General features: G+C 37.9%; 1 protein-coding gene across 2 annotated transcripts; it reads right to left on the bottom strand.

Moving 5' to 3' along the window:
* Positions 1–25,720: 25,720 nt before the first annotated feature.
* Positions 25,721–90,470, bottom strand: LOC106870502 (kinetochore protein Spc25). Of its 2 annotated transcripts, none has more exons than XM_014916617.3 (6): positions 90,313–90,470; positions 87,961–88,115; positions 48,147–48,359; positions 44,929–45,033; positions 30,329–30,427; positions 25,721–27,774 (listed from the first exon to the last, which is right to left on the bottom strand). In XM_014916617.3, exons 1-6 carry the CDS (start codon positions 90,327–90,329, stop codon positions 27,653–27,655), a joined length of 711 nt encoding a protein of 236 aa, XP_014772103.2. In that variant the 5' UTR covers positions 90,330–90,470; the 3' UTR covers positions 25,721–27,652. The 2 variants fall into 2 exon arrangements, with proteins under 2 accessions (XP_014772103.2, XP_014772112.2); XM_014916626.3 differs by lacking the exon at positions 90,313–90,470 and adding an exon at positions 89,987–90,138.
* Positions 90,471–132,500: the final 42,030 nt, after the last annotated feature.

Here is a 132,500-nt window from a genome sequence, read left to right as displayed (position 1 = left end):
AGATATGAAATTCGGATTAGAAAAATGTACCAAAGCAACCCTGAAAAGAGGAAAATTAGTTAAAAGTAGCAATATAACACTAGATAAAGCCAATGAAATAAGAGAACTAGACGAAAGCCAACCATACAAGTATTTAGGAGTCAATGAACTAGATAGGATACAACATACACAAATGAAAGAAAAAATAAAGAAAGAGTACTATAGACGAGTTAGATCAATACTAAAAACAAGCTCAATGTTAAAAACAAGATAATGGGTATCAACACTTTAGCTGTCCCAGTTATAAGCTACAACTACAACATCCTTAACTGGACACTAAACGAACTATGTAAAATAGACAGGAAAACAAGAAAAATAATGACAGGATATAGGATGCACCACCCAAAATCTGACATAGAAAGGCTATATATACAACGCACAGAAGGTGGCAGGGGTCTTATACAGCTAGAAAACTATTATAAAATAACCACCATAGGACTGCAAAAATACCTACTCCAAAATCAAGGGAAACTAATACAAATAGCCACAAAACACGAGCAAAACAAAAAGCTGTTTTCAGTATTTAAGGAAGCTGACAAATACAAACAAGAAATCAATCTACCTAACAGATACGAAGAAGAAGAAGAAGAAGAAGAAGAAGAAGAAGAAGAAGAAGAAGAAGAAGAAGAAGAAGAAGAAGAAGAAGAAGAAGAAGAAGAAGAAGAAGAAAAGCTATAAAACAAATGAAATCCAAACTAAAACTAGAACAGTAACGAACCATGATAAAACGATGGCAAGAAAAGCCCCTACATGGTAAATACTGGGCTAAACTAAATGCGAAAGAAATAGACAGAGAAAAGTCCCAGCAATGGCTGAGAAGCTCAGGACTCAAAGCAGAGACTGAAGGATTTTTAATTGCTGCACAAGACCAAAGCCTCCCCACCAGAAATTACCAAAAACACATAATGAAAAGAAATATAACAAGTAACTGTAGAATATGTGGAGATCGACAAGAAACAATAAATCATATTATCTCTGGCTGCCCAGTCCTGGCTAAGAAGGAATATATTCACAGACACGACAGAGCTGGGACCTATATACACTGGAAGCTATGCCAACACTATGGAATAACAACAGAAAAAAGATGGTATAAACACACGCCAGAAAAGGTCACAGAAAACGAGAAAGCAACCATATTCTGGGATATGCCAATACACACAGATAGAGAAATTAAGGCAAATAGACCAGATATAGTTGTCAAAGATCATGAAGAAAAAAATGCTTTCTAATTGATGTAGCAATACCAGCAGATGACAACATTTCTCTAAAAGAAATGGAAAAACTTTCAAAATACAAAGACTTGGAAATAGAGATAACTCGAATGTGGAATCTAAAAACAGAAACAATTCCTATCATAGTAGGTGCCTTAGGTATAATAAAAAAATATTCAGACAAATACATAACAAAAACACCAGGACTTACAAATATATATAACATACAGAAAATTGCACTACTGGGTACTGCACACATTCTACGCAAAACACTTTCAATACAGTAAACATAAGAGCACCACAGCAAACCACAGCACATACCCAAGGCGCACAGAGCTGCGCTCGGTAGTGAAGTGAAAGCACGTTATAAAAATAAAACTACTGAATAATAATAATAATAATAATAATAATAGAATCTTATAGGCGGTAGTTCTCAATCATATTTTACCTGTGGACCTCTTTGATTCCTATTTTACTCAAATGAACCCCCCCACCCACCCACCCATTCAATGTTTTAAAAAAAATCCCATCATATTTAAATAAGTAAATGTTATAAGGAACCGTATTTTTTAAAAATTATTAAAATATTTTAAATATTGTAAAAGTAAAACCAATTTATTGCACAAAAACTTTAACAACAAAGTCTTATATGGACCCCCGCCCCCAAGGGTCACGAAGACCCCCAGTTGGAAACCTCTGATATAATCTGATATAAACCTTTCGACTTAATCCGCCACCTTCATCAGCCAAAAAGCAGAAGGGCGTCTTTTATTAATAATGAAAGTAAAGAGAACAGAAAGCGCAATTTCGTTCATCCGAAGACCGCATTCATCTCTTCAAATGTCTTCTTTTCCATCACCTCGCTTCTCTCCCTCTTTCCTTTTCCACATCCTACTACTCCGCATTTCTTCTTCTTCTTCTTCTTCTTCTTCTTCTTCTTCTTCTTCTCTTCCTCCTCCTCCTCCTTTTTCTTCTTCTCTTCTTCCACTTTCTCATTTTCATTCTTTCTCTTTCCCTATACCCCTTTCTCTCTTACTCTCTCTTTCTCATCATTTATTTCCCCCCTCTGTCTCTCTTTCTCTCTCTCATTCTCATTCTTTCTCTTTCTCTCTCTTTTACACCTCATTTCTCTCTTCTTATACGTCTTGCTCGCTCCCTCTCTTTCTCTCTCTCATTCTTTTTCTTTCCCTATATCTTTTTTCTCTGCCTGTTCCTCTTCATTACTCTCTCTCTTTCTCTATCTATCTATCTCTCTTTCTGTTCATTTTCATTTCTCTTTCTCTTTCTCTCTCTCTCATTTTCATTATTTCTCTTTCCCTATAACACTCTTTCTCTCTCTTTCTCTTTCTCATCTTTTCTTTTTCCTTTTTCTCTCTTTCTCATCTTTTCTTTTTCCTATCTATCTCTTTCTCTTCCTCTCTCTCTCTCTCTCTCTCTCTCTTCTTTCTCCTTTTCTTCCATCATATCGTATTCCTTTCACTTCAATCTTCCTAATCCTATTTTGTGTCTTTTTTTTAATTTACACGCACACAGACACGCACACAAATATCTATGCACACACACACACACACACACACACACACACACACACACACACACACATGCACATACAGATATATTCTTAGCCTACTGCGGGATCATTTACAAGCAGCTGAAAATTCAACGAAGGGTGAAAAAAATCAATGTCCGAAATTTGGCTTACGATTTGACATCGAAGATGGAATGGCTGTGGTGAATAGAAGTAGGAATCGATCAATGGAGTGGAAGCGGCCAATGAAGCGGAACTAGGTAGTTCTGCTCCATGACATTATTTTAATAATTTTGGAAAGGCTTCAAGACACACCTTTATAGCAGAAGAATATTGGTTTTACTGCCTGTAATTTTTTCAATATTAATAATAAATTATCATTTTAATAACAACAACAACAATAATAGGATGTTAATAATGTGGCATGCGCTGCTCTGTCACTCAACAACAACAACAACAACAACAACAACAACAATAATAATAATAATAATAATAATAATAATAATAATAATAATAATAATAATAACAATAATAATGATAATAATAATGAATTCTAATTTAGGCACGGGTCTAATAGTTTGAGGAGAGGAGGTAGTCGATACCATCGAACCCAGTACTTGATTGGCATTTTCATCGATTTCCCAAAAGGATAGAAGAGATTTTTTTTTTTTTTCGTTTTGCTACCAAGCAACGAGTTAGAAATTAATGTGGAACGTACATATATAAAAAATGACGGACGAGGTAACTATGGGCATTTTTCTTTTAATTTACACATGTGAATAAATAGATTAAATGTACGAATACATGCACACACACACACACACATATACATATTCATACACGAACGCACTTATATATACATGTACATAAATATACACACACGTGTACATATATATATATACACACCACGTCGAACCGCAGCCCTAGTGGGACGATTCAGACAAATGTCGAAAACAGAGACCAACACCAAATAGATGATGTTAGGTGAAGTCAACAGAGGGGTTCCTCTAACAGAAATTCGTGAGTTCATGTGAGTGAGTGAATATGTGTGTGTGCGCATGCGCACGTGCGTACACATAGATAGATGGCACTGAAAACAAAGTGAATTCTTTTACTATCCTCCGACATGAAGTTGGTGCGTGTGATTGACAGTGCTCTAGAAACGAGCTTCTGGGATCTGCTGTTGCTGCTCTTGCCCCATCTTTTAATCACTTTCTCTCGTTCTCTGTTTCCACCTCTTTCGAGCAAAAAGCCTTCAAGAGCCTCTTGCTGCTTCACATGTAACACTGCACTTTCAGTCTTATGGCCTTTTTCTCTTCACCCACAATGAGGTATATCTCCAGGGTTGTTCTACGGTATTCGCTGGGAAGAAGACCATCAATCATGAACTGCATATCCATGCAGACTCCTCGAGACCGTGTGCCATTCGGTGTCATCTCGGTCCTTATCACCAATCCGATAGTCAAACTCGTCTTACACGCGATAACTACTGTTTGACTTAACTCCACAACTCAGCCATGCTCGTACACTATACGAGTCCGTGCAGAACGGTTTACTCGCTCTGTGTACATCTTAGACTGTCCTACCTGGCTATTATTCCACACCTGTAGAGCTTATTCTGAACTGGTAATACTCCTGGGTTCTCAGCTGAAGTTTTGGTAACCGTTCTGTTAGTACTGTTTTACAGGTCAGTTGGTTAATTTGATAAAACTGGCTTGGGTTGGGTGGAAGAAGTTACACTCATAGCTTTCGCATGCCTTCCAAAACCTTTTGAGAATGAAGTGGTTGGCTCATTTTGAACTAAATCGTCCTCAGATTATACCCAACCGTCTTAAAAATAATGTAAAATTATTTTGTGGTCCTAGATAGACAATGTCACATGAAGGAGGAAAGGGGGGTATTATTGACATGCCTTTGATCATCGGTTAGTTCGATAAGGGCTGGCTGAGGTTTTATAATCAGAACAATAAGGCAACTAACTACTTTCACCAGTTCCGCCACCACCACTACAAGATTTACCACCCTTGTTCACCACTAACACCAACAACAACCAGAGCTTCTTTTCTGTCTTGGTTTTTTTCCCCTTAAGTACTCGGTCAGAACCTCTTCGTAGACGCTTGACCTGCAAGAAATAGCAACCAAATCTCTCTCAAATTATACCTTGTCATGCTTTGTCATGCATTGTCATGCAGAGATTGTTTTTCTTTTAATCTACGGTCAGATTGTGAAAAATCTTTTAGAAATGGAGTAAAAAATGGATTCTATCTTCAAAATGTTCAAACAACAACAATAATAATAGTTTTACATTTTGGCACAAGGTTAGCAAGTCTAGAGGAGGAGCTAAGTCGATTTCATCGATCCCAGTGCTGGACTGGCACTTTATTTTATTGACCTTGGAAAGAGGAATGGCTATGTTGATCTCGGTGGGATCTGATCTAAGAACGTAGAGTTGGAAGCCTTTTCTTTTTCCGATGCGCTAACGATTCTGCAATCTCGACGCCTTGGATCACAGCTAATAATTATAATAATTTGGGGTAATTATTGAAAGAGTACGATCGCAAATACGATCGTCAAAATGTCTTCCTCTGAAGGATCTCTGGAGAAACATTACTCGACAGGCTGCTCAGGTCGGAGATGAAAGATTTTCTCCGAGTCAAACCACTATTTTTCCGTTTTGAGAGTTCACAGCTCCGGTACTATGGATGTGTCATTAGAATGTTGCGAGAAAGAAGCACAAGATTGATAATCAAAGCCAAGTCAACTGGCAGGAGGTCAAGTTTGGTCGCGTTTGGAAATCCAACTGGAAAGAATAATGATGGTTGTTTTTAATAGGATCCTGCGGAGGAGGTGCCTGAGGACTCTACTTGCAGCACCCTCTCAAGAATAGGGAATGAATGAAGATGGATGGATGAGTGGATGAATAATAATAATAATAATAATAATAATAATAATAATAATAATAATAATAATAATAATAATAATAATAATAATAATAATAATAATAATCCTGAAAATTTAGAGGAAGGTTAAGTCGATTATATCAACCACAGTCCTCAACTGATATTTAATTTATCGACCCCGAAAGGATGAAAGGCAAAGTTGAACTCGACGGAATTTGAACTCAGAACATTAAGACGGACGAAATGCGGTTAAGCATTTTACCCTGCGTGCTGAGAAAAAAAGATAGAAGACCGTACTGGACCACATAGTGTGGGATTAAAATTTTAACAATGTATAAAACAAAGTAAAATAAATTTGCTTTCAATATTTTATTAACTCGATGCTCAAGCTTCAAACGTTTTAAAGTATGAAGAAATTTCAAGTCACTAATTTAGCGCTTCCTTAGATATTTAGATTCATTTCATTCAAATGGCCAGTTATGTCAACCATAAAAGCTAAATCTTGGATCCATTCAGTAGCGTCAAATTCAGGCACATTTATTTTTCAGCAAACATTTCAAACAAGCGTTTGAATACCATACCGAAACTCAAGAAGGTGAACAATGACGAAATAGGAAAGTGATGATACAGGGATGTCTACTGGCACTCCGTTTTTAGAGGTGCAAGTAATACGAATCCTTCTGTGGCTGACATACGACGATGAGTGATCCAGTTGATCCAATCAACAGAATAGCCAGCTCGTGAAATTAACGTGCAAGTGGCTGAGCACTCCACAGACACATGTACCCTTAACGTAGTTCTTGGGGAGATTCAGCGTGACACAGAGTGTGACAAGGCTGGCCCTTTTGAATTACAGGTACTACTCATTTTTGCTAACTGAGTGGACTGAAGCTACATGAAATAAAGTATCTTGTTCCTGAACATAATGCTATTACTGGGTCCTGTGAGAGAGGTGGGGCTTATTAAAGAACGGACAGGTATTTTAACGGGACGACGGGGCCATGAATAAAGGAAGGATCCGAGAAGAAAACGATTCGAAGGAACTACGGGTCAGTAAGTCGCATTTATTACGGGCACCTTGAATGTGAGTTAGGTGGATTAAGGAAGAAGGGAGGTTTGCAAAATCGAACTGGAAGAGGCTTTGTATATGGATAATAACAACAATGATAATAGTAATAGCAATCCTTTCTACTATAAGCATACCACCACAGCCCTACCCTTGTCAGCAAGTTTTTATGACAATGTAGTCTCAATATCGGAGACTGCGAGGAGCTGAGACTTGTGCCCAGTGTGCGCTGAGGCTTTGAGAAAATTTGCTGAGGCTAAACCTGTTTACTGCGGTGTTGTACGCTTTGACAAACAAATCCGGGTTGCTGGATATGGTGGTGGGGTCTACTTGAATGGACGGCGACCCACCCAGGTCTGGGGAGCAATTCTGATTATTGTGTACTTGCGGAGAGCCATGGAAGAAAGCAGATTGTTTTGTGCGACACAAGTACCGCACGGTCTCGATGGGATTCGAAATTCATCACAGCAATGTGTGAAGGAGAGGAAGCGGGACATCTATTGAGACTAAGCGTTCTGCTTCAAAGAGCGAGAGGTCAGGGGATATAGTGACGACATGAGGCTGTGTGAGTGTGAAGTGTATTAAAAGGGTGGTCTAGGGTATGAGGTGATGGTATGAGAGATAGACACAAAATAAAGGAAGCAGGGTAGAGTAGGAAATAGGAATAGAGCATGAGGAAGAGATGTTGCCAAGAGGAAAGGTGTAGTGCTGGCGGAGTACAGAAGGGTGTAGAGCTAGCAGATTTTTTATGTTCGTGAAAGAGTCAAAGAGCTGATGGTTGAGGTGTAGAAGAAAGGAGGAAATAGATTGGGCGAAGGATGGAATGCAAAAAGAAGAGATGACGAGAAAGACCTAAGGGAACTGATAACTTAGGGTGCGGATAAGGAAGACAATAGGACGTAGAGTAGCTCGGATGAGAAGACGAAAAGTATGAGTGAGAATAAGTTCAAAAGGGCAAAGCGTACGGGGTGCTTACGTAGACACACACGCACACGCACATACACACACATTGTTGACTTGCATGCGATTATTTATAGTTTTATCTGCTTACAGCTTCACAGTTCCAGAAAGAATTGTGTGTTATTTCTTTACTGCCCACAAGGGGTTACACACAGAGGGGTCAAACAAGGACAGACAAACGGATTAAGTCGATTATATCGACCCCAGTGCGTAACTGGTACTTATTTAATCGACCCCGAAAGGATGAAAGGCAAAGTCGACCTCGGCGGAATTTGAACTCAGAACGTAGCGGCAGACGAAATACCGCTAAGCATTTCGCCCGGCGTGCTAACGATTCTGCCAGCTCGCCGCCAGAAAGAATTGTGTGTATGTGTGTATACATGTATATGTGTATATGTGTATGCGTGTATATGTGTATGTGTGTGCGTATGTGTGGGCGTTTATATGTGGGGCGGGGGGCGGGTTATTTGCATGCGGGTAGTGAAAATGCCTGTGTAGGATCTAGTAATGAATCTTTCAATTCCCTTCTCGTATTACGCTATATAACAAACTTTTGTTAAGATGTGTAAAAATCATTGAAAAATGTTAAAACGTGAGTTTATAATTATGGTGTGTATGTGTATGTGATATGTACATGTGTGTGTGTGTGAGTGTTTGTTCTGTGTGTATGGAAGAGAAAAAATATGTACATGTGAAGGGGAGAGTGTAAAGACAGATAAAGTGAGAGAGAAGAAGAGAGAAGATAATGAGAGAGGAGAAAAAGAGAGAGGGCGAAAACGAGAGAGAGAGGTTGAAAGAGAGAGAGAAATGAAGAAAGAGAAAGAGAGTTTGGGTATGTGACTAACGTGGGGCGAAAGTGAGAGATACAAGAGAGGATGAGGAGAGAGGAGAGGGGGAGAGTGCGAGTGAGAGAAGATACAAAGAGCTATGTGTGTGTATATATGTGTGTGTGTGTATGTATGTATGTATGTATGTATGCTGCATATATATATATATATATATATACATACATATATATATATATATATATATATATATATATATATATATATATATATATATATATATATATATTTATGCGTAAATACACGTATGTATATATATATATATATGCATAAATACATACATACGCACGTGTATGCATGTATGTATATACGTATATACATGCATGTATGTATACATACAAACATATATGCATACATATATACATATATAGGTGTATATGCATGCATATAAACAGACAGACAAGCAGGCAGGCAGACAGACACACAAACAAAGACACAAAGAGAGGTTGTGAGTGTATATGTGCGTATAAACGTCTGGGTATCAAATTTGTTGCCACGTTAACAATATCAATAAATTAGTGTCGATATATGCCCATGTATGGAGCAATCTTCGATTTGTCTGCTTAATTTTCTGTACTATTCACTCAGAGACCTGCTGACCAGGCGATCAGTTGACCTTCAACCATCCGGGAGAAGCGGTAGGGTCAAAATAAATGATTTGTCGTTTCATCACTGATCAACATCCACGTGATATGCGTAGAACACGTGACTTCATTTGGTCACATGGGATATAAGTTGTTGTTGTTGTTGTTGGTGGTGGTGGTGGTGGTGATGGGTGGTGGTCTGACGCTTGGCTTTCCGATGTTTCCCATTAAGAGCTGTTACCAGACTATCTTCAATACCAAGCTGCAATGTCTGGTTCTGAGATCATGTTAAAGAGATTCACTGACGGTGTCCATTTGCACACATACCCTGATACTCAACTGGTCGTTTATTTTACCGACCCCGAAATGATGAAAGACAGTCGACCTAGGCGGAATTTGAACCGAGAACGTAAAGACGCACGAAATGCTGGTCACTGCTTCACACACACAAACGCGCGCGCGCGCGAGGAAGTTCCTGGCTTTGGGTAAAAGAAAATACAGGCGGATTAATTAATTATGATTTTATTGAACATATTCCCCTCTCAGATTTGTTCCCTTATTGCAGCGGTCCTTCAGTTTTTCTAAGCCCTGTAAAAGAACCCGGAAGGTTTGGCCTCTAGCCAGGCCTTTAGTGACACTCTTAAAACCAGGAACTTTTCGGTATCCACTCGTGTGGGGGGGGGGGGTGTATACACACCAGGTTCTGGTCGGCCCGGCGCTATAATAGAAGACACCCACCCAAAGTGCCACACATTGGGACTGAACCCGAAACATATGGTTGAGAAGCAAATTCCTCACGACACAGCCACGCCTTATAGATAGATAGATAGATACATACATACATACATACATACATACATACATACATACATACATATATACATACATACATACATACATACATACATACATAGAGGAGGGGAGAGAGAATGAGTGAAAGAAAGAGAGGGAGAAATAGAGTAAGTACCCTTTGCTGTGACAAGAAAGCAATGTGCGCGCGCGTGTGCATTCTTAAGCAATTACGAGTATATAAGTGTGTGTGTGTGCAAGTCTTGAGTATTTTTGTATAAGATTCCATCCGATCTGCAATCGTAATAATCTACGATCATAAAGAACCCGACGAGAGAGAAAAAGAGAGAAGGACAGAGATAGATAGGCAGATATATATATATATGTATAGAGAGAGAGAGAGAGAGAGGGGGGAGAAAGAGACAGACAGACAGAGGGGGCACACAGAGAGACAGAAAACCAAAGGGAGAGAGGCCGAGAATTAGTAAAAGAGAAAGAAAACAATGAGAGTGAAGGAAAAAGTTACTTATATATTCGTGAATGTGTGTGTGTATGTGTGTGTGTATGTGTGTATGTGTGCGCGTGTGTGTGTGTGTGTGTGTGTGTGTGTGTTTGTGTTTGGTATTTAAAAGGACGTGAATAAGAATATATTTACTGTAAAAGGGGGCTGCGCTGTGCAACGATGTTAAGATCCAGATAACCAACGCAGATCTGTACATTTGTGAGTGAGTGCGCGCGCGCATTTGTATGTGTGTGTGTGCGTGTGTGTGCGTGTGTATGTGTTTGTGTGTGTCTGTATGTGTGTGTGTGCGTGTGTGTGCGTGTGTGTGTCATGCAGTCTTAGTTCCATGTTGTACCAGTTTAATTAAAGAGCACCTTGTACTCTTCTCTCTGATGAATACGGATAACACCTCTCACTCGCAGCGTCTTCACCTTCGCTCGGGATGTGACACATTTACATTAGCGTTGTAAGTGCAGAAAAGAGAAAAGAAAAACACTTTCGCTATTAAACGAGCACAAGTACTTTAAATACCATAAAAGGATATGTTAAAAATACATTGCACAAGACAAGCCTGTTAGATAAACATTAAATAAGATAACGGAATATAGATTACAACAGGGGAGAATTGCGATGGCATTTTTGAAATACATGTACATGATACAATTCTATATTTAAGAGATGTGGAAGTATGTACATTATTTACATTATTTACATTTGACGGATATTTGTCCTCATCTTGCTTGTTTTTAACACAGCATTTCGGCTGATATACCCTCCAGCCTTCATCAGGTATCTTGGGGAAATTTCGAACCCGGATTCTCATTCCTAAGGTATTTTTTCGATGTTATTATTATTATTATTATCATTATTATTATTATTATTATCATTATTATTATTATTATTATCATTATTATTATTATTAATGAGATCACTGCTTGGAATCGAACTCGGAATCTTGGGGTTAGTAGCCCGCACTCTGACCCACTATGCCATATGCCAGTGGGTATGTACAAAAAGCAGATCGTAGTAGATTCAGAGCCATTTTAGCTGCATTATAGGCCCACGAGCAAATCAGTGCACTGGGCCCCATAGTTTATATTTATATACAGCAAAGGCCACCACATACATAGGATAGAAACAGGTCCCTAGACATATGGGAGCCTTGGGCAACAAACCAGCGTATCCATCCTTTAAGAAGGCACTAAGTTAATTTACAACTTAACATTTGACATTGTAGGGCAGTGGGCCCTAATTAACAGGCCGATGACCCATTCATTGAGTTCAGGGTCGCACAAAAAGAATAAATTTTTAAAATTTATTCCTATTTTATTGATTATCGCAGTCTGGAGGGTGATCTTGCATTATATTTTTACATATTTCAGTTGTTAGACTGCGGCCATGCTAGAGCACCACCTTAAAGGGTTTTAGTCGAAGAAATTGACCTCAGAACTTATTCTATGTAAGACCAGTACTTATTCTATTGGTCTCTTTTTTTGCCGAGCCGCTAAGTTACGGGGACATAAATACACCAATATCGGTTGTCAAGCGATAGTGGGGATAGGGGAAACAGACATATACACATAAATATATATACATATATATATTACATTGAAAAATGCGACCAAGAGAAATAATATTCTTTAGATTATAAAACTGGAAAATTACAGGACAAGTTATTACACTTGGAAAAGTTCAGGCCAACTTATTTCATCTGATAAAGTACAGAACAAGAAAATTTTTACTTAAAATTTTGCAGTTAAGGATTAAATTTCAAATAAGATATTTAGATTTAGAAAAATATTAGCTTTTATTAAAGCAAAAAATTTTATTATAAGCTATTACTTTATTTGTGTGTGTATGTATGCAGGTTTTTAAGTGAGTATGGGAGTGCATGTGTTCTTTATATATATATATATATATATATATATATATATATATATATATATATATATATATATATATATATATATATATATATATATATATATATATATATATATATATATATATATATATATATATATATATATATATATATATATATATATATATATATATATATATATATATATATATATATATATATGGTTAGGCGCAGGCGTGGCTGTACGGTAAGAAGTTTGCTACCCAATCACATGATTCCGGGTTCATTACCCTTGGGTGGAACCATGAGCAAGTGTCTTCTACTATAGCCTCGGGCCAACTAAAGACTTGTGAGTGGATTTGGTAGACGGAAACTGAAAGAAGCCCGTCGTATATATATATATATATATATATATCCATTATTCCCTCGTCCCCTTTACATTATATCAATTATTCTCTTGTTATTACACTCACTACATTTTTCCACTTTTTATCTCACCCCTTCCTACACGCACACATACCCACACACAAAAAATACACCCACCCATACACACACATGTAAGCACACCTACCCCCCAACACACACACACACACAACACATATGCATGCACTCACACGCTCAGACTCGCCCACACACTTATACAAACGCACATACACACGCACACTTGCGCATACACACACACGCTAACAATCACGCAAACATACACACACACACACACACAAGCATACACAGCCGCATACACATGCACACAGGAGTGCACACACAAAATAACACACATACCTGGCACACATCCTTACGCTCTCATACACATACGCACGCACACAAATAAACACACACATACACACCCCTCACATACACAAAACCACACACACACACACACACATACACATATACACACATGCACACATACACATATACACACATGCACACACACCTCTCACATACACAATACTCACTCACATACATAACACACACGCACGCACGAAAACATACACAATATACACATACACACACACACAAAACATATACACACACGCGCACACGGAAACACATACAGACACACATAAACACACACACACCCGTACCTAATACTCACAATCCCACACACACACGCACATCCACACACATACACACACACCCACATACACACACACACGCACACACACTTCTCACCAACACTACACACTCACACAGACACATATACGCACATATACACAACATACACATACACACAAACACACACGCACGCACAAATACACACACGCACATACAAAATACACACACACACGTACACGTACCCAACACCTACAACCCCACACAAACACGAACACACACATACTCAAAAAACTGCCTGTTGACCTTCCACCTAACACTGTCTATAAGCATCCACTAACCATTCCTGCTATTAATTCCTTCCACTACGTCATACACACACACACACACACTAACAGATAAACCACCAAACCATGCACACACACACACACACACACACACACACATACATACGCACACACACGTTCTGTTATCACACACACACTCGCAGACTCTCGCACACGCACAGATATTCATCTCCCTTTTTTACTCTCCTGTCTTAGAAAGAACTTTTCCCCCACCACCTCCTCTTCCGGTCTTTTCACAATGTAACCTCGTGGGCATCGGTACCATTTTCCTCTTTCTCCGTTTTTCCATTCTCCGAACTTTCCATCTTTCCGACGAAGGGCTACGCCCGAAACGTCATAGACTCTCTCTTTCCTTTCCCGAGCGTCCAATAACACTATCCGTATCACGTCCTCACTTTGTTGTTTTTTTGTTATTGTTTTTTTTAACCTATACATATATATGTATGTATGTATATACACATATATGTATGTATGTATATATACATATAGGCGTGTGTGTCTTTGTTTCGGTGTTCGTCCTGACATAACCTATTGACAACCAGTGTTGGTGTTTATGTCCCCGTAACTTAACAATTCAGCAAAAAGAGACCGATAGAATAAGTACTAGGCTTTAAAAAAGTAAGCCCTGGGGTTGATTTGTTCGACTGAAACCCTTTGAGGCGGTGCTCCAGCATGGCCGCGTTTAAATGACTAAAGCAAGTAAAAGAACAATAGAATAAAATTATATATATATATATGTATGTATGTATGTACATACACAGAGAGAGAGAGAGATGGACAGATATTAGGGACGTGCTGTATGCGTAGGTAAGGTGGACAGTGCTATCCTAGACTAAAACGATAAATATTAATTATCAAATATAAAAGTAAATGATTTGCAATTCATTATAAACATGCTAAATTAATGCATGGAATAATTCAATGTGTATAATTCTATAGTTAATATTTTGATGCTGATATTCAAGTTTAATGTTTATATTAAATGCAAAGCTATTAAACGTACGTGACGAAGAACAAAACCGACATTAAAATAATATTTCCGTGAAAGTGTGTGCGCGTGTGTTACATAATATGTATACTATCCTCTAATGATTGGAGCATATTAAGAGACACATTGTTCCATGACTATGAATGAAAAAGCCATAATGATTACACCACCCCCGTCGCACGCATCCACTTACACACATTTGCACACACACACTCACACATACACACACTCACCCACATACACATTTATACATGTGTGTATATATATGTGTGTGTGTATATGTATGTATGTATGTATGTATGTATGTATGTGTGTATCTCTCTTTCGTTCTCAACATATATATATGTATATATATATATATATATATATATATATATATATATATATATATATATATATATATATATATAGATAGATGGATAGATAGATAGATAGATAGATAGATAGATAGACATAGATATATATATATATATATACATATATATATACACATATACAAAGATAGCGAGCAGTGAGTTGGAAGAATTGTTAGCACGCCGGGCGAAATGCTTAGTGGTATTTTATTTGTCATTCTGAGTTCAAATTCGCCGAAATCGACTTTGCCTTTCATACTTTCGGGGTCGATAAATCAAGTACCAGTTGCGTACTGGCGTCGATATAATCGACTGCCCCCCTCCATCAAAAAATTTCGAGCGTTGACCTTAGAGTAGAAAAGGGTGCCGAGTGACATTGCTGTTTTTACTTCGCAAGTTATGATTTTTTGTCTTTTTTGACCACATGTATACTGTAGTCTGCGATTTTGTCATGAACAGGAACAAAGAACCAGCGTGAAATTTTGTGTTAAACTTGGCAAATCTGCTACAGAGACATTGAGCATGCTTTGGCAAGCTGACGGCGACAAGGCAATGGGTTGTACGCAATGTTTCCAGTGGCACAGTTGCTTCAAAAGCGGAAAAAACGTCCCTGGATGACGATGAGCGATCTGGAAGATCTGCCACGATCATCACCCCTGGAAATGTGAATTCATCCCCCAGAGCCAGACCATCAATCGAGAGTTCTACTGCAACGTTTTGAAGCTCTTGAGGGAGGAGATTCGGTAAAAGCGACCGGATCCGTGGAGCGCAAAGTATTGGACAATGCACTCTGTCACCGAGCTCTCCTCACTTGTGAGTTTCTCGCCAAAAACAACATGGTGCCGCTTCCGTACCCACCCTATTTACCGGATTTAGTACCTGCGGACTTCCATCTTTTTTCCCAAGATGAAAATGCAGCTGTTTAATACCGTTGTCGAAATCCAGCGTGAATAGTAGGAGGTCCTCGTCTCGCTTACAGAAAACGACTTCCAGGCCGGATTCCAAAAGCGTCAAGAATGCTGGGATCAATGTAATGCTGCGCAAGGTGACTATTTCGAAGAAGATGATTTTAAAACTTAGGTAAATAAGTTATATTTTATTAAATATAACTAGTCCGGGAACTTTTTGATACCACCTCGTATGTACATACATACAAATTATATGTAGTATATATAACACCAGGAAGAAGAAGAAGAAGAAGAAGAAGAAGAAGAAGAAGAAGAAGAAGAAGAAGAAGAAGAAGAAGAAGAAGAAGAAGAAGAAGAAGGAGTAGGAAAAGAAGGGAAAGAATAATAAAAATACAGGAGTTCTATGACAGTAATAGGATGTTGGTGGAATCTTCTTAAATGGTCAAGTGACCTAAAAGTGACCTGTTGTGGTTGTAATAGTAGTGATTGGAATTGTTATGAATAAATCCATGGGTAGTGACTGTTCTGAATATATCATATTTTTATATTTGCGTGGGCATTATTCTATGGCCCTTGTAGTAGTGTCATTTGTGGTGGACGCATTCAAAAGGGCTTTATATTTTGTGATAAACTATGACTGGTTGCTAATGCGCTGACTACAATTTGCATCGTCCATGAATTTATAGAGGGGAAAAATTCTGAAGCTGGGTTGTTCGTTAGTGGCGCAAATTTCGATGTGTTCACTGAATGCTATTTTTCTGTATTCCCGAATTTTGATTTGGGATCTATGTAGAGTCATCCTTTGACGTAGACTGTTTTTGGTTTGACCAATGTATTGCTCTCGACACCCAGAAGTTAGTACATATATCAGGTTCTCCGAAACACATGTGAAGTTGTTTTTCACTGTAAAGCGTTAACTCTGTATGAAAGAGAACTCCGATCCCTCAATTAGGTTGACGCATATACCACAGTTAGGTCTTGCGCATTTTTTTACTGACGGCTTCAGTGTTGTTGTCGAGTGTACTTGGACTTGTGTTAAGAGACTTTTCATAGATTTGGGTTGTCTTTTGCTCTTTATGACGGTGTGCGTTTGGAGGATTAGATTCTTTCTGTGGTCCCTTTTTAGTAGGCGAATGTTCTGGAGGATGGTGTCGAAGGCTTCATTGTTAAGAGGGTTGTGTGTGGAGATGTATGGTAGGGCTTTTGGTTGTAAATCCTTCTTTAGTTTGGGATATCTGAGTTCGTGGATGTTGAGTTGTAGGGTACGTTGAAATCCTATATCAATTAGTGATGGTGGGTTAATGAGTGTATCCTTTATTTCATGTAGTCGTGTGTCCTTGGTGCTTGTATTAGAAACTATAGTACAAATCCTTTTTGCTAGGCTGAAGGGAATATTCATTCTAGTCTGGGGTGGCATGAGTTGAACGGTAGATATTGCTTGGAATCCGTGGGCTTATAGTATATATCTGTTTCTATTTTGTTCTTGGGTTTCTTAACGAGGATGTCGAGGAATGGAAGTTGTTGATGGCTCTATTCCATCGTAAATTGAATGTTTATGTCAAGTCCATTTATAAGTGCTTGAAATTCTTTAAGTCTCTCTATACTCTCATGCCAAAGAATGAAATAGTCATCCAGATACCTCTTCCAGTTGTTTTCTATGTAGAGGAGAATGGGTTACCGTATTTTTCTAGTACCTTACGATAAAGACTGATTTCTAGATATCCTATGACTAGGTTAGCAAAGGAGGGGCCATTCTCGTACCCATAGCAGTCCCCGATTTTTTGTCTGTACAAGTTGTCTTTGAAGACAAAGTAGTTATTGTCCAAGATGAATTTTAGCCCTTCTATTACGAATTCTTTTTTCATGCAATGTACCCTTTAGTTCATGTTCATATATATATATTGATATTTTTTTACTACGCAACAGCGCAGGCGTGGCGGTGTGGTGAGAGGTTTGCTTCCCAACCACATGGTTCCGGGTTCAGTCCCACTGCGTATCACCTTGGGACAAGTATCTTCTATTATAACCTCGGGCCGACCAAATCCTGGTGAGTGGATTTGGTAGAGGCTAACTGAAAGAAGCCTGTCGTATATGCGTGTGTATGTATGTCTGTCCCCCCCACCACCACCACTTGACAACCGGTGTCGGTTTGTTTATGCCCCATAACATAGCGGTTCGGCACAAGAGACTGACTGAACAAGTACTAGGCTTTAAAAAAATTAGTATTGGGGTCGATTCGTTCGACTAAAAATTCTGAAAGGCGGTGCCCCAGCATGGCCGCAGCCTAATGACTGAAACAAGTACAAAAAAAAACGACTTTCCATAAATCGACTTTTGTCGACTTCGATTATGAGAATTTCCCCTGCTCGATCAACTGGACAGTCCACACAAAGAATTACAGTTGAGTATTCGCGTATTTTTTTAATATAATTGTCAGTCAGAATCGGTGATACAGTGGGTGGGAAAACTGTACATTTAAATTAACGGGATAATCCGTTTAACTTTCCCTTTCTCCAAGGAGCTTCCATCATCCTAATTTCAAGCACAAGGCTTGGATCGAACCGAAGTTATGGTGAAAGACACTTGCTGAAGGTACCACGCAGTGGACTCGACACTTGCGACTTCGGGGTTGCAAACCAAACTTGTCAACTATTCGGCGGTCCTTGTTCCCAGCAGCATTTTGTTTTTTAATAATCTATTACTCTTTTTTGTGGGGAAGAGGTTAGTCGATTACATCGACCTCAATGTCTATCCTTCTTGACCACGAAAGGATAAAAGATAAAGTCGACCTCTGTGGAATATAAACTCAAAACATAAAGAGCCGGAAGAAAAGCCGCTAAGCAATATGTCTGGCATCATAATGATTCTGCCCAGCTCTCGCCGCCTTGTTGCCAGCGGCTATATAATATTCACACAAATTCAAACGCACATACTACACACGCGCGCGCGCGTACTCTTACATGCAATTGATGAATCGTTAAGATAACTAAAGATAAGACCAAGTCAGTATCTGAACGCAACCGACCCAACCTTCACATTAACCGTTCGACTGCGATCAATTCTACAACAATCAGCTGATAACCATAACTTCAGTGGAACAATCCCATATTTCTGCTGTTAATTCAAGCTTAATTCCGATAATATTTCAAGCGAATGCTACTAATAAGCCTGTTTAGTTCACATATATTGTCGCTTCACTGAGCATTTTACTCACATTTGACTTAGTGTGGTTAATGAACAATTTACGTTTCCAGCCATTAATGTCTTTCCATTTTCTTTTTTCTGTCATCGTTTCAGTATAAGACTATTCTGCTGACAGGGAGTGGAATAGTCAGGTAAAGTGACCCAAGTGTATTACAATTATATTTATTCGAGCCAAAGCGGTAATTTTTACGTGGTCGCTCGTGCTGTTACAAATACTAGCCAAATCGCTTTCAAATTCACACTGCTATCTTGCATAAGAACAGGATGATACGCTAATCAGTGTTTCACACACACACACACGTGCACGCGCATACACACTTACACACACACACACACTCGCCCATACATGCCGATTTATCTTTATACATCCATTAATCGATCCATCCATCCATACATACATGCATACATTCAGACAGGCAGACACTCACACATACATACATACATACATACATGCATGCATACACTCATACATACATGCATGCAGACATACGTACATATAATTTTGCATATTGAAATTAATAATACTATATGAAGAATACTATGAAACGGCTGTAATCGTATGGAAATCATATGGCAAAATAAATCTATTTTCACCTCTACCTCTCACCCATCCTGACTTTATGCTTTGCTCGCGTGTGTGTGTAGTGTGATATGAGGGATAGTTGGGTGATATTTTTGCAGTTGAAGTGGTATATATATATATATATATATATATATATATATATATATATATATTTGGGAGAATATACGAAAAAACAACAACAGACGAGGACAGGTGGTGTAAATAACAAAAGGATGTATTAGTATGACGCTCGGGAATACGGAAAGTCTTTGACGTTTCGAGCTACGCTCTTCAACAGAAAGAATACGGAGACAAGGAGAAAAACACGGAGAAAAAAAAATGAAATATATGTATTAGCAGTTGAAGTGACCACGTAGAGGTTTCTGCATTGCCCAATGGCCTGTGGAGTTGGCTAAGCCGATATTAACAAACTATGGATCATCTATGGCCGAGTCAATTTGGTCAGACGATGCAGACTATGCTAGAATCAAGACACGAGGCTCTCACTGGCCGTCTCTTGCAAACACTAATTGTTGAATATCAACTGCTTCAATCTAACCAGTATGAACGAAGCCGCGCAAAGGTTTTGGGCACACCTTCTCTCTCTTCTAACTAGCTTATATAAATATTTACCCAAAAGACTGCGAGAAAGATGACTTACCCAGCTTGACTTCCCGTTGATAAAATACACAAAACAGAAAGCGTTAGCCAACGACCTACTAAATGCGACGAGTTGTTGTATTTTATTCATGTTCAGTTACCTTCTCTTACTCTTTATTCTTCTTTGGTTGATATCAACGTCGATCAAATTATATCTTTAGGCATTAAAAATAAACACTTCTTCCTGCGTTCGATCTACATCAATTCACACGTAACATCATAAATTAAATATATATGTGTTTGTAAACACCACCACTGAAAAAAAAAAACCCTCAAAATAAAGCAAAAACAAAACAAAAACATAAACATATCGGAGAGATATCGTACGAAGAAAAAATGTATATCTTTGACAATTATCATTTATTTTCCTTCGAATTGTAGTTCTTATGTATTTACATAAACAGTATTAGATATTCATCTGCTTCTGTTTTCTATCTCAAATTTGTGCATATAATGTCTGATATCACATCTTAAATATATATATATACAGTTGAAATTTACAGAAAAACAAAAGACGAAGACAGGTATACGTATGTGTGTGTGTGCATGTGTGTTTGTATGTATATTTATATATTTATATATATATATATACATATATATGCATGTATACACACACACATATATATTTAAATGTATGTTTGTATACACATATATATACATGTGTATATATATATATATGTGTGTGTGTGTGTGTATTGAGAGAGAGAGCAGGGAAAGAGATACATATACAGGTGTGTATATGTATCAATGCCATAGATATATGCACTCATTGGAGATATAAAATTGAAACACACTCAACAGTGCGTGCGCGTGTATATATATATATATATATATATATATATAAACTACTATAGTCGTCACTCGTACGTGAATATGGCTTGGTAGTATGTACTATGCTTTCGCTAATTGTTTAGGGTCTGTACAATCATCTACGCAGTCGCCAATGTAGTACGTGATAAAATCACTCAAAAATTATTTGAAACAAAACATTAAATTCACCTTTGGGGGACAGCACCAAATTTATATTCAACTCATTCAACAGTACTGATAATAGATACCAATAAAATATTTACACAGTTTGAAATAGTCAAGTTAGTTCTACCGCTCACTAATCAACATCCTTTTAAAAGCACTAAAATCAGAAGAAAAATATTACCACACCCCAATCACAGACGAAGAAATAAATATTACATTGCACACTACACAATCATTGCTTTCCTTTGACAAAACAGTATAATCTTTAAAGTGCTAATGGGTGTCAAAAACCGAACTGAGATTTGCGAGATTATAAGCTCCAACATATACATATTACATAAGCAATCTGAAATGCTAATAGAAAATTTTAGGTAAAACTTCGCCTTGAAATAACTCCACCAACAAAAAGTATGCTTCCTTGACATTACACTAAACCTAGTTACTAACAGCTAAAACTTCTTAAGAAAATATATTCTATCATTCACCTTTTGCTTGTTTCAGTTATTAGACTGCAGCCATGCTGGGGCACCGCCTTGAAAAATTTTTAATCAAACGAATAAATTTCAGTATTTATTTTTCGTTAAGCCTGGTACGTATACTATCTGTCTCTTTTACCGAACCGCTATGTTACGGGGACGTAAACACAGCAACACCGTCAGGTGGTACTAAGGAACAAACAAACACACACACACACGTACATATATACATACATATATATATACATATATACATACATACATATATATATCTTTCAGTTTCAGTCTACCAAATCCACTCACCAGGCTTTAGTCAGTCCAAGGTGCCACGTAGTGGGATTGAGCTCGGAACAATGTGATTGGGAAGCAAGCTTCTTACCACACATCCCATCTATCTTCAATTTAAAGATAGTAGTAGATACTAATCTAAAAATATTTCACTATTTTGACACTGTAGTAAACTTACATATTTGCGACTATAACTTCTTTACAAAACTCAGTGACCGACTTTTGTACATTAACAAAAACTCTTAGTACTAATCCTACCATAATGAAGAATTTAAGTAAAACATGTCAATGCTTATCCAGTATATCCTCAGATGAAGACCTTTTAAATAAATGGACCAGAACTATGATGATACACTGATGCCGAGAGGCTTCAATGAAAAATCCAGCACACAACAAACGTCACAAGCAACCCAAACCCTTGTAAATAACCCAAGCCTAAAACTCCATGATTCTAACTTACCTTTGGCCTCAACGTCCGAAACAAAATCTTGCCAAATGTCGTTTTTGTTCTAATAATAATAATAATAATAATAATAAAACACTTCCCCACTGACCATAAATATCACACACTCTACCGCAAAAATAACATTAAGCTGAGTTACAGTTGCAAGTCTAACTTCATCACACATATTACAAGCATGACGCCATCTAACATGCAAATGCATACTTAACGGGTAATATCTAAGAAAATGAATTGTTATAGTAAGCAGATTTCTTCACTAAAAATAAGAACAACACAACCAAATCCTACGTTTACCTAACAAAGAAAATATTTTAAAATCCAGTCCCTACTAGTATACCTACAAATTCAGAAACATAAAAAGAGCGACACCAGCTTGCCCGAATGCGTATGGTCATTAAAAGATCAACCTAATACTAGATATAACAGTAAATAGATTATTAAAATCGCACAAATGCTTACGTCTAAAATAATCTGAGCATCACCAAGAAATTGGCCATATTCTTCTACGCATGACCAGCAAACGTATGACAGAAACTTACTTCCAAAAGATTTGCATCATTTTATTCTTAAAGATATTTTTATATAATCAATAACTTTTAATTTAAGAAAATCTCTGTTCATACACACACACATTAAAGATTTTCCTATTTTCATGAGTTTTTGTGATTTGTTGAAAAATTAAAGTTCCTTATCAATCATCAACGTTTCTAGACCTTCGTAGTCCCATCTTCCGGATAAAGTGATATGGAGTCGTGTTGCTGGGTCTTAACAGTGGGCAGGGCCGAAAGAAATTAATGATGGTAGCAATACTCATACTACTGTACAACGCTAAATAAACAGACGTACATCAATCACGAACAAAAATAAGTCCATGATTTACGATGTGTAATCTTAAAGTTAACACTAGTCACTTTGGCTCGGCCTACGTGAAATAGGGAGTATAACATACCAACATCATTTCATCCTGACGATGATGATACGTTTAAGCTCCTGAAATATTGTTGATGGATTTGGGAATTTTACCGCATTTTCAAACAAACCATAAGGAAATCCATAGAATAAAGTTTGTTAAAAAAAATTAATAAAACTACAAAATAATAATAGATTCATTACAACACACGCACCCCACTTATACATACATACATGTATCGTCAGTAGTTCATATATCCACAAATGAAGCTCACTCTAATTAGACGGTATGTATATTGAGTAGAATCAAATTCTCTGTTAATCAATATTAAAATTTCTCAGTCGTATTAATTAATTCTAGAAAATGTAAATTTAAAGAAAAATGTCTTCCTTTCAATATCAGGTATTATCGTAAATATGCCCGCGCGCACAAATATACAGGCATGCATACATACATATATTTACTTACATATTCTTAGATTCTTGTTCTTCAGTCATTAAACTGCGACCATGCTGGGGCACGGCTTTGAAGGCTTTAATCGAACGAATCGACACAGTATTTATTTTTATAATTAGGTTTGTTACGTATTCGATCTTTGGTGAACCGTTAAGTTACGAGGATGTAAACAAATCAACACCAGTTTTCTGGCAGTATGGAGACAAACACAAACACACACATGGCAGAACAATAAGAATGTCGGACTGTATGTCTTGCGATATTTACTCTGGCTCTGTGCATCCTGAATTCAAATCCCGCCATAGCTTACATGGGTAATGAACTTAATCAATCACCTATTTTATCAACCACATGGCACTTTCAGGGCGATTAGCGGAGTCCATTCTGTTGTAAGCATTCAAGGTCAAGTGTCCAGTTTGAGAATGATTCCGTCCCATTTATCACATAAGCCCTGTAAAGATACCTAAGCCCCTCGGCTATGGGAGATAAGGTTGGACAATAGTCGTACTGATGATAACAGCTTTTGAGTTACAAACACGCGTCCACGACTGTCTTCTTAAGCGTGTTCTTTTTCTTAATGGTATGTCACCTTTGGATAAACTTGATTCTTGAGATTATCTCCCCTTTCATGTTTGGTAATTATGATACATGCTTCAGAGATGGAAAGATATTTAATACATCAAGAATTTATGTTATATGGCATTTGATACACCTGTATTTGTCTAAGCTGTTCAAATACATGCCACTGGCCACTCAGAATTATTTCTATTAGCTCATTGATCAATGGACCGACTGAGTTAACCAATCAATAACGAACCTATAATGATTGCTAGAAACAACAGTAAGCCAAATTTACTATAATAAAGAAATATATAATCCTTTCTACAGAAGGCACAAGACCTGAAATTTGGGAGAGGGGGCTAGTCGATTACATCGACCCCAGTATTCAACTTAGTTCATCGACCCCGAATAGATGAAATGCAAAGTTGACTTCGGCGGAATTTGAACCTAGCGACGGGCGAAATACTGCTAAGCATTTCGTCCAGCGTGCTAACGATTCTGGTAGATCGCCGCCTTAATTAAAAAATATATAATGACTATTGTTTATGCCTTGTCGTGTAAAAAAAAAGCCATTATAACTAGGAATACAATCATGGATTTACAATATAAAATGGTGATGAACTATAGCCTCAGACCCTACCACCAGAATACACAGAGTTCTTTACTAATCTAAGCAATATTTTTAGCCTGTTGTCCCAAGAGAGAGCTTATAAAGTATTTTGACCAATTTAATAATCCCTCACTAACGTTTCTGCAAACAGTAACAACAACAACAATAACAATTCTTTCTATTGGAAGCACAAGGCCTGAAATTTGGAGGAGGGGATTAAGTTGATTACATCAACCCCAGTGCCTAACTGGTACACCCCGAAAGGATGAAAGACAAAGTCGACCTCGGCAGAATTTGAACTCAGAACGTAGCGACGGGCAAAATACTGCTAAGCATTTCGTCCAGCGAGATAACGATTCCGCCAGATCGCCGCGTTCAATAGTAAAAATAATAATTTCAAATTTTGCCACAAGGGCAGCAATTTTGGGAGAGGGGATGAGTCGATTTCATCGATCCCAGTGTTCAACTGGTACCTAATTCACTGACCCGGAAAGGGAAAGTCGACCTCAGCGGAATAATAATAATAATAGTAATAATAATCATTATAATAATAATAATAGCAATATTATTGTCTAACATAGCATTGCCCTTCAACAAGTAAACATATAACAAAAAAAATCAACAGAAGAGAATATTTTATTGCAAAAATTATTTCTATGCATAGCTACTATAATATTGGTGAGAGATTATGACATGCATACCTTTTCCAAAGGCAGACCAACAAAAGAAATAAATATAGACTGAGATATTTAGTTTTTGTATTTCATGATGTGAACTCATATAGTGAAAATATATTTTGTTGCATCTCGAGAGGGTCGTTATACTAATAATACATACACACACTGGTTCAATTTCACTTCTTTATTATTTATTTGTCAATTGATTAAATAGATAACCAATGAACAAATAAATAAGAAGAGTAGTAGAACCAGTGCATTGACAAGCCAAATTGACTGAGTAATTAGCCAGACAATTAACCAAACAATTTAGTTATTTGGTTAAGTATTTTTTATCTTTCAATTGTTTCAGTCATTAGGTTGTGATCATGCTGGGGCACCAACTTGAAGAATTTTTAGTTGAATGAATCGCCCCCAGTAGTTACGTTTTTTTTTTTTCATTTTAAATAGTTGACCAATTGGTAAATAAATAATAATGAAGTGAAGTAGAACCAGTGCAAGTGTTTGCTATTGACATAGATGAGCCTCCCAAGATAAAACAAAATAGAAAAGGACGTTTAAATGTTTTGGTTACTTTCTTCCTTTATTCTTCAAATTCACATTTAAAAAGAAATGGAATTAAAGGTAATCTAATCAGATGGGAGGAGGAGATTATGGCTGAGAAAAGAGGTATGGTTTGGTGTGGAAGTTCAAGAGACATATCAAAGAAGAGAGTCATGCAACTGATAAAATGAGGTGGGATGTGAGATTCTGCTTTTATTTTGCTATATTGTGTGTGTGCATGTGTGTGTGTGTGTGTATGTGTGTGTGTGTGTGTGTGTGTGTGTGTGTGTGTGTGTGTGTGTGTGTGTGTGTGTGTTGGCCACTGCCAAGCTAACACAAATTTTCTTCTCTCTCCAGTTCGTCACATCACAGTGTTCAGTATACAGATATTTTTTCACGTCTGGCCTACAGCCCTTCTTGTTTATTTTCAGTTTCGTCTTCCTGTTGTGTTTTCTGTTTGCTACTATTCCTCTGCATTACAAATTTAATTTAATTTAATTTAAATTGTTTCCGTGGGAAGAACTATTCTAACCATGCGTCCTGCCCTAATTCTTCGAAACGCTTAGTTTACTATAGGGGTAGCTGATGAAGGAAATATTTTCTATGTGGCCCGTTTGTTTTCTGTGCTCTTTTTATGTTCTGCTTTTCATTTTGTCCACATATTTTTTGTGACATCCTGTACCCAGATATGCATCTATATATACATGTAAATGCAGGTATGTACATACATGTACGTATATATGCATATATTCACATATTATTTGTATTATTATATATATATATATATATATATATATATATATATATATTATATAGTGAGTGAGTAGACATTTGAAAGAAAAAGGAGTTACATATACTTTTATTTAAAACAGTTTGATTCAGCCCCATGCAACTTAGTTTCGTAGGCTCATCACAGGACCCTAGCATATACAGAAAGAGACAAAGAGAAATGCGTGTGTGTACCCAATGAAAGTATGTGCATGAGTATACATATTTACAGATCATCAATGTGTGTGTGTGTGTGTGTGTAAGAGAGACAAAAACAATGATCACCAAGGCTATCACTCACAACTTAAAAAAAAAATAATCATGGTCACATGTACACCGAGTTTACAAAAGCTCCCCATATAGTAACAGAATCAAGCAAAATAAAATATATATATATATATATATATATATATATATATATATAAAGGAAAAACACATTGTAAGCACACTCTGATGTCATTGCTGTAAAAACAGACCTCATCTTCTGGTCTGAGGTAAACTGCAGTGTAAACCCACCACATCTTCAGATCAGGAGTAAACTGCTGTGGAAAGATAATGCATTTCAGTGGCAGAGGCTTTTGAAAGCTTTTCTCATTGACAGAATGAAGTTGCTCAAGTTATTGGTTGCATTCAACTTTTGAACAAGTTCCTCTATGTTTGGAACCAACGGGTGGCACTCAGAAACTAAAAGAAAAAGAAAACAAATAACTAACATGTCATATATGCAAACTTCGTTTTTGTATTTGAGTATATTATAGTGTTAATATTATCTAAAAAGTATTATTTCCATATTATATCATTATATATCATATATGGTCTTATGTACATTATTTACAATAGCCCTTGCTCTTAACCACTATGCCATATGCCTGTGGGCAAATGGCATAGTGGTTAAGAGCACGGGCTACTAACCCCAAGATTCTGAGTTCGATTCCAGGCAATGACCTGAATAATAACAATAATAATAATATCGAAAAAATACCTTAGGAATGAGAACCCAGGTTCGAAATTTCCCCAAGACACCTGATGAAGGCTGGAGGGTATATCAGCCGAAACGTTGTGTTAACAACAAACAAGGTGAGGACAAATATCCGTCAATTGTAAATAATGTACATAATTCCTCATCTCTTAAATATAGAACTGTATGATCTTATGTATCATATTAAGGCGGTGAGCTGGCAGAATAATTAGCAAGCTGGACAAAATACTTAGTGGCATTTCTTCTATCTTTATGTCCCGAGTTCAAATGCCACCAGGGTCAACTTTGCCTTTCACATTTTTGTGGGGTTGATGAAGTAAGTACCAGTTGAATACTGAGGTCGATGTAATCGACTTACACCCATCCTTAAAATTGCTGGCCTTGTGCCAAAATTTGAAACCATTACATATTATAATTAATATCATTATTATATAATATCATATAAAAGTAAAACTTCACCAACCCTGTAGCATTACATTCAGTACTACATGTACAATGAATTTTGTAGCTAGAACCTCCCACCCGACACTACACACAAGCAGCCCAATACTCACTACAGTATGCAAAAATAATGGTACATCACTATCCACACTCCAAGGACAATATATATTATTAGGCCTTCCTGTGTTGCTAAACATGTGCAACAAGTTCCCCCACTGGGTCCAATCAGCTGCTATTCTTCCATGTAATGTTGATTGTCTCCAGGACATCTTGAAAATGTCCACTGCCAAGTGATCTTCAGTCTGTCCCTTTTACACCTCCTGTCAGGTGGTATCCAAATCATGGCTGTTTACAGCCATGAGGTTCCCAAGGTTCCTACACCAGAGGTTCCCAACCATTTTCGCCCATGGACCCCTTTGATTCCTATTTTATTCTACTGGGCCCCCATAGCCATTCAATGTTTAAAAAGAAATCCAATTACATTTTTATAATTAAATGTTATTAGGAAATGCATTAAAAAAATTGTTAAATTATTTTGTGTACTGTAAAAATATAACCAATTTATTGCAAATAAACCTCAACAACAAAATCTTATATGGACTGACAAATGTCACATGGACACCAGTGGAGAACAACTGAGCTAGACAGAATGCAGCCAGCCATGCAGAATCAGCGATCTGCAACAGTCTCTTGCAGTGGTTGTGACCTCAGACTTCTCATTTGTGACACAATCCTGCAAGTTCAACTTAAGGATTTTTCTGAGGCACCTTTGGTGGAATATATTTAGTTTGCTACCCCTCTTAATACGCTCTTCCGAGCTACCATACTCTATACAATGTTCCGTTCACCCAATAACACAGGCAATCAATCCTACACTACAACACTGCCCAATACACATCATAAAAAAAACAGTGCATTCTATCCCATACAACACATTATAAAACTACTATCTTTCACTCAAAACCATAAACTAACACCATAACACTAGAGTTACAACACACTTTACAAGACAAAACCAAGTCCATTGCAGGGTCCAAGGCCAACAATTTTGAGGTGGTGGGGAGAGACAAATCTATTACAGCAACCCCAGTACTTGACTGGCACTTTATTTTAGCAACCCCAAAGGGATAAAAGGCAAAGTTGGTCTCAGTGGGGTTTGAACTCAGAATGTAAAGAGCTGGGAAAAAAATGCCACTAAGCATTTTGTCTGGTACGTTAATGATTCTGCCAGCTCAACAAAAAAAATTTCTAAAAAAATTCTGGAAACTCATGTAATTTACACATTCACTAAAGATTATTTTTATTTTTGCAAAAAAAGTATGTAAATTACATGGGTTTTTACGGTATTTCATCAACCCCAAAAGGATGAAAGGCAAAGTCAACCTCAGCAACATTTTAACTCTTAATATAAAAATGGATGAAATCCTGCTAAGCATTTTGCCTAGCATGCTAACAATTCTGCCAGCTCACCGCCTTCAACAATGCACAATATTGAAACTGATTCAACAGTACAACAGCCACACAACATAACAACAGAATCAAAACCACTATGAGCACAATCAATACTGCAATACAACAGCCAACAACATCACTACCCTCACATAGTCAGTGCCCCAAAACTACAACTAAAACCAATAAAACTACACACACACAGTACCACAACACTACATCCAACACAATGAGTACCACAACACTATCACCAATACTTCTGCTGTCAACACACAGCCAGTACCCCACAACACCACCACTATCGCAATCAATACCACAATACTTACTGCCTTACATCATGAAACCACATCATTACAGTTTAATACTTACCAAGGTATTTGCTGTTTTCATCAATCTTTATAGAGAAAATGTACAGTTTGTTGGGTTTGCGATGATTAATTGATTTAAACACCATCTGTATTTGATCACCTGTCAGGGAAGATAGAAAAGGTAGGACGTTATAAATATTACGGTAGATAATCATTCACACTGAACTAATTCTATACACAACACTAGAATTACTTCAAAATCATTAATAATCTCAATATTCTCAGAATTATTCATCATCATCATTATTCAAGCCTTGTGAGTGGATTTTGTAGAAGGAAACTGAAAGAGCTCATCACACACACACACACACACACACATCTTGTACTTGTTTCAGTCATTAGACTGTGGTCATGCTTTGGTACCACCTTGTAAAATCTTCAGTTGAATGAATCAACCCAAAGACTTTTTTTTTGTAATCCTGACACATATTCTATTGATTTCCTTTGCAAAACTGCTAAGTTACAGGGATGTAAACACACAAACACCAGTTGTTAAAAGTGGTGGTAGGGGACAAATACAAACACAAAGATACACACACATACATACGTACATACATACAATGGGCTTCTTTCAGTTTCCATCTACCAATTCCACTCACAAGGCTTTGGTCAGCCCGAGGCTATAGAAGACACTTGACCAAGGTACCACACAGTGGGACTGAACCCAGAACCATGGGTTGGGAAGCAAGATTCTTACCACACAGCCACACCTGTGCCTACCTTATATATAATTTTCTGTAATGTTTATTGCAGGCTCAGGCATGGCTATGTAGTTGCTTTCCCTCAACGTAGTCTTGCATTCAGTCTTACAACACGACACCTGGGGTAAGTGGCTTCCTCTATAGTTCTGAGCCAACCAAAGCCTTGTCAGTGGTTCTGGCAAATGGAAATTGAAAGAAACCCATTGTATAGACATGTGAGCATGCATGCACATGTGTGTGTATGGGTGTGTGTATGTACACACACTTTTGTCTTGACATCATGTGATAGTTGTAAATGAGCATCATCATACAAGCAATGTTCTTTATTTTCACTCTTCCATGAAAAACGTGGGGCCATGGGGAAATATAACCTTCCGTGATTCACAAGAGACTGTAAATGGAACCCATCTACAGGTGTAAGCTAATTCAGTCCTCACTGGCCAATTCAGGCAATGCTCACATGCCAAAGGATGAAACACTTGTGATCCTGAGATGCCTGCTAATAATACAGAAGGGATTCTGACATTGCAATGGATTCAGAAGAGCTTGCAATACCTCTGAGTAGTACCTGTGGTTTTTGTATGGTGCAAAGCATCTCCAATGTTTATTTTGTTGGCATTAATTAGTGTTCATTTAATTAGATCATGTAACCACCAACATTTGGCAAAAGTAAAATTATTATTAATAAACCTGCGTAATACCAACTGATATAACTCACAGTGGCAAAAATATATTCCAAACATTACTCATAATATGAAGAGAAACATCTGGTATGTACATAATCCTAATACTATCAAAATTCCAATTAAAGAGTCTTGCTTCTTGATTGGAGACCAGCTCGTTCTCTCGTGGAAAAGAATTTTAAAAACATACATAATATTGTGCAAACATCTCTCTTAAAATGTGTAACACCACTTGTGAAACTCTCCTGTCTGTTGCTGCAAAGCTATTAAATATAAAATCATCTGGAGAAAAGTGAATGCTAGTATCGAAAGTTCATGTTCTATGAGAAAACTTGTGTTAACCTGTTCAAATCAAAATAAAAGAAAGAAACAAGGATGCTGAACTTGATGGGTTTAGGCCAGACTGGCTGGCAATTACACAGACAACACTAGAAGCTGTATGTGGTAAAAAACTACAAAAGCAAACTAAATGCTATGTATAAACTGTACACAGGTTGCTTGAATGTATTTTACCAAAATTATTATGAAAAAAACCATGTTATGACTGATGAGTAGGCAAGAGGAAAGGAAGAAGTCTGGCACTGTATCAGACAGCTCTTATTCAATGCTCTCCTTCAAGAAATTAAGCAGCATTACAAGTCTAGTGACAATATAGGGGATTTTGAAGAAGGAAACTGAAAGAGCCCATCACACACACACATCTTGTACTTGTTTCAGTCATTAGACTGCGGCCATGCTTTGGTACCACCTTAAAGAATCTTCAGTTGAACGAATCAACCCAAGGACTTTTTTTTTGGTAATCCTGACACCCATAGACTATATGAAAGAATTTGAATGAACCTTGCACATAGATACTACAGTCATTGCACATTACCAATGTTCCATCTGTAACAAAATTTTTATCTTTTAATCTTTAGTCAGGGATATTTCTACTGAGTTGCTGAAGCAGAAATATTGTTAGAGTAAATATTCTGCTCAATACCACATATCAGCTAGTCAGTTGCTTGACCTTAACCACTTGAGCATGTCCATTAGTGGCTGACAATATGGGTGTCTCTGATCACGAGCAGAAAAAGCGGGATAAAAGGGGAGCATCATAGCCATGTGTTGAGAGGGATTATTTGGGGCTTGAACAAATCAAAGTTTGAAGAAAATATTAGCCATTTTTCATACTTACTAGGGAGGAAATCACAGTTGTTACCCAAGGACAAAAATCACGTTACACAGTGTAATGAAAAATAGAGTTACCACTAAGAACTGAAGCAACCACTACATAAACAGTATGAGGTTATCAATGAGAATATTCCATGGTGAGAGCTTGTCTGCACTACTGTTTGTTCTGACAGTGACCTCTTTGCCAGCCTTGCTGAGGAAATGCTAAGGTCACAAGGTTACAAGGAAGAGGAACATTAATATCTCACACTTTTTCCCATCAATGATCTGCTGTATTTAGGTAATATTCAAGAAGGATAAGGAATGGAGTTTGGTCAGGGTAAGTGTCCATATTTAATAATTGTTTACCACAAAAAAATCATATGGCTATCAATGAGGTGGTTATCTCTCCTACCGCTCTGAGAATTGATAAGAATGTTACAGTGCTGTAATAAGTAAAGCAACAGAGACAATATTTCAGCTAACTTCAGGAGGTATGAATTGTCATTGCTGTCCGCATTCAGCAACATTATACTTTTGTACAATTTTGACATTAAGATTAGGAAGATATTAACTACCATTGGTAACTTCCACATCAACACTGACACTGACAGAATCTATGTTAAATGGAGTGATGGAGGTAGAGGTGTAAGAGAAGTCCAAACAGCTTATGAGTAGTGCATCACTTAAATAACACCTAATGAACAATTAAGTGACAAATGAGTACATCATATATGTATTCAACAGTGAAAATACCAGAAGATTAGGTGAAGAACTCCTGAATAGGTACACTAAGTATACTTCTGCTCCATGTAAACCAAAGATGGCTGGACTAACTTGTTTACACAGACACTTGCAGGAGAAACACTCATCACATCAGCAAAGGATTCATATCCACAAGATGGAGGACACTAATATCGGTTTCGAAATTTTGGCACAAGGCCAGCAATTTCAGGAGATGGGGTAAGTCAAATACATGAAACCCAGTGCTCAACTGGTACTCATTTTATTAACCACAAAATGAATAAAGGCAAAGTTGACCTCAGTGTGAGAACACTAATAATGTTGACGTTTAAGTGTAGTCTTCTGGACCTGTGACAGACATTACATTCCAGTTAGGAGGTTACACTTTTACTATTCAGGAACAATAACTGGTTACTAAACACCAAGCAAGTAAAAGATATATGAAGCCTCCAACATTCATGTTGTGATAGGAAGAAACAATTGCACCAAACCAGGGTGGAAGACATTATCTGCATAATCAGCTGCCCAAAAGTACCCACAATGCACTACCATTCCTATGAGAAATGACACTACAACCAAAACTATTTACAGCCGTCACTATATGAAGGATTGCCCAACAACTCATACTAAAAGCATGCCAGAAAACTGATGGAATATTCCAATAAAAACAGCTTTCAGGTGCAAACATAACAGATCTGATTCTTTGGGATAGAAAACTAATATCATGCACCACTCTAGAAGTCAGTTGTTCAGGAAATGCAAAAGTTTCCTCAAAAGTTGTGGACAAAAGACATCTATGGCAAAATAATGCAGAACATACAAGTCCTGTATCCTGACTATAAAATCCTATCTTTACATATCATTGTTGCAGTTGCTATGTAACAACAGATTTGTATTATAGGCTGGAAGTATTGGAACTTTCCAAGAAAGAGCAAAGAAAACTGACTTGCACTCTCAATTCCAAAGATTCTTTATTTGGGTTTACAAGAATGAACACAGAAATAGAAAAATGTGCATATGCCATACACACATATTTTCATAAAAAGTAACCAGACAGATGTGGCAGTGTGATTATGAAACTTGTTTTCCCAACCACATGGTTTTAGGTTCAGCCCCACTGCATGGGACTTCGAGCAATGTCCTCACTATAAACCTGGGACAGCTAAAACCTTGAAAGAAGCTGGTCGTATGTGTATGTATATATGAATAAATGTGCATGCGTGTGTGTATATATATATATGTGTGTGTGTGTGTGTGTGTGTGTGTGTGTGTGTGTGATCAAACTGGCTCCAAAGCTGATGTTGGTCTGCATCAGCAACTTATATGATGTAGTGAAATTGATTAAAAGATTACAGTGAACATGCCACAAGGAGTGGAAAATCCAATGTTTCAGATAGCCCTTCAAGGGGAAAGTCGAGAGGAGAGAAATTAATGACAAACAGTAGAGGTGTGTGTGTGTGTTTGTGTGTGTGTGTGCGTGTCTCTGAATTTGACAGTGCGTGATAGTTGTAAACAAGTGTCACTTTCATACAGGTAGTGTCTTTTGTTTCCATCGTCTGTGTAAACATATCCAGCAAAAGGGAATTATACCTTACTTGGAAACAGGAGAGTGTTGACAACAGAAAGAGTGTCTGACCACAGAAAATTTGCTGTAACATATCCCATCTAGCCAACGAGAGCATAAAAAGTGAACATTACCCTTTAGCATTTCAACAGGCCATAATTCACCAAAGCATACTATCTGTTACATGTCCAAACCAATCAGATCTGGCCTCTCACATACTCATCCTACAATGCCATTTGTGACAATAAATGACCACCTCATCAAAATCTCCAAGCTAGAAGACAACATACAATTAATTCAAAACAATGTCAATAAATAATCATTACATTCAACAAAATAATCTGAATGCTAAAGGGTTAAACTGAAAGTGAAGATGATGATCCATGTACTAAAGAGATCTGTATACTGATTACATAAATAAAAACCCATCCACCCATATGCCCATACATGTCAACACACAAATTCTCAAATCCTCAGGACAAGCCTCGTAACTTTGTTGGTGACAGTTTGGCTTGAGCTTTCATTCTTTTATCTTTAACTTATTTCAGACACTGGACTGCAGCCATGCTGGGGCATCACCTTGAAACATTTAGTCAAACAGGACTTATTTTTTTTTTCAAATCTGGTATTTATTATCATCATCATCATCATCATCATCGTTTAACGTCCGCTTTCCATGCTAGCATGGGTTGGACGATTTGACTGAGGACTGGTGAAACCGGATGGCAACACCAGGCTCCAGTCTGATTTGGCAGAGTTTCTACAGCTGGATGCCCTTCCTAACGCCAACCACTCAGAGAGTGTAGTGGGTGCTTTTACGTGTCACCCGCACGAAAACGGCCACGCTCGAAATGGTGTCTTTTATGTGCCACCCGCACAAGCCAGTCCAGGGGCACTGGCAACGATCTCGCTCGAAAATCCTACAGGAGCCAGTCAGGCGGTACTGGCAACGGCCACGCTCAAAATGGTGCATCTCATGTGCCACCCGCACAAGAACCAGTCCAGGGGCACTGGCAACGATCTTACTTGGCTTGCCGGGTCTTCTCACGCACAGCCCATTTCCAAAGGTCTCGGTCCGTAGTCATCGCCTCGGTGAGGCCCAATGTACGAAGGTCTTGCCTCACCACCTCAGCCCAGGTCTTCCTGGGCCTACCTCTTCCACGGGTTCCCTCAACTGTTAGGGTGTGGCACTTTTAACCATTAAGTTACTGGGATATAAACAAACCAATACCAGTTGTCAAGCAATTTGTGACGACAAACACAATGACACACACATATACATACGCACATACAAACATATACATACACACACACATATATATATATTATATATATGCACATTGAACAATAAACTCGGCTTGTGAAGACCTGTTGAGGACAAGCGAAAGCGAAATCTTGATGGCACCTGTACCAGTGGAGCACTAAGAGCACCGTCCGAGCGTGATCGTTACCAGTTTCGCCTTCCTGGCACTTGTGTTAGTGGTTCGTGAAAAGACATCCGAGCGAGATCGTTGCCAGTGCCGCTGGACTGGCTCCTGTGCAGGTGGCACGTAAAATACACCATTTCAAGTGTGGCTGTTGCCAGTACCACCTGACTGGCCTTCGTGCCGGTGGCACATAAAAGCACCCACTACACTCTCGGAGTGGTTGGCATTAGGAAGGGCATCCAGCTGTAGAAACTCTGCCAAATTAGATTGGAGCCTGGTGTAGCCATCTGGTTCACCAGTCCTCAGTCAAATTGTCCAACCCACGCTAGCATGGAAAGCAGACGTTAAACGATGATGATGATGATGATGATGATGATGATGATGCACACACACACACACACCTGACATGCTTCAACAGTTTCCACATCCCAAATTCATTCACATGGTATTGGTCAGCATGGGGCTATAATAGAAGACACTTGCCAAAAGTGCTATGCAAATAGGACTGAACTGGAAAGAACGTGATTGCAAAGTGAGATTCCTAACCACAGGGCCACACCTGCACCAATATTCTAGAAAGTATTTAAAGAAATCTCAAAGAAAAAAAAGATACATAATGACCTGGCACAGAGAAAAGGAAGGGTACAAGAGTAGAAATGAGCAGGGCAGAAGATGCTAACATCATGGTAAGGATAAAAAGACAAGAAAATGTCCATGCGAGACTAACGATGAATCTACAGATATTAAATATGAAGTATAACATTAGATATATACATGCAATTATTGCATGGTATTAGGACATAGGAACTGAATGGAGAGGATATGTGGGCACAGGTGTCTGGGTGCTGTCAGTTGTGCATGGCTGACTGGGGAGATACACACAAGCACATGCACACATATGCAAGAGTATGCAAAACTATATATAGCATGAGAGAGACATGCAAATATTAGTTTATTAATTGAACACAACAGACAAACACTTCCTCACTCCTCATACACTACACAGAGGGAAATAAGCTCACACACATAAACACACAAAGAGGTATACACAAATACATACACACAAATATATACATACATAAATATACACAGACAGGTACACCACACACACACATGTATACACACGGTGTATACAAAGGCGGTGAGCTGGCAGAAACGTTAGCACGCCGGGCGAAATGCTTAGCGGTATTTCATCTGCCGCTACGTTCTGAGTTCAAATTCCGCCGAGGTCGACTTTGCCTTTCATCCTTTCAGGGTCGATTAAATAAGTACCAGTCACGCACTGGGGTCAATACAATCGACTTAATCCGTTTGTCTATTCTTGTTTGTCCCCTCTGTATGTAGCCCCTTGTGGGTAGTAAAGAAATAACACACACATGTATACACACAGACCAACATATATTATGTGTGTGTGTGCATGTGTGTGTGTGTGTATATATATATATATATATAGATTGATATATATATATATATTACATATATATATTACACACACAAACACACCCATACAAACATATAGGCACATATACACCCTCATATGTACATGCACATACACACACATTCACATGCGCACACATGTGAGGGTGGAAAAGAGAGGGGAAAACAAGAGAACCATTAAAATGACTGATGTTGAATCAGCAATGCCAAAATAGCTGTTCCAAAACCTGTAAGATCAGCATGCTTGAATGATGATGTACAACAGAGCTGAGACAACCACTGCATATCGGTGGTATCCTTCATAGCATACAAGAGAGAAGACTGCAATGGTACAGATGTGAAGCTCACGAAGTATGGTAGGTGGTTGGGTGAGAAGGTGTTAACTATATGATTGCAGACAGAATGAGCCTGCAGGAAAGGAAAAGCAAAAGATGTGGACAGCAGTGGTTAGGGCTGATTTCAAGAGGTGAGCCATACAAAGGTCATCTCAAAATAGCACAAGTACAAAGATGCTGTAGTGAAGCTGACTCTTCTAACACATGTCAGCAGAGAAATGCAGACATAAAAATGATCTTGTACATACAAATATACATATATACACAAATACACACACACACATATATATATACACACATACACAAACATATACACACACACACATATGTAAACATAGACATATATAAATATAAAGACACGTGTATGTATGTATACACATGCATAATCAGCATGAATGTTATAAAAGGAAAACAAAAACAAAAACACAACTGCTCAAACTTGAAGAATTATTACTTTATGAATTAAATATATATATAAAAAAAAGTAAAATAAAACCATATTTTGCCAGTGAAATTATTTTAAGATTTCAATCTAAAATCTCTGAAGCAAATATTGAGTTCTAGAAGATGATCAGAAAACATCTTTGAGACATCAGCTTTAATACCACCACTACTTATAAAATATCAGCGCTACTTAGCTGAAACTAGATTACATAGGCTTGAAACCCATGTTTTAAACCATTCACAAATCATTCAACCAAGTCTAATGGACCTTCAGCTTTTTTGCCTAAAGACAAATTTGCAATTTATGGCAGAAATATTTGCTATCTTATTTACAGAGATTTTTTTTTTGTTTTTTTTTTTTGTTTTTTGCTTTCTTTCCTTCATCTTTTTGATATTACATTTAATAGAATACAAAACAATACGATACAATACAATCCCCCAAAAATGAAAAAAAAAAAAAAATGAAATCACCTTGCTGCTTCTTATCATTAGTTTCTTTTAAAATACGAAAAAGACTTTGTGGCAAAGTAATAAAAGATTCACATTACAACAAAGTGCTTTTCTAATTGTGACAAGAACAATGTCTGTTCATCTTGGCAAATGTGAGTTAATTCATTGGTTATTTATAAATGTATTTTTCCCATTTCATTAATTTTTATTATACTTTATAATCATCATCATCATCATCATTTAAATTATTCTCATTATTATTATTATTATCATTATTCCTTAAACTATTGTTATTATTATTTAAATTAATTCCCCCATCCTAATTTCAAACCCGGGATATTTACTGAATGAAATCTCAACAGCCACTTCACTCTCCACTAACAATCGATAGAGGTGGTCTTTCTATTTTGCCATAAGAATTTGCCCACTGCCCCCACTACCATCTTCCCATCACAACACCATAGCAACAGCAGGCATATTCAGAAATATACACATGGAATGCAAAACACTTTTCAAACCAAAAATGGAATAAAAATCAAGCCTTACTTTATTAATATTTTTTCATTATTTTCGTTAATATCTCATTATCTGTTTCACACTTCTTTTTCTTTTTTTTTTTTGTGTTGTTGTTGTTGTCAGCCAAATATTAGTTGATTTTAAACGTTTTAAAATCCTATTTCTATATTTATATACTTTATTCTTATTTCATTTTTTTATTAATACTTTCTATAATTGAAAGGAAGCCATGAGGAGATTGAACTCCTGGTGATGTGGCTGATAATTTCTAGATGGATAACTTGGAGAGGAATCAGGGGGGAATCACTAAAATGATTTCTGGTTGCTTGGTCCAAACCCACAAGAGCAAGCACAGGGGGTTACCACTAATAGTAAACAAGATAATGGATTAACCCCAAATTATAATACAACTTGACATTCTAACTGTTTAGTATTTAAACTCATATCCAGCCCAAATATGTTACCTGTTTTGCATTATATTTGACAGAATTATCTGAATACTAAAGGGTTAAAACTATGGACTCTACCTCCTTATGAAACAAGTTCATTGAAAGTTAAATATTATTGTTGTTGATATTTAGCTCCAACTGAGCAGTTCAGTAATCAAATGACCAAAAGGCAATTCAACTGTGACCATCCCACCATGCTATTCATATTTTAATAGCTGTTCCTATACCCTTTTCCTCATATCTATTTCTCACTCTTTTATTCATTCCAGCAAGTATCATCATCATCATCATCATTTTAATGCCCACACAAGTCAGACAGATTTTGTCAACACAGATTTCCTTCAACTGAATGCTCTTCATATCACCAACCCTCATTGTTTCCAAGGGGATTCTTCCTAAAAGGATTAGAAAGAAATGACTTCACAGTCATGGTCACACTCATAGCTACACAACGTCAAGACAACACACACACACACACACACACCAAACCTTCTCATAAGACTGGTCAACTTAGACCTACAAAAAAACATTTGCCAAGGCACCATACAGTGGGACTGAACCTGAAACCAGATGGTTCGGTAATGGACTTTTTAATTGCAGTCATACCTTACACCTCAAGAGGAGTCCATAAAGTTAGAAAATTCTACAGATTGTGACAAAAACACCTCTCATCCATGAGTCATGTTATTGTTCAGGCAATGTTGCCACTCCTGTTACATTAAAGATTAAATCCACCCAGGAACAAATGGAAATTTACCATATGGTGCAGGCATGGCTGTGTGGTGAGAAGCTTGCTTCCCAAACACATGGCTCTGGGTTCAGTCTCACTGCATGGCACCTTGGGCAAGTGTCTTCTGCTATAGCCTCAGGCTGACCAAAGCCTTGAGTGGATTTGTTACATGGAAACTGAGAGAAGCCTGTTATATATATGTGCATGTATGTATGTTTGTCTTTGTGCCTGTGTTTGTACCCCATCACTGCTTGACAACCAGTGTTGGTGTATTTAAGTCCCCCATAACTTAGTGGTTCGGCAAAAGAGAATGATAGAATAGGTACTAGGCTGAAAAAAATAAGTCTTGGGGGTTGATTTGTTTGACAAAAAACCCTTCAAGTAAAAGAATGCAAAGAGGCAAAACTGTTAGTTTAGAAAGCTTGCCCTGCAAACAATGTGGTTTCATATTCATGCATCTTGGGCAAATTTTTTCTACTATGACCCCCAGATCATAGAGACCAATAGAATAAGTACCAGACTTTAAGTACTGAAGTCAATTTGTTCAACTAAACCCTTCAAGGCAATGCCCCAGTATGGCCAGAAAACAGTGACTAAAACAAATAAAAGGAAACCTAAAGAGGCAGTGATATGCCATATCAGATATCATAGTCCACTCTGCTGGATGGTTGCTGTTAGGAAGGGTATTCAGCCATAAAAACAGTACCAAAACAGACTCTGAAACCTAGCGTAGTCTCCTGCTTCGCCAGCTCCTGTCAAACTGTCCAACCCATGCCAGCATGGAAGGTAGACATTAAACAATGATGATGATGATATCATAGGCGCAGGAGTGGCTGTGTGGTAAGTAGCTTGCTTACCAACCACATGGTTCTGGGTTCAGTCCCACTGCGTGGTACCTTGGGCAAGTGTCTTCTACTATAGCCTCAGGCCGACCAAAGCCTTGTGAGTGGATTTGGTAGAAGGAAACTGAAAGAAGCCTGTCGTATATATGTGTGTGTGTGTGTGTGTGTTTGTCCCCCCAGCATCGCTTGACAACCGATGGTGGTGTGTCTACGTCCCCATAACTTAGCAGTTCAGCAAAAGAGACTGATAGAATAAGTACTAAGCTTCCAAAGAATAAGTCCTGGAATCGATTTGCTCGACTAAAGGCGGTGCTACAGCATGGCCGCAGTCAAATGACTGAAACAAGTTAAAGAGTTATAACAGAGAATCATAGAAGACGTCAGCAATTGGGGAATGAAGAATCTGACTTTCTGGGGGTCTTTGCGTTTTGTCTGAGAGAATGCAATATTGTAATTTGGTTGCAGGCAGGTAAATGATGAAGGAGTCAAAACTGAAGAAGTGACACACATGCATGATGTGTGTGTGTGTGTGTGTGTGTGTGTGTGTGTGTGTGTGTGTGTGTGTGTGTGTGTGTGTGTGTGTGTGTGTGTGTGTGTGTGTGTGAGGTGGGAAGGCGCAGGTAATGCGCGAGGCATAAATAAGCAATACACAAGCATTCGCAAGCTCAGATGCACACACATTTATATGGAATGCCTTTGATTACAGGTCAACTTGATCAAATTTGACCTACTGCTAAACAACAGCAGCAGCAATAGCAACAACAACAACAACAACAACAACTACTACTACTACTACTACTACAGTAATAGAACATGGTAGATGAAAAGAAAACAATAACTCCCATTGGTTAAAAACAGAGAAATATTACTGAAACCTGCCAATACAAGTCTTCTTGCTGCCAAAACCATTACAACAAAACAAATAAAAATGCCTTGAATTAAAAATATATCTTTCTGATTGAAAAGTTATTTTAAACAAAAATACTAAACCTATAAAAAAAAAAACAATCATATCCATAAAAAGCTTTTGAGTTTTGGGCAAGTAATGGAATAGAACACCGAAGTAGCTGTCGCCATAGACATTACTGAATGTTCCCTTTCCAATGCTGATATGGGTCAGAAGGAATTTGCTGAGACAGATTTTCTATAGCTCAATGGCTTTTCTGTCACTGCTCCTCACCTGTTTCTAAGCAGCATAACTTCTTCATGGTAGACTGGAAATGGGTGAAGGCACGTGGCTTAGTGGTTAGGGTATTTGGTTCATGATCACAAGGTCAGGAGTTCAATTCTCAGCAACGCATTGTGTCCTTGAGCAAGACACTTTATTTCATGTTGCTCTTGTCCACTCAGCTGGATCTCCCTGATTCTTACATTAAGAGTACACGTTAGTGGACTGCTCAGTCACTTACCTGTTAATTTCACAAGCAGGCTGCTCTGTTCATTGGACCAACTGGAACCCATGTTGTTGTAACCAATGGAGTGTTAGAGGAAAGAAGACTGGAAATGGACAATGTTGTGCATGCGCACACATGCATATATATGACGAAATAGGTTCCAAAGAGGCTGGTGTTGGTCCATATTGACAAGACTTTTGTAGTGAAATTAATAAAAAAGTGCTACCATGAGCAGTGGAAGTTACCATGAAGTTACCATGAGCAGTGGAAAATCTAACATTTCAGGAAGAGTCCTTCTTCAGGGAAAAGTTAAAAGGTAAGAAATAAATGAGACAGAGTCAACTTCTCCAAGAAGGAGGACACTGTCTGAAGCATTGTACTCTTTCAGTATATAGAAATATAGAAATTTTATTCACTGACACCATTTTTGAATTTGGCGCTAGCTTTTCAACAGTTACCAAGCACAATGAATCAAGCAAAGTTTTTAACCCTAGGTATATAGTGAGACCTGGTGATGAGAATTAAGGGAAGTAAACTCTCAAAATTTGATATCATTTGATCCTGAGATATCTATTTCCTCATTCTACAGCTTTCTGCCAAGATGCTAAGTTAATTTCTTTGCTCGTAGCCCAATTTCTGTTGTGCTTGTTATTTTTCCAGTGATTGGTGGTTTTCTTAGAGGATTTTCTGATTTTGATTTTCCCTACAATGCCGGCACCGCATGTGCCGTATTATAATTATAAATTAATTAGAAAATTTTGGCTTTGCCAGTTATCGGTTTCTGCTTGTTGGCCACCTGTATTATTATAGTTATTATTCATTTTACTAATGAAAATAATCAATAATATATACATAAACATATTTGAATATTTATTCATTTAGTATATATATATAGACACACTCACATACAAGTGAGGACATGAATACAAAACAAGGTGGAAAAAATATTACTCAACTACTGAAGGTAGAGTAATATGTTTTCTATTAAATCCAAAAGAATCTCCACAAACTGTTACTCAGAGTTTCACATTATTGTTTGTTGGAGAGTTGTAATGATACTCTGAAAGAAAAGCATGTGTGTGTGTGTGTGTGTGTGTGTGTGTGTGTGTGTGCGCGCGCGCGCGCGCGTGTGTATATATATATATATATATATATATATATATATATATATATATATATATATATATATATATATATACACACACACACACACACATACATACATACATATACAATATATACATATATACAATAAGTTTCTTTCAGTTTCCAGCCACTAAATTCACTTACAAGGCTTTGGTTGGCTACTATCTAGAAGACACTTGCCCAAAGTTGCATGCAGTGAAACTGAACCTGAGACCACATAGTTGGGAAGCAAACTCCTTAACCACACAGCTAAGCTCACATTTATGGCATAAACAAACACACACATACAAGATTTCCAATTGTTTATTTTATTTTTATATTGCAAGGAGGGAGGGCATAAGAACAACTATATATGGAAAGGCTTAGTAAAAACAAAGGTAAAAGTGAAAAAAATAAAATGCAGGTGAGAGAGGGATAAGTGGGAGTGTGAAAAAAAATCACTATCATATGAGAATTCCAATTAATTTGTCTGTAAGAAAATAAGAGAAAGTCTGCCAAAATGACTGGAACCAAAAGACAGAGACAAAACACATTGCAGGTAGAGCAAAATAAAATTCACACAAAAATAAAAACAATAATTAGCTTACTTGGCGTCTTCTTGAAACGCAAACCCAATCTCTCAATGAAATAATTCTTGGCTTTTTCATATTCTTTCATTTTTTTACTGACGCTATTATCTTGTTTGGATATCACTAAAACAGAAGAGAACAGTCAAATAAATGAACAATAATATTTTATATTTTACATTTATTTATATCTTTGCTCACAAATTTACTTCATATATGTTATTAGATTAGTATAACAGTGCTGTCAAAGTGACAACCATTTCAATCAGATTCTTTTAGCGATTATTCCTTGTAGTTGGTTACACAATTTCTATTGTTCCTTAGTCTTCCAGGAGATTTCAAACTACTTAATCTGAACTTTCTTTTCCATTTCCATCATAGTAACGGATAATGTCAATGTGATGGTATAAGAAGGAAAACAAGATACAAATAATTTTTATTCGTTATTTGTATCTCATTTGCAAAAAAGAAAAAAAAAAGTTTAGATTGAGTTTCTTGAAACAATCTCTTGTTTAACCTTGATGAAAGAATTATCGCCTGGAGAAAAGCGAAGGCCTGCTTTAGGCAAAGGGGTTGATGGGCTTTGACCTTTTCACTACATTTCTGAGAAAATAGTTTGTTATTTTTTTAATTAATTTGGAAAATAATGAAGAAGATAGGAAATTAAATTGTCATTAGTAAGCTGGTGTTTGGAACATAAATTAGCATGAAATCTTAAATGGGAAGTTCTAATTTTTATCTTCCATCTGTTTTCAGTCATTGGACTGTGGCCATGCTGGAGCACTGCTTTGAAGTGTCTAATTGAACAAATCACTCACAGGACTTACTTTTTAAGTCTGATGCTTATTCTATCGGTCCCTTTTACTGCACTGCTAAGTTATGGTGACATAAATAAACAAACACTGGTAAGATTAAATACATAAAAAAAAAAATGCAGGGAATATGCAGCATAAAAATAGGAAATGGAACAGTTTATGGTATAACCCAGTATTTCATCTAATAGTAAAAACTAATGTAGCTAGAGAATTTCTTAATTTAATAGATCACAATTTTCTGGCAGGGAACAGGTATAGAAAAATATTGAAGAATAGAAACTGTGAGTTAAGGTTAGTTATTCAGCTTGCATAGATTCTGGGTGTTCAGGTTAGAATATCATGAAACTGAACAGAAGAAAGATGCAAACAGCTAGCCAACAAAGACCATGCAACTGTAGAATTCAAAGAGAACAGTCCAGTAGACAGTAACTGTCTGGCGAAGCTGATAGTAAACAGTAGTGATGAACCTAAAAACATATTGGGACAATGGAACTTGCATTCAAAAATTGCTATTACGAGAATTAACATTCACTTGTCAGCCCTGACAGAAAATGTGCTACTGCTTTGATGAAGTTTATATGGTGCCTGGATGAGACAAGTTCTCATGAATTCAAAATTATCTGGTCTAGATAATGTACAACCATACAGGATTGGGTGCTTCAAATCAAAGATGTGGTGTGATCTTTGAGTGAAAAACTGAGAATTTTGAGTCAAGACACCAACAGTTCAAACAAAAGAACTGAACAGTTAATGCCTTGTACACATGTAGCCAAGTATCTTTTATACAAATACAAGCCACCCTGAATTTTTTTCTGGTTCAGAAAAAAAAAACATATTTAGTCTATGGTAAAAGATATATGCCATAACTGCCTGACTGGCTTTCATGCCGGTGGCACGTAAAAACACCCACTACACTCTCGGAGTGGTTGGCGTTAGGAAGGGCATCCAGCAGTAGAAACTCTGCCAAATCAGATTGGAGCCTGGTGTAGCCATCTGGTTCACCAGTCCTCAGTCAAAACGTCCAACCCATGCTAGCATGGAAAGTGGACATTAAATGATGATGATGATGATATATATATATACAAAGCGGATGTACATGAAGTATGATCATTGCTAGAAATAGCAGCTGGTAAGCTATCAGCACTACGTAGAGCTTCACTGAATGTTTACAGGTAGAGATCTTTGCAGACGGTGAACAGGGGAAAATTCTGTCTTACCTCTACAGAGACTGTTAGTGGAATGAAGGATAATTCAATACCGTAGTTTCAAACTATTCGGATCACGTGCATGAGCTCGAATCCGATTGGTTATTTCCTGTTGAATCTACCATTGATGACCAATTTTTAAAATATCCACTACATCTCTGCCTGTTTACTTGGCTGAAAGCCCCAACCAAAATCAGAACCAAGATCAGTGAAAAGATATGAAAGAAATATATTATTAAAAATGATATTACTATCCAGCAAGAATAAAGCACCACAAAAGGTAGAATTATAAATATAAATATACAAAGAGGATGTACACGAAGTATGATCATTGCTGGAAATAGCAGCTGGTAAGACAGAATTCTCCTATATTTACTGCCCGCAAACATCTCTGCCTGTAAACATTCAGTGAAACTCTACATAATGCCAATAGTTTATCAGCTGCTATTTCTAGCAATAAAGAGTGGATCGATGTCAATGCTGCTTGATTGGGTTTCCCATGCCAGTGGCAAGTAAAAAGCACCATCCAAATAGGGTTGATGCCAGTGTCCCCCAACTGGCTCCTGTGTCAGTGGCAGATAAAAAGCACCATCTGAATGTGGTCAATGCCAGTGCCACCTGACTGGCTCCTGTGCTGGTGGCACGTAGAAAGCACCCACTACACTCTCGGAGTGGTTGGGAAGAGCAACCAGCTGTAGAAACCTTGCCAGATCAGATTGGAGCCTGGTGCAGCCTACTGGCTTGCCAGTTCTCAGTTAAACCATCCAACCCATGCCAGCATGGAAAATGGACGCTAAATGATGATCATCATACTTCATGTACATCCTCTTTGTATATTCATATTCATAATTCTACCTTCTATGGTGCTTTATTCTTGCTGGATAGTAATATCATTTTTAATAATATTTATATTTCTTGTGGTATATACTCGGTCTATGGTCTAGCCATGGAGGAGTGCAAGTTATGGAGAGAAAAACCTCATAGTAAGGAACACACGGTCTGTTAGAAAGTATAGCCAAATCTTCCCTCAGATCACCCTTTATTCGTCTTAAAAAAAGGGAAAATATATTGAGTATCATAGTCCTCGTTATACACTGCATTACAGGACAAAAGAAAACAAGAAAATAGACAGGATGGTCATAGCAGGAATGCCTTCAAACAGAGGTCTGTTCTACCAGAACCAACTTGGAACAAAGCAGGAAATAGCCAATCTACTTACAATCCTTCTCTTGATGTATTTTCTCCATCATTAACATCAAGTCTTTTTCCATTTGTTCCTTCTTGTAGACAAGGTCATTGGCTTCGGAGTTTACTTCACGGTAAACAGCCTTCAGTTCTTGCAATTTAGAATTACGTTCCTCAAGGACACGGCACTTTTTCTGAGATTCTTCCTGCTTCTTCTCCAAATGTAGACTCAACTCTTGGCATTTTTCTGAAAAACACAAATATATAAATAAACAAACAAATGGTTAACACCCAACAAAAAAAATAAGCAAAGTAAAAGTATAAGCTATCTGCACAACACCTTGTGCAAGTGTAATTGATTGACAGAAAGTGTGTAGAGGCCTGCAGTATATAAATATATATGTAGGGTACTGCCGAAGGATTTATGACTGACAAACTGTAGACAGGAACTTCGCTGTGGGCTAGTTAGGGAGTTGGTCTGCAGCAAAGTGAACTTCCGGTTAAGCAGGCTTTCCACTAAGTAGGAGTTGACTGGTAACTGTCGCCTTCATATTTTTTAACTAAATAAATCTTTTGTTAACACAATCTGGGCCCCTGTTATTTTTTTTGTGTATAGCTTAACTAAAGCTATAACTGATGACCCCACAGAAGAACAACAGCTTTTGCTATTGAAGCAAACAGAAAATCAAAGAAACATGGCAAGTGATCACCCAACAGCACTGAAGCTATCACATTTCTGGCTGAAGAAGGCTGAGCTATGGTTCAAGCAGGTGGAAGCACAATCTAACATACACAAAATAACTTCAAACATGAAGAAATATTCGTACATTGTAGCAGCACTAGATGAGGACACAGAAACAAGGGTGGTGAACATTTTAACCCAACCCCCAGCAACGCACAAATACATCACGTTATAAGACAGGCTGGTGGATACATTCCGACGGAGCAACCAGGAAATTGGCATTATTTCCCCCCAGTGAGTCACCTTCCTTTTTGTTTAGGGAAATATTCCTCTGCAAGTTACCACCCCAAATCCAGGCACTCATAACTCAGACTGAGATCAAGGATGTGCAGCAGTTAGCAAAAGCAGCTGACAAACATTTTTTATCCAGTGATGCTATGGTCAACGCCATAGGGTCGGCCCCGATATAGTAGAGTTAAGCAAGACGACCTGTGCTTCACCCAAACAAAGTTTGGGAAAAAGGCTACAATGTAGCTTTAGGACTGCTTGGCCATCAGCCCTAGGAAACTCATGAGAGAACTATAGACAGGAATTTTGCTGCAGTCTAGCTAGGGAGCAACTTGCAAAGATTCCACAATGCTATAGAAAGTATCAATCTTGACCCAAACAATCCATGGGAAGATTTCAAAACAAAAGTATTTCAGGCTGCAAGTTTGTCAGTGGAATTTAAATCATGTAAGTCCAGTGACTGGTTCTCAGATAGATCAGCAGAAATTCATGATCTACTTTTAGAAAAACAAAACTTAGGCAATACACTACTTTCTCAGTCCTTGAACCCCAACTCAAATGAAGTTTACAGAAAGCTGAAAAGGAAAGTGCAGACTGCTCTAACGAAAATTAAACAGGAATGGTGGAACGATAGAGCAAAAGGGGCACAAGAAGCAGCTGACAGAAATGATGCCAAGGGTTTGTACTCTTACATTAAGGAGATATAAGGCCCAAAATCTTCTTCAATAGCTCCAGTGAGAACAGCAAATGGACATTTTCTTCTGACTGACACCACTCCTATTCATAAGCGTTGGGTAAAACATTTTTCCGCACTTCTGAATAGACCATCATCCGTTGACATGACGACAGAAAAAATTCAACACCTTCCAGTTATAGAAGAGATGGCATTGGAACCAACTCTAAATGACATTTATTTGGCTGTGATTAAGCCGGTTGACTGGTCCAGTGCTCGTGGCACGTAAAATGCACGATTTGAGCATGGTCGATGCCAGTACCAGATGACTTGTCTCGTTCTGGTGGCACGTAAAAGGCATCATTTGAACATGGCTCCCATGTCTGTAGAACGTAAAGAGCAACATTCAAGTGTGGCCAATGCCAATACCGCCTGACTGGACCTTGTGCCGGTGGCACACAAAAAAACCCCACTATGCTCTCAAAGTGATGGCGTTAGGAAGGGTATCCAGCTGTAGAAACGCTGCCAGAACGGATTGGAGCCTGGTGAAACCTTCTGGCTTGCCAACCCTCAGTTAAACCGTCCAACCCATGCCAGCATGGAAAGCGGACATTAAACAATAATGATAATGATGATATACATATATACACACACACACACATATATATATAAATATATATATATGGACATATACACATATATATCTGTATACACACACATATATATATATATATACACACACACACATATACATATATTATATATACAAACATATATATATATACATATATATGTATGAATATATACACAAACATATACAAATATGTATATGCAAACATATATAAGATTACTGAATCTTTTGATACCCCATAGGTGAAAATCGGCAACTTAGTTTTCGAATGCACAAGATACACACGCATGCACACACACACAAACACACACAAACTCTCTTTTATATATATGGAAGATGTCCCTGTGCCGTTCTCTCTGTCTGTCACTCACATTCCCTGTGTTTCTCTCTCTTCCTGTCTCTACCCCTTTCCTGATATCAGCCACCCTCGTTATGCCACATTTCCCTGAACTTTTGCACCCCATTCATTTTATCATGTAATAACCCAACCCACCACAGTTGGTCCATTATCAAATTTTATTGAAATCCAATTAGCCAATAATTGAACTGGATGTTAGTTCAACATGTATACAAAATTTGGTGAAGATTGGTTCCTTGGTTTGAGCAGCAAGATGGCAACAGACAGACAGATAGAAATTGCCAATTGTACATAAGATATACGCACAACAGAAACATGTATTATATAGAGAAATTTAGAATAATTTGCACTGCCAAAATACACAACTACTCATCACAATTACACCTCAAGGCTGGTGGAATTGAGCTTACAGAACAATCACACAATAATGAGAAAATGCAATATATATATTTATATACATATATATGGATAATTAAACTAAAAATACATAAATTTGATACATTGTCCAAATATTCAATGACTCCACTCGCAGTGCATTTGAACTTACCACCCATGATGATCCAATGCAATATCTCCAATGCAATATCATGCGGATACAAGCCTTTGCTATATTCACAGCATCCTTTTACTTATATGTGAAGCAGTATTGTGGAAAGGAAGACACAATAGATGCCTCACAAGTATTTCATTTGCTTGTGGTTCTTAATTGATTCTGTGTGTGTGTGTGTGTGTGTGTGTGTAACAAGCAAAGTAGATAGTTAGAAAATCTCTGTAAGAGATGAAAGTAGTAACTATACTGAGAAGTAATGTTTATCACAACTTCAATACGGCTGTTCTGTAGGAACCGATGTTATTTCCGCTTTTAACTCCAGGAGGAGCCCCCACCAACTGGTTGTTGATGCAATCAACAACCAGCAGAAGGAGACTCCTCCTGGGGTGAAAAAAAAAACGGTAGTAATGTCAGTTCCTATGGAATAGTCATATCGAAGTTGCCATAAACATTACTTATAGACGTTTATATATATATATATATATATATATATATATATATATATATATACACACACACAAACATACATAAATCACATACATTTTATTTATATATATATATATATATATATGTGCATAGATACACACATATATACATACATATATCTATATATGCATACATACACACATATATACATACACACATATATACATGCATACATATATACATACATATATCTATATATGCATACATACACACATATACATGTATACATATATCTATATATGCACACACACATATACATACAAACACATATGCATACATACACACACATATATATACATACATATGTGCACACATACATACACACACATATACACATACATAAAGCCAGTATGCTTCGCTGAATGTGCAATGTCTGTGTGCATGTTAGACAGTGTAAGCATCTTGAGAGAAAAGTTAGGCAGAAGAGGCATCAAATGTGGTTTGCAAGAGAGACAATTGCGCAGATATGGTCATGTGATGTGCATGGATGAGGACAGCTGTGTAAAGAAGTGCTATCTCTAATTGTTGAGGGAACCTGTGGTAGAGGTAGACCCAGGAAGACGTGGGACGAAGTGATGAAGCATAATCTTCAAACTTTGAGCCTCACAGAGGCAATAGCTGGTGACTGAAACCTTTTGCGATGTGCTGTGCTTGAGAGGACCTGTCAAGCCAAGTGCACCGATGCTGGTGGCACGTAAAGAACATCTTTTGAATGTTGAGCCTCACAAAGGCAAAGTGGATGAGTTCCTTTTGAGCGTTGGGCCTCACGGAGGAAATGACCAAACCTTTCGGCAATATGTTGTGCTTGAGAAAAAGACCCATCAAACAGAGCAAAATCACAGTCATGGCAGATACCGTTGTCATGCAAATTGGCACCCATGCAGGTGGCATGTAAACACAAGCCAGTGTAACGCAAATGGCACCCATGCTGGTGGCATGTAAAAGCACCCATTACACTCTTGGAGTGGTTGTCATTAGGAAGGGCATCCAGCCATTGAAAACCATGCCAAATCAGACTGGAGTCTGGTGCAGACTTCCAGTGTGCCAGCCCAGTCAAACTGTCAACCCATGCCAGCATGGGCAACAGACGTTAAATGATGATGAAGAAATATATATAAATATATGTATATGTGGGCACCGTTAATCGAAAAGTTAACTCCGTTAATTGTTAATCTTTTAACCAAAAATTTAACTTCATTGATCGTTAATTCTTTGAAAATGTAACGGAAGTTAACGTTAACTCTGATTGAAGAAAGGCATAACTGCAGTTTAATTCACCACCGGCTTTGTTGCCTCATAACTTCCAGAAAAATGGATACTTTTTAATGGAACTTTCACCAAATAATAATAATTATATCCTGTAAATTGAGTGTATGTACAGGTTTGTTGGAAAAAAAATTTTCTGAGGATTGTGGAGAGGAGTTTTGGAAAATTCACAGGACCCGACATGTCCTCCTCATAACTTTCCCGAAAACAGGTATTTTTTAATGCAATTTTATACAAATACCTTTCAAATGGTGTAAATTATGATTACAAAGAAATCTATAGACAAAATCTTTGGAACGGGGTGGGGAGAGGAGTTTCTGGAAAACAGAGTTTTAGATCAGATGGCCCACATAAGTTGGAATTTCTTCGTTTTGACGTGGATTCTTCCAATGTTTTCACCAAAGTCTTCAGAATGATGGGAGGCATCTTTTTATGAAAAGATAGAAAAGAATTTTGAAAATTTTTTTCACTCCCGCCACCCTCTCACCAATACAGTCTGAAACGATTTTGGCCATTTTTTAAATTTACTATGCACTTAAAACCTGTAAGAGAAACATTTTCAGTTTAAGGAGAAAAAAATTGTTAATAATCTCAAAAGAAAATGTGTGATTTAAGGGAGATCTGGCTGTTGTTTCTACCACATCTGAAAACCTACCTCCTTGTTTCTTTCTCACTCACACATCTATTGATATTTTTCAATATTTTTCTCACCATAAACAACTTTTATGGAATGATGATGTTAAAGTAACACACTTTTAGTCCAACCCGAGCAAGGTCATGTTATGCGTGTGTATATGTAAGGAAAAAGAACATCTTTAGTGTTCATATTAATCTGTCAAATGTAATGCTTATTTGTTCACATTATTTTGAATTATTCAGGTTCAATAGGAGTATCCACAATATTTGTTTGAAATTTTGTCAGTGGGTGCTTTATATACCACTGGTTTACAGTTATGTGATTTTAACTGATCTTGCTGAGTAAATTTGACTTTTATGGGCAGGTAAATTTAATTAACAGGTGTAAAGGCAATAACATTATGGATAAACACTAAAATTGAAATTCTTAATGCGTCTCACCTGTTTGATTTGTTACTAAAATTATCTCAGATGGCAACCAACAAAAATCTAGCCATTTTTCAAGATGTGGTACATTAATTTGAATTAATTAAAATACAGGTATAATGGGAACAAGATTTTACTCTTTCGGTAAATATTTCATACCTTGGTGTGGAATAATTTTTTTCAGTTTTTTCAAGTGCATTCAACATATCTGACCTTCAAACCCACCACAAGCCACTTTTTTCCGGAAAAGAAGGGTGGGAGGGGTGGTGGGGACCTCGAAGTTTCCGAACAAGGGAGTTTTGTTTTACAGGTCTTCTTTTTTTTTTCCAGTTTATTTTGTATGCTTTCAAAGAAATTGACATCGAAATCCCGTGTAAACAGCTACTTTTTCCAGAAAAAGGAAAGATTTGGCTGCTATTTCTAGCATGCTCTGCTACCACATAACAGCTATTTGCATTCACACTGAAATATTTACCAACTTTTACCCTTCCATTTATTTTTTGAACTTTGTGGCAGTTAATATTTTCTCTGTTGACATCCATCTCAGCGAGGTCACGGATCAATTGGAAACACATCAATCACTGTTCCCTCTTGACAGGACAAAGAAATTTCCTGCTGTCTTGGCAAGAAACAAGCAGGTGAATTTGGTTTCAAATGCAGGCAGGGCCAAACATGGCCCTACAAGTTATTTATAATAATGTGGTATTATATCAGGGTTGAAAGAAAAACACATACAATATTAAATATGCTAAGACAATCTGAAAACAATGGAAATTTTTAAATGTTTACCGAAAATTTTGGATTAACAGACTTGAGTTAACGGGAGCTAAATGAAATGGAAGTTAATTAGTTTGATAATGACTTTCAAAGTTAACTTAAAAGTTAAATCATTAATGGAAATGTTAACTTCATTAATTAATAATTAACGGATTAACAGACTTACGGCCAGCTCTGTATATATGCATACACACACATATATATATACATAAATATATATATGCATGCATATATATATATTAAAAATCGAAGCCACATAACTGAAATGCACAGCACATGAAGCATGTACATACCCACTTTCCAGATGTTTCTTATAAAAATGAAAAATTTATATCGAAACCTGATTTATTATTTGCATGTTTGTTGCGCAATATCTTTGAATATATGTTGAGTTGTAATATAATTATGATGTATGGGCAACACATTTATGCATATAGTGCATGTCTTGTATTTATGCCGTCAATATCATCATTTCATGTCTGCTCTTTTCATGCTGGCATGCGTTGGACAGGTCATTCCAGTCTGAGATTGCTTCTTATTGGAAGTCATTGCCCTTATAGGCTGATGTTTGTACTCTTTACTCTTTTTTACTTGTTTCAGTCATTTGACAGTGGCCATGCTGGAGCACCGCCTTTAGTCGAGAAAATCGACCCCAGGACTTATTCTTTGGAAGCCTAGTACTTATTCTATCAGTCTCTGTTTGCTGAACCGCTAAGTTACGGGGACGTAAACACACCAGCATAGGTTGTCAAGCAATGGTGGGAGGACAAACATACACACAAACACATATATATGATGGGCTTCTTTGAGTTTCCGTCTACCAAATCCACTCACAAGGCTTTGGTCAGCCCGAGGCTATAATAGAAGACACTTGCCCAAGGTACCACGCAGTGGGACTGAACCCAGAACCATGTGGTTGGTAAGCAAGCTACTTACCACACAGCCACTCCATTTTCAGCATGGTTTTTGTGGTGGGACACCCTTCATATCACCGACCACTTTACAGAATGTGATGGATATGTTTATAGTGCACCAGCACTATTAAATAATCTAATGAAGTTAATGTTAACTTACTTAATGAGTAATTTTGACTAAAACTTTATCTGTAGTGAAAGAGAAAAAGAAATGATCTTATGATGATATAGGAAAAAAAAAAAAAAACAGCAAGAAACACAACACTTGAATTAAGATTAATTTAAATATCAAATATGCAGATGTGGCTGTGTGGTAGGAAGTTTGTTTCCCAACCATATGGTTCTGGGTTCAGTCTCACTGTGACATCTTGAGCAAACATTTCGTATAGAGTCCAAAACCAACCAAAGCCTTGTGAGTGGATATGGTAGACATAAACTGAAAGAAGCCTGTCATGTGTTTGTGTATGTGCTTGTGTGTGTGTGTGTGTGTGTGTGTGTGTGTGTGTGTGTGTGTGTGTGTGTGTGTGTGTGTGAGCACATGTGTTACTGTCTCTTTCCCTTGACATTGCATAATAATTGTAAATGAGTGTCATAGTCATGCAAATACTGTCCTTTGTTTCCAATCTTCTGTGGAAACAGGTCTAGTCATGAGGAAATATTACCTTACTTGAAAGTAGCAGGTGCAGGTTAGCATCAGGAAGGGCATCAGCTATAGAAATTTCACCTCAACAAATTCTGTCCAACTCATGAAAGTATGGAAAAGTGGACATTAAAACAATGAAGATGGTGGTGATGACAACAAATGTAATGGAGGAGGGCGGGCATCTGATAACTGACATCACACCGACAATTCAGGATATGTTTTGGTCTTAGAGTTCCAGCAAAGTGAGACCTACCCATGACTGCTAGATCATAGAATGAGCACAGAGGTGAACAGATTTGGCAGGAGGATAATACCAGATTCTTTTTCTCCTGTTGTAGAAAGGCAGTGTTGCACATTCATTCCAACAAAGCTTGCTTCTATTAGACAATGCACCAAGCTACCCAGCGAACTTAGATGACCTTTCTGATAAAATGAGAGTAGAATATATTTCCAAAATACAACTTCTTTGATCCAGCCAATGGATCAGGGTATGATAGCTAACTTCAAGGCATATTATATGAGAACTTTCAAACTTTTGAAAGCAGTTCACAGTGAGGATAAATTTACAATTCAAGATTTCTAGAAGATATTCAACATAATGGATACAGAGGATATTATAACTGAGTCATGAAGCTACAGAAGACACCTGACCAAGAATCTGAAACCATGTGGTTGCAAAACAAGCTTCTTAAACACACAGTTATATATATATATATATATATATATAAATTTTAAAATAGGATAAAATCTTTATAAGAATTTATCAAGTAGTCAGCATGAAAAACCTCATAAGGGAAAATTATTAACTATTCCCTTTAAATATATTTATTTATATTAAGGGCATTACTCTATACAAATGCCTCACGCTACGAGGGACTCTTAAAATCAAAACTACCATAATAAACACATTATACCAAACGCAAGGGAATGCAATTCTCAAAGCGAGCTCCTTAAAAACAGATTCAGCCGCAGATCATACGGTTTCATAATTAGTGCACAAAATGTACTTTTTAATCTTCAGGAGCTCTCTTTGAGAGTTGCATTCCCTTGCGTTTGGTATAATGTGTTCATTATGGTAGTTTTGATCAACTTTCAGGGGCAATAGTGGTTTACTGAGGTGGAAGGTAGTGGATTTTTCCCCATTGAGATATGATGAACTGAAAAAGTTCTTTTTGTATTTCACAGTTGACGATCAGAGTTGCTGGGTATGTGAGTAAGAATAGAAGAGTTACGAAATGGAGTCAATAAGATCCAGGCCACATGCGTTTCGTAGTGAGCAGAGCCCTGGAAGTGATAAGTATCCAAATGAGGTGTATATCACAGGCTACTCTTCAGTTGAAAGTCAAGTAGAGAGAGGGTTCCAGATTCATCTGGATGTTAAATCCCGAATTTAATGTTTATGTCAGTGTTAGCGAAGGTCCGGTGTATATTAATGGCCTCACCCCGAGAGGGCGTGATGATAAGGATGTCATCAAAACACCTGGAGAAGAAGAAGCATGAGTGGCAGGTGTTGAGTGCTGTGTGTTCTAGCTTACCCACGTACATGATGGTCAGCAGGCCTGAAAGGCTAGACCCCGTAGGTAGGCCGGAAGTGTGTGTGTGTGTGTGTGTGTGTGTGTGTGTGTGTGTGTGTGATGTTTGCTTACTTAAAATGGAATTTTAAAGCCACTATACTGGATTATAGTGGAATTCCAACATTGCCTGTTATACATGGTATCGTAAGGCTTTTTTAAATAATTTGGACCTGAAAATTGTGATGTGGCCCATTACACATAGGCTTTTATTGCAATTAATCCATCTGATAAACAAAAGGACCAAGACTGTCCCTGATTCTATGGTACAAATTGTTTCAAAACAATGTAAATTAAAAGCTTCCCTGAAAATTTCCTAATTTATATTCCACACACCAGCTTAACCCTTTGACATTCAGATTACTCTGTTAAATGTAAAGCTTATTTATTCATGATTTTTAAAAAATTAATCCTGTATTATCTCACAGCATCAAGACTTTGACAATGTGACTATTTATAGAATGACATTGTAGGGTATGTGAGAGGCTGGATCTAGCCAGTTTAATCATAAAACAGGTAGAATTTAGGAGCTGGATATGACCAGTTTAAATGTCAAAGAGTTAATAATGGCAAAGTTATTAATCATTTTGGAAATTAATTGAAAACAAAAACCAAATATTTTAACAGAAATGTGATAACAAAAGAGTTAAAGTTTCTTGGCACATTACACTATCTTTGTGCCCACTTTACAATTCATTTCATAGACAGCAGATATCCTATCATATCTCCTACTTGATCCTGTCATTCTTTCAGGTAGTCTGAGATTATGTATGTCTGAAAATAAGACACAATTGTCATGAACAGAACGACTTTGATCATGGGGCTGCTCAATCAAAGATGACCTGAGGTTAAACAGCAGCAACGAAAGCAACCAGGAATTCATTACTGATTTAAGAAATTCTTATAAATATTCATGATGTATTTTCTTGAACACATATACGAAATGAAACATTGCTGAAATATCAATTCAGAAATGGGCAACAGATTTGATCTAAATTCAATTCATAAATCACAGTTATTACCTTACTGAGTTTTATCAATAAATTAGTAATTCATTAATCAAACTAACTATCAAGGAATGTGAAAAAAAGGTGTTACTTATGCAAATTAATTCAACTGATTTAATCAAGTCCTTAACAATAGTTGCCTACTCTCTCTCTTTACGTGTGTGTATGTGTGTGTGTGCGTGCATGCGTGTGTGCCTTGTCTAGTCTCATACAGCCTACTTTGTATATTTCTTTTTGTACCTTTACATTCATATTCACATCTGCTACTTGCGGTATGTTTGTTTTTGTCACTGCCCTCAACATTTGCCCACCATTCCCAGCAGCTTTTCACTGTTGACGCCACAAAAACAAAAAAAAAACAACAAAAAACAAAATGAACTTTATGACTAAAGATATGAAGTTGTAATAATTTTTTGGATGACAACTGACAAGGAAAGAGCATGACCGTGTGCTGTGTGTGAATTTTCCATTCTCATACTTCCATTTAATTTTTGAAACTGTATATATTGTTGAATGGGGAATCTGAACACCCCTGTGATTGGCTAAGTGAAGTATACTAGTTAGTATAAATGTGCTTGCGCAGAACAGTCTAGAAAGAGTATCACATGTACAGTCATATTATACAGGATTTAGGAATTATTGAATAGAGACATCGTGGAATGTTTGTTGAAGATACACAGTTGGAGAGTAACAAGAGAACATCAGGAACGTTTAATACTATAACAGTTCAGATATAACAGTGACAACGAAAAGCCGTATGTCATATCATATATATTTCCGTCATTGAACTGTGGCCATTTTAGGGCACCATCTTGAAGCTTTTAGTTGAATGAATTGATGCCACTACTTATTTTTTGAAGCCCAGTACTTATTGTATCGGGCTCTTTTGCTGAACCGCTAAGTTACAGCGATGTAAACAAATCAACAACAGTAGACCAATGTTGATAGGGAACAAACACAAAGACACACACATAGTTATACACATACATACAGACACACATATATATATTATAAACGCACACTTTGGGCTTCTTTCAATTTCCATTTACTAAATTGACACACACACAACTGTAGAAGTTACAAATAAGTACAGTATTATTGATGAAATCCCAATAAAGGATTGAAACCGGTCCAGCTGATCCCTTTGTTTTTATGTGTGTCCACAGAGAGAAAGAAACTGACTAAAAAAAATACCGGTTGTTGTTTACAATTTTCCAATGTGTTTATGTTTAAATTATACAGTTTAGGCTGAAATCTGTAGATATATATATATATATATATATATATATATACATCTCAATGGATTACTGATATTTATTATATTGACTTTACTCCCTAGAGATCATCATCATAGATTTGTGTTCCATGCTTTAGCGCTGTATTAGTTTCCATTGTCTGCTTTGGCAAAATTTCTACAGCAGGATGCCCTTCCTAAACCCAACAGTTTTACAGGGTGCACCAGGTACATTTTTGTGACACCAGCACTAATGAGACCACCCAAGTAAAAAGCAAGATAAGAACCCTTAAGAGAGCGGGGGGGGGGGTGCAGTATTGAGAGAGGTGGCATTATGCCAAGTGTAGAGAGGCTAAAGAAAGAAAGAAAGACAGAAACAGATGTCATGCTATATGAGAGATGCATAGCTACTCCAGCAGGAAAGGGAGAATGTATGATGGCAATGAGGTATCAGGGTATGTCCCAAAATGACAAAAAAGGTGGACAGAGCATGAATAAGAAGGGAGTTAGAGGGAGGCATAGAATTGAGAATGGTTGTGTGGGTAGGTCCGGGAGGTATGAAGAGAAGAGTGAGGGAGGTAGATGATACATAGTGATAGAAATCAGGCATAAATAAGGGTGGATACAGTGAGTTAGTAATAATAAATAGCAAAACTGTAGCAAGGCATAATTTGAACTAGAGCTCGCAAAAAATCAATAATTCCCAAAACCGAGTTTAAGTATAAGAAATTCTCATAACCTGTTTTCACGGATATAGAGCGGTGTCCCTGAAACGAAGAAGTTTGTCGTATGTTGTATTTTGTTTATATACATACACAGAGAAAGAGAGAAAGTAACAGTTTGACTGATATCCACAAATATGTTGATAGTGCCTGTATCTGTATCTATGTACAAGCAATAACAAAAAATAATGGTATTTTATTTATTTAATCAGGAATGCAACGTTTTTCCAAGTTGTATTTTTGAGAATCAATCAAGTTTCTTGACTTGCTTGATGATTCACTTTCCTTCGAAAATAATCTTTTAAAAAACACAATGCATTCAGTGTTTTACCTGACAAACTTGTCCTAATTTTTGTGTTGAAAAGTCCAGTAATTGAAAAAGCTCTTTCCGACTGGACACTATAGTTGCTTTAGTTGTAAGCAATGCTCTATAAAGTTTCTCGAGCTTTTCACTTCTGTTCGAAGTTGCTTCAAGTTATTCAAATTCTTTAGAGATTTCAAATCCATCTGCTACTATCTTGGGCTCTTCGTTCATTTTCTTCATTGCGCTTGTGTATTCACGCAGGAGTTCATTACCTTCGTAAATAGATGGGACAACAGTAACACTTGTTTTTAGATTCCCTCCTATTTCATTTTCTTTGTATAATTCTGTTGTGTTCTCAGCGTCGTGTTCAGGAAATAATCTCCTTTATGTTTGTTCAGCAGACTTCCTTAAATATTGTTTCGTTAAAAAAAGAAAAGGTCCAGAAATTGATTCACCTTTAAACTTCCTTGGGTTATGTAAATACCTCAAGAGAGTCAAGGTTTCGACATTTCTTCTCTTATTATATCTATGCATAAGTCTTTCACGAAGATTTAGAGCCAAAGGGTTGCCGACAATATTAAGTTTATTCAATAGAAATTCTATAGAATATTCCGCTTTCAGTAAATCTGTATCATCAGTAGCCTTCAAAATAATTTCTACTGGATGCAGAATTTCATATAGTAAATCGAGAGATTTCCATTCTTTGCCAGCTACAGCATTTGTGGAAAGTACTGCTCATAGAGCATTTGGAATGCAGCTTTTCAATTTCAAAAATCTCTCAATCATATGGAATATGCTATTCCACCTAGTTCTGCAATCCAGTATAAGTTTATATTCTCTGTTATCAAAGTTCACTCATACAAAATCTTGCAAAATTTCATTTTTTGTAGGAGATTTACGGAAAAGTTTTGAAATTTTTCCTACCTTATTTAAAACTTTGTTAAATTCAAGTTTTAGCTGGCGAAAACAAGCATTTTCGTGAGCCAAATCTGTTTGAAAAAGTATGTCCTGTTGGCTTATGTCAGCTTCATCATCACTATCGTCTGTTATAGCGATCTCTTCCCTTTTTTTATCAGTGTCATCGGTTGAGGCAATATTTTCAATATTTCTTTGATAGAGAATGTCGATCACAGACAGATGTATGCAATGTGTGAGACATTGTTGGTGATCAGGTCTTATTTCTTTTCCGAATTTCACCATCATAGAAGCACCATCCGTTGTACAGCCAACAATGTGTATATCCAAATCCAATCCAAATTCACGAAGATATCCTCTCACAAATTGCTCTGTTCTCCTGCTATTAAGAGAGCCATGGATCTCAATAAGACCCAACGACCAATGATTGTCTTTCCCATGAACATTTATGTTCATATATCATTTATTCTGAATTGATGTGTATTCATCCAATGTCAATGAGTAGCGAATCCCCAGTGTTATTTCTTTTTCGAAATAATGAATAAGTTCTTTCTTGGTTATATAATAATTCATTGCCATATTCCTGACTCCATTTGCAGATGTTGGTTGTAATTTATCATATTTACCTCTCTGACTATGAAGATTTCTCTGTATAAAATCGCTTTTGGCGATTGAATTGAAAGAGAATCCATCAATAGCAGCTAACTTTGAAACTTCTTCTTCCATTGATTTCTTTGTTAAAAAGTGTTCCATTGTTCTTGTCATCTTCACAGGTGGCTGGTTTGCATCTTGATTTATGTCGATTTGATGAATCTTCTTCAAGTGCAAGATCAGAGACATAGTAGATCCTCCAGAAGACTTCATGATCTTATCACACTTGTTGCATTAAGCTTCATTTTTGTTTTTTCTATCGAAAATATTCCAAACAGTTGATTTTCTTTTTATCATGCTAGGGCTAACGTAAATAATTAAGAAAAAAATTAGTTAGTGCTTCTTCCTTGAAATGAATCTGGAACTGGTTATTACATATGCTCAATGGGAAAGATCACCTGACTGAAGACTAACAGAATCCCCTTGACTTGCTCTGAATAAAGTCGGTTACCTACAAATTCAAGGAGTCAGCCAGGGGTTAGCGAAGGAAATGACAAGGTGCTGATCTAAGGTTCAAGGGGAGAGAAGGAGAGAATTGATATGCTGTGATATGTTTCAATGAAACAGACAGCACTCACAACTAAAGGCGACCGACAACAGTTCAGTTAGTTCAGTTTCAACAATATTTCTTCAAAAGAAAAAAAAATGGAGAAATGTTTTGCGAAAAAAAAAAAAGAAACAGCAAGCATTAAAATCAAGTTTGGCAAATCCGTTTCGGTTTTGCTGATCATAATATAAAACCGGTTTTAACCAGTTTTATAAAACCAGTTTCGAGTCCTAATTTGAATGCAGAAGTGTTAATGCACAAAACAATATGCCCTAAAGCATTTCATCTGGCTTTCTAAATAGAAGAGAAAAGCTGGCAGTAGATTAGAATTCATGCATCACACATCTACATACACACACACTCTTGCATCAAATCTTACCATCAGTTCTCTGCAAAGCCTTATTCACTAAACCAAGCATCAGAAATTTTGCTTCCTCAACTCTTTTCCTTCAAAACTGCCTACCTCTGGAAATTCCTTCTCTGCCTTTGAGCATTCAACTTCCTTGATCACTGAAAATCTTAAGTTCAAACTGAACATTCAGCCAGTTGTGGTTGTTTGGTTAAGAAGTTTGCTTCACAACCACATACTCCCAGTTTCAATCCCACAGTATGACACTGCAGGCAAGTGACATCAACATCAGCTTTTGTGTTGGTCAATACCTTATGAGTGCAAAGAGGTGAGCTAGCAGAAACGTTAGCATGCCAGGCAAAATGCTTTGCAGTATTTTGTCTGTCTTTACGGTCTAAGTTCAAATTCCGCCGAGGTCGACTTTGCCTTTCATCCTTTCAGGGGTCGATAAATTAAGTACCAGTTGCGTACTGGGGTCAATCTAATCGACTGGCTCCCTCGCCAAAAATTTCGGGCCTTGTGCCTAGGGTAGAAAAGAATATCTTATGAGTGAAATTTGTTGAATGAAACTGTGCGGAAGCCCACTGTATAGTTTTACATACATGTACAGGTGTAGGCATATTTGTGTATTAAAGAAGTTTGCTTTGCAGCTACGTTTCAGGTTCAGTACCACAGCACCACACCTATTCTAGCAAAATGGTCTTAAGCTGTAGACCCCTGGGCGAACCAAAGCATTGCGAGTAGATTTGGTAGATGGAAAGAAGCCAAGTGTGTGTGTGTGTGTGTGTGTGTGTGTGTGTGTGTGTGAGGGAGAGAGAGAGAGAGAGAGAGAGAGAGAGAGAGAGAGAGAGAGAGAGATCATTTTAATGTCTACTTTTCCATACTAGCAGGGTTGGATGGAGTTCACTGAGGCAAATTTTATGTGGACAGATGGCTTTCTTGATCTCAACTCTTACTTGTTTCCAAGCATATAATATTTCCCCAGGACCAAATATGTTTACGTAGGATACTGGAAATTTACAAGAATGTGCGTGCGTGCGTTGGAAGGCTAAGATTCGCTTACTGTCTGTATGGCATCTAACCCTGTTTGACTGACAAAAAATTTCACACAAAAATCAAAAATAAAGTTTGTTTATTTGGAAAAAAGTTCTTAATTTCTTACAAAATAGTCATAGTTTGTGAAAACGGGAAAAATGATTCTCGGTCTACTGTTGCTTATGCATAAATTATCATAATTTTCATAATTTTTAATTTTGATCAATGCAGAGGAGAAAATGTTTTTGCTTTTTGCTTTTTTTTACTAGAAAGAAATAGAAAAAAACTTAAACTGGTTAAAAGTACTGGGACATGGACTTGTCAAGAGAACAAATATTCAGTAACTATTGAAAACCTAAATCTGCTTCAGAGAAACAGCAGTGTTACTTGTCCGATAAATGATTTTCCCCTCCTCTACATTTTAAGGCCTTTAAGTCTCATTAGTTCTCGCACAAATGGCCAATTCAGAACTTGCATTTCAGAATCTCTGTGCTTAGGCCAGAACTACTCATTGTTTTCAAAATAGCCAGATGTTTTTTGTTCTGTCCAAGGTAAATAAGTATTCTTTTGTTGCAGAGGGGAAGTCTGTTGCAGAAAAAGTGTGAAGTCCAACAGGTCTTATCTAAAGTGGTGATAATAGCTATAGTAGTTTCAATGATATATTTCATTTTGATGCAAATCTAAACCTTCAAGAGAGACTAGCAGACCATAAATACACAAAAGTGTGTTGAAGTCCAATGAAAATAAGCCTGACGTAACTTTCTGAACCTGCAGGATGATCCTTTTGAAACTACAATATTTGTATAATTATGTATATATTATGTGTATATTATAGATTGAAACAAGTGGATTGATCAAACAAAAGCCCAATTTAATATATATCTGGCTGTCAGAAAACTCTACATTTTTAATGATGACTAATTCGAAACTTTTAACCAGTAAACAAAAACCAAAATCCAAAGTGCGACCATTCAAATGAAAGCTCATAATGAGTTTATTTAAATAATGGTATGAGTAATTCTAAATCTGAAGATAAGTAAAAGAAAAATAAAACAGTCTCGGCAGTGAAATCATAACAGCACAGTTTACTGCATTTTTTTCTCTTGAATACCAACATTTTGCAAGTCTGAAAAGTACTTGAACATTAAACATTGTTTTTCTCTCTCTCTCTCTAAAACTAAATATTTCAATAAACATATAATATAGTTTTAAAAAAAAAGTACTTGCCTGAACAACTAATCCTGCCAACAACACTATTTAACAATGTCTAATTAGTCGCTATTTAACTATAATTTAGCACAATATAAGAGCATAAACACAACACAGTTATAACATAGAAATCAATGTAAACAATAAAACGAAGGGTTAATAATAAATATTTTTTTTTTTTTTAATTAAACATTCTTGTCTTGAATGCCATATTTTGCAAGTCTGAAAATTACTTGAACATTGTTTACAGACTTAGAACTTGCTTTTTGATACATTTTTTCAGTCATTCTAGCTCTAGATTAGACACCAGTTTTCTCTCTTTGCTTTGTGAGCATGGGCATATTTGTTGCATTATGGGATAGTGCAAGACCATGTGCTTTCTTCAAAATGACTGACGAGTTGTGTTTGTGAGTACTCTGGTTTAAACAATGGCTTCTAGTAGAGAAAGAAGAAAGAAGTTCAGGGAGAAAATAAGAAGTGATCCTATCAAACTTGAAGAGTATAAGAAAAAAAACAGAGAAAGGAAGAGAAGGAAATATGCAGAGAAATGAAGCAACCATGTCTGACAGAGAGAGAGAGAGAGAGAGAGAGAGAGAGAGAGAGAGAGATAGAGAAGCACTGAGAGAGAAAGAAAGAAAAAAAGAGTCCAAGCTGAAAAGAAAAAAACAAGGAGCAAGAAACAAACAAGAAGAGATGCACAAGACATTCAAGAGCCCCCCCCCCCCAAGCTTTGGAAAAATAATCATAAGGGCTAAAAAAGGTCTTCCAGAGGAAAATAAAAAACAAATTCAAGTCCTCTCACAAACAGTTGGTTCACTGTCACCAACAAAGTGAAGGGCTGTGCTAGAGACTTGTGATGCTGCTGTGAAGAGGAGAAATGAAAGTGTGAAGAGGAAAACTAGATCAGATGCCCTGATTGAAGAAGAGGTAGCATCAGTCCAAGAATTCTATTTAAGAGATGGCATAAGCCGAATATGCCTAAGGAAGAGAGACTGCATTTCAGTTAAAACACCCCAAGGCAGAGAATCAAAACAGAAATGGCTTCTGTTATTAAACATCAATGAGATCTATGAGCTGGTCAAAAAAGAATCTGACTTGTTCGTTGGAAAGTCAAAATTTGCTGCACTTTGACCTCCACAAGTAGTATCCATGACAGCTCATGATCAAGAAGTATGCATGTGCAGGTACCGCGAAAACACTGATATGTTGCTGATGGGTCTCAAGAAGCTTCTTCCCCCTAGTCCTCAAGTTTGAAGAAATCCTAATGCAAACAGTCTGCAGTCTTGAGCAGATACGTTGTGTAGATAGAGACTGTCCAAAATGTGGAGTTACTGAGCCAATAGATGAAGTGTTTGCTAATGCTAATGAAGATTCCATGGTATCTTATTATCAGTGGGTGACTGACGAAGATAAGCGTGTGAAAAAGCTGTTGCAGGAATGCACAATTGCTGAGGCAAAAGAAGATCTTGTGGAGCAACTACAGCCATTCAGCTGACACATTTACAACATTAAGCGGCAGTTTGCAGAGCTCAAGTTCCTGAAAGAAAACCCGAAAACTGATGAAGTGATCATTCAAGATTTTTCAGAAAATTTTCAACTGAAGGACTTCAAAGAAGTGATGGCAGCTCACCGGTCCAGCAACATGGTCACCCTCTTCACTGCTGTGGACTTGAGCATGCATCATACGTAGTTGTTTCTAATGAAATGAAGCATGAAAATCACAGTGTCTATGCTTTCACCACAGCCATTATCAATGAGGTTAAGCAATTAACCCAGGTCTCCAAAATACACTACTGGAGTGATGGTGCTGGCTCTCAGTTCAAAAACAAGTACACCCGGGCAGACTTGCTTTATCATGGGCATGACTTTTGGTGCAGAAGCTTCATGGTCATTTTTTAAGACTGCACATTGAAAGATAGCATGCATTGTGGATAGTGTTGGTGATGAAGTAAAGCGTGCAGTTTGGCGATCAATTTTACAAATTAAAGAGGTTGTGACAAATGCAAAAGAGTTCTATTGTGTGACCAAGAAAGTGTGCAAAAATATTCATAAGCTTTTTGTTCCACTATCCTCTGTCAACAGCCACTCAGAGAAGTTGGACTGATTGCAAGGTAATCCCAAATACTCATGCCATCCACTTCATTGCAAAAGCCAATGCTGGTTCAATCATCACTACCAAGAACTCCCAATTCAAAGTCCAAGAACCATGCACAGAATTCTCTTTATCACCAACACTTGAGGAAACTAGATCAACCTCAACAGCACCAGCAGTTCCTGTAGAACCAGGTTCTCCCAAAGGTATCACAACATATGTGGAGCAGTACTATCAACTATCTTCACCAGTTCTTCATTGGTAGGGCCCTAGAACATGTCTCTGGTTTCTTCGTACATCTGTTGTTGCTGGTATCAACACCTTCAACTGGCCCAGAAGGGATGATCTTGACACTTGTCATACAAATAATGTGTTCCATGGTCCTATCCACTTGGTTGGCACTGGGCCCTTTACAGCTGCTGAGCTGGAAAGCATCAAGAAAGCATTTGCTTTTCTCACAAAAAGCCAATGTAAAAGTATTTGTTGAGCTGGAGAACACAGGCGTTTCTTCGTTTTCAAACAGACCTTTGTCCTGAGTGTGTTTCTGAAGGATATTTTAAAATATTCTGGCTTAAAAAACCAAAACTTCTACTCCGTTGATTTGCAATTTGATGAGTGATTTTTGTAAACAGTCAGACTTTGTATGCAATTATATATTCATTATATATAATTATTCATAATTTTTATATTTAATAACTATGCATTTTTTAGAGCAAGTTTGACAAAACTGAAAAGGAGCTAGAGTGTGTGATACATGTATTTAGTTATTATAATAACTCCAGATGCACAAAAAGTTTAGATTGAGTGTTCTTAAATAATCATTTATAATATTTTCATTTTAATTGATGCTCATCTACATATATATTTATTTTCTAGATTCGCATTTTAAAACTAAATGTAGAATTGCTCCAAACTTTGTGGAAATTTATGAAAACTTTGCAGTTGAAACAAATTTGGAAATTAAAGTATATTGTAAATACACTTTCAGTATAAATGTTTAGTTTATAACGGTTATTGAAGTGGACACATTTTCCCCTCCGCCACAGTATACTGTCCTACAAGGTGCCATCCAACTCTGAAAACTTGAAAGAATGGGATTTCTTTCTGTTATCTTTTTGACAAACATAAAATATTGTAATTCAGTGTTCAATTAGTTTTTGTATATTGTTTCAAATATTCAGAGAATTTTAAAAGTGAAATTAAAGCTTTAGAAAAAGGAAATTTTCTGTTCCTCTTTGCAACAGCACACATTTTTTGTTCTACAGCATCAGAAGATCGTCATATAAAAAGTCACACAGTGGCACGGGTGACTTTCTGAAAACTAGAAGCTTCATTGCCTAAACAGACTCAAATGTCAAAATGTTAAGAAATTATGAGAAAAGCACTTCTGATTTTCCCCTCTGCAACATACAGAATACTGTGTAATGTACCTAGAGTAAGTACTGGGCTTAAAAAAAAAAAGTACTGCGGTTGATTCATTCAATTAAAAATTCTTCAAACTAGTGCCCCAGCATGGCCACAGTCAAATGACTGAAACAAGTAAAAGATAAAATATAATATGCAATACACATATTTCATCCCCAATATTTTGTGCTACCAGTTATCCTTCCCCATGTCACTCACTTCATCTTCTAATCATCATCCCCATAACACTATTTCCTATCAGCCATTGTAATGCCCACCCACCCTTGTTCTCTTTCCCATACACTTTATACTATTTCCCTATTTCTCCTCTATATGATTGTATTACAATGCTGCTCACCACTCCCTGCTTTCCTTTTGTTCTGCTACTTATCATCTCCCCCTCCTTGACTCATGCCTATTTCTTTCACTTGCCCCGCCCCATCCCCTGTTAACCATTTACTGCATCACCTGTATCCCCATCTCTAACAATCTGTTGCTCACCTGCTCCTCTGTCTTTATCCCACTCACCTGTTCTTTGGTCTCTTTTCCTTTCACATTCACTCTCTTGTACTTTCTGGGTGCACCCTGACAATTTATTAACACTGTCCCCTCTTCTTTTCCAGTTGGAGTAGCCATGTATCTTCTCTGCACAGAGATATCTGTTCCTATCGCTATCAAACCCTTGCCTCCCAACAACTGAGATAAAGCCACCTCGCCCAATACTACCCCCCCACTCAATTAAGGGGGTCGTGTATTGTAGTCTACTTGGTTACACAAAAGCACCCAGTACACTTTGTAAAGTGATTAGTATTAGGAGGGGAATCCAATCCTCGAAGCCATTCCGAAACAGACATGGGAGCTTGACACAATCCTCTCACCTATCAGATATAGTAAATGATGATGGTGATGCTTTGCACCCACTCATATTCCCAGGGTAGGAAGGCCTAGAAATGGTATGGTTGCTGCACTGCCTTACATGAATTTTCCACAAAACAACAGGTACGGTTGTGTGGTAAGAAGTTTGCTTCTCAACCACATGGTTTTGGATTCAATCCCAATGTGTGGTATCTTGGACAAGTGTCTTCAGCTATAGCCATTGGTTGACCAAAGTTTTGTAAGTGGATTTGGTCGACTGAAACTGAAAGAAGCCCATCACACACACACCAGCAACACTATCATCATTTAATATCCATCTTCCATGCTGGTATGGGTTGGATGGTTCGACAGGAGTTAAGCTGGAGCTTCACCAGGTTACATTGTCTGCTTTGGCATGATTTCTATTGCTGGATGCCCTTCCAAATGCCAACCACTTTACAGAGTGTACTGGATGCATTTTATGCGGCACCAGTACCAGTGCTTTTTACATGGCACCAACACCAGCATACGAGATAAAGACCTCTCAGCTGGGAGTAGTGAAACTGAAAGGGGTGGCTAGGAGCCATATGTGTGTGTGTGTATTTATGTATGTGTGTGTGTTACTGTCTCCTGGACACTGCATGGTTGTAAACAAATGTCTCCATCATGCAAGTCGTGCCCATTCCCAATCATCATCATCATCGTTTAATGTCTGCTTTCCATGCTAGTTAGCATGGGTTGGACGATTTGACTGAGGACTGGTGAAACTAGATGGCTACACCAGGCTCCAATCTGATTTGGCAGAGTTTCTACAGCTGGATGCCCTTCCTAACGCCAACCACTCAGAGAGTGTAGAGGGTGCTTTTACATGCCACCAGCACGAAGGCCAGTCAGGCGGTACTGGCAACGGCCACGCTCAAAATGGTGTATTTTATGTGCCACCCATACAAGAGCCAGTCCACGGGCACTGGCAACGATGTCGCTCGAAAATCCTTACACATGTCACGGGTACAAGTGCCAGAAAGGCGACGCTGGGCACAGGTGCTATCCCGATTTCGCTTTCGCTTGCCCCAATAAGTCTTTGCAAGCTGGGTTGATATTACCTTACATGGAAATAGGTGAGGGTTGATGACAAAGAGGGCATCCAGCTGTAGAGAATTCACTTCAAAAGCATTATGCCTGACCCATGCAAACACAGAAAAAAATGTGTACATTAAAACAAGGATAATGGTGATGATGATGACAACAGCTCTCAGAAATTACCGATTCCTAATTTGGCCACAATAAAGTCTTCAGTGAATAAGTGTTATTGTAAACATGACATATTTTTCCAAAAGCGGTCAACTGAAAGACTCCTGCCTTTTCTTTCGCCTCCAAGGAATTTTCTTTACATATGAGCGACCATCAAGTTGTCAGATTTGTGAACATTTCATGGCAATGAAATTAAGCATTAGAAAGTGGGAAAGAAAAGGTACATAAACATAAAACATCACTTACACACACACAGAATGATAGATAACATGTATATATATATATATATATCATATATGTATGTATGTATGTATGTATGTATGCATGCATGTATATATGTGCAAACACCCACATAGAGATTCACATGTGCACACATACATACATCTACATATACACAGGCACATAAATACACACTCATACATTCACAAGTACATAAACACACACACACATGCATACACAAAAAAATTACATACACATAAATACCAAACACATATGTACGCGCGCGCACACACACACACACATACATGCATACAATTGTTTTAGTGTGAACTACTGCTAAGCAACAACCAGAAGAAACAGACATTTATCACACGGGAAATGGATGAGAAACAAGTATTTTTTCTATCAATGTTTGCTATCAGTTTAGATAATATAAAACATTCTTCATTTCTAGTCAATGTGATTGACGTAATCAGATAGGAGGTCAATATTTTGTTTTGTCTAATTCATTTATTTTATGATAGTAACAGAATATATTTGATAAATATACCACACTCACCAAAGGTGATACTACTTCTTTTTTTTTTTTTCAATATAATTCTTTTACTAGTTTTAGTTATTGAACTGTAGTCATGCTGAATGAAGGACTCAAAAAGTATTACTTGATGGTTGATAATCGATGCCAGTATTTCACATAGTATTTATTCTATCACAAACTGATGGGGTTTTTTTTTTTTAGCACTAACAAACTCACAAGTCAGGGTAAAGCTGTAAAAAAATGACATGCAGACTAGAATTAGACAAATGCAAACCTGGGTTAGAACAATCATTGTCATTTCGTGTCTAGTTTCCATGCTGGCAGGAGTTGGACATTGCCCTTCCTAAAGCCAACCACTTTGTACCAGTGAGTGCATTTTCTTGTGTCACCAGCACTAGTGAAGGTCACCAAGTAACGTCCTTAACTCTAACAAACTCTATTCTTTCACTGGTTTCAGTCATTAGTTTAGCATGATGATGATGATGATGATGATGATGTACTTCCCACAAAGATGTACTTGATCAAATCAGCTGATTTCACTCTAGTAGTTATTTCATTCAGCATTTGTCAAGAAAAGAACAGGAAAAAGGAGAAAAAAAAAAACCTTGACTACATGGGGGGGGGGGCTGATGGTGGAGTATTTGAGGCAAGGAGAAGGGGTGATGGTCCTATGCCAGGTGTAAAGACGCTAATGTGAAACTGAAAGAAGCCTGCCATGTATATGTGTGTATTTGTGTTTTTGTAGCTGTGTCTGTCCTCACCACTGCTTGACAACCAGTCAAGAACCCATAGACCCTTAGAACTAAGAACCCATAATTTAGTAGTTCAGCAATAGAAAGAGGTACCAGGCTTATTATGAAAGTAAGAACTGAGGTCAATACCTTCAGCTAAAATCCCTCATGGCAGTGCCCCAGCATGGCCACAGTCTAATGACAAAAAGAAGTAAGAGATAAAAGATATTCTAATATATAAAATTACATATAGAAATTTATACATAATTATACATATTTTGATGTAATCCCTCTGAATTCTTGATATGAAAATTAACTGGGACACACATGTCATCCACTTTTAAGAAATAAGGCCACAAAATGGTTAAGTCTACAAATCACATAACAGCATTAAATTTATCAAGTCTGACAAAGGAATCAGTAAACAAGTGGGGTGACAATCAGGGTCCAGATAGCCTTTATGGATCCATACACCTTTTCCTTTTATCTTTAAATTGTTTCAGTCATTTGACTACGACCATGCTGGGGCATTGCTTTGTAGGGTTTTAGTTGAACAAATCAACCTTGGGACTCGTCTTTCCTTTATGCCTGGTATTTATTCTATTGGTCTCTTTTGCTGAGCTGCGATGTTACGAGGCTGTAAACACACTAAGACTGGTTGTCAAACAGTGGGTGAGTGGGGGAAACACAGACACAATGACACACATACATATGTACAACGGGCTTCTTTCAGTTTCCGTCTACCAAATCTACTTACAAGGCTTTGGTCAGCCTGAGGCTAGAGTAGAAGACACTTGCCTGAGGTACCACGCAGAACCCAGAACCATGTGATTGGGAAGCAAGCTTCTTATTTCTTTATTGCCCACAAGGGGCTACACACAGAAGGGACAAACAAGGACAGACAAGCGGGTTAAGTCGATTATATCGACCCCAGTGCGTAACTGGTACTTATCTATCGACCCCGAAAGGATGAAAAGCAAAGTCGACCTTGGCGGAATTCGAACTCAGAACGTTACGGCAGACGAAATACCGCTAAGCATTTCGCCCAGCATGCTACCGTTTCTGCCAGCTCGCCAGCAAGCTTCTTACCACACAGCCACACCTGCACCTATATAAAATTTTGTTGTTAAAATTCATGTGGAATAAAATTCATTATGTTTTCAAAATACAGAAAATATTTCAAAAATTTCTTTACACAATTTCTAATAATATTCAATTATAAAAATAGGACTTTATTTAAACATTGAATGGCTATTGGGGTCCAGTAGGGTAAGATAGCAATCAAAGGGGTCCACAGGAAAAAATTGAGTTGAGTACTACAGCTCTATACTATCACCTGACCTGCCGTAAATAACAACCAAAATCTCCCTCAAAACACATAACCATCTAAGAAAAAGAAGGACAAATTGCATAAAATTTTTCCTAGGTGCAAGTATAATGTGTGCTTAAGAAGCTCACTTTACAACCATGAGGTCTCAGGTTCAATTCCACTGTGCTGCAACTTGGGCAAGTGTCTTCTATCATAGCCCTGGGTCAAGCAATACCTTGTGAATGAATTTGGTAGAAAGAAACTATGTAGAAGCCCATTGTGTATACAGACACACATATACACACGCACACACACATATATACACACACACACACATATATATACACATACACACACATATACATACACACATATATACACACACACATATATGTACACACACATATATACACACACATATACACATATACACACACACACACACACATATAGACATATACACACACATATACACAGACACATACACAAACACACACACATATATATGTGGCATGTTTTGTGTTTGTCCCCCACTACTGCTTCACAACTGATGTTGGCTTATGTCCTTGTAACTTAGCAGTTCAGCAAAACGGTCAGATAGAATAAGTACGAGACTTCACAAAATAAGTATTGGAGACAATTTGTTCAACGAAACCCCTCAGGTGGTGGCCATAGCAAAGCCACAGCTCAGAGACAGTGAAAAGACAGAAAGATAAAAGGAGATAAAACAATGGGATGGTCACAATTTGATTGTCTTTTAATCACGGGAGTGCTAAACTATAGATAACTTAGGGGTTAGCCATAATGGTACAAGAACACAACTACATTTTGCTATTTGTACATTGTGAGGAAGGCTTGTGGCTTAATGGTTAGGGATATTCAGCTCACAATCGCAAAGTCATGAGTTCAATTCCTGGCGACATGTTGTGTCCTTGAGCAAGACACTTTATTTTACATTGCCCCAGTCCACTCAGCTGGCAAAAATGAGTTACATCATCATCATCATCATCGTTTAACGTCTGCTTTCCATGCTGGCATGGGTTGGACGGTTTGACTGAGGGCTGGCGAGCCAGAAGGCTGCACCAGTCTCCAATCTGATTTGACAAAGTTTCCACAGCTGGATGCCCTTCCTAATGCCAACCACTTCCGAGAGTGGGTGTTTTCATGTGCCATTGGCACGAGGGCCAGTCAGGTGGTACTGGCATCAGCCATGCTCAAATGGTGCTTTTTGTGCCACCTGCACAGGAGCCAGTCCAGCGGCACTAGCAACAACCATGCTCAAATGGTGCTTTTAACATTCCACTAGCATGAATGCCAATCAGGCGGTACTGTCATCGGCCATGACAGCGATTTCACTTGCCTCAACAAGTCTTCACAAGCATAGTTTATTGTTCAATGATTGAAGGGTACAGTTAAATGGGCTGGTTGTACAGCACTGACATAGGCCACGACCAACCTTGTCACACTCTGTTTAACAGTGAATCTCCCTGAGAACTACATAAGAGTACATGTGTCTGTGGAGTGGTCAGCTACATACACATTAATTCTTTGAGCAAGCTGTTCCATTGATTGGATCAACTGAAACCCTCGTCATTGTAATCGACAGAGTGCTACATCGTGTGATACCGTCATATACTTTGGCAAATTTCAAACTTACAAGATAATTATATTATAGGGTAATTCCTATAAGCCAATAACACCCACTAGTGCGATTCAGATCAGGTCCAGTTACTTGGTTCTTGACCAAATTATTCCTCATCTGTTTTTGAACTTTCACACAAGAAACAAGCCTGAAGTCTTTGAGAGAAAGCAGCATTGATCTTAAGTTTTAAACAAAGGAAAAGAAAACAATGTCATGTTTTGAAGAAAAGCCAAGGAAACAACCTGACTCTGGAAGGCTAGAGTGAATGCGTGTGTGTGTGTGTGTGTATATACATATACACACACACACACACATATACATGCATATACACACATACACATTTATATACACACATACACATGTATATACACACACACGTATATACACACATACACACAAATAAATCCACACATATACATATCATCATTATCTAATGCTAATGTCCGTTTTCCATGCTGGCATGGGTTGGACGGTTTGACTGAGGTCTAGAGAGCCAGTGGTTGCACCAGGCTCCAATCTGATCTGGTAATGTTTCTACAGCTGGATGCCCTTCCTAACCCTAACCCTAACTACTCCGAGAGTGTAGTGGGTGCTTTTTATGTGCCTGGCATCGATCACATTAGGATGCTTATTACATGCCACTGGCAAGGGAGCCAGTCAGGCAGTACTGGCATAAGCCTTGTTCGGATAGCGCATTTTACGTGCCATTAGCACGGGAGCCAGTCAGGCAACATTTAACTGGGCCTTTAAAAGCACCCTTCAATCATTGGGTGATACGCTGTGCTGGTGAAGACCTGTCAAACGAAGTGAAATCACAGTTGTGGCTGATGCCAGTGCCATGCCACCTGACTGGCATCCGTGCAGGTGGCACATAAAAAGCACCATTAGTGCGTTGGGCCTCGTGGAGGCAGTGACATCAAGCCGAGTGAGATCGTAGTCGTGGCTGATGCCAGTGTCACGTAACTGGCCTGTTAAAAGCACCCTTCAATCATTGGACAATATGCTGTGCTTGTGAAGACCTCCTGAACTGAGTTAAGTCAAAGGTGTGGTCGATGCCAGTGCCGTCTGACTGGCATCTGTGCTGGTGGCACATAAAAAGCACCATTCAAGCATTGGACATCATGGAGACAATGACAGGTGACTAAGATCCTTGGCGATAAACTGTGTTTGTGTTGACCTGTCAAGCCAAGTGAGACCATAGCTGTGAACAATGCTGGTGACACATAAACAGCATCCACTACACTCGCAGTGGTTGGCATTAGGAAGGGCATCCAGGTGTAGAAATCTTGGCAAATCAGATTGGAACCTGTTGCAGCCCCGCGGCTTACCAGTTTTCAGTCAAACCGCCCAACCCATGCCAGCATGGGAAGCATACGTTAAATGATAACGATGACGATATATGAATACATATATATATAGTAGTGGGGGTGGGTGCGCTGAAAGTGTAGCTGCTAGAATAAGAATAGCCTGGGCAAAGTTTAGAGAGCTCTTACTCCTGCTGGCGACAAAGGGACTCTCACTCAGAGTAAAAGGCAGACTGTATGACGCATGCGTACGAACAGCCATGCTACATGGCAGTGAAACATGGGCTGTAACTGCTGAGGACATACGTAAGCTCGCAAGGAATGAAGCCAGTATGCTCCGTTGGATGTGTAATGTCAATGTGAATACCCGTCAGAGTGTAAGTATCTTGAGAGAAAAGCTGAACATTAGAAGCATCAGTTGTGGTGTGCAAGAGAGACGATTGCGCTGGTGTGGACATGTGGTGAGAATGGATGAGGATAGCTGCGTGAAAAAGTGCCACACCCTAACAGTTGAGGGAACCCGTGGAAGAGGTAGGCCCAGGAAGACCTGGGCTGAGGTGGTGAGGCAAGACCTTCATACATTGGGCCTCACCGAGGCGATGACTACTGACCGAGACCTTTGGAAATGTGCTGTGCATGAGAAGACCCGGCAAGCCAAGTAAGATCGTTGCCAGTGCCCCTGGACTGGCTCTTGTGCGGGTGGCACATGAGATGCACCATTTTGAGTGTGGCCGTTGCCAGTACCGCCTGACTGGCTCCCGTAGGATTTTCGAGTGAGATCGTTGCCAGTGCCCCTGGACTGGCTTGTGCGGGTGGCACATAAAAGACACCATTTCGAGCGTGGCCGTTTTCGTGCGGGTGACACGTAAAAGCACCCACTACACTCTCTGAGTGGTTGGCGTTAGGAAGGGCATCCAGCTGTAGAAACTCTGCCAAATTAGATTGGAGCCTGGTGTTGCCATCCGGTTTCACCAGTCCTCACTCAAATCGTCCAACCCATGCTAGCATGGAAAGCGGACGTTAAACGATGATGATGATGATGATGATGATAGAGAGAGATACACATTTTCATGACACTGGGGTGTGTTAACATGCCACCGGCATGAGTGCCAATTTGCATGACACCGGTATCTGCTATGACTGCAATTTTGCTTGGCTTGATGGGTCTTCTCAAGCACCACATAAGGCCAAAGGTCTTGGTCATTGCCTCCGTGAGGCCCAACACTTGAAAGGAACTCAACCACCTTGCCTCCGTGTGGCCCAACACTGAGGCATACATATATGTATAGGCATAAATATATATATATATATATATATATATATATATACACACACATGCATATAAATATACATACACATATGTATATATAATAAGTAAATAATGAGGTGTGTCTATTTACTTTTGAGATGTCTGCGTATATAAAACAGCTTGTGTTATTAAAGTCTTGGCAAAGTGCCTAGTTTCCTGGTTATCAGCCAACTTCAAAGATGTTGAGAGAATTTCTTGAAATGAAATTAATGAACCAGTAAGTTTGTTTAGGTAACAATAATGAAACAGTAATGAAACTTATTCGTTAAACAATACGACTACATTTTTGTTTTTGTTGTAGCTGTTTTTATTTTTAGCCCTGCTGAACTAATCAAACCTATAATCAGAAGCCTTACACTCATCATTCATAATGTATCTAGTACTATATTATGCAATGCTTTTTTCCAGATGTGATTTGACAAATGTTTGGCTGCAATTTCTAGCAGGTAGATGCTTCTTTGCTGTCAAATAGTACACAAGATGTGTAGACAAGATTTTGATTCCAAGTCTTAACCATTAAAAGTAATTAATGCATCATCAATGAATGATTGGCAGGACACATGTTTTCCACATCACCTCTCAAATATACGTCTCTCTCTCTCTCTCTTTATATCTACTCATGTATGTATGTGTTTGAAGACACATGCCTCGGTTAAAGCATTGGGTTAAAAATCATGAGCTAGTGAGTTAGATTCCTGGACTGGGCTGCATGTTGTGTTCTTGAACAAGACACTATTTCACATTGCTCCAGTTGCCAAGTTGTATCGGTCTTTGCTTTTCCCTCAGATGTAATGTGGAGAGGGGTGGCTGATATGCATGGGTGACTGCTGGTCTTCCATGCACACATACACAAGCATTATCTAACTGTTAAGCTGAATAAGTGACTCATGGACCTTGTGACTGATAATTAAGAAACTAGTTTGATAAGTGCTACACACAAAACTGTAAGCCCTTCTGTTCTAAAATACATGCTCAACCTTATGTACTAAGTTATTTTTCTTTTGTATGTCCCACCAAACACATACATTCACTGTATGCATCCTTTTAGATTTTTACTCCTGATTTGCATGCATGCATGTGTGCATCTATATATATGTATATATGTGTGTGTGCATGTATGTATATATATTTCAAGTTCGTGCCTCACAGCGTTCATACACATAATTTTTCCCGTCTGGCCGTATAGCCTTTTCTGTTTGTTTTCCTGTCTTGTTTTTTGTCTGCCACTACATTCCTCCATGGCAAGGTTTAATTTGTGTATACAAATTTAATTTGCGGTCCATGGGAAGAGCCGTTTTAGCGATGCATCCTGCCCAGCTCTTCGAAACGCCGGTGTTAAAACGGGGGCAGCTGATGAAGAAGAATGTTCTCTATGTGGCTTGTGTGTTTTCTCGTCTACGTTTTGTTTGCAATGTCCTGTACCCAGATATGCACCTATACATACAGGTGGATGTCGGTATGCACATACCTGTACGTATATATGCATATACTCATTTACTATTTATTTATATATATAGCACAAAAACGCAATAGAGGGCATTAAAACGCTCAGACAGATAGATGATACAAAGGCGAACGAGAGAAACAACAATTAAAAGGACAGGCAAACAAAGACGGGTCATTCTTGGCTTTCTTTCATCAGTCAAGTACCAAAAGTCACGACCATTTCGGGCAGTTACACTTGTGATGGTTTGATCTGGCTGTCTCCATATATATATATATATATATATATCATCATCATCATCATCATCATCATCGTTTAACGTCCGCTTTCCATGCTAGCATGGGTTGGACGATTTGACTGAGGACTGGTGAAACCGGATGGCAACACCAGGCTCCAATCTAATTTGGCAGAGTTTCTACAGCTGGATGCCCTTCCTAACGCCAACCACTCAGAGAGTGTAGTGGGTGCTTTTACGTGTCACCCGCACGAAAACGGCCACGCTCGAAATGGTGTCTTTTATGTGCCACCCGCACAAGCCAGTCCAGGGGCACTGGCAACGATCTCACTCGAAAATCCTACGGGAGCCAGTCAGGCGGTACTGGCAACGGCCACGCTCAAAATGGTGCATATATATATATATATATATATATATATATATGCATGTGTCTTGCTTCACTCTTGGGTGTGTGTGTTCAACGGATGTTAAATGATGATGATTATATATATATATATATATATATATATATATATATATATATATATATATATATATATAATGCATGAACACATGCATATCAGTGAAGTGAAACGCAGATGCATATCCACCACACAAATACAAGTTATCCATGAACACAAGCATGCATAATACAAACAGTCTTGCCCCTTGGATAGTGGCTTGAATTCTCCAAAGAACAAAACAGGCATATATATAACAGAGTATCCCAAGTTTTACTCCACAACTTTCTACATTAAATCATAAAATAAAAAGCAGTAGTCATTTCAGGCACAGGACTATCGCATATCGTGCTAGCAAAAGGAAATATGAAGAAACATCTATCGGTTTCAAATTTTAGCACAAGGCCAGCACGTTCGGAGGAGGGTGCAAGTAGATTACATCAACCCCCAGTGCTCCACTGGTACATATTTTATTGATTCCGAAAGGATGAAAGGCAAAGTTGACCTCTGCGGAATTTGAACTCAGACCGTAAAGACGGACGAAATGTCGCAAAGCAGTTTGCCCGGTGTACAAATGATTAACCTCACTCGTCGCCTTAACCCTTTAGCATTCTAATCGGCCATATCCGGTCTATTTTATGTCAAAATTGGCCAGATCTAGCTTCTCACACCTTCCTACAATGCCATTCTGAAAGATGAACAATAACATCATTGAAAGCTCACAGCTACAAGATAAGGCATAATTAATTCAAAATAATATGAATAAGTAAGCATTACATTTGAGAGAGTAATCTGAATGCTTAAAACATGAAGAAACATTCCGTAACAGGTTAACTCAAAGATATAGAATTGAAATGTAAGGGAGGTAATTATAAAAACCTTACATTACTGATTATATCCCTTGTTGCTCTAATATAGGTTCCTACAGCGGCAATAATTTTTTTTTTTTTTCTTCTACAAAACATTCCGACCGATGCACATGAAAGTCTTTTTTACAGGCGCAGGCGAGACTCAATGGTTAAGAAGCTTGCTCCCAAGCCATATGATCTTCGTTCAATCCCACAAGCGTCTCCAATTATAACACCGAGAACCAAAGCCTTGTGGGTGGATTTGATAGGTAGAAACTGTGTGGAAGCCTGTCGTGTGTTTGTGTGCGCACACACAGATAGACAGAAAGATATGTGTGTGTGTGTTCGATCTCCACCCCAGCGCTTGACAACTGCTGTTGGTAACAATTTGACAACAGAGACCAATAGAATAAGTACCAGACTTCAAAAAAAAAAAAACAGGGTTCATTTGTTCAACTAAAACCCTTCAAAGCAGTGCCCCAACATGGCCACAATCTAATGCCTTAGAAAAAAATATAAGATAAAGGGTTATATTTCTTATTACAAGGAACATTCTGAGTTCAAATTCTGCCAAGGTTGACTTTGCCTTTCATCCATTCAGGATCAATACAAAAACAAAGTTAGTTTTTGTATGTGGCAGATGTTCAGGTGCAATAAACACTCTAAACAAACAGGAAACAACTTCTATCTCATTCCAGGGAGCAAAACTAGAGGTAGTTGATAGCTTCCGCTATCTGGGTGACCAAGTTAGTAGTCGGGGTGGGTGCACTGAAAGTGTAACTGCTAGAATAAGAATAGCCTGGGCCAAGTTTAGAGAGCTCTTACCTCTGCTGGCGACAAAGGGACTCTCACTCAGGGTAAAAGGCAGACTGTATGACGCATGTGTACGAACAGCCATGCTACATGGCAGTGAAACATGGGTTGTGACTGCTGAGGACATGCGTAAGTTCGCAAGGAATGAAGCCAGTATGCTCCGCTGGATGTGTAATGTAAATGTGCATACCCGTCAGAGTGTAAGTATCTTGAGAGAAAAGCTGAACATAAGAAGCGTCAGTAGTGGTGTGCAAGAGAGACGATTGCGCTGGTTTGGACATGTGGTGAGAATGAATGAGGATAGCTGCGTGAAAAAGTGCCACTCCCTAACAGTTGAGGGAACCCGTGGAAGAGGTAGGCCCAGGAAGACCTGGGCTGAGGTGGTGAGGCAAGACCTTTGAACATTGGGCCTCACCGAGGCGATGACTACTGACCGAGACCTTTGGAAATGTGCTGTGCATGAGAAGACCCGGCAAGCCAAGTGAGATTGTTGCCAGTGCCCCTGGACTGGCTCTTGTGCGGGTGGCACATAAGATGCACCATCCTGAGCGTGACCGTTGCCAGTACCGCCTGACTGGCCTTGTAGGGTTTTCGAGCGAGATCGTTGCCAGTGCCCCTGGACTGGCTCTTGTGCGGGTGGCACATAAAAGACACCATTTCGAGCGTGGCCGTTTTCGTGCGGGTGACACGTAAAAGCACCCACTACACTCTCTGAGTGGTTGGCGTTAGGAAGGGCATCCAGCTGTAGAAACTCTGCCAAATTAGATTGGAGCCTGGTGTAGCCATCCGGTTGCACCAGTCCTCAGTCAAATCGTCCAACTCATGCTAGCATGGAAAGCGGACGTTAAACGATGATGATGATGATGATCATCATCATCAGCGAAAGACCAGCATCCAATCATCAGCATTGTTTTAACTTCCACTTTTCCATGCTTGCATGGGTCGGACAGAATTAGTTGAAACAAATTTTCTCAAACTGGATGCCCTTCCTGTAGTCAACCCTCATCTATTTCCAAGCAAATTAATAATAATATCCAAGTCTACTGAAAAATGAACAGTCCAAGTACAATCATACAGTTATGGAAACAATAACGCCATTTAAATGAGCCTTTTTATCTTTTATCTCTTAATTGTTTCAGTCATTAGACTGAGGCCATGCTGGAGTACCGCCTTAAAGAATTTTTAGTTGATTGAATTGAATCCAGTACTATTTTTTTTTTTTAAAGCCTGGTACTTATTCTATTGTCAGCTCTTTTGCCAAACTGCTAAGTTACAAGGACATAAACACATCAACACCAGTTGTCAGGCAGTGGTGGGCATCTAACGCAGACGCATAATCTGCATATCATGCTTTATCACACATCAAATTTTGTTGATATTTAAAATATTAAACGTTGTACAAACAACAGGTGTCTTTCGCCTAAGGACGAATTAAATTAAACTGGCGTGTGTGGAAATAAAGCCTTAAGGCTGGGATACAAGATTTCACCAGCCCAAACTGCAAAGATAATCTGGAACTCAACTTAGGAAAGAAAACTCCGAATGACCTGTCCTTGTTTTCTTTGTATCGTCTGTCTGGATGTTTTGCTGTCTCTTTCTTGTATCACCTAACTGTCTGGATGTTTTGCGTTATTGACCCATTTTGTATTGTATATCTATATCTATATATATATATTTTTAAAAATAACGTTGACCACTAACGTGAACAATTAATGTGCTAGAAATAGATCACATCTTGTGTCTATTAAGACCTAAATTGTTCTCAACATGAAATATAGCAGCATACCAAAACGTAAGCGGGCAAGACATTTAAAATCACCTAAAAAAACATTATTAAACAGGTACTGATGTCTTGCCCGCTTACGTTTTGGTATGCTGCTATATTTCATGTTGAGAACAATTCAGGTCTTAATAGACACAAGATGTGATCTATTTCTAGCACATTAATTGTCCACGTTAGTGGTCAACGTTATTTTTAAAAATGTACCTTAATCCCCTGAGATTGCAGATACTATTTCTGAATCTCTTTGATTCTTTAGATGTGCTGGCCTCCTGATAATTAATCGATATTAATATATGATTAATTATCATATTCTATATATATATATATATATATATATATATATATATATATATAGGCAGTCCTCCTTCGAACCCACAAGAGTTAACAAGTGAGACAGAGACAGGCAGAAACAAGAAAAATGCCCCTGTTATTTGAATACTATACAAATATGTCTTTAAAAAGACTTTTCTTTTAAATTTACCAAAATTTAATTTTTCAATAATTTTTCAAAAATCTATTATTCATATTTACTGTTGAAAAGATCTCAAGGATCGAAACCGGTTCTGTAATGTTCTTTATAGAAGTATTTTAGCATTTTCTACTTTGTCTTTTTTCCATATATATATATATGTATATAGTAGCTGCTTTCTCATATACAAGCAAAGCCACTGCTAGAAAGAATCAATCACTGAAATGAGTCATTGATGATGCAATGAGACCTGTTTTTTTTCTTCATAACCCGCTTTCACTGGCTGTCTCTTTTGTCTTTTTCTCTAGAGAGAAGAAGAGGTGGAGGTAGTGAGAGAGAGAGACACATATACAACCAGAGAGAGAGGAAACAGTGAGAGAGATAGCCCTAAAGAGGGACATATAGACAGAGAGAAAGTAATAAATGTAATGTATAAACTTAGAAAAAGTTAGAAGTGGATTGAGTGACAGGGGGGATTATTTTATCACTCTGTAAAAAACATCATGGTGAAATAGACAGTAAGTGGATTGCTAGAAATAGGAGCCAACTCACTCCCTACCCATTCCATTTTTTGAAAATAAGTGCACAGTTATCTGCGGAATGGTCAAATTAATTTAAAAAACATGCAAAAGCTGAAATATCAATTTTATTTAGTGATCTCAGCAGTCAACATGCAAACAATTTTTGCATTTTATAAGGATAAATAAACATATATGTATGGTAAAGCTTAGTTATTAGCCTAATGTCATGAAACTAGAGCTAAGCACTGGTTTTTAGAAGGCATTTACACAGCCTAGCATATGCACACACAAACATGACTCCCAAATACCATGAAATGCTTGTGAAGTGAATAACAAGCAGTTCTTTCACTCAGTCTGCTAGAAATACCAGCAAATCCTCCTTCAAACCACATGTTACACATCATCATTTAACACCTAGTTTCCGTACTGGCATGGGTTGGATGTTTTGAGAGCAGCCAATGAGCCAGAGAACTGCATTAAGTTCCAATGTCTGCTTTGGTATGGTTTCTATAGTTTGATGCCCTTCCTAATGACAACCACTTTACAAAATGTACTGGGTGCTTTACATGGCACTAATACTGGTGAGGTTACTAGGTATTTTACTTGCAAAGATCCCTTAAATGAGTGAGAAGAATTGAGGGAGGTAGGTCTGTACCAGGTGAGGAAAGGTTAAAGTATGGTAAAGGGACAGGAATTATTCAAAATATTAAAAAAACAAAAAAACTAAACCTAGATATATATTAGCCCTGGGTAAAACTTTAAACTGCATCTGGCAATGTGGCAACCTCCTATCCACTATTGTTCCCAGTTCTGTTCTGACCCAGAGTAGTAGCACCCGTCAGTGTATGCAATTATGAGTTAAATAGCATGTAATCTCCCAATCCAGGGAATGTTGAAATCATGGGATGCAGCATGGTGGATGAGAGCTATTTCAGCAGATGATCTTGCCATCGGCACATATCACCAGATGATGAGTGAATGAACAGACAATAAACTGTCAATAGCCAGGTTCAACCAGCTCAGACAGTGAACTACTGCTATCATCTGTAGCCATGGCATGCACAGATGAGATATTCCAGCTAGTGTGAGACCATGTGACTAAAACACAAGACAGACATCCATCATGCATCATCATTTAGTCGGAACATCTGGCATGGAAGAGTTACATCAGCCCAGGTAAGTCATCTGACTGGATTAATTGTGATATCTATGAGGAGGTACCTAAAAGTAACAGGAAACGTTCTCTGTGGAACAAATCCATTGTAGTTCAGGCTTCTGCTGCTAAAAGTCACTTGATGCAACCCTCAAGCATCAGTCTGTTGACTGGGGGCAGCAAGTAGGATCAAACTGCCACATAATGCGTCTTTGTTTTGCAGAGCTTCTCCACTGTTTGTCAATTTTTGCAATGGCTGAAATGAAGGAACAGAATGCTTCCGTGAAATTCTGTTTTCTGCTGGGGAAAACATCTATCAAAACAGTTGTCATGCTTCAAACATCTGGCAAGGACACTGCCAGGAGCAAAACACAAGTTTATGAGTGGTTTCCAGGCTTTAGGAATGGTCACTTGAAGACCAACCTCGTTCAGAACGAATGCCAAGCTACTGAACATATGAAAACATCATGAAAATTCATGAACTGATTTTGGAGGATTGCCATTGAACAATTGATGAACTTGTTGATATGACTGGTGTGTGTCCTGGAGCTTCTGCCAACAAATTTTGAGCAAGGAATTGCGAATGAAAAGAACTGCAGCAAAATTCGTGCCTCACTTGTTCACGGAAGATCAAAAGCAGTCACAACTGAATGCATGTCATGAACTGAAAGAACAGTTGGAAGTTGATCCAGATCTTTTTCAAAGGTCATCACTGGTGCTATGAAATTTGCAGATGTTGAAGAAGTGAAGCAAAAAATGACGGAGGTGTTAAAAGGCATCACTTCACAAGAGTTCCAGCACTGCTTCAAATAGTGGCAAACACACATGGGCCGATGCATTACTTCAAATGGAGAATACTTTGAAGGCGATAAAAATGTAAACATGTAAAACTAAGTGAGTAAAATAATATTGCAGAATTCCTGTCTCTTTTGGGTACACCCTCGTATAAGGTCTGAAGAGAAAGAAACACGTATGCTACAAGCTGGAATATTTTTAATATTAGCTCTGCTCAATAATGGTTGAATTAGGATTAAACAAATATATCAACAATAGTAAAATATGTCTTCCAGCAAAACAGAAAATAATTACAGTGAACCTGAAATCCAAATAAAAAAAAAAAAAGAAATTTATTTTCTGCAATAAAAATTTACATTTGAAAAACTTTTGGTAAACTTATTCAACATGGAGTTACAAAAACAAAAGATTAATTAAATGAAATATACATAAAAATGAGTATGAAATGTTTATGTGCAGCTATTTTGGCACTTCATATTTGGCATCACTGATTGAACACTAACTTATTTGACATAAAACATTCTAATGTTTCTTTCATTCTTTCCTACCCTCCTTCTCTTTATATATGGGACCATGTATCTCTTTGTGTATGAAAAGAGGAAAACTGCATTCAAATAATAAATTGCAATGTCTCTTTTCCTCTCACTCTTCCTATCTGTATCTGTATATTCCTGCATGCACCTGTATTTGTGTGTGTGTTTGCCTCCAGGGCCAAAATCTACCATTGCCAAAACAGGCTGAGTGTCAAGTCAACCATGCCAAATCACCTGCGTCTAAACAACTGCACCAAATCATTTCATTTCACATACACAGACTTACCTTTGCCACTGTTTATTCTGGAGTTGTGATTATTTTGGGTAACAAGAACCCTTTTAATCCAGTTTTCATTGATTTGTTCCATAAATTTCTCCTCAAACTGCAACAACTTCATATAAAAAGTTTCATATTCTTGCTGGAAATCAAAGATTTCGTATCTGAAATAGATGCAGAGACACTCTTCAGAAAATTGGTTCTTTTATATGTTTTATAATTGTTGAATATTAGTTTCAAATTTTGGCACAAGGCCAGTAATTCCAGGGGATGGGGCTCAGTCAAATACATTGATCCCAGTACTCAACTAGTAATTATCTTATCGACCCCACAAGGATGAAAGGACAAAGTTGACCCTAGCAGAATGTGAAGATAGGTGAAATAGCACTAATCATTTTGTTCGGCATGCTAGTGATTCTACCAGCTCACCATCTTAATCATACCTTAGCACTAACGTCAGATGTGCTCAGCTAACCCTTTTGTTACCACATTTCTATTGAAACATTGCTTTAATTTTGAAACTAATGAAGAATTTAGTGAAATAATGTTTCCATTGTTATGTTGGTGTATAGAACAAAAATTAACATGCAATTTTGATGGGAGGTCTTTCGATTACTTTAACCCTTGAGCATTTAATGAAGCCATATCTGGCCTAAAGGTTCTACCTGTTTTATGTTCAAACTGACCAGATCCAACCTCTCATACCTACTACCCTACATTGTCATTCTTAAAATATTCAAACAGACCTTTGAAATATTGAAGGTACAAAATAATATGTGATTAATTCAAAACAATGTGAATATATAAAGCGATACATTTGACAAAGAAATCTGAATGCTAAAGGGTTAAGACAGGAAATTTATATCATAAAGCCAGAGCGTCTCAAGAGTGTGAGACTGGTTCTATGAACCAAACTTACTGTTTTAAAATTATCTAAATTTAAACCTTCCGTCACTGGTACGTAGTGTAGTGCAACAGTTAGAGTATGCTGTGTGTGGGTATATTGTGTAGTGATGTGCCACTCGGGGTATGTTGTGTACGGACTGTATAGAAATGTGATCGTCAGAGTATGTTGAATGTGGACACACTGATGGCAGTGTGATCTTCTGTTGTTTAGACTCAGATCAATAAGGATCGAGTAGTGGCTTCCAGTTCAATTTATTGCCCGTGTAGAACTAATCTACCAACTACTAACAGTGTAGACAACATTTGTTATTTGCTTCACTACAGCGTTCATTCTAAGTATATACATTGACAACTCCTAGTTTTGCCATTAGAGAATATGATTAACGGGAGAGATGAAACAAGAGGGATATATAAACATTACTTTCACCAGACCCAATCAAATCTGCACTGTCTATACTGCCCCCGACCAAAAAAAAAAACACCATATTTTAAAAATAACCCCACAAACGAGACAACCATTCTATCAAAATTTACCGATTCTGTTTCAAAAGAAAAAAAAGGATAAATACATAGTAGGAAGGAATCCCAGTTTAACATAAATGCACAGTGCAAATCCTTGCAATAGTCTCCGAGGCCGAATGATATAAAGATCACGTAAGGTTCCGAGTTCATCCCCGTACCGTATTCAAAAATATCACATGGTGTCAAGACCTAACATCTAGGAGTCAAGACCTAACGGGGTCCAGCTCTCTTAGAGTGTCTTGAACTAATGGGCCAAAATACTTGCTTGATGTGAGTTCTTCCTCTGAAGATTTCTTCAGATGTGTCCACTCGCTTCGTAGCGAGCTTCCACTTACTACAATTCTCAACTTCTAGAAGCTTGATTTTCAACCATAAGGTTCCGGGTTCAGTCTCACAGACAAATTGTCTTTTACTATAATCCCCAAGCCGATCAAAGGTTTGTGAGAGAATTTGGTAGACAAAAAGATGAAGAAGCCTGTCGCATATATGTGTGCATTTACGTTTGTTTTTGTCCCCCATCACTGTTTGGTAATCGGTGTTGGTTTGTATTCATTCTCATAACTTAACGGTTTGGTAAAAAAAAAAAAAAAGGTGATAGAATAATTACCAGATATAAAACGAAAAAAAAAATACTAGGGTTGATTTGTTCAGCTAAAACTCTACAAGGTGGTGCCGTAGCATGGCCGCAATCCAATGAGTGAATCAATATATATATGTATGGAAAAAGAGACTGAGAGATGCTTTGTTTATATATGAGTAGCATTTTGTACTTTTGTTTATATATGAGTCTGTATGTGTTCTTTATGCAGAGCGATCTCTCTCGTGATAGGAAACTGACGAGCGTCCAATAAACCAAATAAACATTGAGAGTAAAATAAGGATCAGAAAAAAAAAATCAAATAAGAATTATGTTGATATTTAAACAATACTTACTCAGTCACAGTATCCATTTCGATTCACTCAACAGTTAAACTATTCCAATGTTGTTTTCTTGGAGTTTAATTTGCTCCTACGACATTTAACTTAACCGCTTTCAGGATATTAGCCAATCAGATTAGGTTTAATGACTAAAATCAAATTGACCAATCATAGATGGTTTTACGGACATCTGACGAGTTACCGTTCGTAGCGTATGTAAAAGTATGTTTGTGTATGTGTTTATGTTTGTTTCTGTATGTGTGAAATGTATATGTTTTATAGTAAAGTTTATGTTGGTGAGACTGTATGCGTGTTGCTCCTGCAAATTTGTTTGTTTTTTTTTTCCATTACTTTATTAGTACTGTATATATTTTTCTATGAATGAAATTTTGCTACGATGTATTTTCGAAAGCGTAGATGACAGTTATATCATTGAATATTTTAAGATTTTATTTAGCCTACTTTAATGCACGTCAAAAGTATTCAGAAATAGAATTTTTTTATTTGTATTGTGGTACGCTAAAGGTAAATTCGGAAACTTTGCTATTCCTAGAAATTTTTGGCAAATCTGCAGATGTACGAAGTTTCACCATCACCACCCACGACTTTGTTTTTTCATAACTTTCTGTTTGTTAATGAAATTTTTCACACGCTTAGTTGCCGACCACATGATTCCGGGTTCAGTCACACTGCGTGACACCTTGGGTAACCATCTTCTACTTTAGCCTCGAGCCGAACAAAACCGTGTGAGTGGATTTGGTAGCCGAAACTGAAAGAAGCCCGAAGAATATCTAACTGTGCATCTGTTTGTCCCCCACCACCGCTTAACAACCGGTGTTAGTGTGTTTACGTCCCCGTAACCAGAGCATGAGTTGTTAGGTGCAATCCTGCGTAGGTCCACGAACGTAAGTCCTTAGGTGCAATCCTGCGTATTATCTATGTGGATTAAAATCCTAAGAAAAAAGACGGGAACATATCAACGTTCTATAACAGAATGATAGCGGAGGTGGCTATTAAATCTGCAATGGCCCCATAACTACCGTCTCGGCTATAACTTTGGAGCCCTAGTAATCCGTTAAAGCGTACTTAATCGTTTAGATCACCTGTGAACTAAACCCCCATACTTTGTATGTATATATATATATATATATACATATATGTATAATAATAATACAAATAATATGTGAGTATATGCATATATACGTACATGTATGTACAAACTTACATCTACATGTATATATAGATGCATATCTGGGTACAGGACGTCACAAAAAAACGTGGACAAAATGAAAAACAGAACATAAACAGAGCACAGAAAACTTTGTAACATTGCCTCTAAGGCCTTCGATTCTAAACCTTACTTCCACACCTGAAAATTCTTCTTTAGTTCTGGTAGTGATTCTGCTATGAAGGCCAGGTCATCAGCATAGAGGAGCTCCCATGAGCAACCTGTCTTGAATTTCTCTGTTATTGCCTGGATGACTATGATGAATAAAATGGGGCTCAGGGCCGATCCTTGGTGGACCCCTGCCACTACCCGGAATTCTTCACTATACTCATTGCCAGCCCTAACCTTACTAACGACCTCTTTGTATAGGGCCTGTACAGCCCTTATTGACCATTCGTCAATCCCAAGTTTCTGCATTGCCCACCAGATAGGGGATCGGGGGACCTTGTCAAAGGCTTTCTCCAAGTCCACAAAAGCCAAGTAAAAGGGTTTATCTTTGGCTAGGTATTTCTCCTGCAGTTGCCGTACCAGGAATATAACATCAGTGGTGCTTCTACCTGGCACAAAACCTAACTGCACCTCATCTAAGCAGACTCTCTCCCTAATTAGTTGGGCTATAACCCTCTCCATGACCTTCAACACCTGATCCAGCAGTTTGATACCCCTGTAGTTATTTCTATCTAAAGCATCACCTTTACCCTTGTAGCAGTTGATTATGGTGGTGCTATGCCAGTCATTGGATATGACTCCATCATGAACTACCTGGTTTACAATGCGGGTAACTAGGCCATAGCCTACACCACCAGATGTTTTAAGCATGTCAGCAGTGATTCTTGATGGGCAGGGGGATTTTCCTGGCTTTATATCCATAATTGCTTTATCTACCAGGGTGCTATCTATTCAGATAGCTGGTCCCTTTACTGGGTCAACATTTGGCAGGTTCTCCCCCTTCCATTAATTCTTCACATTCAGCAGTCTCTCATAATGGCTTCTCCAAGCTGCCTTCTTTTTTGAATCATTAAAAGCAAGTGCACCATCATCTATGCGGACACATTTCTCTCCTGTGACATCACAATTTTCTCACACACTGTCTTGCAATCCGAAATACTTCAGTTCTTTGGTCCTCATGTCGCTGGACATTGGCAAGCTTCTTTTCTGTTTCTCCCTTGTCTATGTATACCTGTCGCCCAGTCTCCCTTCTGGCTATCTGGTACAGTTCTCTGTTACCCCCACTCTTCCAGGCTTTCCAGGTCTGTTTCTTTGCTCTAATGGCTTTGTCTACCATATTATTCCACCACCACATTACTCTAGGTCTGGAAGGGACTTTGCACCATCTTCAGACTTGGTCTGTGGCACTCAGTAAACTGTCCCGTAGGAACTTCCAACTACCCTCTATGTTCGAGATCTGTAGCTCCTCCTCCCTCTCATCAAATTTTTTGATGAGGATTCCCTAAATCTCTGACCATATGAAGGGTTCATTAGCTTCCAAATCCTTCTTTTCTGGATTGGTCTGCTTCTTGGCATCCTTCTGGCCTTGATTCTAAAATCACTAATGACTAGTTTATGCAGGGGTGTACATTCTTCACTAGGGAGGGTCGTTGTATTTAAGAGCAACCTAACGTCTTGCTGTCTGATGAAGATGAAATCAATCTGGCTAGCAGAGTCACCTGATCGATAGGTTATCAGGTGGCTGTCTGGCTTCCTGAAGTTAATGTTGCAGATTAAAAAGTTACATGCATCACAGAACTCCACTAGCCTAGTTCCCTCTTCGTTTCTGGAACCAATATCATGGCCCCCGTGTACACCAGTGAAGATACCGGATTGCCGTTCAACATGCCCATTAAAATCTCCAGCCACAAAGATGAGGTCATTACCACTCGTCTTTGAGGTAGCCTGTAGAAGGGTATCTGATCATTTGGTAGTCCACTTGTGGGGCGTAGGCAGAGATAATTGTTGATATACTGTTCTGCAGGACTAACCTGAGCTTAAGCACTCTATCGCATACCCTGAAAACCTCTATGACCTTATCCACCCATTTCTCCGCAAGGAATTTTCAGGACATTTATAAAGAGAGTTAGTCTTACACCTGTTTTTTCTGGGATATTAGGGATATCTCTTCATCAGAGACGATGAGAAAGTTAAATAGAAGGAAATAGTAGAGTTCAATATAAGAAATTATTTTGGAAAAGGATGGAAATAAGAAAATAAAAGTAAAAGTAAGAATATATGTAGGATGTTATAGTTGCAGTTCCGTTATCCAAAGAAAGTGGTGTGTAGAAACGGTAGAAATGCTTCTTGTCTATGGTATGTAAATTCCTATAGGAGTTCATATTTTGTTATTAAAAATAGAAAGTGTAGCAACGTAGATTCCTTGTGCTGTTCTTTCAAAGGGGTCTTGTGGTGTGCATGCGTGTATGTATACACACAAACACACACACACACACATATACATACATACATACATATAATAGGTAAAGAAAAATTACCTATTTGTATAATCCTTAACACATTGTGGGAATTTTCTTCTAATGTGATGGAGATTAAACCAGTGAAATTTTGGATTTATTAATCCCTCATGAGGATAAGATATCCTTGAATTTACACAATATATATATATATATATATATATATATAGAGAGAGAGAGAGAGAGAGAGAGAAAAGACAGGCAGACAGAGAGAGACGCAGACAGTTGTGTGGTTAAAAAGCTCGCTTATATATATTCTTTTAATTGTTTCCGTCATTAGACTGCGACCATCCTGGGGTACCGCCTTGAAGAACGTTAGTTGAATTTTAGGATAATTTCAAAAGGAAAGACACGGGGATTAAACTGTGATCTGAGTGAGATTTCTAGTAGGTTGACTAACAAACAAAATCCACCTGGCATTTAGTTGCGTCCCTTGATATGCTAACTTCAGATATCAGTGAACTTTATATAGTTTTCTTTTCGCACTCATAGACTCTATAAGAGAAGTTCCTGATTAGTGACATGGCCGAATTTAGCAATTGTTCTGATCTTTCACAAATTTTGACCCTGAACCTATTCTAGAAATCATTATTATTGCTTTTAATCCTTCTATTTAATTTCCTCCAAGATATTTGCTCTTAATGATAGTTAGTTTGCAGCTTTATCTAAGGGAGATAACTTAAGAACGTCACTTTAAATTCTAAATATTAGAAATATATAAAGAATTAAAAGAAGATTCTATCTTGAGATAAGAGCATCCCCTATATCAGGGATATCCAACCTTCTTTCCTAGTGGACTAAATTAAAATATAAATATATTCACTGGGCCACAAAGGTACTTATATATAAACTTATAAAAATTTCAAAATATAGTGAATAAACTTTTTTAATAGCAAATATAGATACAAAATAATGTACTATTAACAGTAAAAATGATAACTTAATAGTACATTAAGTTATCATTTTGCAGCTGTATCCAAGGGAGATAACTTATTAAGTTATCTCCCTTAGATAAAGCTGCAAAATAACTATCATTAAGAGCAAATTAAATAGAAGGATAAAAGCAATAATAATGATTTCTAGAATAGGTTCAAGGTCAGAATTTGTGAAAGATCAGAACAATTGCTAAATTCGGCCATGTCACTAATCAGGAACTTCTCTTATAGAGTCTATGAGTACGAAAAGATATATATACTTACACAAAATAAAATCAAGGTGGTTTTTGGCATTACTTTCCTTTTACAATATTCTCGATATCTGCTTTTACTATTCTTTACTCTAGGAATGTTATAGTTAAATGGCAATCACTCAGCCTATTTCTTTCAGCAGTTTTGATGTTTTTCATACATGAAAAGAATTGTTCACAGCAGTATGTACTACCCCACATGAACAATAGCCTTCTAGCTAAATTGGCAATAATTTCTTGTAAAAGTCAAGAAACGCATGTTCTCTTTGATAAGTTTTTAAAGATTCTCTACTTTAAAGCTCAATGAGTTCTAGCTGATATTTGGCTGGAGCTTCCACATAAATAAATGAAAATGGATCACTCAACAATTTCAGTTCAGTTTCTATCTTACTGAAGTCAGAAAATTTGGTGTATTTTCCAAAGTTCACAGGAAATTCTGAAAATGTACAATTACTCCACCCTTCAACTGTATTATGAAAAGTTCAAATTTCTTAGTAAAACTTGTTATTTGCTCAAACATTGAACAACATAACTGGTCTTTTCCTTGTAAATGCAAATTAAGTTCAACTAGCATTTCAGTGATATCTACTAAGAAGGACAGATCATTCAACCATTTCTTCATTTGCTAAAAAAAAATCCACATTTTGCTTTTTTGTTTTGCTTGAACTGTTTTATTTCAGGCAACAATTATTGAAATCTTTTCAAAGTTGATGCTTGACTGAGCCATCTGACTTTTGAGAAATAAATAACGTCTTCATACTCACTGCCAACTTCTACCAAGTATGCTTTCAGTGTACGATGGTTCAAACACTGAGATCTGATAAAATGAACAACGCTCACAATATCTGTCATCAAATATTTCATATTTAATTTTTGAGCACATAATTGCTGTTGATGAATCAAGCAATGATAGCTAAGTATATCATGATCAAACATTTCTTTGAATAAAGTAATAAACCCATATTTTTACCAGTTAATGCAGGAGCGCCATCAGTTGTAATTGAATTAATTTTATTTCTATCAACATGGAACTTTTCTAATGATAAATTAACATGCTCAATTATGTCCCTGCCAGTTGTTGTACCCTTCATATGACACACGTCCAACATTTCTTCAATGATATTAAAATTGACTTCAATTCCTCCGATGAAAATAATCAATTGTGCAGTGTCACTTTGATCAGTACTTTTGTCCAGTGCTAAACTTTAATGAACACATTTAGATAATTGAATCCACAATGTACCCACAATACTGTCAGCTAAGTCATCAATTCTTCTAACAATTGTCTGATGTGACAGACTTGTTTCATTGAATAAGTTCACCTTCTCAGGACAATATTCATTAAAAGCAATTACAATACATTCTTTTATTAATTCGCCATCTACCAGTGGCTTACCCTTCTGAGCCAATTTTTCAGCTATTAATTAACTAACTTTTGTACATGTACCAGTTTTCCCACCATATTTTTTGAAATTGTTTTGTTGTAAACTAAGCTTCTGCTTCAATTCATCTCTTGATTTCCTTCTTTCTTTCTGTAATTCATTATATTGTGACTCATGTTTGGCAGCATAGTGAAGCTTAATATTATATTACTTGCATACAGCAATTTCATCATTACATATGAGGCAGATAATTTTATTGCATGTTTCAATTATGAAATATTCTTCTGTCCATAGGATATTGAATTTTCTGTTTTCTTCTGTTATTTTTCTCTTCTTAGTATCAGACGCCATGGCCAAATATTGAGCTATTAAAATTAATTAAAATTATTGTGTAATCATGCTGATATTAATATTCCAGAAATCAGAAACAAATAAAGAATGAATAGGCTCTTCTGCGAAAAGCATTAGCATTAGGTTTAGCCTAGACTAGAAACACTGAAGTACCACTGAAGTCACTATTACCTGACATTGTAAACAAGGTTAGGAAATAACACAATCAATATTGATCTGACCGAAAAAGATTTAAAACTGAAACAATGGCTGTTAATTATGCATCAACAAAATGACTGACTCTACGTTGTAGAATCAGCTTTTCTATGTCATAAATACCATGGCCTTCCTCATTTTACCTCCCTCTGTTGCAGTTTTCATTGGTCCAATCAAAATAGCACACTCCAAGAATAATTTCCTCATCATACATTATCAAAGTAAATGAAAATATATCTAGAAAATAACATAGAATTTGAATTTGAACCACCAGTGGGTCACATGTCACATACTTATGTCACATAAATGTAAATTTAATGTATAAATTTGTAAGTAAATTATTGAGTATTAATTGAAATAGTAAGAAGCAAAGATGACCACTTTGTTGTTAATAACAAACAATTATTAACTTCCAAATCTCCATTCACTTTTCCTTTATATATATATATAGATATATATATATATATTTAAATTTTATTTATGTGTCCTTTTAAAGCCTAGCCAGGTTCATGGGCCTGGTTTCCATGGCATATGTGTTCCCCCGCCAGCTGGACGGGACATCAGTCCATTGCAGCATTACTCAAAAATCAGGAAGAAAGAGTGAGAGAAAGTTGGGGTGAAAGAATACAACAGGGTTTGCCACCACCCACTGCCAGAGCCTTGTAGAGTTGTAGGTGTCTTCACTCAATAAACATGCACAATGCCCAGTCTAGGAATCAAAACCATGATCTTCCGACTGCGAGTCTGCTGCCCTAACCACTGGGCCATATATATATATATGTATATATACATATATATATACCGAGCAAGATGAGTGTGGCCTTTGCCAGTACCGCCTGACTGGCCTTCGTGCGGGTGACACGTAAAAGCACCCACTACACTCTCTGAGTGGTTGGATTTAGGAAGGGCATCCAGCTGTAGAAACACTGCCAAATCAGATTGGAGCCTGGTGTAGCCATCTGGTTTCACCAGTCCTCAGTCAAATCGTCCAACCCATGCTAGCATGGAAAGCGGACGTTAAACAACGACGACAATACGTACAAACATATATATATACCGCTTGACTGGCCTTTGTAGGGTTTTTGAGCAGGATCGTTGCCAGTGCCCCTGGGCTGGCTCTTGTGCGGGTGGCACATAAAAGACACCATTTTGAGCGTGGCCGTTTTCGTGCGAGTGACACGTAAAACCACCCACTACACTCTCTGAGTGGTTGGCGTTAGGAAGGGCATCCAGCTGTAGAAACTCTGCCAAATTAGATTGGAGCCTGGTGTTGCCATCTGGTTTCACCAGTCCTCAGTCAAATCGTCCAACCCATGGTAGCATGGAAGGCTGACGTTAAACGATGATGATGATGATGATGAAAAAACATATATATAATAATAGATAATAACTTTATTTATAAAAAAATTCTATGCGGATAAAAATAAACCTTTTCTATACTCTTATTCAATAAAGCCACCTTCAGCTTCTATATGAGATCTAAATCATCTACATGCTCGAATAGAGTGGTCCTGGTTCATTTTGGACATTACTCTGACTATGGCAGCTTTCAAAAGATCTTAGTGTTATGATCGTGTTCATTGACCTCTCTCTTAACAATGTTCCACATGTAATAGTCCAATGGATTGAGACCTGGGGAATTAGGAGGCCAAATGTTAGGGGTTATGTGACCATGAAAATTTTTAGTCATCTGTTCCTGTGTTACTAGAGCCATGTGTGAAAGCTCAAAGTTTTACTGAAACACATATGACCTTCCATTGCATTCACTATCTACCTAGGGCTTAACAATTATTTCTAGGACCCCAATGTAGGCAGCAGAGTTAAATCTAAGACTTGTGGAAAGAAGTAAGGAAGCATTGCATCTTCCTTATTGCTGACAACCCCTAAAACTATGACAGTTGCAGGAAATTTTGTATGCATAACACTTGGAACTTCAGAAGGGTCTGCACATAACCATCAGTCATTTCTTCTGTTAACTTTTCGATCTTGGTTGAAGTTTTTCTCGTTTCAAAAAACCAAATCAAATCTTCTGCTAGATTTTTCAGTTTGTTTAAGAGCCTTTTAGATCTGATGTAGTGATTTTATTTTGCTTTTTCTGACAAATTGATATTTCCTCATCATATAAGACTTTATATCCGATGTCTTCCTGGACATAATTTCTGATTGTTCCTTCTGACGCATGGAGATCTTTTGCAATTGACTTCATGGACTTTCTGGGGTTATAATCAATGGACTATTGAACTTGCTAGATAAATTCAGGTGCTCTGATGATTTCAGAGCATTTAGAATGCTCTTTATGTTTTGATACTGGTGGTGCGTTTCTATCTTCAGTCTCTAGCTCCTTACAAACTTTATAGAGAAAAGATCTGGCAACTTTAAAAAATCGAAATATTTCTAAATCGCTATGGTCAGCTTTTATAACCACAATAATAGCATGCCTCTTCATTTCTTGAGTAAGCTGAGGGTGTGCTATTACTATTTTATGAAACAAAAATTATACAGAGTTAGCAGAAACTGCAGCAATGACCCCAAAAAAAGTTATATCCTCAAATACCTTACACACGCTGTATATATACATACATACATACATACACACGCATACATACATACATACATCTATATATATAATGGATAATAAAATGAATGGTTTACATCTGGTAGCTTACTGGTAAAGCACGGTCACCTTCAGAGTGATCGTTAGGTATATAAGAAATGAAAGGCAGAAGATGGAATATACGAGAATTTATTATTTATCTCGACAATTGTTTCGACACATCCGCTTGGGTGGTTCACTCAACAACTGGTTCAGGAGCATCCGCTGGTGCAGATGTATTTCGTCGGGTGATAAATAAATAAATACAACTCGTTAAAATGACTGTTCCGCAATGTAACTTTCTGTTTTGTAGAGAGAAAAACTGCCAGACGGAGGAAATATCTTCATTTATATAGAAGATCAAAAATAAAATCGCAGATGACGAAAAGAGAAACGAACACGCAATCCAGCGAGAAAAGTATTAAAAGTAACCGTTAACAAATATGGATGTATAAACGCCCTCGGGCAAGCTGCATGGCACGAGTACACACGCTCATACAAGCATCAGCAAAAATGTGAGCATACGCACACGTGAGGTTTGGTGCACTCATAATCACGAAGTGAGTTAGTTATTTACTTGGGAAGGTTAAAAGGTTAACCTTAAGTCATCCATACCTTAAAGTAAATTTACTTGTCGACTTCAAGAAAGCCCTGGGGATACTTATATCAGCGGACAAAACAAGTAACATTTACATTGTTGATATTGAACTATACAAGTCTATGATTTTGCTTAAGGACCATAAACCTAACTTTCTTATTAACCCCTCAGTTAGACTGATTTGTCCTTCTAAATCCGATATAGGCACTATTAGCAAAAAAATCATTGACAGGGTAATACTCGTCCTTAAGTCTAAAATTAGATTAGCCCTCTGGTCTGATACCCACGAGGTGGTTGGATGGTTCAAGCTTCTAGAAATCAGTAAGACTTTCTTGCAACTAGATATAGAGAGCTACTATGCCACTTTCAACCAGATTGTTCTTAATCAAGCCCTGATTTTTAGCATGAAAAATTCCAATTTGTCCCGACGCAAAATAGATATTATACTTGCCGCGCGTGCCACTTGAGTAGATTTTGATGGTAGATTATGGAGTAGATTAGATAGGGAAAATGCATTTGATATAGCAATGGGCTCACATGATTCTGTTCAGACCAGTGACCTAGTCGGAATATATATCCTTTCATTAATCCAGTCTTCCTTTCCGGAAGTAACAGGGGGTCTATATAGGGATGACGCCTTATTTTTTTTCTAGACAGAAGTAGTAAAGTACAGTTAGAAAGGTATAAGGAAAATTTCTTTAGACTTTTTGAAAATTTAGGACTAAACATCACTATAGGTAAAGATTATCGGGATCTATTTTAACACGGGGGCGCCAGTTTTCATTTATGTTTTATGTAGTGTTTTTGGTACGAAAAGACTTTCAAACTTCGTATACTTATCTATTTTGTGTTATAGAACAGAAAAATATTTTTGTATTCGAATTTATTTCATGTAAAAAATTGTCTTATTTCGATAATTTCTACTAATCACTGACGTCTATTCAGTTGAAAACAGTTAGCGCTGTAACGGTGTATATCGTATTAATCCCCTAACCCTAACCCTAACTAGACTGTTAACCGTAACCGTAACCGTAACCCTAACCCTAAAACTAACCCTAACTCTAGAATCCGAACTCTAAAATTGTTACACACATAGATACGCACAGCGTAATTTATTATATAAACAATATATGCGTATAAATTACGATTAAACCGGATGAAATATGTCACAGGGAATAACATTTTTATGACCGCCCAGCAGTAACTCTATTCAGCTGAATAGACGTCAGTGATTGGTTGAAATTACAGAAATACGACAACTTTAACATGGAATAACTTGCGAATTCCTTTTTTTTTTTTTGTTAAGAAGACTAAGAGTAAAATATGTTTTATATGACACATTCTACCAGTGTCCCAAGTTTCAAAGTGTTTCGTTAGTGTTTCGTTAAGAAAATACTGGCGCCCCTGTTTTAAAATAGATCCGATTATCGTAGAGTGAATTTTCTTGACGCTACCTTCTGTCTTGATATTGGATTATTTGAACCATTTCATAAGCCAAATGATCATATTTTGTACTTTAACGTAGCATCCAACTATCCACCCGCGATTATACGGGGACTGGTTAAGAATATTTCTACAAGAATCTCTAGATTATCTGCTAAAAATAAAATTTTCGAATCTCATGCATCTTATTATAATGATACTCTAGCTGGGGCTGGGTATCGTGAAAAAATTCAATATATGCAAAAAGTAAGCATAAGCAACACTGGTAATTCCTACAACTGCGATGCACATCGTATACCACCACAACGTTACCGTTTGAGAACTCACTCGGATAAAGAACACAGGCCAGAAAAAATTGGGCGTATCAATGAACTACCAACGAAAACTCATAGACACATGCGACATAATAATTCAACTGCTTGTTCCAATCTTGTACAACACACTCGATCAAATAAGGCTAACAGCAGATATAGGAATCGAGATGTCCTCTGGTTCAACCCAATTTTCGGTTTGCATGCTTCAACCAAGATCGCTGGAAATTTTTTTGCTGCTTTGGACAAGTGTTTTCCTAAATCTAATCGGTATCATGCTATTTTTAATCGACACACCATGAAGGTATCCTACGCCAACTCTGCTAATTTACAGCAGCTTATGCATCGCATACACAATAGGAAAATGTGGCAAAGATTCAATATCCCACCTACTGGATCTAGCGAATATTTGCATCTAAATACCAACCAAGGAGATATAAACCGCATTGATAAACACCAACTACGGCCAATTTGTAGTAGTAGTAGTAGTAGTAGTAGTAGTAGTAGTAGTAGTAGTAATAATAGTAGTAGAAATACTCATGGTACAGCTAGCACGGCAACAACGCCGGTTAATGGAGTCAGGACTGCCTTATATACAAATAAATACGATAAATGCTCATGCAGAGATAAATCAAAATGTCCTTTGATGAATCTCTGTTTGAGTACAAATCTTGTATATAAATGTACCATGCACACAAGGGTAGGGCCCTATGTTTACATTGGACAGACGGCTGATTCGTTTAAGAATCGTTATCGTAACCATGTTGCCAGCTTTAAGACAATCAATAAGAGACATTCAACATCTTTGGCAGATTTTGCATGGCGACTGAAGGAGCATAAAACGAAGTACAGCATTAATTGGGCCATAGTAAGGTATGCAAAACCAGGAGATGCCGTCTCTACTCCGAGGAATCCCTGTCTATTTTGTGGGCTAACGAGAAGATAATTAATAGAATTTCTGAACGACTCTCGACATGCCTACACTCATATAAATGTACAATGTAGTGAGAATGAATTTTGAGTAACCGTTTACTTAATTTAATTTACTTCAAGGTATGGATGACTTAAGTTTACTTTTAACCTCCCCATTCTTATAAACACCAAATAAATAACTAACTCACTTTATGATCATCAGTGCACCAAACCTCACGCAAACATCCGCAAAAACGTGAGCATACGCATTAAACCACAAAACTAATGCATATATAGGTACCTACGTACATTTATACACGCACATAACGCATCTCCGTTGGTATTTCTAAATATACACAAATTAGTTGTTGCAAGCTAGAAAAACAAAAAGAAAATCAGAAAATAATAAGTGGTGGGAAAGAAATAGAAGTGGTACGAGAAAGAAAAAAAAGAAAGAGAAAAATAGATAGATAGAGAGAGAGAGAGAGAGAGAGAGAGAGAGAGAGAGAGAGAGAGAGAGAGAGAGAGAGAATGATATGGATGCTGGCGTTCCCCAAAAGTATCTAACAAATGTTAGATACTTAGAAGGCGCATATCATCTATATCTTCAGACGAGGCAGCGTTTCAAAATGCCGCGCTGTATTATGATAACGCATTAGGGAACAGTGGATCCTCGGAGAAGATCCAGTATAGTTAAATTACTTCTAGCAATAATAGAACACGTAGAACTAGAACTAGGCAAGTTTTGTGGTTTAATCCGGCATTTAGCATTGCCGTAAAAGCAAATATAGGTAGGGAATTCTTAAAACTAGTTTCTAAACACTTTCAAACTAGGCGTAAGTTCTATAAAATTTTTAGTAGGAGAACGCTGAAGGTTAGCTATTCTTGTTGCAAAAACTTCGCCTCTTTAATTAATCAGCACAAAAAGAAAATTATTATAAGTAACCAGTGCCGAATTTAACCAGAAGAATTGCAATTGTAAAGATTAGAGTTGCTGTCTGTTGGAAGAAAAATGTCTTGAGAAAGGAATAGTTTATAGAGCTAAAGTACAAATAGATGGCTCACAAGAATATAAAACATATACATGAGTTTCGGAAAATTCCCCAAGACTAGGTCTTATTCCCACCGAAATTGTTTTCGATACCCTAAAAATAGGACAGCAACAAGTCTTGCAAAACATGTCTGGCAATTGAAGGAAAATGATACCTGTCCTTTCAATACCAGCTGGACAATTTTGGAGAATGCAGCACCATATAAACATGGAGCATATAGACGATCAATGAGATGCAGTCTCTGCATCTCGGAAAAACTTTTCACCCTGTTCCAAGATAAACATGCATTGAACCAAAGACAAGAGCTTTTAAATTCCTGCAAGCATGCTACAAGGTTTAAAATGTCGACTGAAAAAATACCGTATGGATGATCTTTTGACTTTCGTTTGAATTTGTCTTTTTTACACCTAAAATATAGACATCTTTTAGTATTACAATGGTGGTACATATTTCGCCTTCGTATTTTACATTCGACTTCCAAGAAAGCCTTCGACTGTTTTGCAAATTTAAATTTAAATTTTGCCGAGGTTAAATTTTTACTCATGTTTTTTTTTCATTTTCGTATTTAAATTTTATATTTATATTTTTAAAAGAATTATATACTTATATTACACTTAATTATATTATATTAATTTATTGTACAATTTTCTTATTTTAATATTCAATACACCAGCTTTTTAATATATTTGTATACATATATACGTCATGGTGTATATATGTATCATTTCTTTCTCTCTCACTCTATCTCTCTTTCTGCTTTTCTTTCTCCCACGAGATTACATGATACATACATACATACATACATACATACATATATATATATATATATATATATATATATATATATATATATATATATATATATATATATATATATATATATATATATATATATATAGTGAAGTATATTTGCCATTTAAATGTGGCTGACCCCTAAGGGTGGATGTTACTGTTGCTTTTAGCCCCAGGAGAACATCTCCTCCAGCTGGCTTATCGACACATATCTGTGTCCTGTCTATTTTTGCCAAGGGAAGTTATCTCTCCCATCTTGATCTGTGATACGTACGGACCCGAATTTCAGGGTTATTTCCCTTCTTCAGCGTACGATAATCGTCGAGATTGTCATTCTCATCGAAGGTCGGCGATTATCGTACGCTGAAGAAGGGAATTAACCCTGAAACTCGGGTCCGTACGTATCGCAGATCAAGATGGGAGAGATAACTTCCCTTGGCAAAAATAGACAGGACACAGATATGTGTCGATAAGCCAGCTGGAGGAGATGTTCTCCTGGGGCTAAAAGCAACAGTAACATCCACCCTTAGGGGTCAGCCACATTTAAATGGCAAATATACTTCACTTTATCGTGCAGTTACTGTTAACACCTCGTTCAGAGATTTAACATTATATATATATATATATATATATATATATATATATATATATATATATATATATATAAAACCATGGGCCGTCTGAGTAACGAGTCCGGTGTGGTTAGGTGGGTATTATAGATATTCTCCGCGGCAACACTATTACAGTCATGTTTTCGAGACGTGTATGAACACGTCATTTGGTGAGGGGTCTACATCCTGTTACTCTTCCTCCACTATCTTCTACAGCTTAATCCCAACCGCCTATCGTTTTCTTTGTTTCCTTGGGGAAGTTGTTCTGGTTTCTTTTCCACGATAATTGGATCTTTTAACTTTTAATGTTTTTTCTTTCTTTTCTTCAGGTAAAAAATATGTTGCTAAATAAAAAAAGAAAAAGCTGTTCTATGATTCAGAGACACACTAAATTATAAATGGGAAAAATACTGATTTCAAATTTTGGCACAAGGTCAGCAATTTTTGGGGTGGGAATAGTGGATTACATGGAGCCCAGTTTTCAACAGGTACTTATTCTATCGACCCCTAAAGGATGAAAAGCAAAGTCGACTTCAGTGGAATTAAAACTGAGAACACGGACGAAATGCCGCCAAGTATTTTGACCGGCGTGCAAACGATTCTGCTAGTTTGCCGCCTTAAATAAATGGGAAATATATTAATTTCCAAATTTGGCACAAAGCCAGCAGCCTCGGTAGGAAGGACAGTCGATTACATCGACCCCTGTATTCAAGTGGTACTTATTTTAACGACCCAGAAAGGATGAAAAGCAAAGTCGACCTCAGCGGAATTTGAACTCAGAACATGAAGACGGATGAAATGCTGCTAAGCATTTTTCTCGGCGTGCTAACGATTGTCAGTTTGCCGCCTTAAATAGATGAGAAATATAGTAGAAAAAACACAAAATCAAAAAAAAAAAATTGCATCAATCTCACCAAGCTAATCATTGTCATGCTTTTTACTCGTCTTCTAATTCAAAATGTAATTAATGCTGTTGAGCATTGTTCCGCGTCCTCTTCTGCTTCTAATTGTTCTTAATATTGTTGGGCATTGCTCCTCTGCAGTCTTCATCTAGTGAATGCTTTTGGCCATTAACCCCTTCCTCTTGCTCTTCGTCTTAATCTTATTCGAGCAGTAGGTAATTCAGTTGCTTATTGATGCGCTCGTTCTGTCTCCTCGACTGATTCTAATTCTTGTATATGCTGTTGAATATTGACTCTTCTCTCCCTCTCCCACCTCTGATTCTTACTGTAGGTAATGCAGTTAGGCTTTTCCTTGTGCTGTTGCAGATAATGCTAAACATATCTGCTCAAGCAGATGTTGTTATGACGCTAGAAAATTTCCCTAAATTTCCGTTCTTGATGAAGTAAGCTGAAAATAATTTTAAAGTCAGTTAGACTTAATAACTTGTGGAGGCGCAGTGGTTAGGGCAGCGGACTCGTGGTCATAGAATCGCGGTTTCGATTCCCAGACAGGGCGTTGTGAGTGTTTATTGAGCTAAAACACCTAAAGCTCCACGAGGCTCCGGCAGGGGGTGGTGGCGAACCCAGCTGTACTCTTCCACCACAACTTTCTCTCACTCTTACTTCCTGTTTCTGTTGTACCTGTATTTCAAAGGGCCAGCCTTGTCACACTGTGTCACGCTGAATATCCCCAAGAACTATGTTAAGGGTACACGTGTCTGGAGTGTTCAGCCACTTGCACGTTAATTTCACGAGCAGGCTGTTCCGTTGATCGGATCAACTGGAACCCTCGACGTCGTAAGCGACGGAGTGCCAACAACAATACAAAATACAATACTTAATAACATAATAAGAAAATTCATCAGCATTAATGAAAATCAGTCAAAACAGACACGAGAGAGAACTTTTAAATTTTCTGTTGACCAAAAATTTAATGATGGAGATATTCAGGTAGAGAATGTGCCAAGATGTTTGAAAATTATGTTGGCAAGTCCATATATATTTCTACCTTACTAGACCTTATCATTAAAACAAAGCTATTAAACCACAAATTTCACCGAAGATTGGTGTGAAAATGATTTAATGGTAACGCAATTTAGAAAAATGATATTTGAAATTCTCCCACAGGCTCTTTTTAATATAAACTTTTTTTATTGCAAAGCTTATTGTTAGTTATTGTTATGAACCTCTCTGTGTAAGTGAAATGGGAGAGAGAGAGGAGGGTGAGGGAGAGATAGATAGATAGAGAGAGAGAGAGAGAGAGAGAGAGAGAGAGAGAGAGAGAGAGAGAGAGAGAGAGAGAGATTGTGATTGGTATAAAACCTAGTATTCGTTTGAAACCGTTGACACTTCTCAGTCAATATGACTTGATTGTTGCTTGGCCTACTTGCAATTAAATGAATGCCTGGCTACCAGTAGTAGATATTACTGCCAATGATATAACTCAAACACACTCAAAAACTTTGTATTTTCAATGAATAATTACTAAATGTGGTAAAACCTGTTGTATCTTCTGAACAATGAAACTTAGTATCAGACATTCAAAACCTTGTTAAGGTTTTCGTTCCTTTTCATTCCATTGTAGTTAAAATTACACACTCTGATTCTAGCCAGACATTAAGAATTGATATTTTCATTTCTATTGGAATTATTAAAAAGTAGAATAGGTTATTTTCTGAGGTATTTTGTGAAAACAAAATAGGAAAAGATACAATATCCTCGCTGGGCTTATTAGAGAAAACAACCAAATCTCCCTCGTAACAACCTAACATTCATAATGTGAGGTGACTTATGGAAGGACATATAGAAAAAACGTAGTTCTGGATGATGAATATTGAATAATATAATTGGTTGTATCTTTACAGAAAATACGCTTTAAGAATAAATTGCCAAGCACAACATTAGTTGTGTATTGGTGGTTTGTTGGCACTCCGTCGGTCACGACAACGAGGGTTCCAGTTGATCCGATCAACGGAACAGCCTGCTCGTGAAATTACCGTGCAAGTGGCTGAGCACTCCACAGACACATGTACCCTTAACGTAGTTGTGAGGGAGATTCAGCGTGACACAGAATGTGACAAAGCTGGCCCTTTGAAATACAGGTACAACAGAAACAGGAAGAAAGGGTGAGAGAAGAGTACAGCAGGGTTCGCCACCATCCCCTGCCGGAGCCTCGTGGAAGTTTAGGTGTTTTCGCTCAATAAATACAACGCCCGGTCTGGGAATCGAAACCGCGATCCTACGACCATGAGTCCGCTGCCCTAACCGCTGGGCCATTGCGCCTCCACTGTTGTGTATTATGTATTGTATCAAAGTAATACCATGAATTAGTGGGTAGATTCTGGCACACATTACAAATAACAGTTAAATCTTCTTTAAATCAAACCTTACTTTCAGGGCTGTCTCAACGGCATTACAGGTTCCGAACAAATCAATTATTGACAGCAAACCACAGCATATATAGATTAGAGGAAGGCCTCTATCCCATGAAAACCCCCACCCCATCCCACCCCCACCCCGCCCCGGGTAACTGTCCAGTATGGCTAATGTTTTAAGACGGTACTGTTTACTGTTTCTAAAATGTAAAGATGGTTATGGGTATATAACCTGGTTAAGGGAAAGGAAAAGAATTCACGTTGATCATCGGATTGATGTGTTTTCTTCTTCCCGCCTCAACTATTTGAATCCCGTTGCAGCTTTAAAAAAAAAGCCTCTCGAACTCCAATTTCTGCAGATCACCATACTTCTTTCTCTTCTCCAGTGATTTCCAGACAATCTACTTGAAAATTTTTAGAAGCGTTTTGAGGTAGAAAAAAAATCTATAGATGTAGATATATACTTCTTGGCTGAGAAAAATAGGCCTAACATAGTATATGCTTTGATATTCTTCGAATCAAGGCGGTGAGCTGACAGAATCGTTAGCATGCGGGTCAAAATGCTGAGCGGTATTTTGTACGCCTTTTGACGTTATGAATTCAAATTCCGCCGAGGCTGACTTTGCCTTTTATCCTTTCAGGGTCGATAGAATAAGTACCAGCTGAGCACTGGAATTGATATAATCGACTTACCCACTCCACCAAAATTGCTGGCATTGTGCCAAAAGCTGAAACCAATATTCGTAGAATCAACAACAAACGGCGGAAAACTAATATGCACAGATGTCGTTTTGACCGAGAATTCTGAAAATCGCTGAACATATGACGTATCTTAACAGAAAATATGTTTTAAGAGTAAATTGCGAAGCGCAACATTAGTTGTGTATTATATATTGTATCAAAGTAATACCATGAATTAGTGGGTAGATTCTGGCACACATTACAAGTTCTTTAACTTGCTTTGTTTCTCTCGCTTCCCCCCCACCTCTCACCATTCTTTTCTCTTCGCTTTTCTTAACCACATCCTACATTCCTCATTCATGCACCTTCTTCATTCCACCCACTTCTATACATTATATTTTTTACCGTTTTTTTTCTTTTTTGATGCTTTTACTATTATTGTATATTATGTATGTTCCCCTTCTCTGTTTTATTGTATACAGTTTATACTTTGTGTGTGTGTGTGTGTGTGTGTGTGTGTGTGTGTGTGTGTGTGTACATATAAATATATACTCTTTTACTCTCTCATTTATTCTTTTACTTGTTTCAGTCATGTGACTATGGCCATGCTGGAGCACCACCTTTAGTCGAGCGAATCGACCCCAGGACTTATTCTTTGTAAGCCTAGTACTTATTCTATCGGCTCTTTTGCCGAACTGCTAAATTACGGGACGTAAACACACCAACATTGGTGTCAAGCGATGGTGGGGGGGACAAATACAGACACACAAATACATACATACAAGCATATATATTGGTTACATTGAGGCCCAAGTATTCTCCCAATTCTCCGGTCCGACCCCGGAACTATACGGTCGCTACATAGATGACTGTATAGGAGCCACCTCCCTCTCCCGCGAACAGCTCTGCCTTTTCATCTCCTTCCTCTCTAACTTCCACCCTGCTCTTGACTTTACTTCTACCATCTCTGACACCTCTGTCAACTTCCTCGACATCTCTTTCCATCAACCCCCCCCTCCAACTCTCTAACTACCTCCGCCTTCTTCAAACCCACTGACTCCCACCTCTACCTCAACTTCTCCTCCTCCCATCCATTCCACACCAAACGAGCCATCCCCTACTCCCAGTTCCTCCGCCTCCGACGTTTGTGCAGCCTGGACCAGGATTTCGAGACCCAGTCCCAGTATCTTGCTCGTCTGTTCATGCATCGAGGATACCCCTCCCACCTTGTCCAATCCGCCCTCGCCCGCGCTCGTCGAATCGACCGCACCACCGCCCTCTCTCCTCCCCCACACCAATCCCCTAACCGTACTCCCTTCCCACTCCGTTTCCACCCTGCCACCCTACCCCTTCGTCGGAGGATCCTACGGGCCTTCCGTCGCCTCCAGCTCGATCCCACTACCCACCCCATTTTCCCCAACCCACCCCTATCCGCTTTCAAACGCGCCCGCAACCTACGCGATCTACTGGTCCGCAGTACCTTCTCCTCTTCCTCCCCACCCCCACCCGGCTCCTTCCCGTGCTCCAGATCCCGCTGTCACACCTGCCCCTTCATCACCAACACTACCTCTGTCACCGGATCGAACCTACAAACACTTCACATTCCACACAGTTTCACCTGCACCTCCTCCAACCTTATTTACTGCATCAAATGCACCCTATGCAACCAACTCTACGTGGGGCAGACGGGCCGCCGGCTGGCCGACCGTTTCACCGAACACCTAAGGGACGTTCGGCTAGGTTCGGACTCCCCTGTCGGCCGTCACTTCCAACTGCCCAACCACTCTCCCTCTAACATCTCCGTTTTTGGCCTCGCCCTGCACCATGGGTCCACTCCCTCGCAACTCCACTTGGAGCAACGCTACATTTTCAACCTTAATTCTTCTTTCCCCTTCGGACTCAACGCAGCCCTCTCTTCCTTATGACTCTCCCCTTTACGTCCCTGCAACACTTTTCTTTATTTTTTCTTTTCTTTTTTCTTTTTATTTTTTTACCCCCCCCCCCCTCGTCTCCTTTACATTATATCCATTATTCTCTTGTTATTACACTCACTACATTTTTCCACTTTTTATCTCACCCCTTCCTACACGCACACATACCCACACACAAAAAATACACCCACCCATACACACACATGTAAGCACACCTACCCCCAACACACCACACACACACAACACATATGCATGCACTCACACGCCCAGACTCGCCCACACACTTATACAAACGCACATACACACGCACACTTGCGCATACACACACACGCTAACAATCACGCAAACATACACACACACACACACCCAAGCATACACACCCTTGATACACATAACCCACATATACCCCCATTCACAAATACCTCCCACACACCTGACAACCCATACATACCCCCATTCACACATACCTCCCATACACCTACACACACACCTCCCACACACACATACACACCCCTCACATACATAAAACCACACACACACACACACATACACAACACACATACACACATGTACACATACACATATACACACACGCACGCACGAAAACATACACAATATACACATACACGCACGCACAAAAAATATACACACACGCGCACACGGAAACACACATACAGACACACATAAACACACACACACCCGTACCTAACACTCACAATCCCACACACACACGCACATCCACACAGACACGCATACAATCACACACACATGGGCATAAACAACACACGCATATACAATAGCAAACGCACGCACACACACGTACACAGCAACGCACATACACACAACATACACATACGCACAAACACACACGCACGCACAGAAAACATACACATACACACATGCGCACATACAAAATACACACACACACGTACACGTACCCAATACCTACAACCCCACACAAACACGAACACACACACACTCAAATAACCACCTGTTGACCTACCTACACTGTCTATAGCGTCCACTAACCAGTCTTGCTACTAATTTCTTCCACTACGTCATACACACACACACACACACACACACACACACACACACAAACACACTAACAGATAAACCACCAAACCATGCACACACACACACATACACACACACACATACACACACATACATACGCACACACACGTTCTGTTATCACACACACACTCGCAGACTTCCGCACACGCACAGATATTCATCTCCCTTTTTCACTCTCCTGTCTTAGAAAGAACTTTTCCCCCACCACCTCCTCTTCCGGTCTTTTCATCATGTAACCTCGTGGGCATCGGTACCATTTTCCTCTTTCTCCGTTCTTCCATTCTCCGAACTTTCCATCTTTCCGACGAAGGGCTACGCCCGAAACGTCATACACTCTCTCTTTCCTTTCCTGAGCGTCCAATAACACTATCCATATCACGTCCTCACTTTGTTTTTTTTGTTTTTTTGTTATTGTTTTTTTGAACTTATATATATATATATATATATATATATATATATCATTTCATTGTTAACCCCAACACTTAATGTCTGATTATCCTCCTTATCCTTCGCCCTGCTGGCAAATAAAAGAAATCATCATCATCATCATCATCGTTGTTGTTGCTAGTGTCATTAATTCTTTCGGTCATTTACCCGCACTTTAATAAATAAATGCATTAATTAATTCAATAATTCATTCATTCATTTGTTGTTCATCGTTTATGTTTTTCTCTTCAATAACCTACTGTTGACAAAATAAATAAATAAATAAAATGAAATAAAAAAAAATAATTAACACTCTGTGACCTCTCGCTAATTCTGAGGCATTTGCTGTGACTTAATGGCCTTCCCACTATTTTGCTCTCGCTCTCGCATGCAACGTTTTGTTTGTTTGTTAGTTTATATTTTAAGCAACCTGTAAGTTCAAATAAATGATATCAAAACCTAACTTGCATAATGCTGAATCAGAATAGATATGGTCTTAGGCATACAACTGTTTTGTTTCGAAATAAATGGAGCCAAACATGGACTCACACACATATCCATAACACACAATGAAAGATTGAAAGAAAGAAAGTCATAATAATAATAATAATAATGCCCGAAATTTTGGGGGAGGGGGCCAGTCAATTGGATCGACCCCATTACGCAACTGGTACTTAATTTATCGACCACGAAAGGATGAAAGACAAAGTCAACATCGGCGGAATTTGAACTCAGAAAGTAGCGGCAGACGAAATACTGCTAAGATGCAGTACCAGGCAGTGGCTCTTATGGGTTTTGATCTTAACTTATTGGAAGTGTTATCATGTACATGTTTTGTCTTGGTATAAAAGATGGGCTACAGCAAATATATTCAGCTCAACACCACAGATTTGCTTGTCAGTTGCTTGACCATAACCAGTTGAGCATGTTCCTAAGGGGCTGATGATATGTGCATCTCTGATCATGAGCAGAAGTAGTGAAGGAGCATCATAGCCATGTGTTGTAAGGAATTTTTTGGAGTTTAAATAATTCACCTCTGGAAGCTTAGGTGTTTCGTTCATCATCCTTAAACAAACCTTATTCAGGGACCTTTTGTGCAGAAAGGCCTACTCGACATGGAGAAAATTTTCACTGGTTCTCATCTGCAAGGTTCTGTGCTGTTTATCATAATATGAAATCACCATGTCGTGCACATATGGTTGTGATGCATGTATGGTTGTGTGAGCATATGGTTGTGATGAGGGTGTACCCTCACCAGACGGGTAGACATGATGGGTATATTGGGCTTCGTATATTTGAACACCCCAGTGTCACTTTGATGGTATGCGGTGCTCTCTCATTCAATAATAATAATAATAATAATAATAATAATAATAATAATAATAATAATAATAATAATAATAATAATAATAATAATAATGATGATAGATAAATTAGTCAGAAGTAATGAAGGTATTGTTTCATTGTACATTTGTATTGACGAAAAATGTTTTAGTATTTCCCTAAAAATATGAAATGCAGCATTGGCTGCATTCACACACACACACACACACACACACACACACACACACACACACACACAAGAAAACACATATAGGAACAAAATGTTTTCGCCGTGTACAGAATTGAAAATGAGTATTAAAAAACGAAAACAGATGGATTTAAAAAAAATGAAATTGCAATCCAAGTTTCTTGAATTTTCATCTTCAGGGATTTTTCTAAACAATTTTTCTTTTACTTGGTTATTCTTCGTTTTTTTTTTGTTTTTTTTTTTAAGCAAAACTGTTCAGTTTTGCAGAAACATTTTTAAATATGAAAAAAAAAATCGTGTGGCTGTGTGGTAAGAAGTTGCTTCACAACTGCATGGTTCAGGGTTCAGTCTCGCTGCGTGGCACCTTAAGCAAGTGCCCTCAACTATAGCCTCAGGCCGACCAAAGCCTTGTGTAGATCTTGTAGACAGAAACTGAAAGAAGCTCGTCGTCTGTGTGTGTGTGTGTGTTTGAGTGTGTGTGTGTGTGTGTGTGTGTGTGTGTGTGTGTTTATTTTCCCCCCACCAGCACTTGACAACTGGTGTTGGTGTGTTTATGTCCCCGTAACTTATCGCTTCGGCAAAAAAGAACGATAAAATAAGTACCAGACTTTAAAGAAAAATAGTGCTGGAGTTGATTCGTTCAACTAAACATTCTCCAAGACAGTGCTCCAGCATGACCGCAGTCTAATGGCTGAAACAAGTAAAAGGTAAAAGATTGAAGATTACTGTTAGCAACATGGGATCTTTTTTAAAACGGGGGCCACATTTTTCATTAACGAAACCCTTTGAAACTTGGAACACTGGTAGAATGTGTCATATAAAACATCTTTTTCTCTTAGTCTTCTTAAAAAAAAAAGAAATCCATAAATTATTCCATGTTAAAGTTGTATTTCTGTAATTTCAACCAATCACTGACGTCCATTCAGCCGATATACATTAAGTGCCGACTACATAAACAAACGATTCTGAAACAATTAACCCTAACCCTAACCCTAACTCTAACCCTAACCCTAACCCTAACCCTAACCCTAGGGTTAGGGTTAGGGTTAGGGTTAGGGTTAAGGTTAGGGTTAAAGCAAATTTAAAATGAAAAAAGCGAATAAAACGAAGGTACGGAGATTAAATACGCTTTACATCGCTTAATGAGCCAAAGGAGTAAAGGTAAACAACTGAATACTTGTCAGTGATTGGTTGAAATTATCGAAATAAGACAATTTTTTACATGAAATAAATTCGAATACAAAAATATTCTTCTGTTCTATAACACAAAATAGATAAGTATACGAAGTTTGAAAGTCTTTCGGTACCAAAAACACTACGTAAAACATTAATGAAAAATGTGGCCCCCGTTTTAAAAAAGATCCGCAACATGTGAACTCTCTTGTCGTAAACACCAGACGAGGGCTCTGCAAACTCTTTCTGAACAACCTTGTCAAAGGACGCGTTGACAACGCTCAAAATATATGTGTTGTACATTAGATCACTCCCGCTATCAAATCGACATTGCCTGTACAGGTGCGCGGTGCGTCACACGTCAGTTATTGAAGTAATTACTGAGCATTGTGAAACGAAATAGTTTACTTCAGAACACGAACCATCACCCGGTCCGGAAATCGAAATGGCGGAGCAGCAATAACAACGGCCTGCGAGCTATTGAAGCGTGCGCGAGACGGTCGGATAGGAAGCGAGAGACGGAGGCGTTGTCTCGGTAGCGGCTGCGTGGGCGGAGGACGAGGTGACGAGGTGACGAACGAACTGCACATTCGAGTTACCTCTATTTCCAGATCTTTGTATTTTGAAAGTTTCTCCGTTTCTTTTAGAGAAACATTGTCATCTATCGGTATTGATACATCGATTAGAAAGCATTTTTTTCTTGGTGATTTCTGACAACTATACCAGCCTATTGGCCTTAATTCTCTATCTGTGTGCATTGGCAAATCCCAAAGTATGGTTGCTTTCTCATTTTCTGTGACCTTTTCTGTGACCATCCAGTGTATATAGGTCCCGACTCTGTCGTGACCGTGAATACATTCCTTCTTAGCCAAGACTGGGCAGCCAGAGACAATATGATTTATTGTTTTCTCTTAGTTTCCACATATTCTGCAACTAATTGTTGCATTTCTTTTCATTACATGTTTTTAGTAATTCCTGGTGGGGAGGCTTTGGTCTTGTGCTGCAATTAAAAATCCTTCACTCTCTACTTTGAGTCTTGAGCTTCTCAGCCATTGCTGGGATTTTGCTTTGTCTATTTCTTTTCTATCTAATTTAACGCAGTATTTGCCATGAAGGGACTTTTCTTGCCATCGTTTTATCGTGATCCGTTGCTGTTTCAGATTTAGTTTGGATTTCAGTTGTTTTACAGCTTTTGTTTGTTTCTTCTTTTTCTTCATAGGTGTAGGAGTGGCTGTGTGGTAAGTTGCTTGTTTACAAAGCACATGGTTCCGAGTTCAATCCCACTGCGTGGCACCTTGGGCATGTGTCTTCTACTATAGCCTCGGGCTGACCAAAGCCTTGTGAGTAGATTTGGTAAGCGGAAACTGAAAGAAGCCCGTCGTATATATGTGTATATATATATATATATATATATATATATATATATATATATATATGTATGTATGTATGTGTGTATATGTTTGTGTGTCTGTGTTTGTCCCCCCAACATCGCTTGAAACCGATGATGGTGTGTTTACATCCCCATAACTTAGCGGTTCGGCAAAAGAATAAGTCCTGGGTCGATTTACTCGGCTAAAGGCGGTGCTCTAGCATGGCCACAGTCAAATGACTGAAACAAGTAAAATAGTAAAAGAGTTGTTAGGTATTATGACTTAATTTTTTGTATTTGTCGGCTTCCTTAAAGACTGAAAACAGTTTTTTTATCCTGTTCGTGTTTTGGGGCTATTTTTATCAGTTTTCCTTGCTTCAGAAGTAAATATTTCTGTAGTCCCATAGTGCTTATTTGTAATAGTTTTCTTGCTGTATAAGGCCTCTACCACCTTCGATACGCTGTATATATAACCTGTCCATGTCAGATTTTGAGTGGTGCATCCTAAATCCTGTCATTATTTTTCTTGTTTTCCTGTCTATTTTGATTAGTCCATTTAGAGACCAGTTAAAACTATTGTAGCTGTAACTTATAATTGGGACGGCTAGAGTATCGATACATATTATCTTGTTTTTCGCATTGAGCTCTCTTTTCAATATTAATCTAACGCCTCTGTAGTATTCTTTTCTTATCTTCTTTTTCATTTGTGTGTGTTGTATCGTATCTAGTTCATTGATTTCTTAGTATTTTTATGTCTAGCTTTCGTCTAATTCTTTTATCGCATTTGAATTATCTCGTGTGATTTTGCTACTCTGAACTAGTTTTCCTCTTTTCAAGGTTGTTTTGGCACATTTTTCTAACCCAAATTTCATGCTTATTTCTTTGCTAAATCCATGTACTGTCTGTAGTAATGTTTCCAGCTGTTTATCATTTGTAGCATATAGTTTTAGATCATCCATATACAAGAGATGGTTGATTGTTTTGCCGTAACAGTTGTATTCACATCCAGTTCTGTTTAGCATATCAGATAAAGGTGTCAGTGCCAAGCAGAAAAGGAGTGGAGAGAGAATGTCTCCCTGGAATATTCCTTTTCTAATGGCTTTGGTTTTTACGAGTCTAACACTCTAGTTACATTTAGGGACAGTTATTGTTTTCCTTTTTGATGAAACAAATTTATTTTAATATGGGGTAGGGCCGCCTTTGACAGTAATTATACCTTGAATCCTACGAGGTACAAAGTTTGAATTGTTTCTAAAAGAATTTTTGTCCATTCTTCAGGTAAAACAGTCTCCAGTTATTGTAGTGCTGATAATGCGGGATATCGACTCCTTACTTGTTTTTCTAAAATATTGAGATCTGGGGATTGTGGTCCTCGTGCCATTCAGTAACAACTTTAGCTCCGTAAATTGCTGCATTCTCATCCTGAAAGAATGCGTTTCCCTCCGGAAAGGGTTCTGCAACCATGGGATGAATTTGATCAGATAAAATGCTTAAATAACCTTGATTATTAATTCCACCATGAAGGAAAACCATTGGGCCGGCGGATTTCCAAGATATTGTCCCCCAGATCATCACAGATCCTCCACCATGTTTAACAGTTGGAAGAAGGCAATCTAGGTCAAATGCTTCTTTTGGCAGTCGCCACACGTACACTCGGCCAGTGGTTGGAAATAAGATAAAGGATGACTCGTCCAAGAAAATAACATTCTTCTACTGCTCTAGGGACCAATTCCATAGGTTTTTACTTCATTCTAAATGCTTTGCAACGTTTGTTTTTGAAAGTAGTGGTTTTCTGATTGCAACCCACCCGTGAAATCTGGCTTTGTGCAGCTCCCAGCGAACAGTTTTTGTGGAAATTGGGTTCTCAAGGTGGTCATTAAGCTCTGCAGTAATTTTGGGAGCTGTACTTTTGTGATCCTTTCTAACAATTTGCGTAAGAAGAGTCCGACGGTCCCCATATGAAAGTTTTGACTTTCTTTCGGAGTTTTGTTTCGACGAGGAGGTTTTTCCCTCTTTCTCAAAGGCTATATTTACTTTAGAGACAGTATTTCTTGATACATCAAACACTTTAGCTGTCTTCGTTACGCTAGCGTCTGCCATACGAGCACCAACAATTTGACCTCTTTGAAAGTCCGATAGATCTGTCATTTTAGTGTATTTCAATTACTTTTTCTGATGACACCTGAAAAGAGACAGCAATTTTAGCAAAACATATTAAGCAACACTAATAATAAATAAAAAAAACCATAAAAATAAACAAACTTTTGACGGTTTTATAGATATTTTAAAATTATGCTATGATGCTAGGTGTTTCCATTATTTTGTCCAGCCCCTGTATATATATGAGGGTTTAGTGCACAGGTGATCTAAACGACTAGGTACGCTAGGTAAGTGATATAACGGATTACTAGGGATCTAAAGTTATAGCCGAGAACAACAAACGTTAAGGCAAATATCTCAAATCAGATACATCATTAGTATTGGAGGACTTTAACCTACATCGATTTACGCAGAATTGCACCTAAGGACTTATGGACTTATTTCTACAAGATCGGAAAGTTGAACTGTGAACTTTTATGCTTCTTTTTTCTTCTCTTTCTTCATCTCCTTATCTTTTTACGCTTCTCTTCTATGTCGTCATTTCATTAATCTATAGCCTTCTCATTTTCCTTATCAGTCTTCGATGACGAAATATCTCATACTCTGGGATATCCCAGAAACAGCCATAAGACTTTGAATTTTTTTCTATTAATAATAATGTATATGACTTGAGATGTTTGCCTTCTTAAATTAAGTTTCACATTATATAATATATAAATATATAATTTAGAGAAAAGGACCAAAGTTCATGAGCTCATCCATGAAAATCCACAGTCACATATAGAAAAATTTAATAAGTAAATACACTTATGAGTCTGATACCTCCGCCACTTCCCGCTCACTATACAGGTTTACACAACAGACCTAAAAGTGTCGGTCAGAGTTGACTGTCCTTTCCTCTTTAGCGACGCTACTCTCAGTGTGTATATGTGTGAGCATGTATAAGCATGTGACTAATGTGAGACAGGAGGGAGATTTAGCTGTTGTTCTTAGTAGATTCAGTGACTGAGAATCGGCTCTCTGTTGATGAGTAACAAATGTATCGCCACTGAAGTGAGTCCTCAATATCATTGGTTAATACGGTTATCAGAAAACATCTGGGTTTTCAAGTAGAGTATCGTCGCGCAGTCGGCAAGTTGTTACCCAAGTGTCAAGCCAGCTGTTCTCAACCTGACAAATAAACCTCTCAGAACAAAATAACGATATTTCAGTACACTAATGGGAAAACAAGATAAGGTTTTGTTGCATCTCGGGAGGATCATTATGTCGATAATAAACATAAGCACTGGTTCTAGAGAGGGCATATCAATGATGAGGTGACGAAAGGTAACTGAATGACTTTGACAAACCGAGCTGATTGATTGATTGGTTGATTAACCGAACGATTAATCAAACGATCGATGACTTCATCGATTATAAAATAAAGAAGTGAAATACCAGTGCGTTTATTTATCATTGACATAATGACCCTCCCTAAATACAACAAAATCTATTTCAACACATGAGTTCACATCAAGAACCTTGTAAACCGGTGTTAGTGTGTTTACGTTGCCATAATCTAGCGGTTCGACAAAATTTACAGGTAGAATAAGTACCTGGCTTTAAAAAAAAAGTTCTGTGAAGGGTTAGTTCGACTAAAACTCTTTAAAGTGGTATCCTAGCATGACCGCGGTCAAATGACTGAAACAAGTAAAAGTTAAAAAAATAAAACATTAACTACATGAAGACTATTACTCCCCGCCTAAATTCCCTAGCGCCACGCCTATGTCCACGTGAAATATGAAATGTTTATCTGCCGCGCCCGTCTGTACAAAGAATGACATTGTTAAAAGTTAAACCTATGTTTTCTAAGTTGTAAAGATTGTTCTTTCTCTTGCTGCAAAATGAAAATAAAGGCAAACTTGCTGTCGCTTTCTCAATTGTTATGTTAATTCTAAATACTTGCATAATTACAGTAGCACTAATTCTTTCTGATTATGGCACAAGGCCAGCAATTTTGAAGGGAGGGGCAAGTCGATTACATCGACCCAATTACTTGATTGGTACTTATTTTGGCGCCTCTGAAAGGCTTAAAAGCGAAGTCCACCTCGGTGGAATTTCCGTAAAGGACCAAAAGAAATACCAGTAAGCATTTTCTCCGACGTGCTAATGATTCTGCCAACTCGCTGTTTTAGGTAATGATAAGGTTTTCTACCAAAAGCACAAAGCCTGAAATTTTGTGGAGAGGGATTAGTCGACACATCAACCCCAGTTTTTGACAAGTGCTTATTGTATCAACACCGAAAGGATGAAAGAGAAAGTCGACCGCAGCGACATTTGAACTTGGAATGTAAAACTGGAAGAATTACAGCTAAGCATTTTGTCCGGTGCCGTGACGACTCTGTCCGCTCGTCACATTTAATGGTCCCAAAATTTGCTATAAGACCAGTAATTTTCAGGAGGAGCGGGTCATTCGATTGCATCGACTCTAGTACTCAACTGTTAGTTATTTTATTGACCCTGAAAGAGGAAAGGCAAAATCAACCTCGGTAGAATTTGAACTCAGAACGTAAAGACGGACGAAATACCGTTAAGCATTTTTGTCCGGATTGCTAACGATTCTGCCAGCTCACTGCCTCACAGCAGTATTAATAATCCTTTCTACTGTAGGCACAAGGCCCGAAATTTGAGGGAAGGGATTAAGTCGATTGCATCGACCCCAGAACGTAACTGGTACTTATTTAATCGACCCTGAAAGGATGAAAAACAAAGTCGACTCCAGCGGAATTTGAACTCCAAACGTAGCGACAGACGAAATACCGCTAAGCATTTCACCCGGCGTGCTAACGATTCTGCCACCTCACCACCTCCAGCAGTATTAATAATGGTATCAAATTTTGGCACGAAGCCAGTAGTTTCAGAGGAGAGGCCAGTCGATTACATCGACCCTAGTGCTCAACTGGTCCTTATTTATCAACCCCCAGAAGAATGTATGTGTGTATGTATATATTATACAATAAACATGGGCATGCGCTTGCGTCTTTTTAAGCAGTACAGTATTGTGTTGTTGATGTTATTTTTGTCGTCGTCATTCATGTTTAACCCAGGTCAGCCATTACTGAGAATTAGGCAATTAGGAATTCTCTTCATCATAATGAAGAGAATTCAAGCCATGGTCAAAAGGTCTAATATTTCTTTTACAGCAACAATGTAGCCCTACTGCCAGAGCTGTCTTAGCCGCATGAGAGGACACCCGAGCAAATGAATTCAGAGGACCTACAATACTTATTTATTGATCGCAAGCCACAGCGTACATAGATCAGAAATGGGGTCCTAGACCTGTGGGGACCAGGGCAACTGTCCAGTGTGCCCATGTCTTAAGACAGCTGTACCGACTACATTTACTAAGGTGTCCTTTCTTTCATAAAGAACATAAAGATGCAATTTGGAGTATATTTGATTGCTATTTTTAATGACCATATAAAGATCTAACTAATGTGTTGCCATGTGAGGCACGAATATATATATATATATATATATACACACATACATTATATATATATATATATATATATATATATATATATATATATATATATATAAAATACACGCATGTATGTATGTATATATGTTTTTCTTATTGTTACTTGTCAGGCAACACAAGCAATTAGAATTACAATTGCTTTGAAATTTGAATTTCTAATGCTGGTCTTTTACCTTTATTTATGACAACAGAAAAAAAAAAGAGAAAACGTTTTATAAATTCAAGTAGTGTTGGCAGACTATTGTTAAACAGTAAACAGTGATAATAGACCTGATGTCTCTATGCTAACTGATAAGGTGATATCTACTTATGTAATAGGTTCATAATTTACGGGATTTTCACAAGAAACTAACGCACCCACCCCACAACAAACCCATTCATCAAGTGTCTAGATAAATAAGGTTATACTGAATAATATTACTTATCGCCGTTGTTAAAATCCTGTGGCTCATTCTACAATGTATGCTGTATTTAATTAATTCTAATTAGTTCAACTTTCGTATTTGTCTTCCCATTTGCCCTCTGTTATTAGAATTAGTCATTTAGAAAATGATTATCCTCTCTATTAAGACAGAAGACTGGAAAAATTGATAGAGCGGCGAATATAAATGTCCTACCGTATCTATTCCGGTCTCTGTGCTTTAGGTTCAATTCACGCCGGTGTCAACTTTGTCTCTTGTGCAGGCGCAATGGCCCAGTGGTTGGGGCAGCGGACTCGCGGTCATAGGATCGCGGTTTCGATTCCCAGGCCGAGCGTTGTGAGTGTTTATTGAGCGAAAACACCTAAAGCTCCACGAGGCTCCGGCAGGGATGGTGGCGAACCCTGCTGTACTCTTTCACCACAACTTTCTTTCACTCTTACTTCCTGTTTCTGTTGTGCCTGTAATTCAAAGGGTCAGCCTTGTCACACTGTGTCACGCTGAATATCCCCGAGAACTACGTTAAGGGTACACGTATCTGTGGAGTGCTCAGCCACTTGCACGTTAATTTCACGAGCAGGCTGTTCCGTTGATCGGATCAACTGGAGCCCTCGATGTCGTAAGCGACGGAGTGCCAACAACAAACAACTTTGTCTCTCATTTTTCGGTGTCGATAAGTAAAGTTTCTGTCCAAAATTGCCGAAAATTCTCTTCTCTCTCTCTCTGAGTTGTAGCTGTAATTCAAAGGTCCAGCCTTATCACTATGTGTCCCGTTAGTTCCTTCAGAGAATTTCATTAAAGGTATACGTGTATGTGGAATATTCAAACGCTCACAGTTTATTCCATGAGTATTCCAGTTGGTCGAGCAATTGAATGCTCAACGTCGAGACCGACGGAGAACCCACCAGGTCACACCACTGAGGCTGTAAAATTTAATTAATCAAACTTGGATTTTCTATATTACATCTACTAGCTCTCATCCAATAGTGTAGCTAATGTATATGCCTCACTGGGCGGCCTTTGAGTTCGCCACCAGCCCCGAGCATCCTGACCTATACAACATGATACCACAGAACCAAACGTGCCGCCCTGGGCAAATCGCCTTCACTCAGCTTCGTTACTGCGCCTATTTTAAGTTAGTAACACTGAGTCGATGTTTCATTCCCTGCTCTACTGACCAGAGTTATTGTCAAACGATCACTTTGCCATAGTTATTCACAACTTCCTTTAAAACACGAAGGAAAGATTTTGTGAATACAGTATAGGACGGTTGACTCACGGTTTGTGAATTCATATCTGTTGTCAGTGCTACAATGTGTTTCTTGTTAAGATACATTTGTTTATTGTAAATAGATAAGGCCTTCATGGAAAAAAACATCTCTGTAAGTCTTTTGTCCTGCGTGGAAAGATATGTTTTTCCTCTTCTATGCCAAGTGACTTAATGATTAATAACTTTGTAACAAGATGTACAAACTATTATTAGCGCTATAGCTTCGGCATAGTCTTTTGAACTTTCTGTATTATATTCTTGATATATAAATATTTTCATTCCCACGAAGCTTCATTTGCAGTTTGGTAAGCATAGGAAAATTAAAATTTCTATTTCTGATAGAATGTGAGAAAACCATCGCCACTAAGGTCAGTGGTGGACCAATGTTTTGGAGTTCCTGAAGCTTGGACTATTATGGAAACCCTCCGCTACCAATGACAGTAGGGTAACATCTGACAAGGTCTGAAAGGTCTTGCTGCCCATACAAGAAAACTATGAGCATAAAATGAGCCCCTTCCTACTTGCAATGGATTCTGGGTAAATGCTGCTTTGTTGCGTTCGGTTACCTGATACATCAAATTCACTGGCGTGAATAAAAAATCCCTATACCGATGGAGATGTAAATTAGGGATTATTTATATCAATGCTTGATGCGATGGAGATTGATGAAATAAAACATAACAAAGACCAGAGTTAATATAATCTTCCATTTTGAGGCGGCGAGCTGGCAGAATCGTTAACACGCCGACATTTCGTCCGTCTTTACGTTCTGAGTTCAGAGGTTGACTTTGTCTTTCACCCTTTCTGAGTCAATGAAATAAGGAGTTGAGCACTGACATCGATCTAATCGACATATTCCTCCCTTGGAATTGCTGGTCTTGTGCCAAAACCGGAAAGCTATATACACACACATCATTTCGAAGGCTGCAGTTTAAAATAAAATTGGGAAAATCTCCGTCAAAACAGAGTAGCTCTAACTTATTTTGTTTTGGTGATCCGAAACTCCGTCTTACAGAAACTCCTCTCTCCACACCCTCGGAACACATTTTCCACATAAATTTCTTTATAATCGTAATCTGTGCCGTTTGAAAGGTATTTGCATAAACTTTCATTAAAAGATAACCATTTTCCTGAAAGTTACGAGAGAAGAATTCGGGTCGTGTGAATTTTCTGAAATCCCTCTCCCCATCCCCTCGAAAAATTATTTCCCATAAATCCCTACATACTCTGAATTCACAGCATCTAAGCGGTATTTGTTGAAACTTTCGTTAAAATGTATACATTTTCTGGAAGTTATGAGGCAACAAAGTCGGAGGTGGGTATACATCTGTATTTATGCCCTTTTATTTATACGATTTTTCATTTCATGTTTATTTCATTCATTGTTTGTAATGTTCTTTCTCCCCCACTCTCTCCTGTCTCTCTCACTCAATCTCTCTCTCTCTCTCTCTCTCTCTCTCTCTCTCTCTCTCTCTCTCTCTCTCTCTCTCTCACACACACACACACACACAAACACACACACAAACACACACACGCACACACACACACACACACACACACACACTGCAAAGCTTACAGATGGGCTGCTGAAATCTCTATGTTGCTTTGAGAGAAAGGTAAAACTTGACAAACTGCTTCCCCCTCCATAGTTGGACTACCTTGGTGCTGACTGAAAAAATAATGAAAGCAATATTTACTAAGTGAGCCCTATTATACAAAGAAATAATTAAACATAAAATATAAAAATTATTAGAACTGGAAATCAAATGTGAAAATATTATCAAGTGACTTTCTGCTAGTCTTCGCAATTCGATATTATAAGTTTACATATGCAGTGTAACTGAAGACAATTAGTATTTGCCTGAAGCAATATTCGAATATGGATCTGGCATAGAATTTTATTGTCCTAAAAACAGTTTAGTACTTCTTTCTAGTATAGGTACAAGGCCCGAAATTTACATCGATCCCAGTTCTCAATCGAAACTTACTTTATCGATCTCGAAAGAATGAAAAGCAAAGTCGACCTCAGTGGAATTAAAAGTCAGAAAGTTTAGACGGACGAAATGCCGCTACGCCCTTTTCTGGTGCGGTAACGATTCTGCCAGCTCGATACCTTATTACTTACAACAATATTGGTTTCAGATTTTGGTACTAGGCCAGAAATTCCAGAGCAAGGAGCTAGTCGATTATATCGATCCCTGTGTTGAACTGGTACTTATTTTATTGACTCCGGAAAGATGAAAGGTAAAGTCGATCCTGGTGGTATTTGAACTCAGAACCTAGAGTCGGAAGAAATGCCGTTAAATATCTTTTTTTTTTCGGCGCGCTTACGTTTCAGCCAGCTCGCTGTCTTAGTACCTATCTTAATTAATATTAATACTTTAAGTAGAGGGGAGAACTGGTAGAATCGTAAGTACACCGGGCCGGATGCTTAGCGACATTTCGTCCAGCTTTACATTTTGAGTTCAAATTCGACTTCGAAAGAATGAAAGGCAAAGTGGACTTCGGTGACTTAACCTTTTATCCTTCCGTGTTCGATGAAATAATTACCAGTTGAATACTGGGGTCGATTACATCGACTTTTCCTCTCTCTCGAAATTGCTGGTCTTGTGCCAACATTTGCAATAAACCTTAATATTCTGAGTTATTAACTGTGATAAACACTAGCTCCATAGCTTGCGGTCGCTCTGACACTTATTCTAAATGACAACTGAGGAAACTAACACCTCTTGCGGGAAAGCCGAAATGAAATTAGGCATTCAAATTTTGTTATATTTAATGCCATTTATTAGTCTTGTGAACAGGTCAGTTATCAAATTTGAATGCTAGGGAGTGTACTACAAAAATCTCTGGGTTTGACATTCAAATTCACAATAATTCTACGGCAAAGTATTTTTTCTAACAGTTCGGTTTAAACCGTATCAATATTTTATAATATTTTTTTAAATTACAGACAATTGACAAAACTTATGAAAAGGGGAAAAGTAAAAATTGGAAAAAAAAAAAAAAAGAAAAAGGAAAGCATTCGAAATAGAAAAATCTTTTAATTTGAATTAGATACAAAAATTTTTATTAGTCCAAACAAAATTAAATAGAAATGCATTAAAGAAAAGCAAAGAAACAGAGTTACAATTCATATTTTTAGAAAATGGACTTGAGGAAAACAAAGGCTATTCGGTGAAGTTTCTGATAGACTTGATCTCAGTTAAAATAAGATGTCTGGTTATTATGTAAATAATAAGAATTTCTGACCTTTTACCAAAATCAATAAGAAGAATACCTTGTGCAATGAATACTTAAACGTCGAGTTGAATAAGAGTGCGTGTTTTGAGTGTAGCTATGTATGTATGTATGTATGTATGTTTCTCTTCTATTTTTAATCATTTAAATTCTTCCTCTGAAGAAGCAGCTAGTTTCTAACAAAGACATAAATCTCCATCCTTGGAATGTAGATAACGAAAACAACGTCACATTTGAAACTCGAGAAAAGTCTTGCAGAGTTTTACCATTCCGCTTACAGATTGTATTTGTAACGAGCGAGTCAATTGGAATCCGGATATAGAAGTTTCGACCCGGATATGTATGTATGTATGTATGAATGTTCTCTTTCTCTTTCCGATTTTAGAGTAAACTTTGACCGACCACCTGCTTGGTAGTAAGGTTGTGAAAGAAAGTATCTTGTTTTAACCATCATCCTTTAAATCTTAAGGTCTTGCAGATTTCCATAGTCTCAGATATTGTAATCATTTGAAGTTTTTGAGTTAAGGATTTGCATTCTCTCTTCAAGACCAAAGTTCAGCCATACTTTGCTCCAGACGGGTTGGTATGCATTGCGTTGCTCCAATAATGATAGTTGTGAAGCTGAAATGCTTGTATGTATGTACGTATGTGTGTGTATGTGTGTGCATGTGTGTGTATGTGCATGTGTGCGTAAGACAGAGAGAGAGGGGGAGAGAAAGAGAGAGAGAGAGAGAGAGAGAGTTTTAACCAAAACAACCAGTACAAAAATACGGAAGTTAAAGCCCAAATACTTTAATGTTAGCACAAAGTCAGCAATTTTTAGAGGAGGAGGCAAGTGAATCGCATCGACCCCAGTATTGCACTGATACTTATTTTATCGCGTCCTTGAATTGATGAAAAGCACAATTGACCGGGGAGGGATTTGAACTCAAAACGTAAAGATCCAGAAGAAATGGCAGTAGGTATTTTGTCGGACACGCTGACGATTCTGCCAGATATATTCGACACCAAAAAGATAAAAGGAAAAGTCGACCTCGGTAGCTGGTAAGTATTCTATCTGACGTGCCAACAGTTCTGCCAGCTCGCCGCATTGTGCATGTTTTATTAAGACTGTATCCGTGCTTAATCTTTTTTATGAAGGTTTTTGTAAAAAAATATTTCTGCATTCGTGCTTTATGTCTAGTCTGAAATTATAGTGTCAGTGAGCTGATCCCAAACCTGTATTGTTGATTAAATGAAAAAGTGCCCACCTCGCACCTATGTCATTATATGTTAATAAATGTACTGACCTCATATACGTATTGACCTTACACACGTACCGTTCATTTTTGAAAAGTGCGATGGTCATACAAATGTTTTGTTGATTCAAAAAGAAATGCGCCTTTCTCACACATCTATCGTAAAATAAACGATGTCTTATAAATTACGTTTTTATGTTTGTTAACTCCTCTTAGACCGTTGGTGCAAAGACAGCGAAACTCAAACCAGCAACTCTCCTATTCCCAGGGAATGACCTAAGAGGGTCTATTTTTTAAGGGCCACCTAATTGGGGCCCCACTGACACCCCTATTTTTACTGCATTTTAAACTAAGTACAAAGCATTGGCGACCAAATCGGAGCAATGACAATGAATTTCATACCATGAACTCCCAGGAAGTACCATAAGGAGGTTCAATTTCTGAAGAGCCGCTTAAATGGGGCCACACTGAGCCCCCTATTTTTACTGCATTTACTTCGCTCCTACGCTTATTGATTAAACTATGATCAGGATCAGTGCTTAGCACATTTACAGAAATAAGTTTGGGCATTCTAAATACCTTCCCGTACATTCAAAACGAGATAAAGATACGTTTCAAATGTGGTAGTGTAGATATTTATATTTTGTAGTTTATGAAATTTATGTCTAGTATTTAAAAAAATGTACCGACTTCGTCAACGTTAGGTGTATCGTTATTGCGCCTACTTCACATCGACCGTTCGGCTTAAATGTGCCAACTAATACATATGTCATTGATTAAGTGATACACTCCGAACTGATCATGAAGCGTTAATTCTAAAACATACGCCGACCTCACTCATATATCGTTCTGACTGCATTAGAGTTGAAAGAGGTCAAACAAAACTGGAATCAAGAGCCTTTGATCATTAAATCAGCATGTCGTATACTTTACAAGTAGACACCTGATGTTTCTATAAAAATTAAGTGTAATGTGCCGGGGTGCAATCTAGATGTAGATGTTTCTCACATACTTTTAATTCCAATGAAACCTAGTACAGATATTCCAGCTACAAGTTCCTATAAGATTGTACATGCTTTTACATGACGCTAGATCGCAGCAGATTGGTATAAAAACAAAACACATACACTATGTGCAACAGATAATGTGTATATTATCAGAGTTGCTCTTATAAGGCGGTGAGCTGACAGAATCGTTAGCACGCCAGGCGAAATGCTTAACGGAATTTCTTCTGCTGTTACGTTCTGAGTTCAAATTCAACGGAGGTCGACTTTGCCTTTCAACCTTTCGGATGAAGTACCAGTTACGTGCTGGGGTCAATGTAACCGACTACCCGCCCCACAAAATTTTCAAAGCCTTATATCTAGAATAGAAATAATTATTAGAGGTGCTTTTAATTCGAAATTTTATTTTGTTTCACATGAGCTACTCCACAGCACACCAGTAAACATACTTCACATTATATGCGGTGCTACTTTGGCGTGTGATCTAAAACTTCAAGAGCGATTACTTTAAGTTAGTTTTAGTTTCTCTACGTTGCAGAACTTGCGGCTGCCAAACTTGTGTGATCTACGCGCTTATTTTAATCATTATATTGTTTATTCTTGCTTTCTTATTGTTATTTACTAAGGCATAAATGAAACATGATCTTATTATTATCAAAATGGTAAGAATTTTGAAAAAATACATTCACACTGTTATGTATCAAAGAATTCATTGTAAAAGAAATTTTGGTAAATTTTGATAAGTGAACCCGCACGGGTTTCACTAAGAAAAAAACCTTGGATTTTTTGCGCGGAATCAAGTACCCTGACCTCCTAATGTGCCGCAGGAGCTACCCTTCAGCAAATTGTCGCATAAACAAGTCATACACTATGTATGTGCGACCGGTAATATTTGCATTATTATAGCTACCTTTAATTCTAAATTTAATGTCCGCGCGCACATACACACACACACGCACACACACACACACACACACACACTTACACACACTTAGCTTCGGGTGCAGCCCCACTGCGTAGCACCTTGGGCAAGTGTCTTCCATAACCTCGAGTCAATCATTGCTTAGTGACTGAATTTGGTACATGGAAACTGTGCGAAAGCCTGTCGTATATGTATGTATGTATGGATGTATGATGGATGGATGGATGGATGGATGGATGCGTGTTTTTGTTTACGTAGTGCGCGCGCGCGTGTAGGTAGGTAGTTATCACCCACAACGCTTGACAAACGATATTTGTTTGTTTACGAACCCGTAACTTAGAGATTCGGCAAAAAGAGAAATAAACACCACACTTTAAAAATAAATACTGCGATTAGTTTTTTTTTATGCGACTAAACCCTTCAAGGCGGAGCCCCGGAAAGGCTCAAGTTTTATGGCTAAAACAAGTAAAAGATAAATATTAATTTTAAATTTTGGCACAAAACCAGCAACTTCGCGGGAGAGGGTAAGTCCATTATATTGATGTCAGTGCTCGACTGGTACTTCATTTTATCGACCTCGAATGTATGAAAGGCAAAGTCGACTTCGGGAGAATTTGTCCTCAGGACGTTAAAGGCTTAGAAATACTGCTAAAAATGACCGTTGTCATATATTCTTTGTTTATGAGTAATCATAGTTTGAAAAAAAAACTGACAGTTTTTGTGAACCCTATTTGACTAGTGAGGTCAATTCTGCCAGCAGCCACCTACGTTTATATGACGCATTCTTTGGAGGAAAATATTTAATAAAATTTCAAGAATTGCTTTTTTGCACCATAAATGTATATTTGAAGCTTCACCTTTAACCATGAAAAAAATGAAACAAAAAGAAAAGAATTTAATGCACACTAGTTCATATTGGTTTCAAATTTCGGTACGTGACCAGTAATTTCGTGGGGAGTGAATAAGTCGATTACATCGACCTCCGTGTTCAATCGGTACTTATTTTATCGATTCCGAGAGAATGAAAAACCAAAGTCGATCCCGGCGACATTTGAACTCAAAACGCCAAGTCGGAAAAAATGCCGCTAAGCATTTTGCCCGGGGTGCTAACAACTGCCTTACACACTAATTCATATTGGTTTCAAATTTGGCACAAGGTCAGCAATTGTTGGGGAGGGTGCAAGTAGATTACAACGACCCCTGTATTCAACCGGTATTTATTTTATCGATCCCTAAAGAGCAAAAGCAAAGTCGATCCCGGCGACATTTGAAGATAAAATCAGAAGAAATATTGCTATACACTTTCTCCGGCGCCTTACACACTAGTTAACGTTGAAATTTGAAGTCTGTGAGTCGGTAATAAACAAGGGAGGGAAAAGCCCAAAGTATTCCAAGTACTGTAAGAGACATATCCGCCTAATCATTAAATCTGTTTGGTATTTGTATGTGATGGAGTTTTATCCTGTTACCCTTTCTTTGCAGTTTTTTTCCTTCTTTGTTTTAGTTACATTGTGAAATTACATTAGTTCTACGAAAATAGGCAATTCTCTGTCAATATATCCACGTTTCACAAATATATTTCACAAGCAACTCTGTAAACTATCAATAAATTAAAATGATATAATTAAAAGAATTTCAATTGTTTTCTTGTTTCAGTATATCAACACTCATTGGACTTACATTCAAATTTATAAATAATTCGCTAACTCACAAAAACATATGAAACTAAAACAATTATGAGGTGGGAGCGCCAAGCAATGATGTGTATAAATGCAATGTTATTAACAGTTCGAATACACCAGTGGCGCGTTCGAATTTATAAACAGGTCATTCACTGTATTTTGTCATGTATATCACTGTCTGG

Source organism: Octopus bimaculoides, chromosome 18, assembly GCF_046866305.1.
Source record: "Octopus bimaculoides isolate indiv1 chromosome 18, ASM4686630v1, whole genome shotgun sequence".
Taxonomy (NCBI): Eukaryota; Metazoa; Mollusca; class Cephalopoda; order Octopoda; family Octopodidae; genus Octopus; species Octopus bimaculoides.
Note: the sequence above shows the minus strand (reverse complement) of the source record. Positions and strands in the feature narration are given on the sequence as shown.

What these genes read in the sequence shown, in the direction of transcription:
- LOC106870502 (XM_014916617.3), bottom strand. An exon ending in AATACATCAAGAGAAGGATT is followed by an intron (nt 45,034 to 48,146) that starts GTAAGTAGATTG and finishes CTTCTGTTTTAG; the next exon opens with TGATATCCAAACAAGATAAT. An exon ending in TGAAAACAGCAAATACCTTG is followed by an intron (nt 27,775 to 30,328) that starts GTAAGTATTAAA and finishes TTTTTCTTTTAG; the next exon opens with TTTCTGAGTGCCACCCGTTG.